This window comes from Oryctolagus cuniculus, chromosome 2, assembly GCF_964237555.1.
Source record: "Oryctolagus cuniculus chromosome 2, mOryCun1.1, whole genome shotgun sequence".
Taxonomy (NCBI): Eukaryota; Metazoa; Chordata; class Mammalia; order Lagomorpha; family Leporidae; genus Oryctolagus; species Oryctolagus cuniculus.
Window position 1 is genome coordinate 42335287 of NC_091433.1, and position 142968 is coordinate 42478254.

At 44.6% G+C, this 142968-nt stretch overlaps 4 protein-coding genes and 1 long non-coding RNA gene across 10 annotated transcripts; 3 read left to right on the top strand and 2 right to left on the bottom strand.

The window, feature by feature from the left end:
* Positions 1 to 7907: 7907 nt before the first annotated feature.
* LRRC66 (leucine rich repeat containing 66) lies at positions 7908 to 42377 on the bottom strand. 3 transcript variants are annotated; one of them, XM_070068208.1, is made up of 5 exons: positions 42110 to 42377; positions 39331 to 39825; positions 17915 to 18084; positions 12207 to 12396; positions 7908 to 10321 (listed from the first exon to the last, which is right to left on the bottom strand). In XM_070068208.1, exons 2-5 carry the CDS (start codon positions 39818 to 39820, stop codon positions 8574 to 8576), a joined length of 2598 nt encoding a protein of 865 aa, XP_069924309.1. In that variant the 5' UTR covers positions 39821 to 39825; positions 42110 to 42377; the 3' UTR covers positions 7908 to 8573. The 3 variants fall into 3 exon arrangements, with proteins under 3 accessions (XP_069924309.1, XP_069924308.1, XP_051684583.2); XM_070068207.1 differs by lacking the exon at positions 42110 to 42377 and adding an exon at positions 40071 to 41138; XM_051828623.2 differs by lacking the exon at positions 42110 to 42377 and having other exon boundaries at positions 39569 to 39712.
* A 2627-nt stretch (positions 42378 to 45004) lies between these two features.
* Positions 45005 to 59994, bottom strand: SGCB (sarcoglycan beta). Its single transcript, NM_001082356.1, is given in 6 exon segments — positions 45005 to 45790; positions 49447 to 49578; positions 49896 to 50087; positions 51004 to 51189; positions 55319 to 55528; positions 59932 to 59994. Coding segments are annotated over 6 exon segments (957 nt in total). The 5' UTR covers positions 59965 to 59994; the 3' UTR covers positions 45005 to 45586.
* Positions 59995 to 60090: 96 nt separating this feature from the next.
* Positions 60091 to 67634, top strand: LOC138848445 (uncharacterized). The gene is made up of 3 exons (XR_011386233.1): positions 60091 to 60346; positions 66995 to 67106; positions 67182 to 67634. It is a non-coding gene; the product is annotated as an uncharacterized lncRNA (long non-coding RNA).
* Positions 67635 to 87931: 20297 nt separating this feature from the next.
* Positions 87932 to 125458, top strand: SPATA18 (spermatogenesis associated 18). Of its 4 annotated transcripts, none has more exons than XR_515194.4 (14): positions 87932 to 88065; positions 106027 to 106132; positions 106252 to 106367; positions 108148 to 108257; positions 112612 to 112665; positions 113058 to 113153; positions 114665 to 114898; positions 116186 to 116492; positions 117462 to 117620; positions 118379 to 118554; positions 120106 to 120279; positions 121921 to 122004; positions 124955 to 125000; positions 125282 to 125458. XR_515194.4 is itself a non-coding variant. In XM_008248836.4 (14 exons), exons 1-14 carry the CDS (start codon positions 87979 to 87981, stop codon positions 125287 to 125289), a joined length of 1707 nt encoding a protein of 568 aa, XP_008247058.2. In that variant the 5' UTR covers positions 87932 to 87978; the 3' UTR covers positions 125290 to 125458. The 4 variants fall into 4 exon arrangements, 3 of the variants coding, with proteins under 3 accessions (XP_008247058.2, XP_008247065.2, XP_051687591.2); XM_008248836.4 differs by having other exon boundaries at positions 120106 to 120229; XM_008248843.4 differs by lacking the exons at positions 112612 to 112665; positions 113058 to 113153 and having other exon boundaries at positions 120106 to 120229.
* Positions 125459 to 132992: 7534 nt separating this feature from the next.
* On the top strand, positions 132993 to 141338 carry DEFB108B (defensin beta 108B). The gene is made up of 2 exons (XM_017340963.3): positions 132993 to 133810; positions 138531 to 141338. Exons 1-2 carry the CDS (start codon positions 133753 to 133755, stop codon positions 138692 to 138694), a joined length of 222 nt encoding a protein of 73 aa, XP_017196452.2. The 5' UTR covers positions 132993 to 133752; the 3' UTR covers positions 138695 to 141338.
* Positions 141339 to 142968: the final 1630 nt, after the last annotated feature.

Here is a 142968-nt window from a genome sequence, read left to right on the forward strand (position 1 = left end):
CCCTGCTAATTCTCCGTGGTTATCAGCTACAGTTAACCACTTCTGATTGAGATGGAAGAGTCAGCCCTATGCTTAGTTGGATGAAATAGTTCAGGACTGTTTGAAATTTGTCTTTTCGTTAAGTTCTGTTCAATGTGATCCTGGAAGGGGTGGGGCAGAGAGAAACGTGTGATGCCTGGTCCTCGCCGTAGACTCCTGTGGCTTCAGTAGAGGACAGAAAGAACGTTTCAGAGGCGGAGTTGGAAGCAGACCCTTTTTCTCTGTGAGGTCTGGGTAAAACCCCAGGCAGCGTCAGTGTATTCCCAGTTCTTCCAGGCAGACAGCACGTGTTCTCAGGGAAGGGAAGGAGGAAGGAGTCATTCTGATAGCTTGTGGTTTCCAAGGGGTAGCGGCAGGACCTGGTGCACATCCAGTTGCCTTGAGCTACCCATAAAGAAGTCAGAGGCGCTCCCCCCTCTTTTTATTTAAGATTTATTTATTTTACTTGAAAGGGAGGAGAGAGGAAAAGAGAGCAAGAGATCGCCATCTTCTATCTGTTGGTTCACTTCCCAGAGGGCCCCCATGGCCAATGCTGGGGCAGACCAAAGCCAGGAGCCAGAAGCTTCATCTGGATCTCCCATGTGGGTGGCCGGGACACAAACACTGCTGCTTTTCCCAGGGCACTAGCAGGGAGCTGGACTGGAACTGGAGCAGCCGGAACATGAACCAGTGCCGGTATGGGATGCCGGTGTCACGAGTACCGGCCTTGCCCACTAACCACAGTGCCGACGCTGGGGCTCCTCTTCTAATGGGGTCTGACCCACACCAAGTAGCACCAGGTGTCAGGGCTTGGGCTGCGCCATTCCACTCTCTTCATTTCAAACATAACATTGAGACCTAAATGGAAGTGGCTCCTAAATTGTATCGTTCAGCTTTCTTACTCAGCAAGTGTGGGGACAAGCTGATGACTAAAAAAAGCAAGTGACCATCTGGTGACCTGGCGTTCCGGGGAAGGGGCTAGCTCCCCAGGGAGGTAATCGGAGACTTCTGCCAAGACACGGCTGTGTCACAAAAATGAGGTCGTAAAAGAACGAAGCAAGGCAACCAGGAGTCTAAGGCTTGGGGCACAGGGAGAGAAGAGCGAGGAAGGCTGGTTTTGGAACAGTCAGGAGAGGCTTCACAAAGACAGGATCAGCAACTTTTGAGCTGGGTCTCAAAAGCGGGTGGGATACCCTCAGGAAACCAATCTAGAAACCTGAGCCCCGGGCGCAGGAACAGTAAGAATTCCAAAGAGTCGATGTCATGAAATGACACCAGGAGGAAGCATTCAGGCAGACCCAGAAACTAGGTCACCCTGCAGGACAATTTACTGTTTCTTCAGCAAGCCAGTGGCACGGAAAGAGGTGGAGGTGGAGCCGGGAGGAACGCAGGATTAACCCACATTTTAAAAGATCCACTGCACCTCTGTAATTCAGGATTTTCTCTCATCCCTTCTTTACTTCTCCCCTCCCTCCCTCCTTTCGTTCCTCCACCCCAGGTTTGACAAGGATGGGTTCAGTTCTCATTACGTGACAGGCAGCGGGGTTGAGCACAGCACCGTAGATCCTGCCCTCACAGCTGTCTCTCCAGCTGGGCCTTTCCCTCTCAGGCGCCCACCTTGCTGCCGTCTTGGCTTGCACCTTCCTGAACGAATGCCCAAGTGGAGCCATGGCTCTGATCCCATGCCTGACCCGCCGGCTGTAAAGCTAATGTAAAAGTTCCAAGACCACACGTGGAAAAGCTTCCATGGCATTGTTCTGGGCAGTGGTCTCTTGGAAAGGACTCCGAAAGCAAAAGCAGGCAAATGGGATTGCATTTGTCTCCTCAACACTGTTTATTGCAAAGGCTGTCCTTAAGTTATAAATAGTTCTGTGGCTTGGCAAATTATAAAAGAACAAAAGTTAACGTTTGGAATAGGAACCCTTTTAGTAGGCTTGCCATACAGCAAATCTAAAACGAAACTTGAAAGTATTAGTGTGAGCTCACCTGTGCAAGGATCTTTGCCAGCCCTACCTCTAAGGCAGCCCAGCCGCAGCCCCCGACTCTGCATGCCAAGACCAGTAATCTGTTGTGCCTCCTCATGGCGAACTGTTACACTCCAGTACACTATATCCCTCCCTCTCTGGTTAACTGTGAACATGCAAACTGCCTAACTCAGTGGCAACAACCATTTATTGCTTCTCACAGTTAACGCGGGTTGACGGGTTTAGCTGACTTGTTATTACCTTGGGTTTCCTGGTGATGGCTGTGGCTGAATTAACCTTTACTCAGTGTCTAGCAACCATGAAACGTCTGCAATACTTGAGGGTCAGTCGGATATCTCTGCACACGGGACTTCCCCACGTAGCTAGCTTGGGCTTCCTTACAGTATGGTGGTCTTTGGATAACTGGGTTTTGAACACAATGGCTACCTTCATTCAGAGTGCATGGTTTGAGACCCCGAGGCAGAAGCGGTCTGGCTTCTCGTGACAATCTCAGAAGTCCTGCGTATCAGTGCCGCTGTTCTCTTGGTTAACAGCTCAGATTCAGGAAGGCGGAAGAATAGCTTTCAACTCTCCACAGACCTTTCAGGTGCAAAGAGGGAAGGGGCGGCTAGTTTTACACAGCAGGTTTCCATTCTATGAATTCCCGTGCAGTTAAAAAATGATCTCTGTCCACCCTAGAAGTGATGTTGGAGCCTAACAGATTTTTCCTAGGCAAGGAGAGCCAGAAGAGCAGGAGTAGAATTACAACTTTCAGCAGCGAAGGAAAAATCCCGCATCTTAGCTGCTCTGCTGGGAGCAGGATTCCTTCAGCTGTACTTTAAAAAAATTATAAATTACATGGATGCAGTATGCTCCCTGGGGAACGTTCTTGGCTCCTGTGCCCTGAGAGATCCTGGCCCCGAGCTCCTCTGGTGTGCACCGGCCCAGCACCCCAGCTCGCTCTAACTGAACTGTGGCCACAGTTTTCACCGGGTGGTTTGTGTGAATTTTTTTTTTTTTTTTTGACAGGCAGAGTGGACAGTGAGAGAGAGAGAGACAGAGAGAAAGGTCTTCCTTTGCCGTTGGTTCACCCTCCAATGGCCACCGCGGCCAGCGCACTGTGGCCGGCGCACCGCGCTGATCCGATGGCAGGAGCCAGGTGCTTCTCCTGGTCTCCCATGGGGTGCAGGGCCCAAGGACTTGGGCCATCCTCCACTGCACTCCCTGGCCACAGCAGAGAGCTGGCCTGGAAGAAGGGCAACCGGGACAGAATCCAACGCCCTGACCGGGACTAGAACCCGGTGTGCCGGCACCGCAAGGCGGAGGATTAGCCTAGTGAGTCGCGGCGCCGGCCTTTGTGTGAATTTTTAATCTCTGCTGTTGTAGCCTCAAGCTATGCCTGGCTGCCTGCCTGGGCTAGCCAAGGTGATTTCCAAGGTACCAATGACTGTTTTTCTTAGTGCTCTGGTTACAAGGTTGCCTACCTTTTCTGTGGTCTCCCTGACTTTACGCCATAAGCCCAGTGATTTTGAGGGAGTGTTTTTACAGAAGAACATGATGCTTTTGAGTCATGTGAGTTTCACAGGATAGCAGAAAACCTGGACTATTTATTCTCCACCAAAAGAAAACAAGGCTGCTTGGATAGAAGCTGATTTCATTCTTGGGGTCATATTTTAGGCTGACTTGGAACATTTATTGCCTGAAAGCAATGATGCTTTAGAGATACTGGAGAATGACTCAGAGACCCGCTTAAAGGGGGGAACGCTTTTGGTTCAGCTGAGGTAACATTGAGCATTAAAGAATGAAACAAAAATTTGTGATTAAAATATGTTGTGAGAAAAGAGTCAATAGTGATGTGCAAATAATGAGAATGAGAATGAGAATATTCTTTTCAAATAACAACTGTTATATTTGGGTTGTGTTTTTTTAAAATGAGCAAGATGTCATTCACATTTAATCCTATGAAAAGTTTCAGGACTGTAGATACATGGAGACAGATAAACCACATGTCAGCTGAAGACTGAAAATATTTCATATCCAGGCAGCATGGAATGTCCTTTCCATTATGACAATTGGAGCTTCTTTGTTATTTACTAAACTATTCATAGAGCCCTCAAGCCCATTCCATAACACTGCCATTGCCTCCATCACCTAGAATTTTCAGGCAGTAGCGAGGCTTTAAAGTGGCAATTTGAAGAAGAAAAAATACTGCTTAAGGCCAGTGCAATATTTGGGTTAAAGTGGTCAGAGGCCTTGCCTTCAAGTTCTCATGAATACGAGATTTTCGGGCATCAGAAAGGTGGGACTCTTTGCCCTGATTAGTGTACGAGTTCATACAACCTCCTGGAATAGGACAGGCTAATCTGCTGTGAAGAACTAATGGCATTCATCAAAACTTCCCTCCCAAAGAAATAAGAATTGTTTTCCCCCTCCTACCTTGGGTATGAAGGTACTTCAAAAAGAATTTGTGGAGCTGGTGCCGTGGTGCAGTGGGTTAATGCCCTGGCCTGAAGCACTGGCATCCCATATGGGCGCTGGTTCTAGTCCCGGCTGCTCCTCTTCCGATCCAGCTCTCTGCTATGGCCTGGGATAGCAGTGGAAGATGGCCCATGTCCTTGGGGCCCTGCACCAGTGTGGGAGACCGAGAAGAAGCTCCTGGCTCCTGGCTTTGGATTGGCACAGCTTCGGCCGCTGCGGCCAATTGGGGAGTGAACCATTGGTTGGAGGACTTCTTTCTCTTTTTCTCTCTCTCTCTCTGCCTCTCCTCTCTCTGTGTAACTCTAACTTTCAAATAAATAAATAAATCTTAAAAAAAAAAAAAAAGAATTTGCAGCCTTGGGTGGAGTGGATTTTTATGTTTTAAATAGACTAGAAATGTGAAGACACCTTGCTTGCATTTATTTGCTGCTTAGTGGTTCCAGCAGCTATTCCTGGTGATTCTTGGATACTCCCTTGGTTTCCCCTTCACCCAGCATGGTCGCTGAAAAGAACTGGCCAAAAGCTTCCCAAAGAGACAGAGTCCCAGACCTCCCACCCTGGACCATCCTAGAGGGGCAGAGAGGAAGAATTTGTCAACCTGATCCCAAAATGCAGTTATTGAACCCTAAGGGATTTCAGGATACAGCATTCAAAAGGCAATGATTGATGGCACTTAACTCTCTTCAAGGAGAATACGATGTTTTACATTTTGGGTTTGCAGCCATTGGCTCCTGACTTATTTAATGGTTTTGGAAACACGTAAAGTTAAATTATATCAGAGATTTTCCAAAAACTTTCTTAGGCTAATATATGCAGATGTAGTATTGTTAGACTGATAAAAATGTGTTTGAGTTACTCTGCAAAAGAAATGCAAAAAGGATTATTTTAATGAAAAGTAAACCACATTTCTGAGGTCACTTATGTAATAGCAGAACTTGGGGCCAGCGCTGCAGCTCACTAGGCTAATCCTCCGCCTTGCGGCGCCAGCACACTGGGTTCTAGTCCCGGTTGGGGCACCAGATTCTGTCCCGGTTGCCACTCTTCCAGGCCAGCTCTCTGCTGTGGCCTGGGAGTGCAGTGGAGGATGGCCCAGGTGCTTGGGCCCTGCACCCCATGGGAGACCAGGAGAAGCACCTGGCTCCTGCCTTCGGATCAGCGCGGTGCACTGGCCGCAGTGCACCGGCCGCAGTGGCGGCCATTGGAGGGTGAACCAACGGCAAAAAGGAAGACCTTTCTCTCTGTCTCTCTCTCTCACTATCCACTCTGCTTGTCAAAAAAAAAAAAAAGAAAAAGAAAAAAAAAAAGAACTGGGGACATAACTGAAAGGGGTGGAACTAAGGCTGGAAGTGGGACAAGGGACTCCATAGAACTGGGGTAGTTTAAAGCTGAGGGCAACTTAGGGGCAGACCTCAGATGTGAGGTATTTTGAAAATTGGGAAGCATGAGGCCTTAAATCTCACTCTTTTTAAAAAAAATTTCTTTTTTTTCTTTAAAGATTTACTTATTTATTTGAGAGGCAGAGAGAAAGAGAGAATGAGAGAGAGAGAGGTCCTCCATCTGCTGGTTCACTCTCCAGATGGCCACAATGGCCAGAGATGTGCTGATCTGAAGCCAGGAGCCAGGAGCTTTCTCTGGGTCTCCCACACCAGTGCAGGGGCCCAAGGGCTTGGGCCATCCTCTGCTGCTTTCCCAGACCACAGCAGAGAGCTGGTTCGGAAGTGGAGTAGCTAGGACTTGAACTGGCGCCCATATGGGATGCACTGTAGGTGGCGGCTTTACCTGCTATGCCACAGCACCAGCCCCTTAAATTTCACCCTTATGAGCAATTATTAGCCAAGTGTACAGCAGGCATTTTGTGAAAGGTTTTAAAAATTCATTTTTATATGAAATGAGGGGCTTACTGAGAAATAGAGCTGCTTAGCCTAACACCTGTGATGTTTATACTGTGCTACCGGAAGCTTTCTTTAAAGTCTGAATGCAGAGAAAAATATTAAAGATCATAGATGTACTTTTTTCTATACTGGAGGAAGAGAAAGTAAGTTTTCACTTTGTGAAATAACTGTCAAATGTGAGGTGACTTTCATAGTCTTGGTTACACGTTGGGACTGAATTTTACTCAAATATTGGAAGTTGGCCAATAGAAGAACGTAGTAGATCTCCACAAGCCAGGGGAAGCCCTCTCTACCTCCACAAAATACGAAGAGCACAGTGGAAGCCCGCTGCGAGGAGGAATGCTTGTTTCTACTTGCGTGGGATGAGGTAAGACGGGCTCACAAAGGAGGGGACCCTCAAACTGAGTCTTGGAAGAAGAGTAGATAATTCCAGGCAGATGAGGCTGGGCTTACTTGAGAGGTCAAATGTGCCATCCAGAAAACAGGCAGAAAGCAGTCAGCCATATGGGCCTCGGCACAGTGGAGTGGCACATTGCAATGCATCTGTAACTGCCAGCACTTCGGTATGGCTGGCTCAAACTTCGGCAGTCGGGGATGGAGCAGGGCCCAGTGCATTGCAAATTGGATATGAGCGGGGCCAGACCAGGGATGCCATTGTTTGCTGCACTAAAGGGTTTGTTCATTCATTCATTCATTTATTCAGTAAATACATGTGTTGAAAACCTAAAAATTCCAGGCCTTGAAGAGACAGACATGTTTTTTTTTCATTATATAGTATAAAAGGGACAAATAGACATCAAATCTATAATCACCCAAATTGTTTTGTAATTTGACCTGTGATAAGCTCACCCATATGAAGAGCAATGCTAAGTCATGAGAGAGTTAGGAATAGGGAACTCTAACGTAGTCTGGGGTCCAAGGAGTTTTCCCTGGGGAAAATGACAATAAAGCTAAGAGCTAAGTATGAGCGAGCCAGCTAAAAGAGGACTTGTTTGAGTGGGGTTGGAAAGAGCATCTTGGGCAGAAGCAACAGAGACAAAGACGTGGGCACAGATGTATGTGGAGCCTCCCAACAAGGCTCTCAAAGCAGCGGTCAGTGGCTTCTCTCCGTTGTCTCTGGTGCTGTGGTCAGCTGGCTCCCTATTCTTTTAAGCTGAGACAGAAGAAGTCACCAGCATCCTCCAGTTGCCACCTGCCAGGGACTCCTGTGTCTCCGTCAAAGGAAACCTCTGCAGCGTGCGGCTCTGTCTCGCCTCTCCCTGTATGTAGGTGCCATGCTTGCATTGCTTCCATCCTCTCAGTAACACTAACATAAGACCTTGGGTTTAAATGTCTGCATGATGCGGGACACAGATCATGTTCAGGCTCTGTGCTGTCTTTTAGAGGCAAGCAGAAGAGAAGCGGCAGGAAGAAAAACGAGAAACTGTCAGAAGTGGAAAGAGAGAAGAACACAGCTCCTAAGAGCCCAGGCCGGAGCGTCACACCAAGGGCCAGGCAAGGATAATGGCAGAACACCTTTTTCTTTTACAGAAAACATCACTTCTTTTCTTTAAAGTTAATGTTTAATTTTTGTTCTAGGAAATGGTCCCTCTTTTAACATAACTTATTAAAGATAGTTACAATAATTAAAAATATTTACAATTTTTCTGAACCCTTCCAATTTTGCAGTTTCACTATCAACCTCCAAAAACATTCTGCCAGTCTTTGTGCAGAATTCATTAAAATCTGTTCAGCACTTCCATACAAGGGCCTTGTAGGTATCAAAGATGTCACTTGAGCTCCTCTGATGGCAAGGTGAGCTCCTTGTCTTTGTGGTAGTAGAGTTGATCCTCACACAGAGAGCCAACTCCCTGCCAATCGCCCTGGGTCTGCGTTTGAGTGTACAAGTTAGAATCACCTTCTAAGTGCAACAGGAGATGTCCTCTGAGTATTTACCCCAGTCTCCAGCACTGAGTTGTTCCTGTGTTCTGAGTGAAATGGTTTGAGGTGGAGGCGCTTGGTTTTTGGAACTGTCTTCCCCACCTTCTACCCCGTACACACTGAGAAATACTTTATCACTGTAGGATTTTAACAACTGTTCGGGATCATAACCTTCAATGGACATACAAACCCCACATTTGCCTCAGTTTCTGTCTGGTCAGAATTCATGTCGCCCCCTTTAGGATTTTGCTGTGAGGGTCTTAAGAGGTGACCTTGAAAGGAACGTCTTTTTGAGCTGTGTTTATTCCCTGAAGGAAAGTTTCCTAGTTGCCTTTCTGTCTGAGTCTCCTTCCTGGCAATCCCTCTCATCAGGCGCTGTGGGAACCCCAGCACTTGCAAACAGCAGGTCTCTAAGCGAGCAGTGCCACTCCACTGCCTCGGGTTGAGGAGCTGTGTCATAATCGTAACTGAACGTGCCTGGAACCTCACCGCTCACACGGCCACCGCCCAGCGAGCTGGGCGAGCTGAATGGATTTTCACATTCGTGGGTGTCAGACACACTTTCCAGATGACTATCACCCAAACCAGAGTCTGGCCCGGAAATGAGAAGTTTTTCAAAATGATCCTCCCGATTCTCATATTTTCCCAGAATCCTCTGGGAGGGGGTGTTGTCCTCAAGACTTTCTTCTGATGTCATGTCCCTGCTGTGCCCCGAGTGCATGTCCTGTAGGGGCTCCCCGACCCCAGAGCATTCCTCCCCACGTGATTCTGCTTCAGTCACCTCCCTTGCACCTTCTGAGCTTGTCGAACTTAGGGTAAACAAAGACCCTTCATCGGAGTCGTAGTCACTCTCCAGCTTGTTCTGAGGGTCGGAAAGAGCAGCCTGCCAACTGCCCCATCTTGGAGGAAAGATGGGAGGGTCTGCGCCTCCTGGGTCACCGTGTGTGACCCCACCGTTATAATAGGCTGAGGGATCCGCTTCAGCACCGGCCCCCTTGACCCTTGGCTGCGGTGCGCTCGGCAAATTCAGGTGCCAGCCCGGTTGCATTCCCTGAGAGAATTCCATCGGTAAGGCTGGGGTTTCTGAAGGTGACTGGGCAGTGCCCGCTCTCTCCTGATTCTCCCCGGGCCTCTGTGCATTGGTGGATGGTAGCGTTCCAGAGACCGAAGCTGGCATTTCTTTCCAGCGTGGCGGGTCTAATGGATTCACATTCTGGGTTGAGGCAGACAGAGTCTGTAACGTGCCGGCTCCGGAAGGGACGTCCACGGAGCGCTCCCTGGGAGCGTGCTCCTCGGCCACGCTTTCGTAGTGGAAGTCTCCGAGGACGTCGTTCCCGTAGGTCGGCGCTGGTGCGGCTGAAGCGACCTGCTGGTTGCGGGCACGGGCCGAACTGCCGTTCAGAAGCACCTTGTCGTACCTGCTGCCAGCTCGGCTGCCGCCGCCGCCTTGCTCGGAGCTGCGCCAGCGGCTCCTTTGCTGGCTTCCGTCTGGAAGGACAGTGAGGTATAGGTGTGGCTCTGTCGTTGAGAGAGCGTCCTGGTTCTCATAGAGGTCTGGATCGTGAACCCCTTGGTGCACATGTGTCCTGGGGTGCTGCGTGTTCCTGGCAGCCACTGCGTCGTCGTAGAAGCCCTCGTTTGCATAGGCATTGCCTGGACCAGGAGGGCCCTTGGGGCGGCATCTTTGGAGCCACAGTCTGTCAATGTAGGGCCTTGCCAGAGCTCCCAGGGAGAAAGCCACAGCGAACGTCAGGAACACGGACAGGCAGACGGCCAGGGTCAGGTCCGGGTGCTGTTCGGCATCCTCGTCCTGTCTGTACGCAGCGTGCACGTCCCTCACCCTTCTTGGCGGCCGGCCATGCTGCTCCCAGAGATCAGAGCCCGAATGCGCCGGCCTCCCCGCGGTGGACAAGTGCATGCGCCTTCCTTCCCGGGGCCTCTCCGCCTGGCTCCCTCCGTGGTCTTCCCCGTGACTGCGATCGGTGTGAGGAAGGTGGGTCTCGCTGGAAAGTCTGCTGCGGGGAGTCTCCCTCTGGGCCGCCTCGTATCCTGCAGGTGCGGGATAAACACACACATGAACAGACTCGAAATAAGGCTCGAGGGGTTTCAAAGGCCTCCTCTGGCTATATCTCAATGTGTATGTCACGTGGTGATAGCATCTCCTCCTTGTGCGCTGCCAACAGTGTGCCTGGGGCTCCGTGCACATTCACACAGGGCTGCCAGGCCTCGGTCTGCGGAGGTGTATGGTTCTTGGGCTTCCTGCCTGCCTGCTGCCCGTGGACGAAGTGGCCAGCCTGCAGGGACAGCCACACAGCTTCTCCTTCGTGGCCTCAGCTACTTCACAGTTGCCCAGATTGCACCAGCCTCCTGCAAAACCTGGCTCGCTCCCGCGGGTTTGCAGCCTCATTCCCAGCCATTCCCTGTGCTGCGGAACACAGAACCGTCCGGTTGCCCATACTGCTTCCGGACGGTTGGCCTCCTGTGCTCAGATGCCGTTTGTGGCTTTTGTAAAGGAGTGAAACACGTGTGGCTGGCAACATTCAGACTTCTCTCTGCTCTTCACGGATTTCTTCCAAACCTCTAAGCAAGCCCATGGTCCTACTTTAAAGGTGGTCCCGAATGGAGCAGAGGCTAAGACTGACTTAAAGAAAGAAATCTGACTTATTTTTTCCTAGTTAGGAGTTTGAGATCTACCCAACATAGTTAGTAGTGCAAACAATTAAAAAAAAATTTTTTTTAATTAAAAAAAGAAACCTTCCCACCTTCAACACCAGTAACAGATTCTAGAACTTTGGGGGGCTGGTGCTGTGGCTCACTTGGTTAATCCTCAGCCTGCAGCACCAGCATCCCAAATGGGCGCTGGGTTCTGTCCTGGTTGCTCCTTTTCCAGTCCAGCTCTGTGTTGTGGCCCGGGAGGGCAGTGGTGGATGGCCCAAGTGCTTGGGCCCCTGCACCTGCCTCCTGGCTTCAGACTAGCGTAGCTCTGGCCGTGGCAGCCATTTGGGGAGTGAACCAACAGAAGGAAGACCTTTCTCTCTGTCTCTCTTTCACTGTCTAACTCTGCCTGTCAAAAAAACAAAAACAAAAACAAAAACAAAAAACAAACAAACAAAAAAAACACACAAAACTTTGGGAGAGGGGCCAGGAACAAATTGAAGGAAGGTAAGGCTTTTGATGTAACAGTGTTTGTTTTGTGTATACAGAGGACCAGACTTCCAGGGGGTGAGCAAGCATTTAAAATAATGATGTTTCAGATTTTTATAATGATTTTTAAAAAAGATTTATTTACTTATTTGAAGGGCAAAGTTACAGAGGCAGAGGCAGAAAGAGAGAGAGAAAGAGAGAGGGAGGTCTTCCATCTGCTGGTTCACTCCCCAAATGGCCGCAACAGCCAAGATTAGGCCAGGTTGAAGCCAGCAGCCAGGAGTTCCTTCCAGGTCTCCACGCAGGTGGAGGGGCCCAACTGTCTTCCCCTGCTCCCAGGCCATAGGAGAGCTGGATGGGAAGTGGAGCAGCCGGGACACGAACCAGTGCCCGTATGGGATGCTGGCACTGCAGGAGGTGGCTTTACCCGCTATGCCACAGCCCCGGCCCCTTAAGTGATTTCTTTAATCAATTGTTGGTTAAGGATAGGGATAAAATTGTGACATTTAGGGGCAACAGGGTAAAACTCTATCTAGCAAAATGTCTGTTCTTGACCAAATCCAATTGACTCTGAGTGACCGGAACTAGATTTGATTACGTGAAAAAAATCATTCATGACCTGAGGAAAACAGTGAGGCACCACCGACAGGGGAATGCCGCAGTGCCACGTGGAGCACCGCCGGGGAGGAGCACTCCTGCTCCCAGGATTTCAAACAGGACCACGGTCTTGTGGGTGTGCACTCTACTCTCAAATGAAGCCATGCAGAAAGCAGAGGCCCCGCTGGCGTACCCGTGGATCTGTTGCATATCGCACTCCACTTTTCCCTCCAGGATCCAGCAATGGAGTTTTGGAATTCCGGCACGCTGTCATCACACTGCCAGGGGTTGTCGGCCAGGTCCACGTCCAGATGCGGGAGTTCCAGGGCGATGCCCATCATCGGCAGGACAGCGGTCAGAGCGTTGCTGCTGAGGTCCACGACCTGCTTGAGAAGGCACACATTTAGGCTTCTCTGGGAATAAAGACGGTTAGAGTCTAAGTAAGAGTTACTGGAAGCTACTGTTTACATCTCTATGGAAGCAATATAGTAAGGGTAATTCAAAAAGTTGAAGCAAAAATTAATTTAAAGATACCTTTATTTTGGTGCAAAATAATTTTGAAATCCTTGCACAGTCTTCATAAAACACATTTCCCAGGAACTTTTGGAATGCCTTTTGCAAGCTTAGCATAGGTCTGAGGATCAGAGAATGCTGGGTTGAAACCTCCCCTCTTCCCCAAAACACTCTGTGAGTCTTGACCAATTGTTTCTGAAACTCCCTCCCAGGGGTGTGAAAGCTGAGTGTGGTGCCTGTATTAGATGTCCAATCATGTTCCTTTCCTTCTTTCCTGTGAGTTGTAATTTACACTATTAAATAAAACCTAGACTCTCATGTGATCAAGGCCTAGAATTGGTAACAGGTCTAGAATTTCTGGATACACTGTGATCTTGAAGACTGTCAGATACACGATGACGAGACACAGAACAGAGAATTGTGATGCGCCAGAAGCAGCAAAGAGAGATCTTTCGTATCCAATATTATCTCAAAGGTGCTAGTGCATTTCTTTGCATCCATGGTTTTCAGTACACACAAAAGGATTACTTTTTCTGGTCTAATAAGGAAGATAGGGAGAGCCAGGGAACAGATGGGGTTCCTGGTTCTAGGGTCTCGGGGCAGAGACTGTTGAGCAGGACACGGCAGGTGCAGGTGCTGCCGGGAAGTGTGGCTGTGTGGTCGGTGTTTCTCGGGGCCCACTTGCAGGCCATGGCTGGGTATCAGGGATCTGCTGGGGGCTTTAGGTATATTTTTTCTAACCCTCCCAACAACTTCATTCTCCTCCTTTTCATGGAGGAGGGAACTTGGCTAAGCCACATTAGTATAGCCCACATTAGACCCTGGCATAGGGGCCTGGGACCTAGCAGGTTCTTAGTAAATGTTGGAAAGGACTGGCAGAGTTGAGATTGGATCTGGCTTCTCAGCTGTGTGCCCTCCACTACAGAATACACCCTCTCAGAGCCTGAGCCTCCGCAGCACCAGGGTGAAGGAAGTGTTGGGTGGGGGAGTCCTGGAGTGTGCGGCAGCCAGGGTGGAGTCGTGGGGTTTAGGGCAGCATGGGAGTGGAGTTACTAAGAGGAGAGAAAATCATGAAAGAGAAAGTGCAATTCTAGCTTTTAAAAAAGAGGAATATGGATGAAAACCAGAAAGGCTGAATGTTACCAAGGCCACTCAGCTCTAAAGATTTCTGGAAAATCAGCATTTACATCTTGGGTTACATAAACTTGCAAGAAGAGCTGATGCAAACAAGTGGACAGCGGCAGAGACGACAGCACTGCACACGAAGGGCAGCTTTCTGTGAGTTCAGGTAGACAGGCGACCTTTCCAGCGCCGAGCAGCCCGTCTTCACTCTGGAAGGAAGGCAGCCAAAAATAGAAGGCAGGCGACTGTGGGGTGGGGAAGCAGAAACACTGCTTTGGCCCGGCCTTGCCTAAGATTAGTAGCTTTCTTGGGTACCCCAGTGCCTCAACTGCAGACTGGAATATTCTGATGCTTTTCTGGTAGTTATTTGGCATTTTTCTCATCCTAGCATCTTTTTCTACTACAAATCATGGAACAGAAAGCAGGACTGGAGGAAGGACAGAAAATTAATGAAATGATTCAGGAGGAATAATATCCGAGAAAAGATGAAAACAAGACAGTCCAATTTGGCTAGAGAAAGGACCCATCCACTAGCATTTGAAAGGGTGTACATCGAAGAAAGATTGGGAGAAGCATACAATACTGCTTCACAAATCACTGGATCTAGGAAGAATGGGATAAAATTAAGAGAAGAAATGCTAATTTGAAATGTCGATGAAACTTATTTCATTCCATTTAAACTCAGTGACAAATTTATGCTTTGGAAAATCATTCTGGCTTCTGAAAAGACTCCCACGTGGGAAGAAACATAGAATAGTGTAAATATTAAATTCATGTCCCAGAAGAAAGACAACATCCATTTTGATATTCAGCTTTCTGATATCAAATAGGTTCATCATATTCCAAAACTAGTTTTTTGAGTTGCTGCCAGACGTGTGGAATGGATAATAAAGAAGGAGAAGTTGTATGGTTCTGGGCACCTCCAGTGAACTGGGAATTACAGCTGGTTTTAAAACACTCGCAGAGCTGATTTTTGTTTTGCCTCTTGCATCTATTCCCTGTGAGCTGCAGAAAGTCTTGTAAAGCGTGATAAAAGAGCAAATAAAATTTTAAAAAGAAACATAGGGCAAGTGGCTTACACAAATATCCTCGGAATACAGGATCCCAAAGAGGTTTCAGACAGTTGCCAACCTATTTATGGTGAACTGGGGAGCACTTCCACCTGCTGTGACCACCACTGTGGCAGACGGACTTAAAGACAATCTCCAGTGATCCTGCCCCTGGGGGTACTCATGCCACGGAACAATCTATTCCCCTTGAGTGTGGACAAGACCAGTGATTTGTTTCTAGCCAGAAGACTCCCGCTAAAGCAATGGGATGTCTCTTCCATGACATATTTCATAAAAATCACAAAGATCTTGCCAGCCTCTGTCCCTTGTTGGCCCTGGAGCAAGCTGCCATGGTGGAGAAGCCCACAGGGCACAAAACTGAGGAGAGGCTCAAGCCAGGAGCCAGGGAGGAAGTGAGCCCTTGGTCTGACAGCCCTCCAGGGCACTGAAGTCTGCACACAACTCAGTGAGCTCGGAAGCAAGTCCTTTGCCAGCGGGGCTGAGGCTCCAGCCTTGGAAACACTTTGGCTACAGCCTCTTGAGAGACCCTGAAGCAACAGCCCCAGAGAAACCAGCCCTGGATTCCTGACCAACAGAAATTGTGGGATGATCTATGTATGTGTGATTTTTTTATTTTTTAAGATTTATTTATTTGAAAAGCAGAGTTACTATGGAGAGGCAGAGGGGGAGAGAGAGAGAGAGAGAGAGAGAGAGAGAGAGAGAGAGAGGTCTTCCCTCCGCTGGTTCACTTCCCAAATGGACACAATGGCCGGAGCTGAGCGGATCTGAAGCCAGGAGCCAGGAGCCTCTTCCAGGTCTCCCACATGGGTGCAGGGGCCCAAGGACTTGGGCCATCTTCCACTGCTTTCCCAGGTACATTAGCAGGGAGCTGGATCAGATGTGGAACAGCCGAGACTCTAACCAGTGCCCATATGGGATGTCAGCGTGGCAAGTGGTGGCTTTACCCACTCCACCACAATGCTGGCCCCTAGAGGATGATGGTTAAACAAAAGCTGGAGGGATTTATAAGCACTAGCTCTTCTCAGGCCAAGGATGAGCATAGGGGAGGGTTTGTGGTGAAAATAGAGATAGGAGAGCAGGAAGCAAAGAAGAGTGGCTCCAAATGAGACCACAGAGGCAGACAGGAACCAGGAACTGGCTGTGAACTTCCAGAAGGGTTTTCACCAAGGAATGGCATCATCAGATTTGTATATTAAAAGAGTAGGATAGCCGGTGCCGCGGCTCACTAGGCTAATCCTCTGCCTTGCAGCGCCGGCACACCGGGTTCTAGTCCCGGTCGGGGCGCCAGGTTCTGTCCCGGTTGCCCCTCTTCCAGGCCAGCTCTCTGCTGTGGCCAGGGAGTGCAGTGGAGGATGGCCCAAGTCCTTGGGCCCTGCACCCCATGGGAGACCAGGACAAGTACCTGGCTCGTGCCATCGGATCAGCACGATGCGCCGGCCGCAGCGTGCTGGCCGTGGCAGCCATTGGAGGGTGAACCAACGGCAAAAAGGAAGACCTTTCTCTCTGTCTCTCTCTCTCACTGTCCACCCTGCCTGTCAAAAAAAAAAAAAAAAAAAAAAAAAAAAGAGTAGGGTAACTGTGGACACTCTAAATTTCTATATGTAATCTACTTTTATAAGGAGCTTACTAAATTCCATGTAATGTCCTGAGCACTTTGCATAGATGAAAACATTTCTCATAAAACTCAATGAGAAAGAGGGATTGGCCCTGTGGCGCAGTGGGTTAAAGCCCAGGTCTGCAGCACCAGCATCCCATATGGGTGCCGGTTCGAGTCCTGGCTATTCATTCCTCTTCTGATCCAGCTCTCTGCTAATGCACCTGAGAAAGCAGCGGAGGATGGTCCAAGTCCTTGGGTTCCTGCACATATGTGGGAGACCTGGAAGAGGCTCCTGGCTTCTGGCTTCTGGCTTCTAGCTCCTGGCTTTGGGTCAGCTCAGCTTTAGCCGTTGTGGTTATCTGGGGAGTAAACCAGCAGTTGGAAGACCTATCTCTTTCTCTCTCTCTCTCTCAACCTCTCACTGTAACTCTATTTTTCAAATAAATAAATCTTAAAAAAAAAAACCCTCTATGAGAAAGGAACCAAGTTTTCTCCATTTTCAGATAAGCAATTAAAATGTGGGTGGTCCACACTGGAGCATGCAGGGTAAGTGTAAAACATGCATCAGAAGACAGTCTGAAATGTAAAGTATTTCATTAATAATTTCTATGCTGATTACATGTGTAACAGGTATTTCAGTATCTTGGGCTAAATAATATGTATCACCAAAATGAAATTCACCTGCTTAGTTTTAAACTTAGTTTCAAACTTTTTTAAAACTTAGCTACTAGAATATTTAAAATTCCCTGTGTGGCTCATGTTGTATTTCCACTGAAGATGTGGCCTGTATGCAGAATGTGGGGTGGTAGAGTTACAGAGACGGGGACTAATGACTGACCCCAACCACTGTTTTTGGTGCCACATTGGAGGCCCGTGGTGGGGGTCTTACAGGACCCTCCTCAAGGGAAGGGATGCACAGGAAAGCGATTGGGAGAGAAGGGGCGGCAGCTGGCCAGCCTAGGGCAGGGCTTCGCGGCTCCTTCCCCTCCCAGCTGTCAGGACTTAGGGAGATTATGCTAAGTGACAGGCAGGCACTCTGGCTCCACAGTGGGACAGGGTGCCCCCAGTTGGCGTATGGAGTTGAGAACCGTATGTGGCATGTGGTAGGTGCTATAGAAGCATGAGCTATAGTCATTGCAGGCATTCATCGGCCTGCAAAGTCCCCTGCAGTCTTGCAGAGGGACTCCTCTGCATGGGCCAGCGTGGGGCAAAGGATCTCCCCAAGTGGTCCAGCTTGCACAACAGCCCTGGGACCTCTGACTGAGCTCACAGCGCAACGAGGTGGCCTCACAAATAACTAAAATTTAATGTCTTGCTAACTGGTAAATGGAAACTTCGAGTCAGATTTAATTTGATTTAGAAAAAAATAATGTTGCCAGTTCTTGCTGCTGAGTATTATTTTTAAGTCCAATTCAGCTCCATTACTGTGGGCTTTGAATTTTGAGGGAAGAAAAACTTTTTATAGGATCTTAAAATACATTTATAGTTTTTGATTAATAGCCACTCCAACTGGACATGAAGGAACTCTGCAATGGACATATTCTTCTAATGTTGCCCATATGTTTCATACTTGAAATATTACAAAAATACTTTTAGAACCTGTAAGTTTTTGAGGTCCTTGAAGGCATCTGGGTGAATTTTGAATATCTTGTTGCTCTTTAAGTAGAGGTTTTCCAGTTGCAGGCAGTTATGGAAATCAGACAGCCCGATTTCCAATATCCCATTGAATGAAAGATCCAAACTCTGTAATGACTTCAGTCTCCATAATCCTGTGAAAAATTAAAAAGTAAATTAAAATATAAACTGGTGTTGTCTACTGCAGCATTGTTTGTAATGGTAGAACTAAAGACAACACTCATGGTTCTCCATTGGGAAACTGTTAAAGTAGGGTTTACTACAACTGTGAAATACTAGGGCAGCCTGAAAGGAAAACAGTGTAGATCAACATGTGAGCTGACTGAGCAGGAAGGAAACAGTTAAGATGCAGAGCACTAACATATTGAGCATTGCCTAAAATAGTCCCTAACAATACAGTGCCTGGCGGATGTTTGGGGGGCGTGTTTGCAGCCGCTGCGGTTAAGTCACGGGAGATCAGACCACCTGCAGGGATAGGTCCGCTTTAGTTCTGGACACGTGGACAGTACATGACCCCTATATGCCCCTGTGCGTGGTCCACCCATGCCTGCATGACCTTTTTGTTGACTGGCTCCCCTACTGCACACGTCTTTTGTAAGCCTTATAAACCTGCACACTTCCTCAATAAAGTAGTTCCCGCTTAGACAGAGCTCACGGGTGCTTGCTGCGGTGTGCTTGACCTGTCGACCTTACCTCTCCCGTTCACCTTGTTGAGGAGTGCCTGTACTGCCCCTGCTGGTCAGGGGCCAGCCTCAGGCTTAAGACCCCAACACTAACAGAGTCCAATTCCAGACTTCTTAGGAAAAAAGCACTGTACACAAACATATGCATATGTTTTGAGTGAGCAGAACGAAGGGTCTGAAAGGAGATAACAAACTACTGGAAATAGCCATACTTAAGAGTGGGATCGGGGCTAACGCTGTGGCATGGTGGATGAAGCCACTGCCAGCGGTGCTGGCACCCCTATGGGCACTGGTACGAGTCCTGGCTGCTCCACTTCTGATCCAGGTCTTTGGTATGGCCTAGGAAAGCAGTGGAGGATGGGCCAAGTCCTTCTTAGGCCCCTGCACCCACATCAGAGACCTGGAGGGGGCTCCTGGCTCCTGATTGGTCAGCTCAGGCTGTTGCAGCCATTTGGGGAGTGAACCAGCGGATGGAAGACTTCCCTCTCTCTCTGTCTCTCTCTGCCTCTGCCTTTCAAATAAATAAACAAATTAAAAAAAAAAAAGAGTGCAGTGGTCGAGGGAGGCAGGCAAGGATGTGGAAGGAAACTTTGTATGTGTGCTCTGGTTTGGATGCGGGTAGAGCATTCACAGGTTGGGGACTTGGTTCCCAGGGTGGCAGTTCTGGGAGGTGGTGTGGATCTTTGGAAGGTATGGCCCTGTGGGAGGGCCACAGATCAATTGCAGACATGCCCTCAAAGGGATTAAGGCATTTCTTGTGGGACGCTTGTTAGTTCTTCCGAGAGGATTGTTAGGAAAGCCTGAGCCTGGATCCAGGCCATCTCTGGCTTCCTGCATCAAGACGTGATCAAGATCTGTTCCCCTGTGCTCCTGCCACTGCCACCTGCCAGGAAGTGATACAGCTGAGAGGGCCCTAACCTGAGCTGAGCTGATGCAGGCACCATGCCCTTGAACCTCCAGAACTGCCAGCTAAATGAACCTCTTTTCTTCCTGAGTAGCTTGTCTCAGGTATTTCATTATGTAATGAAAAGCTGACCAATACAACACTCATTTGAATCTTTTCTTTTAATGAACATGTGCTACTTTTAGATTATAAACAGCAATGAAAGCTCTATCCTTGATTAAACAATCTGATAAGTAAATAAGTAAATATTTGATTAAACTGTAGGTAAAAATGAACACTCTTGCTATGATAATAAAGGAAAAAGTTGTTTTGATGCTTTCTTACATGGATGATTCTTCCAGTTTTAAGACTTTTCCCCTTATTTTTGTGGCCATATCCTTTATTATAATTTCTTATGTTTGATATTATGACTATTTTCTAGGCCTTATTGTATTTCTCAATGGTAATTAACTTATATCTAGGTTTTGTTTTCCAGCAAAATAATTGAATTGAGTTTTGGTCCCTGCTTTTGCATTCTACTTGATTCCACAGAGTGACCAGGAGGTCCATTTGGCACTGAAAATAAATAAATGTCGAGAGTGAGGTGCCAGTCACAGCATCGTCCCAAATCTGATTCCCACATGGTCTCTCAAGGAAGTGCCTGCATATTTACATCATCTTCTGCTGTCTCTAACCAACTACTACAAAGAAGAACCCCAGTTGGTCCCATTCCAGAAGGGTTTATTCCTACTGTCTGCAACATACTTACTATAAGACTGATTCTGCAGAGAGGTGATGATTCAGTAGAAATTGCCACACTATTTATGTTGTCATATGGGCATTTAGTTGTATGGATTAAGCAAGAGACCATTAAAGTAATAAATCCATTGGAACACTAAGAGTAAGGCAGTTGGTGCTGGGGACAAGTAATGCACAGAATCCTCACCCTTACACGAGTTTAGCTTAGGCAGTGGTAAGACATACCCAGAAGAAAAAGTCACTCATTATACAATGCAGTTCATCATGTGCGCCATCTCATAAAATTATTTGTTATTTGCCTGCCTGCCTGTCAATAAGATGACCAAGTCTCTTCAGAGCATAATCCACATCTTGGAACTCTTGCAATGCCTGGTATAATAAAATACATTCAATATACCAGAGACCACAGTGCTTGGTTGCACAGGGATTTCAAAATCATTGACCCCCACCCCCCAATTAAAAATTCAGTACAGAAATCTGCATTTCTGGCTTCTCCTGGAAGTTCCAACTGACAGCCATGCTATTTGGTTGTAGCTGAATGCAGGCTGCCTGCTTTGGATAGGGGGCATTCGTTTGTAGAAGAGTATTGTTTTTTTGTACTCAAGTTTCTATCAAAAATAGGAAAACAAAGAATCGGCCAAGAATACTCCATGTTTTAAAAAAATGAGAGAGAACCCATGCTGATAATCAGCTGGCATGAGTAAGAGATGCTTCAATATTGGTTTTAAATAGCCATTGCCCAAGCCTCTGTGTGCCACCCCCTGCTCTGGGCAGTGCCAACTCCCAAACCCTAATCCAGTAGTATCCTGATGCAGCACCACAGCCAAGAGGTGTATAACTTGGGGTCACAGGCTGAAGGCTAATTGTTAAATACTGTGAATATAACCCTTGGATGAAATATGTTTCTTTGTAGAGAATATTCCTGTGACCACACAGGGCTATGAGAGAAAACACAACAGAACCCATCAATGAAAGAAGCTATAGTTTTCTGAACATTTTCATGGTATCTGCCTGTCCCATACAGAGATATATAACCATGGTCCTAAAATATCTTAGTGCCTAATTGAATTGAATATGTACCCCAGGAGATCAGTCCAGGGAAAGATCATGTCTAGCTTTTAAGAGAGGGAAGGAATTATTTTAAAACTCTATTATGTTCTCATTAGCTCTAAGCACTTCACAGATATCTACTTTTAATCTTCACAAAGCCCTTGGGGTTATCACCATTTTACAAATGAAAAAAACAAACAAACAAACAAAAAAAAAACAAAAAACAAAAAACAAAACCTAGGCCCAGCCAAGCTAAGAACTTATCCAATGTCGTGGTAGGCGGAATGGGGATCAAATCCCACATCTCTCTCTCTCTCTTTTTTTTTTTAAGATTTTATCTTATTTGAGAGTTAGAGTTATAGACAGTGAGAGGGAGAGACAGAGAGAAAGGCCTTCCTTCCATTGGTTCACCCCCAAAATGGCCGCAATGGTCAGAGCTGTGCCGATCCAAAGCCAGGAGCCAGGAGCTTCTTCCTGGTCTCCCACGTGGATGCAGGGGCCCAAGGACTTGGCCATCTTCTACTGCTTTCCCAGGCCACAGCAGAGAGCTGGACTGGAAGAGCAGGACTAGAACCAGCACCCACATGGGATGCTGGTGCCGCAGGTGGAGGATTAACCCACTGTGCCACAGCACCAGCCCCACAAACCCCACATCACTTAACCATGACCGTTTAACCATCCCCATCTTTTTAATTGAAAAAGAAGAAGAAGAAGACATGAGCTGGGCCTTGTGAGAGCGTGAATTTAGAAAGGAGAAAAGAAGGCTGAGAGGAGGTTTTTCTAGGCACAAAGGATGGTCTGGGCCATGGGACACACAGTGCATTTGCAAAGGTATTGGTGGTAGTTAGTTATCCTGCTTGTGTTAAGGAGGCAATTAGGGTTCTGGAGATAGATTTAAAGAGACCAAGTTTCACTGCATCTTTGTGATTTTTTTATGCGAATCAGGGAATGCCACTTAAGGTTTCTATGCCTCAGTTGTCTTCCTTTAAAGTGGTTTCCCATAATTGAGATCTGCCTTTGACTATTATGATCTTCAAGACTTCTGAGCCCAGTGGAAGCTACGTCCTAGCCTGAGTTATTGTTCAGCAAATATTCACTCTCCTGTGGACAGAATACACTTCCTGTCCCACTGAGCTGAGTCTGGCCATGTGGCTTGCTTTGGCCAATGGAATGTTAGCAGAGCTGGTGTGAGCAAAGATTCAAAGCATGCATATTTGATAGGACTTGGTCTCCTGGCTTCTGGCAGGGCCTTGGAAACAGCATGGTCTGGCTGGCCTTCCAGTCCATAGGAGGGACATGTGGAACAGACTTGTACCAAATGGGCAGCCTGAGGTTACAAAAGGTGCAGTCCGTTGAGGAGTCACAGCTAGCTGTGTAAGCACAGGGCTTCCACATGCTCTTGGCTCCCGAAACATTTTTCCTTCTTGCAGAATCAGTTGTTTGGTGAGAACAGCCTCAGGTGACTGTGTGTGAAATAGTAGGACTAAGTTTCGAAGGTGCTGGTGCATTATCCTGGGATGGGATGGAACGGCAAGGACAATGCTGGGATGAAGATGAAGAAAGAAACTGTTGATAGCCGGAGTCAGACATGGTTTACCAGTTCTGGTCTATGGAAAACCCAGGGCAGACTCCGCCCCGCCCTGGCGTGCTCTGGGGTCAAGGTTTCTGGGGAAGAGCTCCTGATAAAGTGATCTGACCTGGGTGAAATCCAGGGATGAACTGCACTCAGTATTCTGATCCCCACCCAGCCATTCCAGTTGGAAGAAAGGCATAATCTGCCTGAGAAATCTGAGTGTGAGACACACATAAATCAGCTTGGTGGAGCTGAACTTGGGAGAAGCTGTTTTTGAGAGTAATAGTAAAGTAAACAATGATCATCTATGACAATAATAAGGAAAATATTAATGTAGTTGACTAAAAATTCAAATTGAGTATATGTTAGGAGCACTATAAAAGGAACAAAGGTAAGGATGAGAGCAGATTTCTTGTTGGAACAGAGCAAATTGAAGATAGTGGGGTAGCATTGTAAAATGTTATTAAAAATTCTTTAGTAAGTAGAAATGTTTTTCAAATGAAACACAAATAAAGACTTTTTTCACATACCTAAGATTTAAAAGAATTTATTAGCAGTAGACCCACACTAGGAAAAATGTTGAAGGCAACCATCAATTGGAAGAAAAATGAAAACACATAGAAGTCCAGATCTACACAAAAGACATGGAGTTCTAGAAAAGGTAACTATGTAAGTTAATGCAAATAATTTTCTTATTATTCAAATCTCTTTAAAAAGGTAATCAAATGTTTAAAGACAAAATGTACTATGGAATTTATAACACATGTAAGGGTAAAATGTATGCTAATAGTTGCACAAAGTTCAGAAGAGGAAAAATGGAACAAAACTGTTTTACGTTTCTTTCATTATAGGCAAGCACTGTGATATCACATCACAATGGGCTGTGATATTAAGATATGTGTTAGATAGACCAAAGCAACCACTCAAACAATAACAAAGAAGTATGGCTGTATCAACCTACAAAGGAGATAAGGTGGATTAATAAAAAAAAATAATTACTGCAAGAAAGAAGAAGAATGAGGAAGAGAGGAACAAAGAGCAGAAATAACAAATGGAAGAAACTATTGAGATAGCAGATTTGACTAATGGCCTATAAGCTCCCAGGTAAAAGGCAAGGATTTTCAGTTTGTGGAAAAAAGCAAGAGGCAACGATATAATGCCTAAAAAAGAACCATCAGGCATAAAATCACACCTAGGATAACAGTAAAAGGACAGCAAAAGGTAGCCTTTTAAACAAATGCTGTAACCATTGGATATCCATATGCAGAAGAAAAGAAAAAGGAAAAAGAGAAAACTTGGGCCTATACCTTATATACAAAAGTTAACTTAAACCAGACTAAAAGGAATACTTACAAACTACAACACTTCTAGAATAAAACACAAAATTTGTGAGACCTTGGGATAAGCAAAAGCTTTTAGGTATGAAAACAGAACATAATCAATAAAAGAAGTGAACAAATTAGACTTCATCAAAATAGAAAACATCTGTTACTCCGGCCAGCACTGTGGCGTAGTGGGCTAAGCCTCCACCTGCGGCGCTGGAGTCCCATATGGGCACCAGTTCAAGTCCCAGCTCCAGCTCTCTGCTATGGTCTGGGAAAGCAGTAGAAGATGGCCCAAGTCCTTGGACCCCTGCACCTGTATGGGGACCTGGAAGAAGCTCCTGGCTCCTGGCTTCAGATAAGCTTAGCTCTGGCCGTTGTGGCCAGTTGGAGAATGAACCAGTGGATGGAAGACCTTTCTCTCTCTTTCCCTCTCTCTATAGTTCTACCTCTTAAATAAATGAATAAAACTTACAAAAAAATAAAAAATAAAACATCTGTTCCTCAAAAAATGCCAGAAAGAAAATAAAAATACCAACCATAGAGAGGAAGAAACACTTTTGGGAAGGATGCATCTTGAATCCAGTAAATAAATAAATCTTAAAAAAAAAGAAATACAATGGAATAATATATAAACTAAACACCATGTACCCTAATGGATTAATCTCAAAACAGAAGCCAGACAGCAGAGTATATGGGTTTACTTATTTATTTATTTATTTATTTTTTGACAGGCAGAGTGAATAGTGAGAGAGAGAGACAGAGAGAGAGGTCTTCCTTTGCTGTTGGTTCACCCTCCAATGGCTGCTGCGGCCAGCATGCTGTGGCCGGCGCACCGCGCTGATCCAATGGCAGGAGCCAGGTATTCATCCTGGTCTCCCATGGGGTGCAGGGCCCAAGCACTTGGGCCATCCTCCACTGCACTCCCTGGCCGCAGCAGAGAGCTGGCCTGGAAGAGGGGCAACCAGGACAGAATCCGGCGCCCCGACGGGGACTAGAACCCGGTGTGCCGGCGCCGCCAGGCAGAGGATTAGCCTAGTGAGCTGCGGTACCGGCCAATATATGGGTTTACTTATATAAACCCTAGGAAATGTGACAATCTATAGTGACATAGAGCAAATCAGTGATGGCTTGGGTCTGAGGGGATAGTAAGGGAAAAAGGGAGGGGATTGTAAAGGGGCACGAGGAAACTTGGGAGTGATGGATGCATTTACTATTCTGCACAGTGATGGTTTCACAGGTGTGTATATATATATATAAACATATCAAGCTTTATATTTTATACAGTTTATTATATGTCAATTATACCTTAATAATGTTGTTTTTTTTTAAAATAAATAGTGACTGCTAATGTTCATGGGGTTTATTTTTGGGGTGATAAAAATCTAAAATTAGATGATAGTTGTAACACTTTGTGAATATACTAAAGAACACTGAATTGTACACTATTGAATTTGTATTGAATGCCATTGTAAAAAGAAGTAGAAATATGGAAAAAGATATACTATGCTAACATTAATTTTTAAAAAACTAAAGTGGCTATATTAATATAAAAATACATTTCAGAGCAAAGCACATTACCAGAGATAAAGATGATTATTTCAAAATGATCAAGAAGATGATTCATTAAGAGTACATAGTAGGCCGGCACCATGGCTCACTAGGCTAATCCTCCGCCTTGAGGCACCGGCATACCGGGTTCTAGTCCCGGTCAGGGCGCCGGTTCTGTCCCGGTGCCCCTCTTCCAGGCCAGCTCTCTGCTGTGGCCAGGGAGTGCAGTGGAGGATGGCCCAAGTGCTTGAGCCCTGCACCCCATGGGAGACCAGGATGAATACCTGGCTCCTGACATTGGATCAGCGCGGTGCGCCGGCTGCAGCGCGCCAGCCGCAGCGCGCCAGCCGCGGCGGCCATTGGAGGGTGAACCAACGGCAAAGGAAGACCTTTCTCTCTGTCTCTCTCTCTCACTGTCCACTCTGCCTGTCAAAAAAAAAAAAAAGTACATAGTAATCTTAAACATTTATGCATATGATAGAACTTCCAAATACCCCCCCCTCCAAAAGGAAAAAAAAAAAAATCCTGGTAAAACTGCAGAGAAATAAACAATCCACAATAGTAGTTAAAAAAAAAAAAAAAGTTGATACTCCTCTCAATAACTGATAGATGAGGCCAGCACTGTAGCACAGTAGGTTAATCCTCCACCTGTGGTGCCGGCATCCCATTTGGGCGCCAGTTCTAGTCCCAGCTGCCCCTCTTCCAATCCAGCTCTCTGCTATGGCCTGGGAAAGCAGTGGAAGATAGTCCAAGTCCTTGGGCCCCTGCACCCACATGGGAGACCGGGAAGAAGTACCTGGCTCCTGACTTCAAATTGGCACAACTCTGGCCATTGCGGCCATCTGGGGAGTGAACCAATGGAAGGAAGACCTTTCTCTCTGTCTCTCCCTCTCACTGTCTATAACTCTACCTCTCAAATAAATAAATAAATAAATCTAAAAAAAAACCTGATAGAACAAGTAAACAGAAAATTAACAAGGCAAAAGGAAACATGAATAATACTATCAACTACTATCAATAAAACATTTCACCCAACAGCAGTAAAATACATTCTTTTCAAATGCACATAGGCACACAGACTACTTTGGGCCATGAAACAAGTAATAAACTTAAAACAATTCAAGACATACAAAATAGGTTATTGGACCAAGATGACATTAAATTAGAAACCAGTAACAGAAAGATCTCTGGGAAGCCTATAAGTAAAAGGAAACTCGTAACATACTTATGGAACAAAGAAGAAATCATAAGGGAATACAACATTTTGACTTGAATGGAGATTGAAACACCACATACCACTACTTGTGGACTGCAGCTAAAGCAGATTTCTAGAGGGAAATTTATGGCAGTAAGTGCCTGTATTAGAAAAGAAAAGTCTCAAAAAGTGACCTCAATTACTCCCTTAAGAAACTTTGAAGAGTGACTGAAAGTGAAAGTAAGCAGAATAAAGGAAATAACAAAGATCAGAGAAGACATAACTGAAATAGAAAATGGAAAAATAACAGAAAATCAATGAAATTGTGCCGGTGCTTTGAGATGAACAAAAAAGGCAATTTTAAAAAATATAGCCATGCTGATCAGATAGCAGTAATGAGATAAATGGTATTACTACAGAGTCCATAGATATTTAAATTACAATGGAATATCATGAATGAATTTACGTCAATAAATTTGATAGCTTAGATGAAATGGTCAAATTTCTTGAAAGATACAAACTACCAATACTTGGCTCAAAATGCAATCAATATTCTGAATACCCCAGCAACCAGTTAAAAAACTAAACTGTAGTTAACTTCTCATAAAGAAAACTCCAGGTTTAGATGGCTTCACTGGAGAATTCTACCAAACATATATGGAAGAAATAAAACCAGCTATGAACATATCCTTCCAGAAAACTGAAGAGGAAGGAATATCTTCCAATTCATTTTATGAGAGCTGCATTACTCTGATACCAAAGCCAAATACTGATATTACAAGAAAACAACCCAATATTCTTCATAACCATAAATGCAAAATACGAACAAAATTGAAGAAAATTGAATCTGACACTGTATGAAAAAGATAATACATAATGACTAAGGAATGGAATTTTTGTTATTAATATTAGAAATTTTATGTAATTCTTCATTTTAACAGATTGAAAAGAAAAACCATCTGACAAAATCCAACATCTGTACCCAATTCGGAGCTTCTATGAAAAACCTGTAACTAACATCACAGTGGAGGAAAGGCAGATCCCCAGGGCTACAATCAGGAACAAGTCTCCTTCACTGCTCCTAGTCAGCTCTGTACTGGAGGTCCCAGTCAGTGCGACAATGTGAGAAAAAGGCACCCAGAACAGAGGAAGAAGTAAACCGCCCCTATGTACAGAAGCCACAGTCATTTTCATAGATAATCTTGTAGAATTTTAAGACCTGATGGAAACTAAGAAGTCTGGCAAGGTTTCAGGATAAAAGTTGTCAGTTGTAGTTTTATATACCAGGAATGCAAAATCTGAAATTGGGATTTTAAATATAATTTCATTTGAAACAACATCAAAAACATAAAATGCACACAAAATATGTGTGATACATGTTTACTGAAAAATCCAAGATGTCATTGAGAGAAATTAGAGATCTAAATAAGTGAAGAGATAGCCTGTGTTCAAATATCAGAACTAGCAGTTGCAATGATGCTGATTCTAGTCAAACTGATTTACAGGTTCAACACAATCCAAATTAAAAAAAAAATCCCTGAAGGACTTTCTGTAGAAATTGACCAGCTGACTCTAAAATTCATAAGGAAATGAAAACAACCTAGAAGAGTTAAAATAACCTTGAAAAAGAACAAAGTTGGAAGATTTACATACCTGGCTTCAAAACTGACTACAAATGAACAGAAATCAGGATACTACAGGGGCTGGCACTGTGGCCTAGAGGGTAAAGCCACTGCCTGCAGTGCCAGCATCCCAAATGAGTGCTGGTTCAAGTCCCAGCTACTCTACTTCGGATCCAGCTCCCTGCTGATGCCATTTGGGGAGTGTACCAGCAAATGGAAGTTCGTTCTCTCTCTCTCTCTCTCTCTCTCTCTCTCTCTCTCTCCCTCCCTCTAACTCTACCTTTCAAATAAATAAATAAATCTAAAAAAAAAGAAAAGACACTCCAGTATTGGAATCAATGTAGATACAGAACTCATTAGGAAAGAATAGAGTTCAGAAATAGCCCCTCCCATACTGGTTTTTAACAAAAGTGAAAAAGCAATTCAGTGATGAAAAGATAACCTTTTTCACAAATGGACCTGGAAAAACTGCCTACCTGTCACCCTTCTATGTGTTACTTGCACTACACACAAAAATGAACTCGTGGGGCTGGCACTGTGGCATAGCAGGTAAGCCGCCTGCAATGCTGGCATCCCATATGGATGCCAGTTCAAGTCCTGGCTGCTCCACTTCCCATCCAGCTCTCTGCTAATGTGCCTGGGAAAGCAGTAGAAGATGGCCCAAGTGCTTGGGAGACCCGCATGGGAGACCCAGAAGAAGCTCCAGGTTCCTGGCTTTGGATTGGCCCAGCTCCCGCCATTGTGGCCATTTAGGGAGTGAACTAGCAAATAGAAGACCTCTCTCTGTCTCTGTCTCTGCCTCTGTAACTCTGCCTTTCAAATAAATTAATAAATCTCTTTAAAAAAATGAACTCATAACTGATCATAAACTTATATGTAAAACCTCAACTTATAAAATGTCGATAGAGAAAACACAGTAAAATCTTTCTTTGGATTAGGCAAAGATTTCTTATAAAAGACACCAAAATGCAATCTATAAAATAGCAAGTTGATGAATCAGACTTCATAAAATTTTAAAACTTCTGATCTTTGAAAGACAGTGTTAAGATAATAAATACTAAAACTGAAGACCAGGAGAAAATATTTAGAAGCGACACTTGTATCTAGAATATGTAGAGAACTTTCAAATGTCAATAATTTGTAAAGCTTTTATATGAGCCAAGGACTTGTAAACATCATCAAAGATAGACAAATGGCAAACAGGCACACAGAGAGATGCTCAGTACCAGTATTTAGCGACCCCTCAATCGCACAGTGATCTATACCACTGTGCACTGATTAGCATGACTATCATGAAAAATTTAACCACACTTGGAATGGGTGAGGATGTAGAACAACTGAAATTTTCAGAAAATACTAACAGGAATTTAAAATGGCGCAACCACTGTGCAAAACAATTTTGCAATTTCTCAAAAAGTTAATATATATGCTCAACATATGACACAGTCATTCTAATTCTAGGTTAATTGCCCAGTTAAAATGGAAGCATATGTCGCCACAAAGACTTTATTATTTTTAAAATGTCAACGGGAACAGTGGTGATGATTATTCCTTCATCTCTGCTATCAGTCAGATTTGTGTCTTCTTTCACCAAGGGGGCAGACTAAGTCTGCTTTAATTTTTATTATTTCTTCTTGCTTTTGGTTTCCAGTGCTCTTTTTTCTCTAATTTCCTAGGGTGGAAACTTAGGTTACTGATTTTAGATCTTTCTTCTTTTTTAATATGTGCAATTTAATGCTGTAAATTTCCTTCTGAGCACTGTTTTTATTGTATCCCACAACTTTTAATAAGCTGCATTTGGATTGGCCTAACATATTTTAAATTACTCTTGAGACTTTGACCCATGTATTATTCGGCAATATGTTTTTAGTTTCCAGAGATTTCAGAGTTTCCCAGTTCTCTTTCTGTTACTAATTTCTCATTTAATTCCACTGTAACCTGAGAACTTACATTTTCTGATTTCTATTTTTATAAATATGTTAAAATGTGCTTTACTGCTCAGAATATGGTCTATCTTGGTAAATGTTCCATATGAGCTTGGGAACAGTATGTATAAGGGTATATCAAAAAGTCTGGTGAAATGGAATTAAAAAGTAAGTTTATTTTGGTGCTAATTTTTCTTTGAAATCCATGCCTGGTTTTTTAAATTTGCAATTCCCATGAACATTTCGAAGATCTCTTAGATTCTACTGTTGTTGGGTGGAGTATTCTGTACATGTGAATTTGATTAAGTTTGCTGTGTTAGTGCTATTTAAATCAATTCCATCCTTAGTGATCACTTGCCTGACAGGAAGGCTTTAAAGTCTCTAGATGCAGAGTGGACTTGCCCATTTCTTCAGTAAGTCCTATCCGTTTTTTCTCCTAACATATTCTGATGCCCTATTAGGTGCATTTATGTTTAGGATTATTATGTCTTCTTCAGTAAGTGGCAATCCTATTGTTAGGTAGTGATTTATTTACACCTGATCATTTTCCTTGTTCTGATAACAGGTTTGTCTGAAATTAATGTAACTATTCCACCTTTCTTTTCACTAGTATATATTTAATGGTTTGTCTTTCTCCATCCCTTTCGCTAATAGCTTTATTTCTAGTAGACAGGAAAAAAAAAAAAAAGACTAAATGTCCTTCAACAGATTAGTAAATATCCACACAATGGAATTCTACTCAGCAATAAAAAGGAACAAACTTTTTGTATTTTTGACAATTTGGAAGAATGTCAAAATAATAACTATGCCAAAGGAACTCAACCAAAAATAAACGCATATATAGATTCTCCTTAACTTATGATGGAGTTGCATTCCAATTAACCCATCATAAGTTGAAAATATCATTAAGGCAAAAGTATATTTAGTACACCTAACCCACTGAGCATCACAGCTTAGCAGCGAGTGTACTGTAGAGTATCAGTTGTTTCCTGTTGTGATTAACAGTCATCACTGACCCACTCACTATAGCAAGAATCTGACCATGTATCACCAGCCCAGCAAAGCTCAAAATACAAAATTCAAAGTACAATTTCCACTAAATGTGGCTCACTTTCACACCACTGAAACATTGGAAAGGTGTTAATCATAGGCTGAGGGCTGCGCTGTCTGGATTGTTTGATTCCATTTATATGTTGTAGGATACAAATGAATCTGTAGTGACAGAAAAGAGATCAGCAGTTACCTGGGATCTGAGAGAGGGCATGGGTGGGAAAGACAGATTACCAAGAGTACCAAGATTACCAAGAGGCATGAAGAAACTGATGGTGATGGGCAATTCATGACCTCGAGGTTGTGATGGCTTCAAAGATCAGTGTGTGTCAGCCAGAGGACAGATCAGAGTGCTCAGAGAGGAAGAACAGGGACCCCCAACATCATACACAAACAGGAAGAGTGATACAGAACAGCCAATGTATGTTCTGGACTTCATATAAACTCAGAATGAACACTTATCCTGTACCTTAAATCAAAGAAATGACTGTTGGTGGCGCTGCGGCTCAATAGGCTAATCCTCCTCCTTGCAGTGCCAGCACACCAGGTTCTAGTCCCGGTCGGGGCTCCGGATTCTGTCCCAGTTGCCCCTCTTCCAGGCCAGCTCTCTGCTGTGGCCAGGGAGTGCAGTGGAGGATGGCCCAAGTGCTTGGGCCCTGCACCCCATGGGAGACCAGGATAAGTACCTGGCTCCTGCCATCAGATCAGCGCAGTGCGCCGGCTGCGGCGGCCATTGGAGGGTGAACCAATGGCAAAGGAAGACCTTTCTCTCTGTCTCTCTCTCTCTCTCACTGTCCACTCTGCCTGTCAAAAAAATAAATAAATAAATAAAAAATAAACAAAGAAGTGACTGTTAGAAACGGGGACAGGATACAGAATCAGAGACTCAGGACAATTAAATAACACTAAAGGGGAACTAATGTTTTCCGAGCACCAGTTACGGACCAGCAGCACTATGGGGGCTGGTTTCCATATATCATCTGATATCTGTTACAGTCTGTGTACATGCTATCCCTCGCCCTTACATTAACCCTGGGTATGTAATTATACCCAGCTAAAGATAATGACCAATAGGTTGTTTATGGGTTAGATGACTAGTGTAAGGTCAACAATGAGTAGAATAATACAAGAGTCCAAAAAGAAACATAAAAGTAAGTAAGGGGGCCAACGCTGTGGCCTCACATAAGGGCACCGGTTCAAGTCCCGGCTGCCCCACTTCTGATCCAGCTCTCTGCTATGGCCTGGGAAAGCAGTGGAAGATGGACCAAGTCTTTGGGCCCCTGCACCTGCGTGGGAGACCTGGAAGAAGCTCCTGACTCCTGGCTTCGGATCAGCACAGCTCTGGCCATTTCTGTCATTTGGGGGGTGAACCAGGAGATGGAAGATCTCTCTCTCTCTCTGGCTCTACCTCTCTCTGTAACTCTTTTAATTAATAAAATAAATCTTTTTTTTTAAAGTAAATAAGAAGGATGGGAGCAGAACACACCTAAGCATGGGGCGGGGGTGGGGGAGGGTCCTGAATGCAGAGTTGTGAGGGAGTCCTCTTCCTTGTCTCCCCTCATAATACCAAGCAGAGGTCCCCCAGAAGAAGGCAAACTTCCGCTGAAGATGGGAATTAAGACTATGAAGTTCAAAGTCTCATAAGTGACAATTTTTCTTCCACCTCCAATTTTAGAAAATTAAGATCCATTTTTCTGCAGGAACTAAGGGTGCAGTCCTTACAAATGAACTCATGTGTGTAGGGTTTCTTAAGATGGAATTGGGAAATTTGAGTAAACTCTTCCACGAAACTTGACTGCGTTTCTCAATGGGGGAAAAGTCTGTTTTGTTTTTCTTTTTTAAAAAAATGTGGCTGAGTGAGTCAGCATTCAGGGGCATTCACGAGTGTAAGCAACTGTGAGCTGCACTAATGGCTGAAACTTGGGCGTCAGAAGGTAGATTCTACGTTTCAAGAGGCGAGGTGAGGGTTGGGAGGAAACCACGGAGGAACTTGTGTGGAAACAGACTAACTTATTGAACAGCTCTCTGGTGGTTTCATAGGCCACAGCAGGTACCATGTGGTTAGCCTTTGCACTCAAGTGACCAGAGGCAGTTTAATTATTTCCAAGAAATGACCTCAGTGTCTGCTGGAAAGCAAGCCACAGCACCAAATGCCATTGCCTGTACTGCCGGCATCCCATATGGGCGCTGGTTTGAGTCCTGGCCACTCCACTTCCCATCCAGCTCCCTGCTAATGTGCCTGGGAAAGCAGCGGATGATGGCCCAAGTCCTTGAGCTACCGCACCCACATGGGAGACCCAGAGGAAGCTCCTGGCTCCTGGCTTCAGCCTGGCCCAACCCCAGTCATGCAGTCATTTGGGGAGTGAATGAGTAGAAGGAAGATCTCTCTCTGTCTCCTCTTCCTTCTCTCTATAAATTTGCTTTCAAATAAATAACTAAATCTTTAGAAAAAAAGAAAACAGGCCACAGAGGGGATGTCTGGGCTTTACACCACTAAATACTCTTTCTGGACTATGAACTTCTCCAATTCTCTCCCATAAAACAGTCATATCCAGGGGTTACGCTCCTAGTCCAAAGATGATTAAGAATTAGAAGAGTCTACAATTGGTCTGGATATGTTAGTCATAAGGTCAGCTCTTATTGTGGTCCAATATAGATGAGCCAGATTCCTTGGCTTAATGTCCTACATACATTTATTTTCTTTTTTAAAGATTTATTTCTGTGAGAGGCAGTTAGACAGGGAGAAGGAGAGGGGGAGGGGAAGGGAGAGAGGGAGAGGGAGCCGAAGGGGGAGGGAAAGGGGGAGGGGGAGGGGGAGAGAGGGAAAGAGAGATGGCTGCAATAGCTAGAGCTGGGTCAGTTTGAAGCCAGGGGCCAAGAGCTTCTTCTGGGTCTCCCATGTGGGTGCAGGGGCCCAAGCACTTGAGCCATCTTCTACTGTTTTCCCAGGCCATTAGCACAGAGCTGGATTGGAAGTGGGACAGCTAGGACTTGAACTGGCACCCATTTGGGATGCCGGCAATGAAGGTGGAGGCTTAACCCACTACGCCACAGCACCGGCTCCATATTTTGTTTCCTTAAAACCTGTACTGGTTGGGGACATTTTTATTATTAGTATGGTGTTCCCACAATCCACTGGCAAACAGGATGAAATAATGTATAAAAGAATACAACATACCTTTGCTTTTATAATGCACTGGTTATAGTTTTTTAAAAAAATCTATCAGTTTCAAATTTCAGATATTACATCATTGCACCTAAACACATTTGTGTCTTGGGTTCTGGAGCTTAGTGGGTTAATGTGAGCTGCTGGCATCTTGTCTGTCAAACTAACTGGATTCCCATTAAGGCTCTGGTCTTGATACATTTCTAGTCATTCTCCGGGCACTCTGATAATACTGCTTGATGAAGACGGGACAGTTTAACCAGAGACTGACTGATCTCATGTGGAAAAAATACTAAAATTTTTTTTCAAGGGCTGGCATTGTGCCATAGCAGGTAAAGCCACTGCCTGTGATCTCTCTCCATCTGTCCCCTTCTCTCTCTGTAACTCTGCCTTTGAAGTAAGTAAAAATAAATCTTTTGAAAAAGTTATTTTTCAGTTATTAACACTATACTCTAAAAGTATGGGAGGGGGGCCGGCGCTGTGGCATAGCAAGTAAAGCCGCTGCCTGCAGTGCCAGAATCCCATTTGGGCACCGGTTCTGGTCCCAGCTTCTCCACTTTTGATCCGGCTCTCTGCTGTGGCCTGGGAAAGTAGTAGAAGATGGCCCAAGTCCTTGGACCTGGGCACCCACGTGGGAGACCCAGAAGAAGTTCCTGGCTCCTGGCTTCAGATCTGTGCAGCTCCAGCCATTGTGGCCAATTGGGGAGTGAACCAGCAGATGGAAGACCTCCCTCTCTCTCTCTCTCCCTCTCTCTCTCTCAGCCTTTCCTTCTCTCTCTGCATAACTCTGACTTTCAAATAAATAAATAAACAATAAAAAATAAAAGTATGGGAGGAAAGCAGGACAATTATTAAGGTTGAGTTCACGGCTCGTTTGTTTTGTAAACTGTGTTGGCAGCACCTCCCCTGGGTGCTTTTCCAATGCAAAGCTTGTTGATGCCATCACAGCTGACTCTGAGGACAAAGACTAGCTGACGTGGGGTTGGTTTGTGTGATATTTCACCCATACAAAAGTGGACTTTCCCGAATGTACTATAGACAGTCACCCCTTACAAATACATGGGACACTCATCTAAAATCATACCAATGAGTGCTAGCCCAGAGATCTTGGCTGGTTCTCATTGATTATGATCTAGATGAGTGCCAGCACCTCTACCTAGATACACATAAGTTTCTGCTCATGAGTTACTGCATTGACTGCAATTGCTGTTTAACATTTTAAAAGCTAACTGTAGAGTTCGACAAAAACAAATTAATTAGCTGTTTTGAAGAATGATTTTTCTCAATTTATGCCAAGCAAGTTATCAAAACTAATATTTGTAAAGTACGAGTTTACAGAGTACTTTTCACACATTCTGATTGCCACACTCATTATACCAAACACTGTCATATTCTTGAGATAAATTTCCATTTAGTTCTCACAATTAAGTAGATCTTGTAGTACCCAGACATAAAGGAATCCAAGGGCAAAAAGGCCAGAAATAAAGTGGTACCCCAGGCAGCACCTCTCTCCCACCAATTATTTCCACCCAAAAAAGGATTTCAAAGACAGACATACTCATGCTCAGAAAATCATAAAATGGGAAGGGATGACCAAGGGGACTTGACCTGGCAAAAACTGACAGCCTCCAATGATTCCAGGGAAATAATTCATGTGACAAAATGCCATGGGTAAAAGACTCCAAATTATATCCAATTAGACTCATGGCTTACATTGGACATCCATCATGTATCTATCTCTTTCCTCTCACTATGGCTTCATTTGCTAGAATCCAGATAGAATTTCAGTTACAAGTTTTGCTCATTTCACTTTTTTCCTTTGCAAGTTTAATGTCATTTCCTGATATTTTGAGAGGCGTAAGTTTAACTTGAAACAGGAAGTTGGCCTGTATCTGCATTTACAGGGCTGTTTGGTCCGTAAGTGCACTGTATGAACCCTGACCCCAGTGAGCTCTGGGGAATTAATCAGCCAGTACTTCTCTTATTCTTCTGGAGGAATAATATTTTGACATCTGCATCTTTTACTTCCTCTTCTCCTTCCCTTTCTCCTCATAGGGCAGAAGTAGGCTGTGTGTTCACTGTCCCAGAGACAGCACAGGGCAACATGGAAGGCAGAGGAGCCTACAATCCCGCAAGTTCAACCTCTGGAAGAAAGGAATTACACACACACACCCATACACATGCACAGACACACACACACCCATACACATGCACAGTCTCACACACACACACACACACACACACACAGAGTCCCTGGTGCCTTGTCAGGGTGTAACGTATGAGAGCTTGGTACAAATGTGGGAAAAGGCAGAGGAAAGCTGATGAAAGACTGCTGTTAAGTACCCTACAAAGCAGCCCCTTAAGGGGGGACCAGAATCAGAAAGTAGTTAGTTTGTTACAGACTAAAGGCACTTATTTGCCTAGTACACTTGACTTTGTGGAGTGAGACTCATGTCTACCTTACTAGTTAGAACATGTTATGTTATATAGATATATACACTGATACTGATATTCATAAAAAGAAATGGCTTAAATGTTGTTTGATTTCACTATGATATATATATATGAAACCTCTTCAACCATTTAACATATTTATGAGATTACCTAATTATATAAATATTTACAAAATATTCTGTGATATGAAAATACAAACTATGAATTATGGACAATATGATCTAATTTGGAAGAAAACTGTACATATAGGCATAGAGAATAAATCTGAAGTATATATACTGCATGAATAGCTTTAATTTGTTCCTTTGAATTTTTCTTCAGTTCCTGAATGTTCTATAAGTAACATGCATTCCTTTTGTAATAAGAACAGTAGAAAATAACATTTGCACTCACAGAATAAAATGCAATCAACTTACACTTTACACTGCAAATACCACATAGAACTTTTAAGGAAAAGGTCAGGGAGAGAAGACTTGCCCCTTTCTCTCACAGTTCTGCCGACATGGGGACTGCAACAGTCATTTCTTTACCGGCTTAGCTATTCTCAACAACATGATGCTTCAGGACAGAAGCCCAAGAAAGAGTAAAACTCAAAGTAAAAATGTAAAGAACTGATAAATTAAAAAAAACTAAGTGTGTTACCTGGGATAAAGAAAGAAGACACTATCCAAATGCTTTTTTTTTTTTTTTTTTTTTTTTTTTTTGGTAAGCATAGTGTCATATAAAGTAGGTGGTTAGCAAATAGTGAACAAGAGTAAAAACAAACAAGGAAAAGAAATTGTCTAGTGCTCTGGAATATAAAAAGGGCAAAGCAAATTTGCCTTGTGAACTTGAAACATTTTCAAAATAACACTTGGTATATTAGTAAAGAAACTCTAATATGTACACCTGAATATCAGATAAGAATTTATTATAATAGGAGGACATGGTGGGTATCCTGTTAGAAACTAGGATAAGCAATTCTGATTTTGATTTGATAATAAGAAAAAGTTTACATACTTAATATATAAAATTAACCTACTTCTGATCTACAGTTGGAAGACAACTAGATAAGTAGAGGCAAAAAGCATTCTACAATGGTCAAAATTATAAATATGACAACATATTTAATTTGAATTGTTACATATTAAAAGTATCTGAGGGGCCGGCACTGTGGCACAATAGGTTAATCCTCCGCCTGTGGCGCGGGCATCCCATATAGGTGCCGCTTCTAGTCCCGGCTGCTCCTCTTCCAATCCAGCTTTCTGCTGTGGCCTGGGAAAGCAGTAGAAGATGGCCCAAGTCCTTGGGCCCCTGCACCTGCGTGGGAGACCCAGAAGAAGCTCCTGGCTCTTGGCTTCGGATTGGCACAGTTTCGGCTGTTGTGGCCATTTGGGGAGTGAACCAACGGAAGGAAGACCTTTCTCTGTCTCTCCCTCTCACTGTCAGGAAGACCTTTCTCTCTGTCTCTCCCTCTCACTGTCTGTAACTCTACCTCTCAAATAAATAAATGAAATAAAAGTATCTGAAAGTTACTTCTCAGTGCTTTTCTATATCAACAAATATATATAATTTTGTAGATAGTTATTTAGCACTTAAATATTTCCTAATGTCTCTTGAAAAATCTATAGAACATTGATGGAAGTTATGGGAGATTAAATTTCATTGACTGTGAGTTCTATGTGTAACAACTTCCAATTCTGCTAAGAAACTCATTATTTTTGCACTGATCAAATTGCTTCCCTTTCAGTTCTTTCCTTGAAACTGAAGAAATTATATGGAATTCTTATTGACATAAAACTCTCCACATGCTCATTGTTCCTCTGTCTACTGCATTTTTTTTTTTTAAAGAAGCAGAGAAAGAGAGCAAGCGAGCTAGCAAGTACATACTCTCCTCCGCTGATTCTCTCCGAAATGCTTACCAAATTGGGCTAGGCCAAAGCCAGAAGCCCAAGACTTATTCTGGATCTCCTACATGGGTGGAAAGGACCAAAGTACTTGAGCCATCACTGCTGCCTCCCAGGGTGCACATTAGCAGGAAACCGGAGTCAAGAGTGGGACCAGGACTTGAACCCAGGCACCCTGATATGGGATGTGGGTGTCCCAGCTGGTGTCCTAATTGCCAGGTCCAACATCTACTCAACTTCAGCTTTTAAAGCTGTACTTACCCGTGGGAGTGTTGCTGAGCTGATTTCTTTGGAGAATTAGCACCTTTAGAAATGGAAGTCCAGCTCCGAAGCCGCTTCCGTGGTGTCTCACCCCAGAGGACGTGGGGCTGGGCAGACCCCACGAGATGGAGCGGATGGCATTGCTGCTGAGGTTTAGTATTTCCAGGGCGGGTGCACACCTGAGGGGGCTTAAGGCTGTCTTCCAGAGGAGACTGTTACTGAGGTCCAGGTGTTTTACCTTCCATTCTTCTTTTCTCCTGTGACACTGTAAGAGAACTCTGAAGAAATTGAAGCTGATGTCCACTGTGGCCGCTGTCTGCGATCCCTCAGCAGGCAGGTGATGGTTTCCAGTAAAGGAGCAATTTGTCGGAAGATATTCATTCCACTGGCACTCAGAACTGAAAAAACTACTGCTCTTCCTGGATGGCTCTGTCTCTGTTCCAGCAACCCCAAGAACTATGACTATCACTCTGAAATAGAGGCTTTCCATAATGCCTGGAAATAGGAAAATGAATAGACTTACTCAGAATAACTTATGTAAAAACTAACAGCAAAGAATCAGAAAATTGAATTTTCAATGAGGATTTGGAAAAGTTCTCTTGTCTTGATTGCTGATTTAAGTGAATGATTTCTTAGACTCCAGCTACCCAGTTATACTATAACATTTTATTTACGTTGCATTTTAAGCAAAGTCCCTCCCCCCGCATTTTTTAGAAAACTCATTCTCACTTAGGTCTCACCTCTGCACCTGCTTTTCCTGCATCCATCCACTGTGCCGTCTGCCTCTGAGTGCCTGAAACCTCACAGGGATTACGGAGGTGTGTGTGTCTCTGCTGGTCATTAATGCTGAGCAAAGTCTGTTACGCTTATCTACAACACTGTAATCAGTCATGTGCTTTATTGTGCGATGGCATGTATTTGCACTACACTGTGAACCTCCTGTAACTGTCTGAGTGGAAAGTTCAACTCATAAGAGGGGCTTGTTTTTTTTTTTAATGACTAGAAGAACTACAAACTTCGACTCTGTGGCTTTTGTGACTTTTCCAATCATTTAAATATATACAGCATAAGTAAAATACTAAAAATGAGGCTCTGTCTCAGAACCAGGAAGATGTCATTACAATACAAACATCAAGTCTCTTTTTCACCAAAAATTCTTGGGAAGCAATTGTGAATTTTAAAACAACTATATGTAAATAACAATGGAAGAATGCATACACAGGGCAGATTTAAAAGCACATGGATAATGTCTCTGATCTAAATTTCATTCCAAACCAGAAAGTGTAGAAGTCATCACATTACTCTAATGTACGTTCATGACAATCGTCCCTTCCTTTCTGTTCTAACGGCACTGCTGTAGTTTTCATCACTGTAGTCTGACGCTAGGATGGCTTCACTGATCCTTCTGCCTCTGCCTCTTGCCCTTCCTTCTTCTTGACCCATCCGAGGTGATTCCAAAGGATTATTTCCCCTAATACTCCTTGCTTCAGAACCCTCCAGGGGTTCCTTATTGCCACCAGTCCCAGTCCCCAAGGGAGATAAGGGTGGCACTCAAAGCCATGTGTTATCTAGTTAGCTTCATGAACTAGTGAGATAAGATGTGCCTTTGAGCACAAAACAAAACCAAAAAACTCCGTATCTGTATTTCTAATGCTAAAATTTGATTGTAGTTCACACCCAATTCCAAGTTCAATGTGTTGTTTACTCTCAGTTCAACTTGTAGATATCCCTCCAGATTCACCTCAGATCCTGGCACCTGAGACCCCTTTTCCTGCTTTAGCCTCTATGTTTTGTCTTGGTTTTCAGAACTCTTCGAGTAAAGAATAAATGAATGAATGAACACTAGTAACATTCAGTTTGAATGTGAATACTGTATCACGCACGGTTAGCACCTTGCTTTTTGTCCATTTTTTAATTCCCCCAAAGAAGATAAGGACCAGGATACATAAACTCCATGTTCTGTATTTTAATAGTCTGCAGTCTGTCATGAATAACATTTACAGTGTAAGCTTTAAACTTGTTCCTGACAAGGTCAGTTCTCCCATATTTTGAAGGGCATCTAAATTCAGGCACACACAGCCATGAACTGCAAAAGGTGCCCTACGGCGTGGAAGTTACTGGTTTTTGTAGTGTGCTCCTTACACCGTGCCAGAAATTGAATTAATTTGCCCAGTGAGAAAGATGTTTGTTTCTACACAGCTGGAATCACCTGATATGCAGTTGTACACCAAGCCAATGTAACATCAGCAACAAAAACGACAGTGTTCAGGTAACTGGAAACTAGTTTCTCTTAAAGAGACAGAAGTGAGTGATTTTAAAACTTATGCCCTGTTTCTCTTTAAGTTGAAGCAATTTATGTAGTAACTAATAGATCTGAGTTCAAACAGCTAGCTAAGGATAATCTGACACCTTATAGTGAATGGTCTCCATTGTAAAGAAAAATGATTCACATTATACACAGATTTATATATCCTAATTAAGAAACCACGGGGAACTCCAGAAAAAGCCCCCAAGGAAACTGGAAATAATTAAGTAAATGTAAATCCCCAAATGGACATATTCAAACTCAAGTTCCAGTATGATGAAGCATGGAGTTGTTTGTCTGTCTTAGAGAGGGAGCGAGAAGGCAACAGAAGAAAAGCAGAAAGGAAACAGAGTTTATTCTTACATAAAACGAAAGGGAAATTGGCAACTCAGAAAGAAAACAGCCACAGAGGCAGTTTTTGGCGTTGACAGAATGTGTAAAGAACACAGGAATGATGCTGCATCCGAGGCGCACCTTGCGTCTGTGGGTCCCAGCAGGTGGGTCTGGATCCCAATCAATCCAGCCTGTACCTTGTGTCTGTGGGTCCCAGCAGGTGGGTCTGGATCCCAATCAATCCAGCCTGCTGGGGATTTCAGACCTGCGCCTTGGTGGCTCCACCCAGCCAGCCTTCGCCCCGCCCTGTGGCACACCTTCACCCTTTCACCTCCGGACGCTGGCCCCTGGTGCCCATTCCCCGGCGATGCGGGCAAGGGGCATTCCACAGTGCCCAGGGAGGAGTCCCAGCACACTGGGGATGCACAAGTTCTAGGATTCCAGAGAGCTTAGGCAAACACTTACAGGGTCCCATTCTTGAGCCATATTCAAATTCATCGTGTCCACACAATTGGGGAGCAACTTGTTAATATATAACCATCAAAAAATAACAGCAAACTGTTAATAGAATTTTTATTGCAAACGGAAGTCATTATTACAAATGGAATTACTGAAACTCCAGGTAGCAAGCTGGAACAGTTTCTGCATGGCATAAATCACAATCCTTGCCCCTGCTCAACACTTTTATAGAAAAGATGATCAGAGTTTCCGTGATCTCTTCTTGCCAAGTCCAGCACCGAAGAATTCTTACCCTCTTAAAGTACACTCATTCAGAACTTCCACCTTTCATCACTGGTACTATCACACAATTTATTTTTTTCACAATACATGAAAAATACAAATAAGTGTACCTTTAAATATCGCACTCTGGGCAAGCAGTCCCTGCTGTGTGTTCTGCATTTCTCCGATCTGCCCATTACACAGTCTAAAAAATGGTGCATAAACATCATTTGGCGCCATTATCACTGCAAAATCCGGCCAAAGACGGCAGCTACTTACACAAAGCACGTATGGGAGGCCCCGCTCAGGGCCCTGCCTTTGTCACCACCTCCCCCTGGCTGCTGCATGTCCTATCTGAGTTCAGGGCAAGGGAGTGCACACACCAGGAAGAGGAAACACGTTCAGCTCACAGAAAAGCACCTGTGGTGGCGGGTGGAGGAGCTGCAGCTTCCCTGCGAATCAGAGGTCCCGGGTGGGGTGGGTGGGGTGGATGGGGTGGCCGTGTGCAGCCCCAGGGCATTCTCCGGGTCCACCTTTCAGTGAGAAAAGCAAGGCCTCCCTGGCAAGGACCCTAAAATGCCATCCTGTTAACAATCAGCTCTAGAAAAACATCAAATGCCCTCTCAGGTCAGAAGCATTTAATGGAGATGCATCAAAACACAAATATTTCTCAAAAAGCAGTAAAAATAGATTATTTCATGAATGACATTCAATAAATAATACTTTATAGTGTTCTGTGGTTTTTGTAAAAATATTTATTTAAAGGAACTTTCAAAAGAAAAATCTAAAGCAAAGACAAGTAACAAATGTAGATTTAAAAATAGACTTGAGTATCTAGATGAAATTTCCAACTATTTTCCTGAAGATCATTCATATATTAAGTGACACTGAATATATCCAATGGGTACAAATATCACAACTACTAACAGTCAGAAGTCACCAGTCTCTTCTCATTTAAAAACTGCACTTTGCTAGGTAGTAAGTCCATCTTTATTTCAGTATGACTTGTTGACTTCATAATTTCTAAAGCATTTGGTTTTTCTATCAGAGAGAAATGTGATAATGCTGACTATGCACTGCTGGTTTTCTTATCTACACAGTTTGAGGTGACCACGACAGAACAGCGGACAGCTGCCCGTGAACGCAGGCTGGGGCCTGGCACACATGTCTACATACACGTCCCGGATCTCGTGTGTATCTTAATGACTGCAGACAGTTGTCTTCAGATGACATATAAAATATATGAAAGAATCAACTCACTCGAGGGCTGTAAATAATGACAACGTGACAGTGACATCAGGAGCACAGAGGAACCCTTATACGTACATAACAACATCTGGTGTCACCCTCCTGCGTTAGCACCCGTTAGTCCAGTGTTTCCTAACACCACAGCATGGCACACAAAAAGGGTATGATTTGTGTGGGCCCTGGTGGCCCCAGCAGGCCTTGGCTGGGCCCATGGGCTCCCCACTTTGCAGTGTGTGGCCCGGAGAGCTCAGGGTATAAATATCTCCCTGTGACCAGCCAGGTACCCCATGTGCCGAGGTGCATCGTTAGGAAACTGGAGTAAGCCACAGCATGCCACTCTGACCTCTCTGGGGGGGTAAGACTTTAAATAAAATGCGCTTAATGGCCGGCACCGTGGCTCACTAGGCTAATCTTCCGCCTGCAGCGCTGACACCCTGGGTTCTAGTCCCAGTTGGGGAGCCGGATTCTGTCCAGCTCTCTGCTGTGGCCCGGGAGTGCAGTGGAGGATGGCCCAAGTCCTTGGGCCCTGCACCCACATGGGAGACCAGGAGAGGCACCTGGCTTCTGGCTTCGGATCAGCGCAGCGCGCCGACCACAGCAGCCATTTGTGGGGTGAACCAATGGTAGGAAGACCTTTCTCTCTGTCTTTATCACTGTCTAACTCTGCCTGTCAAAAAAATAAAATAAAATGCGCTTAAAAGAGTTTAAAGTCTGAAAGCGATTGGTCATCTTTCAATCTGACATGAGATTTTTAAATTTTAACTAGAATACTAGAATCAGTGTGCCTGTTTGGTTTGATTCTCATCCGTAAATGTGAATTACTCTGTTCATCGTTCCAGAGTTTTAACAACTGAAAATCCAGTGCAGACAGCAAAAAGGACATGGCACATGGAGTCAGGTACATTCACGCCTGAACTGCAGTCACACCTGAACTCACCATGTGATCTCAGGCAAGTTTCTTAACTTCTCTCATTCGCAGGGTCTTGGTGGGTAATGCAGGGGTAACAGCATCCTCTTAGGGTTGTGGTGGGTGTTGGCGATGTGAAACGCGATGCGCAGTAAGCGACAACTCTAGTTTCTAATGCTGGGACTGTGTCTTAATTCCTACCATGTTATGAACACTTAATAGTTACCATTACGTCAAGTAAGCAGCCTATTACAGAGGATTTTCTTCCAAGTGCAAAACTAAGAAACTGGAGTTTCTTCCCCTCTCGCACGCAAGCATATGGCTCGAGGGCGAGGCACTAGAAGCCTGTGTCGCTCCTTTGGGAAGCCCAGACACAGTGCGAGACCCCGACTGTGCGCCTTTTCAGTGGCTTCCTTGGCTTTCTCCCTGCTGCTCCCGAGAGCTTGCTGATGGCGAGCCAGCAGCTGCCGAGGCCCAGAGTGGGTTTTAAAAGCACTTCTTCAAAGATGAATGTTGACTCTGTGCATTCCTTCCATGACTTTAGGGAACTGTCATTTGAAGATGGGTGCAAGGTGATGAACTGTGAAGAATGTAGGCTCTCTGAGACCTTTGGGAATCCGGACAGAGCAGCGCTCTGTGGTTCACATTCATCACAATGAGCTCTCTCACACTCCGTGAAAACCACAGTGCGCATGCAGTCAGGTCAGTCCAGACAGGAAGGCGCGATGACGCCTGCGGGTCTTCTAGTGGGTGTTCCCGCAGGGGTTGTCCGAGACCTGGCAGCCCACGTTCTGGCCGGTCACCTGCACCTTGAAGAGGGTGCCATCGGCACACATGCAGAGCTTGTAGCGCACCCAGTCGCCGCCACCCAGCTGGTCTGCGCTGGAGGAGCTGGGCAGGCGGGTGGTGCTCACCATCACCGTCCCATTGAGGATGATGCTGTTTTCCTACCAGGAGAATAATAATACACCTGATTTACCGCCATGCGTGGTGTAGTGGGTGTAGTCAGTAAACCAAGCTTACTGCATGCTAGCAAGGAAAGGAAGGGTAGTCCTGACCAAAACAGCAGCAGCAACAACAAAACCAAAACCAACCTCAAGGCTCAAATAGCTGACTTCTCAGTTTATGCTTAATGCATCTCTATAAAACTGTTACATAATGTATTCTTCAATTCTTAGTTAAAACTGCATAAGGCGGGCTGGTGCTGTGGCACAGCAGGTAAAGCTGCCGCCTGCAGCGCCAGCATCCTAAATGGGCGCCGGTTCGAGTCCCAGCTGCTCCACTTAGAATCCAGCTCTCTGCTACAGCCTGGGAAAGTGGTAGAGGATGGCTCAAGTCCTTGGGCCCCTGCATCCACGTGGGAGACCCAGAAGAAGCTCCTGGCTCCTGGCTCCAGATTGGTGCAGCTCCAGCTGTTGCAGCCAATTGGGGAGTGAACCAGCAGCTGGACAACCTTTCTCTCTCTCTTTTCTCTTTCTCTCTCTCTCCCTCTCCGCCTCTGCTCTCTGTATCTCTGCCTTTCAAATAAATAATTAAATACATCTTTTTAAAGAAAAACTGCATAAGGTTTCCTACGAGCATAATGAAACTGATAGTGATAAAATCTCAAGTCATTTTCCTTTGTTAATTCCTAAGTGAGTTATAACAGAGTTAAAGATTGATAAGCTGGTGATGATGAGAAGGGACCATTTTTCTCTTGGACAATACACAATACATTTTCAAAATTTTCAAAACCACATACATTTTCAAGAGCAGGCACTCAAAGGAGACTCCCTGGAGATTTGCAGAGTCAGCCCATTGGCCCAGGAACATTCTTGTACCATGGGCTCTTAACCCCCTTCTTTTTAGGGATACCTATGCCTCCCTCATTTGCTCATTCAACAAATAAGCATTAAGTGCCTACTGTATGCCAGTCGCTCTTTAGTGCTGGAGATACGGAAGTAAGTAGCACAGGCAGAGGCCGGGTTCCCATAGGGTTGGTATTTTCACGAGGTGGGGTAACCCGCAGGTGGGACATGTGCTGTAGGGAAATCAAGCAGGCCACATACACAGTGGCCAGGCAGGGACTAAGGTCGCATTCCAAGAGAGACTGGAAGACGTGAGGAATGAGCTGAGAAGTACCTGGGAAGGGCACTCTGGGTGTACATGGCGTGCAGAGAGGAAAAAGTGCCTGGTGTTTAGGGATAGCAAGGAGGCCACTGCGGACGAAGGGCAGAGCCGAAGGAAGCACTGGGCGGAGATGAAGCAAAGAAATAACCAGGGACCAGACACAGACACCCAGGGAGGGGACTTGGGATTGCATGCCAAATCAGACGGGAAGCCATGCAGAGGGCTCCAGACAGGGAAGCGACATGGGCATTTTAAAAAGTTCACTTTGGCTGCTGGGGAGAAAGCGGACACCGTTCCTGCAGTCCAGGCTGGAAATGGTGGATTACACCATGGTGCACTGGTGGTGGTGCGTGGAGGAGGTGAGAAACTGACTCGGTGCATCTTCTGAAGGTGCAGCCAGAGGGCTGATGGGCACCAGTGCACAGGACGGGGGACATGGGAGGGGTGCATGCTGGGAGGAAAGATTTGGTACGTTTGATGTGCCTATCATGCAAAGAAGTAGAGAAGGCAGGTGGACAGTTGGATGTGTGAATCCTGGTTCAGGGGAGGTTAAAGCAGCTTAGAGTGTTTAAAGCAGTAACAGAAACTTGGCTGTAAAGTTATGGCAGTGGCTGATTGATTATGTAGCAGTCCCACATGGGCTAAACACAATGCTCAAGGGACTAGTTTTCCAATTTTGTTCCCATGCTGCCACCTGGTGGTCACTTAACTTACTTTCATTAAATTGTTTCTCAAGCAGTGTTTCCCAAAGAGGAGTTTAATTGATAAGAAACACTCTTTCTGGTGTGTATGTGTGTACATTTCAAAGTATCTAAATATTTGTGATTAACAAGGTAGAATGGGGGGAAAATTTCAAAGGGGAAAAAAACGAAAGATTTAGGAAATGAGTAATGCTTTCTATAAAAAATCTCTCCTATATCTCACTGCTCATTCTAGTGCCAAGAACACAGACCCACTGTGCCCTTTCCTCAGGGGCTTCCTACCACAAAGGAGTCCAGGCAAAAATGCTCACTAAGGCTACCGAGCTTCTGGCAACTTCTACACAATATGCTCATCTCCACTGTTCAAAGATGGGTTATATGATTAGGGGACAAAGCTGTTACTGGGAATGAAACTGCCACTTAATTTTTTAGAGTTTACTTTTTCTGAAGTATGAAATCGGATTTTTTTTTTAAAGGAAAGAACTATTTACAAGCCCATAGGTTTAAGTTTGCTGTTGTCATATACAGCAGGGTTGCTAAGACCAGCTTAATTAGCGTTAGCTTAACAGCCTACAGCAGGCACCCAGAGGCATTCTGAACAAAAAAGCTTTAGCCAGAGGTGTAAGCTGGTAGAACATTCTGGACTCACAGATCCTTTATATGAAACCTGACACCTGTCAAAGCTCAGATACAATCTGTGAAGCACAAAGAAAATGTCACTTCCAACAGCCACAACATAGGCAGACACCTTTTTCCTTTCTTTTTAATCGATGTCTAAATAAAAATACATTTTATACATTAGCTAAGTCTTTTTCATATCGCCAGATATGAAACTCAGAAGGGTGATGTAAAATCTCTAACTAAAGACAACTCTAGGGCCTGGGTACTTCCTGGGCTCTTTCAGAACTCTTGGTTTTGCTTTTTAAAATCCAGTGGTTCCCCTATGCATAGTTTCACATTCCTTGGTTTCAGTTGCCCATGGTTAATTGCTGTTTGAAAAGTTAAATGGAAAATTCCAGCTAGAAACAATTCGTAAGCTTTAAACTGCCCTCTGTTCATCCCAGCTGGGACAAGTCACCCTTCATCCAGAGGATCTGCACTCTACATGCTACCTGTCCGTTAGCTACTCAGCGGCCATCTCGGTTATCAGATCCCCTCTCCTCGTATGACAGTGTGTGTGTTCAGGAAGCCTTTGTTTTACTTAATGATGGCCCAAAGCAGAAGAACAGCGACAATGGCAATTTCATCACAGTATATGGTTAGAATTATTCTATCTTATTAATAGTTATTATTGTTCATCTCTTCCTGTGCCTAACTTATAAATTAAAGTTTATCATACATATGTATGCACAGGTGTAGGAAAACACAGCATATGTTAGGTTGGGTACTCTCTGTGGTTTCCGGCACCCGCTGGGGGTCCTGGAACACACCCAGCTTGGATAAAGGAGACCTGAGCAATACATGTGCTCATTATGGCCTCCCTCAAATTTAGAAAACACAAGTTAGTGGAAACAAAAACAAAATGAAATCATCTGTGGTCTTGCTACTGCCAGCCGAATGCTGTTGACACTTTGGTCTACGCTTCCAGGTTTTCATACACATAATGTGTTCTGAAAAATAAGCATGAGGTCTCTCACAAACTGCCCTGTAGCCTTCTTTCACTTTATAATACATTTTTAGCCTCTTTCCCAGTCACCAAATACACAACTGCGTCATCATTTTTGATAACTGTATATTCCACATGTGGATTTATGTATGTGAAGAGCTAACAATTCTCTTAAGGTCATACTCACAGCCTTCAACTCCATGTTACCGCCCATGTGAAATTCAATGGTTTTGCCCATGATGAAAACACCTTCGTTTCCACGCACGATTGCACGCCCATCGACTTTGATGTTTAAGTCACTGGTGGCATTGCTGGTGATCTGAAAATTTAAAAAAAATAAATTACTGAAAATAGCTCTAAATTAAGGTGAATATCATTACCGTAGATATAGAAATAAGAGTTTCAATCATGACATATGAAAGGCAAGTCTTTTTATTTACGTTTTATAGATGTGGAGATCGAGATACGGAGAGATGACTTGTGATTTGATCACCAAGCTGAGGACAGTTCTAGAAGCAAAGCTTAGCAATGCTCTGGAAAACACGCCTCATACCACTTCAAACAGGAAAGCTGCCTCCCACTTAGTAACTTCACACAATTCTCTCCCATTAGTAAGGCAGAGAAAATAAATCATACCCTTTCAGTGGATGCCTTCTGAACATTCAAACTTTTCACACCACTTGGCAAATGAAACTCATGAGTTTCGTAGTCTGTGCTGAATAAGATATGCTGAGTCCTCGGGTCGAAGAACTGCATACCGATGTCACTTGTAATGGACGTTTTGTTCTTTTCGACACTGAGCTTTGTTGTCCCTTGCTGAAAAACAATCTTTAGAAAAACATCTTATTGTGACTCTGTTGTCAAAGAATACGGCAACTATCAATCACGAAGAATATTATAAAAAAATACGAGCCACTATTTTTAAAAACTACATTAATGGACTAAGTTCAAATACTGATTGTGTGCATCCCCCTCCACCTACTGTAGTGGGAAGAAAATCCTTTACAAATGAAGGCTCAGAGGCGGGGCTGCGGTCCCCGTGCCTGGGCTGCCTGGGCTGCAGTCCTCGCTCTGCTCCCAGTTCCAGCTTCCTGCTAATGCGCACCCTGAGACTGCAGGGGATGGCCCAAGCTTTGGGTCCCTGACCCTGTGTTCTCTCACTTGAGTGGCTCCTGGCTGTCAGCCTCTCAGTTTTCTGTTTTTTATTTATTTATTTATTTATTTATTTTGACAGGCAGAGTGGACAGTGAGAGAGAGAGACAGAGAAAGGTCTTCCTTTTCCATTGGTTCATCCCCCAACGGTCACTGCTGATCCAAAGGCAGGAGCCAGGTGCTTCTCCTGGTCTCCCATGTGGGTGCAGGGCCCAAGGACTTGGGCCATCCTCCACTGCACTCCCGGGCCACAGCAGATTCTAACAAGGGGAGGTTGTTCTTTAGTGCTTCCCCATAAGAGAGAGAAGAGAGTGGCCTCTATGACACTAATTACAGCTACCGCCAAAAATATTACTGTGGACCAAAGTCTACCACAGTAAGAAGGCATCTTTTATTGATTATAAAACAATATTACTAAATATTGATAATTTAATTATTACAAAATAATTAGTATTGCATGTTTATGAATATATTAATTTTATCTAAAGGAAAAGGTCTATTTCCAATTACTCAACTCTAGGTCTCTGCACATTCTTTTCCTCTAAAGTCTCTCTCCCACCCGCACTGCATTTCAGGTACCAGAGTAACTCACGGGCTGGTTGTTGCCGGTGATGACCAGATTTTCATTCCGCCTTCCTCCTACTGTGCTCTTATACAGAGGGTGGATGACTCCCATGTCAGACACCTGCTTGAACCGGAGCAGACCGCTTTCGTGAAATTCCATGCTGTCACAGCCATTCGGCCCAATGCGGATCACAGCCCAAATAACGAGTGTTATCTGAAAAACAGCACAAGCCCACTGTTGCTAGACAGCACACAGTTAACACAATTGAAAAACAAACAGAAAACATCACTGCCAAATTAAACACTTCCTGAAATGTTTAATCAGTGAGATGAACATAACAATTAGTTTTCTACTTAAATGTAAAACCAATTTTATTTGCATTGAAGTATCATACACAAATAGCTCTAAGTCAAAATGTGCCAGGTCTATAGTAAGATTTCTACCCTCTCCACATCTCCCCAGACACCCACTGTCAAGAATTCTAAGGGCTGGCGCTGCGGCATAGCAGGTAAAGCCGCAGTCTTCAGCACCGGCATCCCATATGGGTGCCGATTCCAGTCCAGGCTACTTACTCCTCTGTTGATCTAGCTCCCTGCTAATGTGTCTGGGAAAGCAGCAGAAGATGTCCCAAGTGCTCAGGCCCCTGCACCCACATGGGAGACCCGGATGAAGCTATTGACCTCTGGCTTCAGATCGGCCCAATTCCAGCGATTGCAGCCATTTGTAAAGTGAACAGTGGATGGAAGACCTCTCTCTCTCTCTCTCTCTGCCTTTCAAATAAATAACACTGCCTTTCAAAAAATACATAAATCTTTAAAAAAAAAAAGAATTCTAGCTATTCTAGAAATTTTTCTGTTTCTAAATGTTTGTACAGTGCTATTTCTTCACTTGTCAACTTTAGATTCCAACTAGTCCCTTCCAATTTTAGCAGAGGAGTTTTAGGACATTTATACCCCTTTTCTCTCCTAAGTCCAGTCTCAAGTTTGAGTTAAATCCACACGCAGTATTATGACCCAGTGAAGGCTGCCTGGCCCTAAAGCAAACCCTGCACTTCAACAGCAGCATGCTTTGTGTTTCTCAGGGCGCAACACTTCTTTAATTTGCTTAGTTTCTTGGAAAATCTAACAATATCAAACCCTCTGGTATTTATATAAGATCTTCAATGGGGGCTGGTGCTGAGGAGTAGTAGGCTAAGCCTCCACATAAGGCCCCGACATCCCATATCCAGCTCTCTGCTGTGCCCTGGGAAAGCAGTAGAAGATGGCCCAAGTGCTTGGGCCCCTGCACCCACACAGGAGACCCAGAAGAAGCTCCTGGCTCCTCGCTTCAGATCAGCCCAGCTCCAGCTGTTGTGACCATTGGGGAGTGAACCAGTGGATGGAAGATCAACCTCTCTGTCTCTCCCTTTGTCTGTCTGTAACTCTGCCTCTCAAATAAATAAATAAAATCGTTAAAAACAAGATCCCTCAATGAGATGTCCTGTAAGTCCACACTCCTCCGACATGGAGTTAGTTCTACTTTTGCTTGCAGCATATTTTCCTGGCGCCTCTGTGTTCCAGCCCCAGTGTGCACTGGTTACCTCCCGGGCTTCCTAAACAGCCCAAATCATTAACTTGTCCTTCACGCTCGTGTCCTCCTGCGGGGCTGACCCCCTGTTTCCTGTATCCTTTTCCTCACCTCTCTTGGTTTAGCGCTTTCTTTCTGGATAACGAATCCTCCAGTGGTTTGCTCAGAAGCAATGTATGAACAGGTGGATGTTGTAGATGGCAAAAATGCCTTTATAATCCCTCATCCAGGCTGAGTCTGGCTAGGAAGACATTTCTAGACTTGAAATGGTTTTTTCTGGAACTGGAAAGTTACAGCTTTACTGCCTCCCAGTTTTCAATGCTGCTTTAGCAAGATCCAGTGACACCTGATTTAGTAACTCGTCATACATAATCCATTTTTCCCCTGTTAAAGAATTTCAGGGTCTTTTATTGATTCCCAATTTTTCTTTAAATAAATTTTTAAATTTTATTTATTTGAGAGTTAGAGAATGAGAGAGAGGAAAATGGAGAGGGGAGAGAGAGAGAAAGAGAGGGGGGAGAGAGAGAGAGGGAGAGGGGAAGGGGGGGCGGGAGACAGGGAAACAGAGAGAGTTTTCATTTGCTGATTCACCCCCCAAATGCCTGTAAATGCCAGGGGGTCAGAGCCAGGATCTCAACCCACATTTCCCATGTGGGCGGCAGGTACTCAATTGAGCCATCACCACTGCCTCCCAAGATCAGTACCAGCTGGAAGCTGCAGTTGGGAGCGGAGCTGTGAATCCAACCAACTCAGGTACCGCCAGGCCAGATCCCACCCCCATTCCTGATTTTCTCAGCTTTCACAGTAACAGCCTTGGTGGGAGTCTTTTTTATGCATCACGCTGGAGTCAGAATGATGGTTTTCTGGGAACTTTTCTTACTCAATAACCTCCCCAATATTTTCTCTTTCTGAAGTGGCAGGTTAGAGCTCCTGAACAGATTCTTTAATTTTGCGTTACTTTCTGGAAAAGTTCCTTTTCTTTCTCTGTCTCTCCATCCATCCACCCATACAGCTGGATCCGTTCATTTCGTTCATTTGTGTGTCTGCCCATCCAACTCTACCTACCTATCACCGCTGAATGTATGCATATATTTCTATGAATTCTTCTTATTACTTAATTGTTCTTTATAAAGGGCATGTTACTCTTGTTTCACGGATGTAATATCCTTGTTTCTCTGAAGATGTTTAATTTCTGTGCTGGCTTCGGGCAAAAGGAACCCTGTGTGGTCCAGGGCAGTTTTTTTTTTTTTTTTTTTTTTTTTTTTGGCGGGGTTGGGGGGGTGGTTGATGCAAGGGGAACAGCCTCTCTGTTGCAGACCTCTGTTCCCGACAGGGTCTGCCGTCAGTGCCTGCCCTCGCCTCATGGCCGAGGCGCCACCCCCGAGATGATCAGGGGTTGTGCAGGTGCACGGCCAGCGGCTGTCCTTGCTGCGGTGTGATTCGCCATCCTGCCCCTTCCTCTTGGTCTTCACAAATTATGTGTAGACTTTCAGGTGTCTCCAACGCTCTTCTAAGATATTTCTGTCACTCTGAGATGAGCTTTGTAGAGAGGATAGAAAAATAGCTTTGTTCTGCCATCTTAACCAGGAGTCTCCAATAAAGTAAATCTGTAAGTTAAATTCAGAAGATGTGCCCCTAGGAAAGCCACTGCAGCACGCCCTAAATTTAGCACTGACATTAGTGAAGAACTGTGTTGGGTGCACATCAGTTACAACAGCCTGGTTAGGAGTGTTCGCAGTCAGACACGGCACAAGCAGAATTCCTTTAGCGCTGGCGCGGAACAGGCCTGTGGTGGGCCTCTGCAGCAGCCCAGTGGGAACTTTCTCTGAAATGTCTGACTGCCCGGCCGAGGGTTTCACACAGCCCTGGCATAGTCTCCGCCGCAGGGTAGGAACCCGCTTTCCGTAAAACAGCAAAGACCCTGGGAAAGGCAGGCTGCCAGGGCCTCGGTGCCATGGTGTGCGGCGTGCGGCAGACTCCCAGACTCGTCCACTCTTTTACACCAGGCCATCAGCACTACAGAACAGAGCCCTCCACAGCATCAGAGGGTTTGCCAGAATGAAGTCTAGCTGAGGAGGCGACAGTAAAAGCAGAAGTAGGATGAAAATAGAAAGGACTGTATTTTTTTTTTTAGGAAAGGCCAGGGCAATAAAATCACAGCAAGTTTTCTTCTAGTGAGTTAACTCTGCCCTCATTAAAATGTGAGCCTGGGGGCCAGTGCTGTGGCATAGCGGGTAAAGCTGCTACCTGCAGCATCCCATATGGGTGCCAGTTTGAGTCCTGGATGCTCCTCTTCTGATCCAGCTCTCTCTGCTATGGCCTGGGAAAGCAGTGGAAGATGGCCCAAGTCCTTGGGCTCCTGCACCCATGTGGGAGACCCGGAGGAAGCTCTAGGCTCCTGGCTTTGGATCAGCACAGCTCTGGCTGTTGCAGAAATGGGGAGTGAACCAGCAGATAGAAGACCTCTCTCTCTCCCTGTCTCTCCTTCTCTCTCTGTGTAACTCTGCCTTTCAGATAAATAAATAAATAAATCTTTTTTTTAAAAAAAGTGAGCTCTTTAAAAGGAAGGTTATTGACTTGTTATTCTAAATGATTGGACTACAGGGAAATATTTTACCACAGTTTTCAAGTGTGCAGCCAACCCAACAGGAAATAAAACACATATGGAAAAGCAGAAAATATGCGGGTCCCAACAGAAATGATGGAGCCAGAGTGCCCAATTTCACTGTCAAACAGATGGAAATCACAAAGGCGGTGTTGTGCATCATGGACTCACAATTAAGTTGATGACGGCCAGGAGAAAGAGCAGGACGATCACACAGATGGCCAAGTTGCCCTTCCTGCCCCGCAGCCCGGTCTTATGGAGGCGGTCCTCATCGATCGGGATGTACCCGGCCTTGAAGTTGCTGTTGTGCTCCTTGTTGACGTTCCTCCTCTCCACGGCCTTCTCGCGCATGGACTTCTTGACGGGGCCATTGGAACTTTGCTGAGAATGAAACACAGCACGATGGGACGGCCATCCTGCCCCTTTCTCATATACCTGTTTCCTAAGTGCAGAAACACACCTCCAGAGGAGCCTTAACCCAATCTGTAGTGAGGTTCAAAAAAACACCCCCCACTCTCATGTTTGCTGACCGAGGAATGAAGGAGAAGATCCCACACGTGTCACCTTTGAACCAGATGAGAAATATCACTGCTGGGCCATTCAGGACCAGCAAGACAGATTCGAGAGTCCTCTGCCTGGAGGAGTGAGAGCTGAGAGAACAATGCAGCTCACTGCGCACAATATCCAGGGCTGGAACACAGAAGCGGGGAGGCAGGGCAGGCCTGGGACACGGAAGTGTGCAGGCACGCCCGATGGGAAACCCAGTGGACGGCCAGAACACCGGGATGCACGCACTCCCTCAGCCCCACTTGTCAAGAAGTGCCTTCGTGATCTCCAGAGACACACCCTGAGTAGCAGATTGGTAAGGATTGGCCAGGCTGTTCCCCGAAGGTGTCACCTGTTCTCATATGTTTTCAAGCCCGGAAGGAGACAAACAGAGAACTGCAGAGGAACTATGAACTGTCAGAGGAAAGCTGTGTTTTGGGCTCTCTCCTCTTAAGCTGGGGGGAGACTTGGCTATTTGATGGTACAAGGCGGAGCCAAGCGTGATAAAGACCAGTGGTCTTGGGGCCAGCGCTGTGGTGTAGCAGGTAAAGCGCCACCTGCAGCGCTGTCATCCCATATAGGCACCGGGGTTCGAGTCCTGGCTGCTCCACTTCCGATCCAGCTCTCTGCTATGGCCTGGGAAAGCAGCAGAAGATGGCCCAAGTCCTTGGGTCCCTGCACCCACATGGGAGACCCGGAAGAAGCTCCTGGCTCCTGGCTTCAGATCAACACAGCTCCAGCAGTTGTGGCCAACTGGCGAGTGAACCAGCGGATGGAAGACCTCTCTCTCTCTCTTTTTCTCTCTCTCTCTCCCTTTCAAATAAATAAACAAATCTTAAAAAAAAAAAAAAAAAACAAAAAACCAGTGGTCTCAGCCAGCGCAGGACAAGATCTTTCAAGGGAACGAGATCTTTCAAGAAGCAGAAAATAACAGCTTGAAAGGGCAGGACTCGCTTCATTTGAACTCGATGCCACGGTTCACACCAAGAAGGGAACGGATTCTTCCCAGGGATGGACAGAGTGGAGAGGGCAACTAGAATTTTTGCCTTAATGTATTTACTTGAGAAGCAGAGACAGAGACAGAAAGAGAGATATAAAGATGGCACTCCCATCTGCTGATTCACTCCGCAAGTGCCCACAACAGCCAGGAACACAACGCAGGTCTCCCATGTGGGTGGCGGGAACCTGACTCCTTAATCCCTCTCTGCTGACTCCCAGAGTCAGCCTTAGCAGGGAGCAGGAGCCGGAACTGGGGGGACACTGGCATCTTCACTGCAAGGCTAAATGCCCGCTCTGCAACCACAATCCTACTGTGGCGGCAGGGGTGGCAGGCTGGCTGAAGGCCTACGGAAAAGGGAAAAACACAGGAAGAGTCATGTGAAGGATTAAACGTTTAAAATTCCAGGAGGTAGTGAGACAGACTCTGTAGAAGGCACTATAATCTAAAAGATTTAGTAACAAAGTAAGTTGCTGAACGCAGTTGTGCAGGTTGTGCACTGCACGAGGCTACAGCATTTAAGAGGAAGGACTGACACTGAAAATGTGCTGGGGCTGAATGTGCATTTCCGTGGAGTTTCAGCTGATGGCAGTGAGGGAGCAGTGCTCGCTGCTAACAGGCACTCAGCGTGGGCTGTGACGGCCTTCGTTAACACATGGACAACACAGACACCTCAGCTGCATTTTGAATACAGGAACACATAAAATAGAGAAAGGGCAAAACCAGGCCTCTGGGATGCATTTGTTACTTTTCTCTGCCTAGTCATGTACATTATGATCCTCAACCTGATGCATTTGACATTTACTGAATAATTACCACACGCAAGGTGCTCCAAACTACCAAGCTGAGCAAGACAGAGAGGCATCCTCCAGGGAGCTCAGCTACAGGCCAGCAGAGTGGACAGACAGGTCACCAGCAGGTGTGGTCAACGCAGAAAGTGCCGCAGGACGGCCGCACAGCCAGCACTGTAGGGGGCACGGAGGACGGCACCTCTACTAGGGGACGGGGGAGGCAGCGACGGTTGCTAACACAAGCTGAGCTTGGAGATGAATCTGGGAGGACAGGTAGGAGTTAGCCAGGTGCAGGAGCAGAAACAGGCATTCGAGGCTGACAGAACAGTTTAGGGACTTCGGGTACAAGTCACCTCTGGGGGAACTAATTTTCTAGGTATGGGAAGGAGACAGAAAACGAGGGGAGAGATGTGGATAAGGGCCAGTAAAAGCCGGAAGTACTGTGGTGAGGAGCGACGGATTTCACCCTGTAGACGATGGGGATTACTGCAGATTTAAAACAGTGAGTGAAACACTCAGCTTCACACAGGAGCAAAATCACAGCAAAAGAGAGATGGCCTGCGACACAGGAGACCAGGGCGTAATCGCAGCTCCCTCTAAATCCACACGGGCGCCTGACTCAGCTTTGGCACTGGAGGTGAAAAGAACATCGGTGAAAGGCAGTAAGAGACAGATTGACAGGACTTGGTGACTGGATGTGAGTGGGACACAGAAGGGGCCAGGACAGGGGTGGGGAATGTCCAGCCCCTGGGCCACATAAGGCCCGTGAAATCATTTGGTCTGGCTCTGCCAAGGCAACCGCGGGTGCGGCTCAAAATTCAATACATCTGTAGCAGACAAAGCTGAGCATTTTGTATGGCCCACATGTGATGTTATAAATACCCACATGGCCCTCGGCAGAGGGAAGGTTCCCTGCTCCTGGTCTAGGGCACCTCCCAGGCAAGACTGGCAACTCCATTTGTAGAGTCCAGAGCCAACAGGAACCACGAGGCTCCTTGTTCCAGTGTCACCCCGACACGCAGAGCAGCACCCCAAGCGTGAGTCCCCCTGAGCTCCCACGCTGCCCTGCCCTGGTTTCTGCCTGGGTTCACCACGGGTGCTCCTTGCCGTAGCCCTTCCAAACACACCGGATGTGACGCGGCCCAGCTCCGAACGTTCCCAAGGCTGAGATCTCCCATGGAAAACTCAGTTCAAGGCTGGAGACATCAGGACGTGAAGCCTGAACCAGGGAAGCGGGAAAGGCCAAGCCTGCACATCCAAGTGAGGAGCGAACAGAACCTCCAGAGAGCCCACAGGCAGGGCGCAGACGCAAACCGGTCATCTCGGGCCTGGAGCTGCTCAACTACAAAGGGAGCTGGCAAAGTCCAGGACCAAGGTTCACCTCCACAACTCAGAGAGGTTTTGACTCTTTCCAGGTCCTATTTCTTTACAGGTTACTGTTCCCAAGCTGCATCTTGCCTACTGCCTGCCTGATTATTTCTGCAATTTGGGGGCACTTGACTTTAAGCTCCTCGAAGGCAGGTTCATAACTTTCTATTTCTCATGCCCTTTTGGTACGCGGCCTCCCAGTGACATCCATCTAAAAGGACTCCAAAGAGTTCATTACCTGCCAAAGAAAATTTCTGCAAAGGCCCTACAGAAGGTTGCCAAGCTGGCTCGTTGATATTTTTGTCAACAATGGTGAAAAAGGAGACTTTCACGAGAAACTATCATATCATGGTTACTTTGAAGTGACTATCAAATTACACCTTGCATGTATACACTGTGTATCCATATTTACACACACACACAGTACAGGCATGTACTTGTATGCACAATATACTTTGATTTTGTGGAATCGGAAGCCTTTAAACTTGCAAACTCCAGTTACAAGTTCACCAAGTAGATCAGGAAATAAATACTTTATAAAGCATTTTTAAAACTGATTTTCAACCCACTGGACAGGAGATAATTTTATGCTGGTGACTAAACTCCCGAAACCCAGGACGGGGAGGGAACCCTGGGCTGCCTGCGTGCCAGGGACCGCAGCGAAGAGACGTGGCCACCCGCTGTCACCCGGCCAACAGCTGCCGGTTCTTGGCCGGGACTGGGGTTATTTTTATCCGCATCTTTGCTGGCAGCTGGGCCGGGCACGGCCCAGGGTAGGCTCCGGGCTGGCGTGGTGGCCCTCGGGCCCTTGTGGGGCGACTCCTCTCACCCTCGCCGAGGGACCCCAGGAGGCTGAGGGCTGTGGCCGCTCCCCGTTCCCGGCCCCGGAGCCCCTGGCCAGAGTCCCGCCCGGCTTTTGCCAGCATCCCCGGGGCGGACAGCTCCTCCTGCCCCGCCCCAAAGGGCCCGGCCCCCGCCGGCCCTCGCACCCGGGCCCCGGCGGATCGGCGCTACCGCGGGCCCGGCCGGCAGGACCTGGCCTCCCCGCCCCTGCAGCCCCCGGCGCCGCGGGGCTCACAGACCTGCTCTGCCGCCGCCGCCGCTGCAGCCGCCATCTTCCCGCGCCCGCCGCCGCCTCGCTCCGCGCCCGGTCGTGCCCCCCGCCGCCGTGCAGCGCGAGCCTGCGCCTGCGCCTGCGCCCTGGCAGAGGCGGGGGCTGCGGCTCACACCCTCGCCCCCGCCCTGGGAGGGAGGTGCGGAGCCGGGTCTGCCAGCTCCGCTCGGGCCGCGCCGCCGCACCGGGGACGAGGGCTCCGAGCGCGCTTTCCCGCGCGCGAGCCCGAAAGGGCCTGACTGGGGTGCCGCGGGACCTCGGATTCCTCCGGCGCCCTCCATGCTCCGTCACCCGCGGCCGGTGCCATCCCGAGCTGCGACGGCCTCCGTGCTTCGGGGGCCGGCGTCTCCCGAGGATCAGGGCGGCGGCAGTGTGGACAGAAGGTAGCAGTTGCCAAGGAGGCGGCAAAAATCTTGAAAACGGGGAGTCCCCAGTCCCCAGAGAAGACCTGGGGCCACTTCAGAAAGGCTTAGCGCTGGAGGGCCGATGCGGTCTGATGCATCTTTACTGCGGTGTTGGGGCTGAGTTTTACACTTCGTACTGGGGATAATGTTAACCATGTATGTCCTTGGGAAACCAATTTAACAGGCATGAACTGCACGCTGGAAGCCACCCAGATGTCACCTTGGTCACACGGTTGTTCCCTGTTGTCCCTACAATCCAGTAATTCTGCTAGATTAAAAAAAAAAATGCAGTGGAGTCAGAAGCAACCAAGATGCAGGAACTGTTCCTCGGGTGCCGAATTGCTTCTCTAAGCACCGCAGGGCCCCGCCTCCCTAACTGAGCAGCAAGAGGCACCCGGCCCAGCTGGCAAAGGCTTCGTCTTTTCTCTAGGAACCACGTTGGTTTTGCTTGTTGATGAGTGGTTATTTTGCTGCCTTTTTAACTTCTAAATCAGAGGATTACTGTGAAGCTCAAATTAGATGGTCTGTCATGTGGTAGTGCCTCCTAATCTCCCTGTGTTTTTCTGTCCTGATTTTGGCTGATGTCAGGAGTACCTGTCATTGATCTGTGTATCTTCTTCTTCTTCTTTTTATGATTTATTTATTTGTTTGAAAGGCAGAGTTACAGACACGGAGGGACCTTGCATCTGCTGTTTTCTTTTTTAAAGATTTACTTATTTTATTTGAAAGAGTTACAGAGAGGCTGAGGCAGAGAGAGAGAGAGAGAGAGACAGACAGACAAAGGCAGAGAGAGAGGGCTTCCATCCACTGGTTCACTCCCCAGATGACCACAGTGGCCGGAGCTGCGCCGGTCCAGAGCCAGGAGCCAGGAGCTTTTTCAAGTCTCCCCAGGGTGCAGGGACCCAAGGACTTGGGCCATCTTCTACTGCTTTCCCGGGCCATAGCAGAGAGCTGAATCGGAAGTGGAGCAGGACTCAAACCCACGCCCATATGGGATGCCAGCACTGCAGGTGGTGGCTTTACTGGCTACACCACAGCGCTACCCCCCCCCCCCCATTTGCTGTTTCACTCCCCAAAGGCTGAAATGGCCAGGGCTGGGCCAGAAGCCAGGAACTTCATCTAGATCTCCCATGTGGGTGCAGGGGCACAAGCACTTGGACCATCCTCTGCTGCTTTCCAGGCGCATTAGCAGGGAGCTGGATCAGAAGTGGAACAGCCAAGATTCCAACCAGAGCCCACGTGAGATGCCGGGGTCACAGGCAGTGGTTTAACCTGTTATTCCCAGTGCTAGCGCTTGTATCTTCTTTTCCCACCTGACTCATATCTCTAGGCTCACTCCTGCTGCCATTTTTAGGACAAATCTGCATTTAGGCAGGGAGACTATATAAATGGTACCCCAACACGGTGGGAGTCAGCAGTAAGCCTCTATGTGAGATGTGTGTGTAGGATGTGGTTTATCAATTCAGGTAACTGGGCTGCTGACTGATCCTGAGTTCCTGTCTCCAGATCTGGTAGCGTAACTCTTGATTCCTGTGCTGGGCCTTTTTCCTCTGCCTGGAAAACCCTTCTCTATCTCGTAAATATTCATCCTCCAGGAATCCATGCAAATGTCACATTCTCTTCAAAGCCTTCAGAGGCTGTCACGGGCAGTTTTGCATAGTTCTGTTCCTTAACTCTGCTCCTATCCTGTATCTTGTGGTTTTCCTTCAATGCTTAGCACAGTAATGAAACTCGGTGTGTTAGAAATGTGCTTCCTATCCCCATTTCTAATACCTCAAGCCCAGCCTTGATTCTGCCAACCTCTCTTGCGCCTGGGCAGGGAGATACCTGGTAACTGATTTTCCCCAAAGCCGATGCCCTTTGGCTGTTCTCCTTCCTACCAATTTCTGTCCTTTTAGACCCAGTTCACTCACAAGGCCACATCTTTAATGTGGGTCCTTCCCAAATGCGTTATCTTCAGAGTGTTTCTCTGTCGCTCCCCCTCTTCGTGGAGGAGCAACACTGAACCCTGCGCTGTTCTTTCGTCTGCTCGGCCCTCCCCGGGTTTGCTGCTGGTTCTTCCCGGGTTGGCTACTATCCCTTCCACCTCCGTGGAAGGGCAGTTCCCCCTGGCCACATTCCCCACTTCCGCAGGGGAGCGGCACACCGCCGGCCGGCTTTCTCGGGGGCTGCACGGGTTCCCTTAGATGTTCCCCATAGATGTTCCTGGTGCATGCCGTCTCTCTCCTCCTTTATAGTCCTCCTCCGCCAATCCCAACTCGGCTGAGTACGCTGCTCTCCAATCAGGAGCAAGTCCTACAGTTAATTGGTTGAACTGGAGGCAGCTGTGCGGAAGCTGTTTACTTCTCTCCCAGCGCCATATTGTGGGAGAGCAGATGCATAGAATAAGTCCTAATTCGAGTAACTTAGTCTAGTCCGGATTGCTCCCCACAGATCCCCCTTTCTTTTTATTTTTTAGCGTTGATACGCGCCTGTCTTCGGTGTCCCGCAGCACACACTCTGCTCTACTTGCTAGAGTTGCCACAGGCTCTTACAAGTCCTATCAATCAGGAAAACCGAATCCGGGTCCTCTCTTCGCCATTGTGAGGAGGTTTTTAGGCGCTGATGCGTGCCTGTGTTCGGTGCCCTGCAGCGCATGCTCTGCTCTGCCCGCAGGGGCTTACAAAACCTATCAGGCAAACCGAATCCAAGCCTTCTCATTGCCTTATTGTGGGGGAGACTTATTAGTGTTGGTTCGTGCCTATCTTCGGTGACCTGCAGCTCATACTCTGGTCGAGCTTTGCTGGCGCTTACCGCCTTAAATCAGGCAGACCGAATCCAAGCCTCCTAATTGTTGCATTGTGGGGAAGCTTTACTGATGTTAATTCGTGCCTGTCTTCGGTGACCTGCGGCGCATAAGCTGCTAGCCGCCGCAGGTGCTCATCGCCTCACTTGATTAGGCAGACCGAATCCAAGCCTTCTAATTGGCATGTTGAGGGGAGGCCTTATTTCTCTCCATTTCTCTATCTCCAGGCATTCCTACCTCTCCCATTTCACTTCTATCTTCCAGCATTCCCATTTCTCTCACTTTACTTCTAAAACTTCTGTTTCTCTTATCCCCGCAGCTTCCCGGCACCTCGCCCCGCCGGCGGGTTCCCGGCTCTGCGCCGCTTCAGCCCGCGCGCCTCTCTCATCTGCGCAGCTTCCCGGCTTTGCGCGGCTCCGCGGTCTTCCACGCTTAACCCTTTGGCGTCTGAACCACGGCCTACGCCAGCGTTCCCTATCTATTCACGCCCCGTGCTCTCTCTGCACGCGGCGGCTTCCGCGAGTAACACAGCGTAGCTTGCGTCTCCGCCACTAGGATTCAATCTAAGTTCCCCGGGCTAGCCTGGCGAATTCAACCCAGCGTACGTCTCCGCCCCACGGTTTGGCTTCCCGTCCTTTGCTCCCCGGGCTAATCAGACGGATCCCAACCAGGCTCACGTTTCAGCTTCTAGTTTCAACTTTTCGCCCCCTATTCCCGGGCTAACTTGAGAACCCCAAAGTGGCTTTCGTTTCCGCCTTGGCCTGCCCCCCGCGGCTTCAATTTCCCTAACATTTTTCTCTACCCGGTATGTTTCCCAAGCTTTCCTCCAACAATACTCCTCCCTCATTTCTCCTGGCCTCTCCCCACAGTCCGCGTCCGAGTCTGTTTGTTCTAACTTTCACTTTCGCTTTCGACCTTAGAGATTTCTCCCAGCTTCCCCCCGTAGTCCGTATCTGAGTCTATGCCTAGGCTTTCAACAGCTTCTTCCGGCACCCTTTTCGTCCGGCTTTTCCCTAGGCTGTTTGCTAGTCTCTCTCTCCGGTATTTTCCCTAGGCTGTTTGCTAGTTTCTCTCTCCGGTAATTTCCACTTCTTCCCGTTTCTTCCCTCCTAAGTTTTTTATCCGTCCTAGGTTTCCTATCCGAGCTAGGTTTCCTATCCGAGTCACGGCACCATTATGTCGCTCCCCCTCTTCGTGGAGGAGCAACACTGAACCCTGCGCTGTTCTTTCGTCTGCTCGGCCCTCCCCGGGTTTGCTGCTGGTTCTTCCCGGGTTGGCTACTATCCCTTCCACCTCCGTGGAAGGGCAGTTCCCCCTGGCCACATTCCCCACTTCCGCAGGGGAGCGGCACACCGCCGGCCGGCTTTCTCGGGGGCTGCACGGGTTCCCTTAGATGTTCCCCATAGATGTTCCTGGTGCATGCCGTCTCTCTCCTCCTTTATAGTCCTCCTCCGCCAATCCCAACTCGGCTGAGTACGCTGCTCTCCAATCAGGAGCAAGTCCTACAGTTAATTGGTTGAACTGGAGGCAGCTGTGCGGAAGCTGTTTACTTCTCTCCCAGCGCCATATTGTGGGAGAGCAGATGCATAGAATAAGTCCTAATTCGAGTAACTTAGTCTAGTCCGGATTGCTCCCCACATTTCTCTGTGAACCAGTGGGATTTAGAGGCCATTGGATGTCTAGCAGTGTTTCTTTCATGTTCCCAGTTTTAGAAACAAACAAATCAAGGCTCAAGGAGGTGAAATAACTAAGTTTTCAGCTACTAGTCAGGAGTGGGGGGCCAGTGCCACGGCTCACTAGGCTAATCCTCCACCTTGTGGCGCCGGCACACTGGGTTCTAGTCCCGGTCGGGGTGCCGGATTCTGTCCTGGTTGCCCTTCTTCCAGGCCAGCTCTCTGCTGTGGCCAGGGAGTGCAGTGGGGGATGGCCCAAGTGCTTGGGCCCTGCACCCCATGGGAGACCAGGATAAGTACCTGGCTCCTGCCATCGGATCAGCGCGGTGCGCCGGCCGCAGTGCGCTGGCCACGGCGGCCATTGGAGGGTGAACCAACGGCAAAGGAAGACCTTTCTCTCTGTCGCTCTCTCTCACTGTCCACTCTATCAAAAAAAAAAAAAAAAAAAAAAAAAAAAAAAAAAAAAAAGAGTAGAGTGGGGATAGGAATTCAGTGCAGGGGTTAAGATGCTGCTGGAGACGCCCACATCCCATGTAGGAATGTCTGGATTAGAGTCCATGCTCCACTTCTCATCCAGCTTCCTGCTAATGCACACCCTTGGGAGACAGCATTTGATGGCTCAAGTACCTGGGTCCCTGTCCCCAACATGAGAGACCTGGATAGAGGTATAGGATCCTAGCTTTGGACTGGCCAGGCCCTGTCTGTTGCAGCCATTTGGGAAGTGAACAAGGGGATGAAAGATCCCTCTCTCTCGCTCTCTCTTTCTCTCTCTTTCAAATAAACAAAACTTAAAAAAAAAAAAACTATTGAATCTAAGTCCACCTGTCTAAAGTCTTTGCTCTTTCTGCCCCCAACACAGCCTTTACGTCTGCATTTCCTTTTGCCCAGTGCATATTGCTAGCACTTGGAAGCCCAAAGCAGAGCTCCTGGAGCTATAGTACTAGTGAGATAATGAAGACATGTACCCCTTTATTCACTTGGTGGTAGGTAAAATAGTGTCCTTGCAAAAGATATATGCAAATACCATTGGGGCCAGCACTGTGGCATAGCAGGTAAAGCCGCTGCTGTCTGCAGTGCCGGCATCCTGTACGGGCACCAGTTCAAGTCCCAGCTGCTCCACTTCCAATCCAGCTCTCTGCTATGGCCTGGGAAAGCAGTGGAAGATGGCCCAAGTCCTTAGACTCCTGCACCCGCACAGGAGACCTGGAAGAACCTCCTGGCTCCTGGCTTCATTTCGGTGTGGCTCCAACCGTTGCAGTCATCTGGGGAGTGAACTAATAGATGGAAGACTTCTCTCTCTCTCTCTGTCTCTCTCTGCCTCTCTCTAACTATGCCTTTCAAAGAAATAAATAAATCCCTAAAAAAAAGATATATGCAAATGCCAATCTCTAGTTTCTGTGAAGGTGATAGTATTTGGCAGTAGAGTCTTTGCCAATTGCTATATTCGTGCCACCTCCTCCCTCATTTCATATGTTGAAATTGGGAGCTGAGGCCTTTGGGGTGATGATCTCTGCCCTCATGAATGGGATCAGGGCTTCTATGAAACAGGCCCAAGAGAGTTCACTCATCCTCTCCACCTTGTGAGGAGACAGCAAGAAGACGCCATCCATGAGGAAGGAAACATGTCCTCACCAGCAGGGAGCCTGCCTGCGCGTTCATTTGAACTTATCAGTGTCTGGGACTGTGAGAAGTAAATGCCTGCTGCTTGTAAGTCCCTGTCTTTGGAGTTCTGTGATGGACTGGATTGTAAATGTTTATTAAATGCATCAAAGAGGACCTATTTCAATGTCACTCCTCCCAGGCAGAGCCCTCATGCATCCCATGTTCTTCTGAGGTACTTACAGGTATTTTTGCAGGGTAGACCACAACCCCTGTTCCTCTGCAAATAGCTTAGTGTCCTGAACTCATTCCTTCAATGGCCATTTCCACAGAGCCACATACTGGCCATTGCATTTAGTTAGAAGAACAAAAAAGGTTGGGGGCTGGGATGCCTTTATTCTTGAATCACGACAGAAACCTGAATTGAGATAGGAGGGGTATTTTGTGACTTTCAAAAATCTACCTTTTCCCCTTCTGATCTGTATTTGCTGTAAATGTTCTATAGTTTACTTAGCTATTAAGATGTTAATACCTCGTTTTAAGGTGAAAAATCTCCTCCTGTTTTTACAGTCTAGTCAATTCTGAACTGCTGCTCTGAGCAGGGCTGGCTTATCAGCACTACACAGGAAACAGCATCCATGCTTCTGCTCACTAGGAAAATCTATCTTGACCTCAGATCCCAGTGAGTCAACTAGTTCTTCAATAGGTGGGCTTTTTTTTTTTTTTTATAAAGAAAGCTGTTTTCCCTTCAATACAGCAGACACCAAAATGGACAAAATGAGAATACAGAGCACTCCAGTTAGAGAACATGAGATCGACCAAGTGTTTTGCTACCTGCAAGACTAAAGTACCTTTGAGCATGAAGTGCCTCAGCAATGACACTGACAAACACTCCAGGTAAAGACAGCCTTATGCTGGTAGTCAGCCAAGGCCCTGATGCCCAGAAATAAGACCCTGACAGGCAGCAGAAGGGGAGAAAAGCGTGGCACACACAGAAGAGGATCAGGTGGGAGCACACACTATTTTCTAAAAGCCACATTGGCTGAGAGTTTGCAACCGTCCTCAGTAAAGAACTGGAACTCAAGATGAGGATCCCATTAGTCCTATTAGATATCCTTGTAGATTACTGAAATATTTTTTTCCTAAAGATTTCTTTTATTTGAAAGGCAAAGTCACAGAGAGGCAGAGGCAGAGAGAGAGAGAGAGAGAGAGAGAGGGGTCTTCCATCCACTGGCTCACTCCCCACATGGCCACAATGGCGGGACCTGCACAGATCTGAAGCCATAAGCCAAGAGCTTCTTTGGGTCTCCCAAATGGGTACAAGGGCCCAAAGACTTGGGCCATCCTCCATGGCTTTTCCCAGGCCATAGCAGAGAGCTGGAGTGGAAGTGCAACCGCCAGGACTCAAACCGGTGCCCATATGGGTTGCTGGCACTGCAGGCAGTGGCTTTACCTGCTATGCCACAGAGCTGGCCCCCATAAGTGGCATTTATAAGGATATCTACTTATTCCTGCAGGCCTAAACTTGTGTCATCTGGAAGCTCAGAAATGGGGCATCAATTGCTTGGCTTGTTCTTTAATGATGTGTGTTCTAGTGTTACCCTGTTGGCATCCAAAGTGGCTTCAAGAACAGTCATATCAACTTTGCTTTGGTTAGATATATTGGAAATGGAAGCAAGATGGTGGTGAATAAGATACTCTGGTGACCACTCCCCCTGAGTTCACAATGTTCACAATGTGAACAGCTATACACACACCAAGCCACCTTCATAAGAGGCACAGAAACCAGGCCAGCACCTGTGGTCAGTCTCTGGACTTGCCCAGTGTCAGGTGGAGAACTGTGCCCTGGTGAGACACTGATTTTGGCCTGCATCACCACCACTCTGTCATGATGGTGTGTACCCCCAAGATTGCACAGAGCCTGTAACTGTGAGACCCAGAATGAGCAATCTAGGGTCTGCCTAAATATCTGAGGGGCTGCTTCTATCACCCCTGCGACAACCATGGGCACAGCAATGAATCACAGGACTGTTTTGGAACTCAATGCCAGGATAACAAAAGCCAGCATGTAGTATTCTATTGGTCTCTGTCCACAGGCCAATGCCTGTAGACAGTTCCTCTGGAGCTGCTTCCATGTCCAGTAGGCTTTTTTGATCCTGGTTGAGCAGTCTAATACCCTAGCCAGCATTGCCAGTGGCAGACAGGAGCAGTATCAAGCAGTGAGTCACCTCAGCAGTAGATAGACCATAGCGCAGCTAGCTTCAGTCCTGCCCCCAGGCTGCACTGGTCTTGGTGGGCTGTGGGCTCCAGATGTGAAGTAGCATCATGGCAGGAGTCTCAGCCTACTACAGATCCAGAAAGAGCCTTATAGAGACAATCTATCCCTTGTAAGTTTCTCCCTGGTTCATATGGAACAACACATCCACTGCAGATATGGGACAAGTTTGAGTAGTAGTATAGGACTGAATCAGTAAAAACTTATCGACAACAGACCTGCTAGTGCTTACATAGCAGAAGTCTCCACAGGCTCAGAGAAAATAAACAGACTGCTTAGAATTTATAGGACAGACACAGGCGAAGTCCTGTTACCAAAATTCAATGTGCAGATGATGTCATACACCAACAAACGAACTTAAAGGGAACCAAGACCACACCTGAGGAGCAGAATAAGGTGCCAGAAACCAACCATCTAGGAACTAAATGCTTGGATAAAGATGTAAAAATAGCTGTTTGGGGCTGGAGCTGTGGTGTAGTGGGTTAAGCTGCTGCCTGCAATGCCGGCATCCCATATGGACGCTGGCTCAAGACCTGGAGGCTCCACTTCTGATCCAGCTCTCTGCTATGGCCTGGGAAAACAGTAGAAGATGGCCCAAGTCCTTGGGCCCCTGCACCCACATGGGAGACCCAGAAGAAGCTCCTGGCTCCTATATTCGGATCGGCTCAGCTCCGGCCTTTCTGGCCAACTGGGGAGTGAACCAGCAGATGGAAGACCCTTCTCTCTCTCTCTCTCTCTCTCTCTCTCTCTCTCTCTCTCTCTCTCTGCCTCTCCTTAACTCTCTGTGTAACACTGACTTTCAAATAAATAAATTATCTTTAAAAAAATAGGTCTTTTAAGGAAACTCAGTAAAATTCAAGAAAACACAGAGTAATGATTCAATGTTCTACAAGATGCAAGATGGAAGTAATTAAACAAAATCAAGCAGAAATCCTTCAACTAAAAAGTATGCTAAGTGAAACTAAAAATGTGATAGAAGGCATCAATAAAAGATCAAACAGAAGACAGAATCAGCGGGCTCAGACAGGCTACTTGAAAATGTATCATTGGAAGAGAAAAAAGAATCAAGAGGAATAAAAGACATAGGAAATACAGGATAGTGTGAAAAGAGCAAATATTTTGTTGGTTTTTTTTTGCCTGTTTTTTTTTTTAACTTTTATTTAGCAAATATAAATTTCCAAAGTACAGTTTATGTATTACAATGGCTTTCCCCCCAATAATTTCCCTCCCACTTGCACCCCTCCCATCTTCTGCTCCCTCTCCCATTCCATTCACATCAAGATTCATTTTCAATTATCTTTATATACAGAAGATCAATTTAGTATATATTAAGTAAAGATTTCATCAGTTTGCACCCACACAGAAACACAAAGGGTAAAATACTGTTTCAGTACTAGTTATAGCATTACTTCACATTGGACAACACATTAAGGACAGATCCCACCTGAGGAGTAAGTACACAGTGACTCCTGTTGTTGACTTAACAATTTGACACTCTTGTTTATGGCGTCAGTAATCTCTCTAGGCTCTAGTCATGAGTTGCCAAGGCTATGGAAGCCTTTTGAGTTCACTGACTTCAATCTTATTCTGACAGGGTCATAGTCAAAGTGGAAGTTCTCTCTTCCGTTCAGAGAAAGGTACCTCCTTCTTTGATGGTCCCGTTCTTTCCACTGGGATCTCACTCACAGAGATCTTTCATTTAGGTCATCGTCGTCGTCTTTTTTTTTTTTTTTCCAGAGTGTCTTGGCTTTCCATGCCTAAAATACTCTCATGGGCTCTTCAGCAAGATCCAAATGCCTTAAGGGCTGATTCTGAGGCCAGAGTGCTATTTAGGACATCTGCCATTCTATGACTCTGCTGTGTATCCTGCTTCCCATGTTGAACCGTTCTCTCCCTTTTTTATTCTATCAGTTAGTATTCGCAGACACTAGTCTTGTTTGTGTGATCCCTTTGACTCTTAGACCTATCAGTGTGATCAATTGTGAACTGAAATTGATCACTTGGACTAGTGAGATGGCATTGGTACATGCCATCTTTATGGGATTTTATTGGAATCCCCAAGCACGTTTCTAACTCCACCATTTGGGGCAAGTCCGATTGAGCATGTCAAATTGTACATCTTATCCCTCTCTTATTCCCACTCTTATATTTAACAGGGATCACTTTTCAGGTAAATTTAAACATCTAAGAATAATTGTGTATTAATTACAGAGTTCAACCAATAGTACTAGAACAAAAAAAAAATACTATAAGGGATAAAGTATTACATTGTACATCAACAGTCAGGACAAGGGCTGATCAAGTCACTGTTTCTCATAGTGTCCATTTCACTTCAACAGGTTTCCCATTTGGTGCTCAGTTAGTTGTCGCCGATCAGGGAAAACGTATGATATTTGTCCCTTTGGGACTGGCTTAATTCACTCAGCATATTTTTTTTTTTTTTGACAGAGTGGACAGTGAGAGAGAGAGACAGAGGGAAAGGTCTTCCTTTTGCCGTTGGTTCACCCTCCAATGGCCGCCACAGGCAGGCACACCAAGCTGATGCAATGGCAGGAGCCAGGTACTTATCCTGGTCTCCACTGCACTCCCTGGCCACAGCAGAGAGCTGGCCTGGAAGAGGGGCAACAGGGACAGAATCCAGCGCCCTGACAGGGACTAGAACCTGGTGTGCTGGCGCCGCCAGGCAGAGGATTAGCCTAGTGAGCTGCGGCTCCGGCCTCAGCATAATGTTTTACAGATTCTTCCATCTTGTTGCAAATGACTGGATTTCATTGTTTTTCACTGCTGTATAGTATTCTATGGAGTACATGTCCCATAATTTCTTTATGCAGTCTACTGTTGATGGGCATTTGGGTTGGTTCCAGCTCTTAGCTATTGTGAATTGAGCTGCAATAAGACAGCTTTTTTGTTTGCCAGTTTAATTTCCTTTGGGTAAATTCCAAGGAGTGGGATGGCTGGGTTGTATGGTAGGGTTATATTCAGGTTTCTGAGGAATCTCCAGACTGACTTCCATAGTGGCTTCACCAGTTTGCATTCCCACCAACAGTGGGTTAGTGTCCCTTTTTCCCCACATCCTCTCCAGCATCTATTGTTGGTAGATTTCTGAATGTGAGCCATTCTAACCGGGATGAGGTGAAACCTCATTGTGGTTTTGATTCGCATTTCCCTGATTGCTAGTGATCTTGAACATTTTTTTCAAGTGTCTGTTGGCCATTTGGATCTCCTCCTTTGAAAAATGTCTATTGAGGTCCTTGGCCCATCTCTTAAGTGGGTTGTTTGTTTTGATGTTGTGGAGTTTCTTGATTTCTTTGTAGATTCTGGATATCAACCCTTTATCTGTTGCATAGTTTGCAAATATTTTTTTCCCATTCTGTCGGTTGTCTCTTCACTTTCCTGACTGTTTCTTTTGAAGTACAGAAACTTCTCAATTTGATGCAATCCCAATTGTTAATTTTGGCTTTGACTGCCTGTGCTTCTGGGGTCTTTTCCAAGAAGTCTTTGCTGGTACCTATATCTTGCAGGGTTTCTCCAATGCTCTCTAATAATTTGATGGTGTCAGGTCATAGATTTAAATCTTTAATCCATGTTGAGTGAATTTTTGTGTAAGGTGAAAGGTAGGGGTCTTGCTTCATGATTCTGCACGTGGAAATCCAATTTTCCCAGCACCATTTATTGAATAGACTGTCCTTACTCCAGGGATTGGTTTTGGATCCTTGATCAAATATAAGTTGGCTGTAGATGTTTGGATTGATTTCTGGTGTTCCTATTCTGTTCCATTGGTCTATCCATCTGTTTCTGTACCAGTACCATGCTGTTTTGATTACAACTGCCCTGTAATATGTCCTGAAATCTAGTATTGTTTTTGTTGTACAAGATTGCTTTAGCTATTCGATGTCTCCTGTGCCTCCATATGAATTTCAGCATCATTTTTTCCAGATTTGAGAAGAATGTCTTCGGTATTTTGATTGGTATCGCATTGCACCTATAAATTGCTTTTGGGAGAATGGACATTTTGATGATATTGATTCTTCCAATCCATGAGCATGGAAGATTTTTCCATTTTTTGGTATCCTCTTCTATTTCTTTCTTTAAGGTTTTGTAATTTTCATCGTAGAGACCTTTAACGTCCTTGGTTAAGTTTATTCCAAGGTATTTCATTGTTTTTTGTAGCTATTATGAATGGGATTGATCTTAGAAGTTCTTCCTCAGCCGTTGCATTGCCTGTGTATACAAAGGCTATTGATTTTTGTGCATTTATTTTATATCCTGCTACTTTGCCAAACTCTTCTATGAGTTCCAGTAGTCTCTTAGTAGAGTTCTTTAGATCCCCTAAATAAAGAATCATATCATCTGCAAAGAGGGATAATTTGAGTTCTTCCTTCCCAATTTGTATCCCTTTAATTTCTTTTTCTTACCTAATGGCTCTGGCTAAAACTTCCAGAACTATATAGAACAGCAGTGGTGAAAGTGGGCATCCTGTCTGGTACCAGATCTCAGCGGAAATGCTTCCAACTTTTCCCCATTCAATAGGATGCTGGCCATGGGTTTTTCATAAATTGCTTTGATTGTATTGAGGAATGCTCCTTCCATACCCAGTTTGCTTAGAGTTTTCATCATGAAAGGGTGTTGTATTTTATCAAATGCTTTCTCTGTGTCTATTGAGGTAATCATATTGTTTTTCTCCTGCAGTCTGATAATGCGGTGTATCACATGGATTGTTTTGCGAACATTGAACCACCCCTGCATACCAGGGATAAATCCCACTTGGTCTGGGTGGATGATCTTTCTGATGTGTTGTTGCATCCTATTGGCCAGAATTTTATTGAGGATTTTTGCATCTATGTTCATCAGGGATATTGGTCTGTAATTCTCTTTCAATGCTGCATCTTTTTCTGGCTTAGGAATTAAGGTGATGCTGGCTTCATAAAAAGAATTTGGGAGGATTCCCTCTTTTTCGATTGTTCTGAATAGTTTGAGAAGAATTGGAGTTAGTTCTTTAAATGTCTGGTAGAATTCAACAGTGAATCCATCTGGTCCTGGGCTTTTCTTTGTTGGGAGGGCCTTTATTACTGTTTCAATTTCTGTCTCAGTTATGGGTCTGTTTAGGTTTTCTGTGTCTTCCTGGTTCAATTTAGGTAGATTGCATGTGTCCAGGAATCTATCCATTTCTGGTATATTTCCCTGTTTGCTGGCATACAAGTCCTTATAGTAATTTCTGATGATTCTTTTTATTTCTGTGGTGTCTGTTGTTATGTTTCCTTTTTCATCTCTGATTTTACTGATTTGGGTCTTTTCTTTTTTTAGTTAGTTGGGTCAATGGGGTGTCAATTTTGTTTATTTTTTCAAAAAACCAGCTCCTCATTTGGCTGATTTTTTAAATTTTTTTTGGATTCATTCCTGTTGATATCTTCTCTGATTTTAATTATTTGTCTTCTCCTACTAGATTTGGGTCTAGTTTGCTGCAAATTTTGTAGATCCTTGAGATGAACAGAAAGCTCATTTATTTGGTGCCTTTCCAATTTCTTGATGTAGGCAGCTATTGATATAAACTTTCCTCTTAACACTGCTTTTGCTGTATCCCATAAGTTTTGGTATGTTGTGCTGTTATCCTCATTTACTTCCAGAAAGTTTTTGATTTCTCTTTTGATTTCTTCTGTGACCCATGTTCATTCAGGAGCATGTTGTTCAATCTCCATGTGTTTGCATATGCTCTAGGGATTCCTGAGTTGCTGATTTCCGACTTCATTCCTTGATGGTCTGAGAAGCTGCATTGTATGATTCCAATTCTTTTGAATTTGCTGAGACTTGCTTTATGGCCTAGTATGTGGTCAATCTTAGAGAATGTTCCATGTACTGCTGAGAAGAATGTAAATTCTTTATGTGTAGGATGAAAAGTTCTGTAGATATCTGTTAGATCCATTTGGGCTATAGTGTCATTTAAATCTACTGTCTCCTTGTTGATCTTCTCTCCTGTTGATTTGTCTGAGAGTGGAGTATTGAAGTCCCCCAGTATTATTGTATTGGAGTCTAAGTCTCCCTTTAAGTCCCTTAACAAATCTTTTAAATAAACCAGTGCCCTGTAATTAGGTGCATATACATTGATAATCGTTATATCTTCCTGTTGAATTGATCCCTTAATCATTATATAGTGCCCCTCTTTGTCTCTCTTTGTGGGGAGCAACTGAGACTAGACTAAGTTACTGGAATTAAGACTTATTCTATGCATCTACTCTCCCACAATATTGCGCTGGGGAGGAGTAAACTTCTACACAGCTGCCTCTCGCCAATTTGACTGATAAGCTGCAGGAGCTGATCCTGCTCCTGATTGGAGGAGAGCAGCGTGCTCGGCGTGTGGGTAGTAGAGTTGGGATTGGTGGAAGAGGACTATAAAGGAGGAGAGAGTCAACATGCACCGGGAACATCTGAAGGAATACCTGAGCAGCCCCCAAGAGAGCCGGCCGGTGGTGTGCCGCTCCTCCGCGGAAGCGGGGATAGTGGCGGGGGGTGCCGCCCCCTCCACGGAGGTGGAGGGGCCAGCAGCCAACCTGGGAAGGACCAGCAGCTAACCCGGGAATGGCCGAGCAGACAAAAGAACAGCGCAGGGTCTAGTGTCGTTCCTCCGTGAATGGGGGAGCAACGTCTCTTAACAGTTTTTGTGTTGAAGTTTATGTTGTCCGATATTAAGATGGCTACGCCCGCTCTTTTTTCATTTCTGTTGGCATGGTGTATCTTTTTCCAGCCTTTCACTTTCAGTCTGTATGCATCTTTGTTGGAAAGATGTGTTTCTTGTAAGCAGCAAATAGATGGGTTTTGTTCCTTAACCCAATCAGCCAATCTGTGTCTTTAACTGGACAGTTCAGGCCATTAACATTCAATGTGACTATTGATAAGTAGTAACTTAGCCCTGCCATTTGCCAAAGATATTTTCTAATATATGCTCTGAACTTCCTGTGATCTTTTTTGCTGTGAGGTTTCCTTCCTTTACCTTCTTTCATATTGATGATCGTGTTTCTGTGTTTCTGTGTGTAACACATCTTTAAGCATCTTTTGCAGGGCTGGACGAGTGGCAAAAACTTCTTTCAATTTCTGTTTGCTATGAAAGGTCTTTATTTCACCTTCATTCACAAGTGAGAGCTTTGCAGGATATAATATTCTGGGCTGGCAGTTTTTCTCTCTTAGTACCTGGGCTATGTCTCACCATTCCCGTCTAGCTTGTAGGGTTTCTGATGAGAAGTCTGCTGTGAGCCTGATTGGAGATCCTCTGAGAGTCATCTGACGTTTCTCTCTTGCACATTTTAGAACCTTTTCTTTATGTTTCACTGTGGTGAGTTTGATTACAACGTATTGTGGTGAGGATCTCTTTTGGTCATGTTTATTAGGGGTTCTATGAGCTTCCTGTACTAGGATGTCTCTGTCCTTCTCCAAACCCGGGAAGTTCTCTGCCAAGTATCGCACTAAAAAGGCCTCTAATCTTCTCTCTCTCTCCACGCCTTCAGGAACTCCTGGAACCCGAATGTTGTTGTTTTTTTAATAGTGTCCTGTAGATTCCCAACAATATTTTTTAGATTTCTAAGTTCCTCTTCTTTTCTTTGGTTTGACTGTATACTTTCCTGTGCTCTGTCTTCTAAGTCTGATATTCTCTCTTCTGTTTCACTGACTCTGTTTTTAAGGGTCTCTAATGTGTTTGTCATTTGATCTATTGAGTTCTTCATTTCATTTTGATTTCTCTTCACTATCACACTTTCCTGTTCTACCAGTTTCTGTGTTTCATTTTGATTCCTCCTTAAGGTTTCATTTTCTCAAAGGAGATTTTCTATCCTGTCCAGTAAGGATTTCTGCAGCTCAACCATTTGTTTTTTTTTTTTTTTTTTTTTTTTTTTTTTTTTTTTGACAGGCAGAGTGGACAGTGAGAGAGAGAGACAGAGAGAAAGGTCTTCCTTTGCCGTTGGTTCACCCTCCAATGGCCGCCGCGGAGGCGCGCTGCGGCCGGCGCAGTGCGCTGATCCGATGGCAGGAGCCAGGAGCCAGGTGCTTTTCCTGGTCTCCCATGGGGTGCAGGGCCCAAGCACCTGGGCCATCCTCCACTGCACTCCCTGGCCACAGCAGAGGGCTGGCCTGGAAGAGGGGCAACCGGGACAGAATCCGGCACCCCAACCGGGACTAGAACCCGGTGTGCCGGCGCCGCTAGGCGGAGGATTAGCCTAGTGAGCCGCGGCGCCGGCCCAACCATTTGTTTTTGAAGACTTCTAAATGTTCTTATCATAAATTTTTTGAAATCCGTATCTTGCATTTCTTCCATCTTATCATCTTCATAATCTTGGCTTGGGGTGTCTTGTTCATTTGGGGGTGTCATAATGTCATCCTTGTTCTTGTTTCCTCGGTTTCTCCATTTGTTGCTTGGCATTGTGGAGATATTCTTTGGATTCTTCTTCCCTCGCTGTGGTGTTTTTTCTTGTTATACTATGACTGTATTAAGTGGACTATCTGCTTTTGATGGAGCCTTAGAGGCTTGAGATGGGTGTGGCCTGAGAACTCTGTTTGGTTCCTCAGGGTTAAGGGTGTGCCAAAGGTGACACTCCCAGTTTAGGTGTGGTAAATCTCTCTTTCTTTCTTTATTTGATTCAGAAGGGAAGTAATTCCGTACAGCTGGGCAGAATTGAAGATGGTTAGCAGGGGATTGATATACCCACAGGAGCCAGAGATCAGAAGGTCTTTCCCAAGGACCACACAGGGAATCTGTTCTGCCCTCAGTGTGGGCTCAAATTCTCCTGCAGTCTCCCACTGGGTTGCCAAGGTTACCAAATTGTAGCATCTCTGGAGAGTACTCACGAGAATTCCGTGAGTTCTCTCCCCTACAATCTCTTTTTTCACAGTCTCAGTTCATTAGCACCACACATTCACTAGGTCCTAATCTCCTGTTATTTCACTCCCCCCAGAGTCAGGTTTTTCTGCTTGGCTGAGGGCGGGTGCAGATCTGAAGTCACCCTGCTTATGACGTATGTCCAAAATGGCACCTGCTCTTTGTCTTGCTCGCCTTTGAGAGGTGAGCAGAGAGAGAGAAACTCGTGTCCGTATCGGTCACTTTATTTTTTTTCTCCTCTCTCTTCTAGTTAGCCTGGTGAACTTTTCCCCACGGGGTTTCAAGCCTCGTTCCCTCTAGTCTCCTCTTTCTGCTTGCCCACCGGTGTCTCGGGCTATTGAGGTTCGGCTCACCTTGTGTTCCAGCGCTGGTGTGTTGATTCTGCTGCTGGTGTCCCAAACTGTGGGCTCCCACACTCTCCACGCAGGTCCACTGTGAATCACTAGTTCCGGAAGGGTTTCCTCTGCTGTTTCTTCCCCTACTCTTCCTTGAACCTGCATTATCTCCACTTTTATTAAACTGTCTCTTCCCAGACTATCAGTGTGCTCCCTTCCTATTCTGCCATCCTGCCGCTCTCCCGAAAAGAGAAAATATTTTGGTTATTTGTATTCAAGAGGGACTTGAGAATGCTACAGGAGCAGAAAGTATATTCAAATGGATAATAATAGAAAACTTCCCAAACATAGAAAATGATACAGCAAAGTCCAAGGTCACCAGGCAGATTCAAGCCTACCTCAGGACATAGTATAGCCAAGCTCTCCAATTTCAAAGATAAAGAAGAATCTGAAAACTACAAGAGAAAAGAAGCAAATAACACATAAATGAGTCTCAATTCATCTGACTGCAGATTTCTCAACAGAAACCTTACAGGCCAGGAGGGAGTGGGATGAGACTTTTATAGTACTGAAAAAATTATCAGCCAAGAATACTGTATCTGGCAAAGCTATCCTTTAGATATTAAGGAGAGATAAAGACATTCACAGACAAACAAAAGCTGAGCAAATTTATTGCTACTAGACTGGTCTTTCCTTTTTTTTTTTTTTTTTTTTTTGACAAGCAGAGTGGACAGTGAGAGAGAGAGAGACAGAGAGAAAGGTCTTCCTTTTGCCGTTGGTTCACCCTCCAATGGCCGCCGTGGCCGGCGCACTGTGCTGATCCGAAGGCAGGAGCCAGGTGTTTCTCCTGGTCTCCCATGGGGTGCAGGGCCCAAGCACCTGGGCCATCCTCCACTGCGCTCCCGGGCCATAGCAAAGAGCTAGCCTGGAAGGAGGGCAACCGGGACAGAATCCAGCACCCCGACCGGGAGTAGAACCCGGTGTGCTGGTGCTGCTAGGTGGAGGATTAGCCTATTGAGCTGTGGTGCCGGCTAGACTGGTCTTTCAAGAAATGCTAAAGGGAATTCTTCAAATTAAAAGAGATGCTAACAAGTAAGAAGAAAATATCAGAGGGTAGAAAATTCACCTGTAAGAGTAACTACAATTTCAGAATGCTCTAATATTATAAATACATTGTGTATACAATTTATATCTTTACTGTGAAGACTAAAAAATTATAATTACTACTTGTAATGTCAAAAAACAGGCAATATACAAAGAGTATACATTAAAAATTCAAAATGGCGCTGGTGCTGTGGCTTGGCGGGCAAAGCTGCCGCCTGCAGTGCTGGCATCCCATATGGGCACCGGTTTGAGACCTGGCTGCTCCACTTCTGCTCCAGCTCTCTGCTATGGCCTGGGAAAGCAGTAGAAGATGGCCCAAGCCCTTGGGCCCCTGCACCCTTGTGGGAGACTGGAAGAAGCTTCTGGCTCCTGGCTTCAGATGGGTGCAGCTCTGGCTATTGTGGCTATCTGGGAATGAACCATCAGATGGAGGACCTCTCTCTCTGCCACTCCGCTCTCTATGTAACTTTAACTTTCAAATAAATAAATAAATCTTAAAAAAAAAAAGAATTAGTGTTGTCCCAAATCAGTTTCACCCATTCTGCCTGCCCTTTAAAAGTGTACGTAGCCATTAATAAAGATGGACATGTTCACCAAAGCCTATCCCCAATGCTTCTTGTGGAAGAACACCATCGACCCACTCTCCCTGATGGTGCGAGCTGTGGGGAACAGGGTCCATCTCCCGCAACATGGCGGGGTGTGGGGAGCAACTCGGACTAGACTGTTACTGGAATTAAGACTTATTCTATGCATCTGCTCTCCCACAATATGGCGCTGGGAGAGGAGGAAACAGCTTCTACTCAGCTGCCTCCAGTTCAACCAATAAACAGCAGGACCTGCTCCTGATTGGAGGAGAGCAGCGTACTCGGCGTGTGGGTAGCAGAGTTGGGATTGGTGGAAGAGGACTATAAAGGAGGAGAGAGACAACATGCACCAGGAACATCTATCTGAAGGAACACCTGAGCAGCCCCCGAGAGAGCCGGCTGGTGGTGTGCCACTCCCCCGTGGAAGTGGGGAATGTGGCAGGGGGAACCGCCCTTCCACGGAGGTGGAAGGGCCGGTAGCCAACCCGGGAAGAACCAGCAGCAAACCCAGGGAGGGCCAAGCAGACAAAAGAACAGCGCAGGGTCCTGTGTCGTTCCTCCGCGAAGAGGGGGAGCGACATAATGGTGCCGTGACTCGGATAGGAAACCTAGGCAGGGTTCAGTGTCGCTCCTCCACAAAGAGGGGGAGCAACAGCGGGGCACCCAGGAGACAAATAAGTACTGAGACTGTGGACTGAAACTAACTCTATGCATTGATCTCCCACCATATGGCGCTGAGAGAGAGTAAACAAATCTTACACAGCTGCTTCGTTAATTAGCTGATTCCTGACCCAACCCCTGTTTGGAAGAAAGCCGCGTGCTCAGCACGTGGGCAGCAGAGCATGGATTGGTGGGAGAGGACTATAAAAGGGGGAGAGAGACAACATGCAGGGCGGCCCCCTGAGAGAGTCGGTCGGAGAGCTCACTGGTGCCGCTCCTCCACGGAGGCGGGGGAGCGGCAGCAAATCCGGGAAGGACCTGGGAAAGCAAACAGCGTCCAGTGTCGTTCCTCCGCGAGTGGGGGAGCGACAGGGAGCCTCGCAGGACAACTTCTCAAATGCTTGTATCAAAAAAAAAAAAAATCTCAAATAAGCGAGTTACTGCTGTACTTCAAGGAACCAGAAAAACAAGAAAAAATGAAATTCAAAACTGGTGGAAGGAAAAAAATAGTAAAACTCAGAGCACAAATAAATGACACAGAAACTAAACAAATGAACAATCAATGAAATGAAGAGCTGGTTCTTTGAAAAGATAAACAGAATTGATAAGCCTTTAGCTAGACTTAAAAAAAAAAAAAAAAGGAAGCTTCAAGTACAAGGAATTAGAGATGAGAAAGGGGACCTTAACCCTGACATGGCAGGAAGGATCATTAGTGATTACTATGTACAGTTACATGGTAACAAATTAGATAACCTAGAAGAAACGGGCAAACTCCTGGGCACATAAACCTTACTTGGGTTAAATCATGAGGAAATAGAATACCTAAACTGACCAATAGTGAGTAGTGAAACTGAATCAATAATAAAAATTTCCCATCAAATAAAAGGCCAGGATAAGATAACTTTACTGCTGAATTTTACCAAACATTTAAAGAATTAACAGGGACCAGCATTGTGGCATAGCTAGCTAGTAAAGTGGCTGCCTGCAATGCTAGCATCCCATGTGGGCACCAGTTTGTGTCCTGGTTGCTCTACTTCCAGTCCAGTTCCCTGCTAATAGTCTGGGAAAAACAGTGGGAGATGGCTCAAGTGCTTGGGCCCCTGGCATTCATGTGGGAGACCCAGATGAAGCTCCAGGCTCCTGTCTTTGGCCTTGCCTGGCCCTGGAGGTTACAGCCATCTGGGGAGTGAACCATTATATGGAAGAGATCTCTCTCTCTCTCTCTCTCTCTAATTCTGACTTTCAAATAAATAAATAAATCTTAAGAAGAATTAATACTTGTGCTTTTTAAATTATTATAAAAAATAGAAGATGATGGAATTATTCCAAATTTATTCAATGAGGCCAGTATTACTCTGACACCAAAACCAGACAAGGACACAAAAACAACAACAAAAAAGAAAGCTACAGGCTAATAACTCTGTTGAACATACATGCAAAAATCTCAACAGAATACTAGCAAATTGAATCCAATAGCATCATGCTTAAGGATTAAGGATTCATCCCAGGGACGCAAGCATGTTTCAACATATACAAATTGATAAATGTGATATATGACATCAACAGAATGAAAAACAAAAATCATATGATCATTTCAACAGATGCAGAAAAACCATTTGTTAAAATTCAACATCATTTCATGGTAAAAACTCTGACCATCTTAGGTATAGAAGGAATGTCTCCCAATAGAATTCAGGCCATATACAACAAGCCAACAGCTAACATCATATTGAATGGGGAAGAGCTGAAGACTTTCTCTCTAAGATCTGGTAAAAGCCATGGATGCCTGCTTTCACCACTTTTATTCAGCATGGTACTGGTGGTCCTAGGTAGAGCAAATAGCAAAAGAAAGAAAGAAAGGGCATCCAAACTGGAAAGGAGGAAGCAAAACTGTCACTGTTTGCATATGACGTGATCTTATGTACAAAAAACTCCTGAGACTCCACCAAAAAGCCGTTAGAACTAGTAAACAAATTAAGCAGGCTTTCAGGATACAATGTGCAAAAATCCGCAGTGTTGTAAAACATCAATAATGAATCATCTGAAAAGGAAGTGAAGAAAGTGATCCGATTTCCAATAACCATAAATGAATAAATGAATAAATAAATAAAATAAATCTGGGAAAAAACTTAGCCAAAAATTTGAAAGATCTCTATAATGAAAACTATAAATTACCACGAAAGAAACTGAGAACTGAGATGACACAAAGAAATGGAAAGATATCTTGTGTTCTTGAATTGGATAAATCAATATAGTTAAAATGTGCATTCTACCCAAAGCATTACAGATTCAGTACAATCCTTATTCAAATTCCAATGACATTTTTCAAAGAACTAGAAAAAACACTACTAAAATTACATGGAATCACAAAAGACCCCAGATACTCAAAGCCATCTTGAGCAAAAAGAACAAAGCAGGAGGCACTATGCTACCTAACTTTAAAAATATCATAAAGCTATACTTTTTAAAAAAAAATTGGTATTCCATAAAAACCCATCCAGAGACCAATGGAACCGAATAAAGACCCAAAAAGCAAACCCATGCATCTAAAGCCAACTGGTCTATAACAAAGAGCAAGCATTGGAAAAAGGACAGTCTATTTTTATAAATGATGCTGAGAAAATTGGATATCTGCATGCAGAAGGTTGAAACTAGATACTCATAGCTCACCATGTACGAAAATCAAACAAAATGGATTAAAAACCTAAAGATGAGACCCCAAACTTTGAAACTATTGGAAGACACTTTGGGAGGCTGGAATGGGAAAGAATTTTTTGGATTACATCCCAAAAGCAAAGGAAATAAAAGAAAAAATAGATATAAAATCTCATCAAACTAAACAGCTCCTGTACAGCCAAAGGAAACAACCAACAAAATGAGGAGACAACCTACAGAATGGGGGAAAATATTCACAAGCTATCCATCTGACAAGGGGCTAATATCTAGTATCTATAAGGAACTCAAACAACTCAACAGCAAAGAACAAATAATTCAGCCAAAAAATGGGTAGCTGACATAAACAGACATTTTTCAAAGAAATGCATACAAATGGCCAAAAGGTACATGAAAAAAATGCTCAACATCACAAATCAGAGAAATGAAAAACAAATCCACAGTGAGATTCACCTCACTCCAGTAAGACTGGCTGTTATCAAAAAGACAAAAGGAGTCAAGTGTTGGTGAGAATTTGGAGGAAAAGGAATCCTTGCACACTACTGGTGGGAATGTAAATTAGTACAGCCATTGTGAAAAACAGTGTAGGCATTCCCCCAAAAAGTAAAAGTAGAACCACCATATGATCCAGCAATTCCATTCCTGGGTATTTATCCAAGGGAAATGAAATGCACCTGTGGAAGAGACAGCTGCACTTCCATGATTATCACAGTACCATTCATAAAAGCCAAAAAATGGAAACAACCCAAGAGTGCACCCACCGGTAAAGAAAGAAAACATGGTATATAAATGCAAAGGAATATCACTCAGCCATAAAAATGATGAAATTTCATTATTTTCAGCAACATATATGGAACTGGAGGTAATTATGTTAAGTTACATAAACCAAGCATGACAAGACAAATATCACATGATCTCACTTTTATGTAGAGTCTAAAAATATGTTCTTTCACAAAAGTTAAAAATATAATGGTAGCTACCAGAGGCTGGGAAGGGAAGGGGGGAAGGAAGGCTGGGAAAAGGCTGATTGACAGGTGGTAGGTTATAGTTAGATAGTAGTAAGAAGTTCTGGAGTTCTGTGCCACAATATGGTATAATATTAATGTACTGTCTATTTCTCTATTAAAAAAACTAAAAAATAGGATTTTGGATGTTTTCATTATAAATATTAAATGCTTGAAAAGACAGATGTATTTACCTTATTGAACACTGCACAATATATACATGTAATGAAATATCACATAGTACTTCATAGATATGTACAAATTGTATGTCAAAATTATTTTTTTTTATTTTTTGACAGGCAGAGTGGACAGCGAGAGAGAGAGAGAGAGACAGAGAGAAAGGTCTTCCTTTGCCGTTGGTTCACCCTCCAATGGCCGCCGCGGCCGGCGCGCTGCGGCCGGCGCACCGCGCAGATCCGAGGCCAGGAGCCAGGTACTTATCCTGGTCTCCCATGGGGTGCAGAATTTAAATTTAAAAGTTATAAATTTAAAAGTTATAAAAAGTTCTGTAAAAGCCAGTTTTTTAAAAAAGATTTATTTTATTTATTTGAAAGACAGAGTTAGAGAGAGAGATAGAGGCACAGAGAGAGGTCGTCCCTCCACTGGTTCACTCCCCAAATGTCTGCAACAGTGGGAGCTGAGCTGACCTGAAGCAAGGAGCCAGGAGCTTCTGCATCTCTCACATGCAGGGGTGCAGGGGTCCAAGGATTGGGCCACTTTCTACTGCCTTCCCAGACATATTAGCAGGGGAGCTGGATCAGAAGTGAAGCAGCTGGGACTTGAACCAGCATCCATATGGGATGCCAGAGCTGCAGGCCATGGCTTTAACCCGCTGTGCCACAATGCTTGCCTCTAAAAGCCAGCTATTAAAGACACTTTTCATCTGTGGTGTTCTAGACTCTTGGAAAGGATAAACGCTTTAGAATTGGTACTTGGAAAATGTATTCCCATTCAAAGAATTGACATGTATACTTTAAAAATCAAGTAATTATAATCACACAACTCATTTTCCTTTCTGCTTGGCTTCCAAAAATCCTGCAAAAGCAGTGTACAGTGAGGCTAAATCCTAGTACAGAGGCATATATTTGGGGCATACTTCCTTCTTCCTTAAAAAACAGTTCTAATAATGATACTATCCACAAGTCTTGTACTGTAAAGAATCTCAGATGCTTTTTTGGAGGTCGTGGGAGTAAATAATGAATGAAAGTACACACAGAACATTTCCTGTTTTGACTTTCATCGAAGGGAAGGATTATGCTTTTCTGGTACCAATAAGCGCGAAGTTCTCCCTATGCACAACACACGCTCCTGGGCTGGTGTGTTTAAGAATGACCACAGGCTGTAAGGGTCAGGAATCTAGCTGTAGAACTACAGCATGTGTAGAGACAACATCAGGAAACATGATTTCAAACATCCATGCTACCCTCGGGCTCCATAAGTCTCATTACTCAATTAGCAATATGAACATTTGATGAAAACATTTTTTTTGAGTCAGCAGTTCAAATACTGGCATTTTGGCTAACATTTTTCCAAAGGTAGGAAAATTTTTGGATAACTGTTTTTGGTAACTTTTTTTCTGTAAAAGAGTTTATTGAACCAACTCATGTTCATGGTAGAAATTTGTAAAATCAAGAAAGTAGAGGCTGGCACTGTGGCACAGTGGGTTAAGCAGCAGCCTGTACTACTGGCATCCCATTTGGTCGCCAGTTAGAATCCCAGCTGCTCCACTTCCAATCTAGCTCCTTGCTAATGCACCTGGGAAAGCAGAGGAAGATGGCTCAATTCTTTGGGCCCCTGCACCCATGTGGAAGACACAGAGGAAGCTCTGGGCTCCTGGCTTGGGCTTGTACAACCCTGGCCATTGTGGCCACTGGGGGAGTGAACCAGTGGATGGAAGATTTTTCCATCCATCTCTCCTTTTCTCTCTCTGTAACTCTGCCTTTCAAATAAATAAATAAATCTTTAAAAAAAAGTATAAAGGAGCAAATTAAAATCACCTATATTCATCCATTGGGTTCTCATTCTATAATTTGACAGTATATGTATATAATTTGACACTATATATATGCGTGTGTGTCCTGTTTTCATTTATCATTATATAGTAAGAATTCCTAGGTACTAAATGTTGTTCAAAAATAAGATTGAGAAACATTTCATTGACAGATTTGCTCAACCATTACCCGTTTTCTTTATTGAACACTGTGATCTACATTCCTAAAAACAGTGATGATAGCATGCATCACTTACTACACTACATGCCAAATACTATGCTAGGTACTTCATATAAATTATCTGTCTCATAATCAAACACAATAATAATAATAATAAATAATTGTCTTTCTTTTATAGATTGACAAAACCAAGTATTAGAAGCCAATGAAGTTGCCTGCAGCAAGCTAAAGGAATTCTCTCTAATTTGCCTGACCTAAGCAAATGTTCCAATTTGGATTTTATGAATAAGCAAACAGGACTGTTCAAGGATTCCAATTGCCTATGCAAGTATGTAATTATGGCTTCAAATGAAAAATCTGAGTTCTTCTCCATTCCCTTTCTTCTTTATGTGTATAATATCTGAATACACACTAATTAATATTATATATTATTATTAATATTATATATTAATAAGTATGTATTTAAAGAAAGATGGTGTAACAAGAATATTTAGCATTTTGCTTTGGTACTTATAAATCTGCCATGAAAAGATAACACATTATAGACTTAGAATCCTTATTCTGTGGTCTGTGAGCACTCGCTCTAGAAATGAGCCTTTCGTTTTCATTTTCTTAATGGATGGTAACATCACTGTCATGAAGAGGAATTAAGACAAGAGGTGGTGAAGATTCTGAATTTTACCTTACTTGGAAATATGCATTGTCCACATATTGGCAAATGCCCAAAGAAGCAGGCCAGAGCTACCCCAGCTAACTAGACAGAGAGCCCGGCTCCAGCGCCACGGCTTTAACGAGTGGGTAAGGATGCTTTCCAATCAGCACACGATTGGACGACGGAGAAATCAAGGCTTGTTCCTGCGGTTAGTGACGGCCGCAGCGGTCGCAGGCACCACATCGCTGTGCGCCCCCAGTCGCAGCTAGAGGATTCAGAACGCCCCTTCCCGGTACTCGGCGGCACCAACGTTATCCAAACCTGAGCGGTAACTGATGGGTGAGAACATGCCGCAGCTAAAATCGATCGTCCTGGGCACCCACCCGGCGGGCCCAGGAACACGGCAGAAGACAGAGGCAGGGGGCGTGGACAATTTAGTAAACCCTAGATGTGCAGAGAGGAAAGGGAGGGGCCGCAAAGGTGACTTCCCGACAGTCTAACCGAACGTGTCCGACAGAAGTAACTTGGCTTTTGCAGACACGCGGGGTGACCTAGAGCCCCCGCCGGGACGTCGGTTCTAAGCCTCCGGCGGCCCCCAGGCCCGCGCCGAGGCCCGTCTCGTCCCCTCAGGCGGTCGCGCCGCCGCCGTCCGGGGTCTCGGCGCCCGGCAGCCCCCAGCCCCATCCCGGGTCCCCGCGGCTCTGGCGCCCTCGCCTTCGGCCAGAAGCAGCAGCAACAGCAGCAGGAGCAGGAGGAGGAGGAGCAGCAGCAGCAGCGGCAGCGACATGGCCCGCCCAGGCCGGGCCGGACCCCCGGGGGCCAGCGGAGGGCGGCCCGGCGCGCCGGGGCTGGGGGCGCGGCGGGGGCGGGGCGCCCGGGCGTTGCTACGACGCGGACGGCGCGCGCCCCTGGCAGCCGGCCCGCCCACGTCAAGGTTTGTTTAATCATCGGCAGGGTATTTATGGCCGGGCCCCGGGGGGCGGCGGCGGGGGAGCCAGGAGACCGCGCCGGGCAGCGGATGAGGCGCGGCGGCTGCGGCCCAGGGCACCTCCCCCCGGCTTCCCGAACCCTGCCCGGTCCGACCCGAGGGGGAGGATGGAAACACCAGCGGCGCTCTGAGCCCCTCCGGAAGACACCCCGCTCCCCGCCATTACCACCCCGCGGACCTGAAGAAGCCACCGCCTCGTCCCCTCCGCGTCTCCATCTCCAGAGCGGGGCCGAGCGGAAAAGCGAGCGATGGCGGAAAACCTGAGGAGGCTGATCTCGAACGAATCTTTACGATTGTTGCAGGGAAAGCTGGAGACCTGGGCGAAAGAGTATAACGTAAGTCGGGACGGGAGACCGCCGCCGCTCGCCCTTCCTAGGTTCCCTGCAAAAGTTGTAGGGGTGGCGTGCGGCGGCTGCTTTGCAAACACCCGGTGCTTGTGATCGCTAACCAGGACCTCAGCCTCGCGCTAGGGTCGCGGCCCGCAAGGGCGCGTGCCCCCCACGACCGCTTGGCGGCGCTGTGGGGACACGGCCCGCGGAGCGCAGGCCTCCCCTGGAGAAGGAAGCCCGCCTTCCTGGAGCGGTAGCCAAGGACGCTCTCGGCCCTAGTAACGGGGAGGCTGGCTACCTGGGACGGGTCTGGTCATGCCTGCCTCCCTCCCTCTCATGCCCCACGCCAGAGCAGTCCACACCTCACAACAATTGTTTAACTACACTCCTGCCTCTGCAAGTCTCCCACTCTGGGGACATCCAGGGGTTATCTCAGAATGGATTTTTATAAGCACGCACCCTTGAGATGGTACTCAGGAGTGAGTTAAGTGGTTGTTAACTTTGCAGGTTTCGCTTGTTTGCTGGTCAGCATGGCGATTAAGGCACAATTTCAACACCAAGACAAATTGCAGAAGGGCTGTTGCCGGGGCGTTTGTAAGGAGGCAATGTTCCGTCACCAAACACATAAGCACTCTTCAAGTCTCATTAATCCATACCCCTGAAATCGGCCAAAGTACCAGTAGAAACTGACCTCAGGTCCACTGGCCCTGAGGATGAGGGTCCCACTCCTGCATAGCAAGCAGAGCAGTGAGGCAGACAGACGTGGACTGGACAGTAAGTAGCTCCCAGCCTAGGTTCTAGGTCTGGCTCTGCGTGCAGCTGTAGCTGAATGACCTGGGCAGTTATGTAAGCTGTGTGGTCTCAGAACCTCGTCCGCCTCAAGGGAGAGATTGCACTGGGTGAGGGTGATGTTCCTTCTGAGAGCTGCTGCTTTCTTCTTGGCCTCCCTGTCTGGCATTTGGTGTTTCTTCCTTTTGTTGCCCTTAAAGACCCAGCTCTGGACGTTACTTTTCCAAAAAGAAGAATTCAGGGAGATTAAAATGACTTCTTTATCACAAAGATTGTGCTCCCCTCACCGCTTTTTAAAGGACGTGTTTGCTACCTTGTCTCAGGAGGCTGAGAATAACAAATCCTCATATATCTGTTCCTCTTTTTTTAAATTGGCCTGTGGCCTACTTAAATTCTGAATTTTACAAAGAACATTGTTGGTCACTTTGCTTAACACAAAAGACACTAGCACTTGCCTGGAACAAATGCAGTGATTGTTTTAGTGAGAACAGTGCTGAGAAATGCCGTACCTGATCACAGTTTCCTGTCATGGTGGCAGCTCATTCCCCTGTTCTCCTTAAAACTATCTCAGTACAGCCACACCTTCCTCCACTGCACAGGAGCGAGGTAGAGTCCACACTCACAACAGCCAGTGAGTTTCCAAGCTGTTTCCCAGGCTCCAGGATTCTTCTGGAGCTTCCTGTGGTCTGTCACGTGGGGATGCTGACACGCCCTCTGCATTCTCCTCTGCTGCTTTGTCTTTTACAGGATGCGGATGAAGCTCCCATCTCTATGCTGGGCCTGTCCTCCTCTGAGCTTTCACTTCTCTGGTGGCCCATTGGCCATTTTCAATAGGGAGTACTATCGCCAAGCCAACGTCAAACCAGTCTGAGTGAATTTCGCTCCAACCACAACTCGCTTTCCCGACTTAATTGTCTTCCTCATGATATACCCTGCATCCCTTTCACCAGCATAATGTTTGTTCCAACCTCAGAATTCGTACAGAAGGTGAAAATCTTCATCGCCTCCACTACTGCCCATGTCTGCCTTTGATCATATTTTGCCTGGATTATTTTTTTTTAATTTACTTATTTATTTGAGAGTCAGAGTTACACAGAGAGAGGAGAGGCAGAGAGAGAGAGAGAGGTCATCTATCCGCTGCTTCACTCCCCAGTTGGCCACAAAGGCCGGAGCTGTACCAATCCAAAGCCAGGAGCCAGGTGCTTCTTCTGGGTCTCCCATGCGGGTGCAGGGGCCCCAACACTTAGGCCATCTTCTACTGCTTTCCCAAGCCACAGCAGAGAGCAGGATTGGAAGTGGAGCAGCCAGGTCTCGAACTGGTGCCCATATGGGATGCCGGCACTTCAGGCCAGAGCTTTAACCCATTGCGCCACACTGCCGGCTCCTGCCTGGATTATTATAAGAGTAATAATGTTACTCAAAGTGAGTCTTCTAAATGTCAAATTATACCACTTAGTCTTTTAATTAAACCCTTCAAACTTTGTATTTCTCTCAGAAGACCAGGATCCTACGAGAGCCTTCAAAACCACACATAGTTGTATCACTTTATCCTCCCTGACCTCATTTTTTGTCCAGTCCACTCCATCAGTGCTGGCCTTCTTGCTCTTCCTGCCAACAGGGCTTTCTATGATGTTAGATGTGTTCTGTATCTGCAGGGTTCAATATGGTGGCTGTTGGGCACTTGAAATGTGGCAAGTGCATACTGAGGACCTGAATTTTTTGTTTCACTTCCGTTTAAATTCAAAGAGCCACATGTAGCTAGTGGCTCCTGTTCAGGACAGCACAGCTCCGGAGCCTGTCAGACATGCTTCTGCTTCAGGGCAGTTTGCCCCTGCCATTCCTCTTTGTGGAAAGCTTTTCACTGGCTGAGCCAAAGTTCTACATGGCTTTCTGAATGCCTTCAAGCCGTTAAGTGAATGTCATCTTCCCAGAGATGTCCAGCTGCTCGTCCTGTTTATAACTGCAATCTCCTATCCTCCTTCCCGGGCACTCGCTATCTCCATTCCTTCTTCAATAATAACTATACCTTCTTTTTTTAAAAAGTTATGCATTTATCAGTCCGATCAGTGACAACTAACCGAGCACCAAAAAGGAAACCTGTTGAAGTGAAATGGACACTATGAGAAACAGTGACTTGATCAGCCCTTGTTCTGACTGTCAATGAACAACTTAATACTTTATCCCTTTTAGTATTTTTTTGATCTACTTAATACTATTGATTGAACTCTTTCATTAACATACAATTATTCTTAGGTGTTTAAATTTAACTGAAAAGTGATCCCTGTTAAATATATTTGGATCTGGCTGAAGAGCCCATGAGAGTATTTTAGGCATGGAAAGCCAAGACACTCTGAAAAAAAAAAAAACAAACCCTAAATGAAAGATCTCTGCAAGTGAGATCCCAGTGGAAAGACCGGGCCATCAAAGAAGGAGGTACCTTTCTCTGTACCTTTCTCTGAAGGGAAGAGAGAACTTCCACTTTGACTATGAACTTGTCTAAATAAGATCAAAGTCAGCAAACTCAAAAGGCTTCCATAGCTTTGGAAACTCATGACTAGAGCCTAGGGAGATTATAGATGCCATAGAGTGTCAGTGTCAATTTGTTAAGTCAACAACAGGAGTCACTGTGCACTTACTCCTCATGTAGGATCTCTGTCCTTAATGTGTTGTTCAATGTGAATTAATGCTAGAACTAGTACTCAAACAGTATTTTACACTTTATGTTTCCGTGTGGGTGCAAACTGTTGAAATCTTTACTTAATATATACTAAATTGATCTTCTGTATATAAAGATAATTGAAAATGAATCTTGATGTGAATGGAATGGGAGAGGGAGCAGGAGATGGGAGGGTTGTGGGTGGGAGGGAAGTTATGGGTGGGGGGAAGCCACTGTAATCCAAAAGCTGTACTTTGGAAATTTATATTTATTAAATAAAAGTTAAAAAAAATAAAAAGTTATGCATTTATTTGAAAGAGTTACAGAGAGAGAAGGAGAGACAGAAAGATCTTCCTTCTGTTGGTTCACTCCCCAGATAACCACAATGGTCTGGGCTGAAGCTAAGGTGCCAGAACCTTCATCCAGGTCTCCCATGTGGTTGACAGGGGCCCAGATTCCTGGATCATCTTTCTGCTGCTTTTCCCAGGCCATTAGCAGAGAGCTGGATTGGAACTGGAGCAGCTGGGAGTCAAACTGGCACCCATATGGATGATGGCATTGCAGGTGGTGGTTTTACTCAATATGCCACACTGCCAGCCCAGTACCTATACCTACCTAGTAATTTATGTTATCATCAGTCTCCCTATCCCCTCTGCTAGAATGGAAACTCGGAGGGCAGAGAGTTCTGCCTTGTGCTACTCACTACTGTAGAACAATACTTGGTACCTGCTAGATGTTCAACAAATACTTAATGATGAATGAATGCTGGACTCTCAGCTTCTTTGACTAATTTCCCTTCTCAAAAATCTCATAACCAGTGTATAATTTAAAATGATGACTAAGTACCCCTAATTGAGCCTTTATTAAAGTTTCATTGAGGAGTGGACACCTGGTGCAGGGGTTAGATACCCTCACCCCATGTTGGAGTGCCTGGTTTGGGTCCCAGCTCCTCTGTTTCTGATTAGGCTTCCTGCTGTGTGTACCCTGGGAGGCAGTGGATGAAGGCTTATGGAGTGATGGCTCAGATGCTTGAGTGCCTGCCACCCACGTGGGAGACCTGGGTTGAGTTCCTGGCTCCGTTCTTTGGTCTGATCGAGCCTTAGCTTGGCAGGCATTTGGGGAGTGAACCGGTAGATGGAGAATCTCTTTCTCTCTTTCTGCTTGTCTGTCCGTGTCTCTTTCCCTGCCTCTGTTCCTTTCAGATAAAATGAAAATGGATAAATTTGTAAAACTAATTTAAAAATTGCACTAGGACTTGAAGCCAGTTTCCAATTTGGGGCATAAGTGAAAGGATGGAAAGTGTTTTTAGCAATTAGTCTTTGTGTAGCTCAAGAGAGAGGATGAGGAAATATCTATATATATCTTACCATACAATTTAAGTCACATCCAAACTTCTTCTGAATCTTGTTATCCTTAGTTTTTGAGTTCTGGTCAGTTGCTAAGCACTTTGTTGTAATATTGCAGATTTGTTTTTTGTTGTTGTTTGTTTATTTTAGTTTCAGAGACTTGAAACTATAGATAAAGAATAAGAATATTCATTACAGCAAACATTTGTTAAAATGTTGGCTGTAGAAAACCATGTTTGTTTATTAAACCTATGTTTACTGTGGAGGGGTGATTTTGCTGTGATCAGCTTGGTTTAGTCCTAATTTACTGAGCAAAATAAAAAGCTATATAATGCCCTTTTAGAATTAAGAATGTGAGTACAGTCACCCCACTGGGAAAAAAGTTACTTGCAAGGAAAATAGTTACTTAGATTAATTCTAAAACATAATAAACATTTTTTTCTTCCTATTAGCTGTTATTTGGATTGACAATTAGACCTTACTGAGTTTTTCTTCCACATCTCCCTCATGTTATTTGCTTCTTATCTGTTCCCATCACCCCTGCCTTAATTCTGCCATCACGTCCATCTCATAACCTTTTAGCTCTGCTGTAGAATCTGCTTCATTATAGTCTAGGCAGTAGTCCTGTACCAGCCAGGATTTTGTATTCAACAGTTTTGTTTACCCATTCCGAAAACTACATGGAAAATTCCAGAAACAAAATTCATACATTTTAAGTTGTGCAGTGTTCTAATGTGCATGATTAAATCTTGTACTGTCCCACTTCTTGCCACCCCATATGTGACTCATCCCTTTGTCCAGTGTATCCACGCTGGATACACTGCCTGCTTGGTAGTCATGGAGGAGCCATCTTGTGTAGCACACTAACTGTCACATTGTTGCATGCTTTTGTTCCGATGATCCTTAATTTACTTAATCATGGCCCCAGAGAGTAGTGAGGCTAGCAATTCAGCTATGCCTAAGAGAAGCTGTAAAGTCCTTCCTTTAAGTGAAAAACTGGAAGTTCTCAGTTTAGTAAGGAAAGAGACAAGATGCACTGAGATTGCTAAGATCTATGGTGGGAATGAATCTTCCGTCTGAAATTGTGAAGAAGGAAACATGAATGAGTGGTCATTTTACAGTCAAACCTCAAACTGAAGAAGTTATGGCCACAGTGCAAGATAAGTGCTTTGCAAAGATGGAAAAGGCACTAAATTATAGTGTTTGTTACTATCTTCTTTTATTTATTATTTTTTTTGACAGGCAAAGTGGACAGTGAGAGAGAGAGACAGAAAGGTCTTCCTTTGCCATTGGTTCACCCTCCAATGGCCGCTACAGCTGGCGCACCATGCTGATCCGATGGCAGGAGCCAGGCACTTATCCTGGTCTCCCATGGGGTGCAGGGCCCAAGGACTTGGGCCATCCTCCACTGCACTCCCGGGCCACAGCAGAGAGTTGGCCTGGAAGAGGGGCAACCGGGGCAGAATCCGGCACCCTGACCGGGACTAGAACCCGGTGTGCTGGCGCCACAAGGCGGAGGATTAGCCTAGTGAGCCGCGGTGCCGGCCTGTTACTACCTTCAATTTCAGATATCAACTGTGGGGTTTTGGAATATATCCTCATACATACATATATGCATCAGAGACAGTAAATTCTTTAAAATAGAATTACCTCCCCCAAAGCCTTTTTCTGTTGTTGTTTATTTTTTGACCTATATATATTTGAGAGGTAGAGAGAGAACACATTCATCTGCTGGTTCACTTTCCAAATGCTGGCAATAGCCAGGGCTGGGCAGCAGCTGGAGCCTGGAGCCAGAGTACAATTCAGGGTTCTCACACGGGTGGCAGGGGCTCTGTCTCCCAGGGTACACATTAGGCTGCAGTGAGGAATCCAACCCAGGCACTGCAGTGTGGAGAGCAGGCATCTCAGAACCCGTAGGCTAAATGCCCACCTCCAGTGGTTGGCTTCTAATCTTAACAACAGCTAACAGCCTTCTAGGTCCAGGGACTACCTTTTGCCGGATTACTTTTAAAAATTCCAAATTCCAGCCGGCGCCGCGGCTCACTAGGCTAATCCTCCACCTAGCGGCGCCGGCACACCGGGTTCTAGTCCCGGTTGGGGCGCTGGATTCTGTCCCGGTTGCCCCTCCTCCAGGCCAGCTCTCTGCTGTGGCCAGGGAGTGCAGTGGAGGATGGCCCAGGTGCTTGGGCCCTGCACCCCATGGGAGACCAGGAAAAGCACCTGGCTCCTGGCTCCTGGCTCCTGCCATAGGATCAGCGCGGTGCGCCGGCCGCAGCGCGCTGGCCGCGGCGGCCATTGGAGGGTGAACCAACGGCAAAAGGAAGACCTTTCTCTCTGTCTCTCTCTCTCACTGTCCACTCTGCCTGTCAAAAAAAAAAAAAAAAATCCAAATTCCATTGAGGAATATTTTATGAGTCCCCTTCCCGCCCCCAAGAACTAATATTAGAAACAACAAACATTGCCAGCTCATTTAAGTGGTGCAGAATCCGTGCAAGCTCAGTTCCTGAGCTTCTGCTTGGGGGGCTAAACACTATTCATAATTTTCACAGTGTACATTATTCAGTAATTTTCAACAAATATATTTTCTCTGCCTCTGATGTGTCTGTGCTAAGTGCTGGGAATAGGAAAGTGAGCTGCATGTTAATGGTGAACTTTCAGCTGGTGAAGAGGAAGAAGGTTGGGGCAAGCAGCGTGTGCAGTTTAGGGGGCTGTGAATAGTCCAGGGCAGGCAGTGGCGTGAGATGACGCTGAATAGGTAAGGTGGTTGGGCCCAGGTTGGGAAGCGCCTTGAGTGGTGTGTTAAGGAGTTTGGACTTTATCCTGCGGGCAGTGGGGAGAAACTGCAGAAAGCAGACCAGTTTGACTTCAGTTCTAGAAAGATTCCCCATAATTGTCCTATGATTGATGGGGATATTGAAAACTCTAGGGACAATAGGCGAACTAAGTGACACTTAAGGAAAGAAATTGTATAAATCAACATCTCTTAAACTAGCTGGTACATTTAGTGAACAAGAGCAAAGACTCTGAGAATGGTCGCTAAGATTCATATCAGTGTAGGCTGTCCCAAATGCCCCAATTTATTGTACAGCATCCATATGATTTTCTTGATCAACTGTGCAAAAGGCTTAAGTAACCTATGCAGAAATGAATTCTGGTTCCCTAAGTGATCCATAGAGATGTTAATGTGAGAAGAGAAATTAACCTTACAGTGTTAACAGTACCTGGAGGGGGTCAGCATTGAGTTGAATCCCTCCTCCATCTGAGATGCATTTGTTTCTCCCAGTGTCCTGTAGAACGGCAAGTTAACTTGGGTGACGTGCTCTGAGATTTGTTTTAAAAATCCATGTATTGGCCTGCACCACGGCTCACTTGGCTAAATCCTCTGCCTGCGGCGCCAGCACCCAGGGTTCTAGTCCCAGTTGGGGCACTGGATTCTGTCCCTGTTGCTCCTCTTCCAGACCAGCTCTCTGCTGTGGCCCAAGAAGGCAGTGGAGGATGGCCCAAGTGCTTGGGCCTTGCACTCGCGTGGGAGACCAGGAGGAAGCACCTGGCTCCTGGCTTCGGATTGGTGCAGCGCGCTGGCTGTAGCGGTCATTTGGGGAGTGAACCAACAGAAAAGGAAGACCTTTCTCTCTGTCTCTCTCTCTCTCAGTGACTAACTCTGCCTGTGCAAAAAAAAAAAAAAAAAAAAAAAAATTCCACGTATTCTGTATGATTATAGTAGTAAGGGGTGGAAACTTACTATTCCCTTGGTTACCCCATCCCCTAGATAGAAGAAGATTACATTTCATGAAGTAAATAATAGACACCCAAAATCTTTTGATTATTTAATCTGTGAGTAAGGATGGGAAGTTAGTAATGCAAGACATCCTCATACAAAACTCTTCTTCTGTTCTGTTACTGAAACCTGTGCTAAGCAGTAAAACTGCATTAAATATCTTTGCATAGAAAGGAGATCTTAAAGAGGTATCTCTCTTCCTTGTTTTAGAATAGCCTTTGTGGTTGAAATAGAAGCCACCTCTTTGCCAAAACATGCCTGGTTCCTAATACAAAAGGTTGTTATGGCTGCTGTGTTGCTATGGAGTGTTCAAACAGACTCCATGCCTGTCTTGGCCCCTCCTCCTTAGTCAAAATACTTTTATATTTTTGAGGATTCAATCCAATTAGTAAAACTACAGAGAACATTTTTTCTTCCCCTTAGGACTTTTATCTCTGTACTAGCCAGACCAAGATGGAATAATGAATAAATCCCCAAACCTCAGTGTCTCAGTGGAACATTATTTTTCTCATTCATGCAAAGTCTGGTAGCAGTGCTCCTCCTTGGTGTCAGTTGCCCTTTGTCTTTGGAGCTGCCATGTTATCACAGGACTTGAAGTTTTGCAGGGAAGAGTGAGGCAAGAACTTGCACTGCCCTTAAGTTAGACACAGCGCTCACTCCCACCATCATCATTGGCCAGAATTAGTTATGTGGCTCCAATTGTAAGGGAGCCTGAAAGATGTGGGCAAGTGGATGGCACATTTAATTGGTGTTATTCTTTTTGCCACAGTTTTATTGATGAATTTGTGGCTACAAAGTATTCAAGGCAGAATATGTTTACTAGAAAGGTCGTTAACTTCTGAATTTGTCTTTTCTTATTTTCAAAGGAGATACATGATGAAAGAAGTACAGCAGGAATATTAATTATCGGTTAAGACATTATAAATGCTAATGGAGAGGCCAAAATAGAAACTTTGCCAAACTGCTGCGGATGTCCATAGCCTTTCTCTTATACCTAAAACTTGGCATTTTGATTTGAAATCTTCCTTGTTGAGGTAGTGTTGTTAGGGTAAAGTCAGCCATAGTGCAGAAGAGAGGGCCACTTTTAGGGATAGAGCTGCTCAAAAGGTTGTCTGTATATGGGACTGCTTCCCCCTTAGAGGAACAATCATAGCCTGTTAAAACCAGCATTTGAAGAACTCTTGAAAGCTTGCAAAGTACCCTTCATACATTATTGCCTTTAAGCTTTATAAAAACTTGTGAAATAAGGTTTTATTTTCTATATTTACAGATGAGAAAACCAACTCTCAGGAGGGCAGCTCACTTGCCCAAGGTCTCATTTGGCTACAGAGAGTAGCACTAAGATTGAAGCTAGGTCTTTTGCAGGACAAATCTGTGATCTCCTACAGAGGAAGGACAGGTGTGAGGAAATCCCATTTGCTTCCAGCTTCCATTTCCTGTCATGTTCCTCCACCTTCCCCACCCCGCATTATACATACAGATCCCCAACAGTGGGAGGAAAAAACAGGGTAGAAATTAGGACCTTTGTTTTCCATATATGAATTTGCACAGGGGAGGGGGCAGTTATAAAAGGCTACAGAGCACCTCTGTTTAGTGTCCTGATACTCACTGGCTGATTCATCTCTTTTCCTTTCTCATCCATGAATCCTCTAGTGGGCTGAATAACAATACTATTCCTTTTCTATGTAACATAATTGTTTTCTGAAGGTTAGGTGAGCCACTTATTATTGTAGTGGCATTTATATTTTCAAGGAATATTGTAACAAATCCTTTTTCCTGTTAATCCTTCATTGTACAGTAATATACAGGGGGGCTGCAAAAAGTTTGTAAAAATGGGGTTAAAAGATAAGAGTAAAAATATGAACCTTATTTCTCAACATAAGTTCCATCAAGCTCAGGATATTTTTGTAAACAATGTCACCAGTCATTCTGCCCATCCCCAAAGAACCAAAGGCCCTCCTAGGAATCTAGCCATGTCAGTGTGGTCTTTTTTATATTATTAGCTGAAGAAATCTGAAAGCCCTTCAGGTATTTTTTAAGATCAGGAAGCAAATGAAGTCAGAAGGAACCAAATCGGGACTGTGAAAGGCTATCTGATGGTTTCCCATCAAAACTCTCACACTTTGTTTGAGCGGAAGCTTTGTGGTGGAGGAGGAGGACTCTCCAGTGAAGCTTTTCTGGGTGTTTTCCTGCTGGGACTTTGGCTGACTTTCTCAGAACAGTCTCCTAATAAGCCAATGGTATCATTCCTTGTTCCTCCATAAAATCAATAAGCACAAATGTCTTGCGCTTCCCAAAAAACTGTGACCATGACTTTTGCTCTTGACCAGTCTGCCTTTGCTTTGACTGAACCACTTCTACCTCTTGGTTGCTTTTGCTTTGTTGTGCTTTGTCTTCAGGGTCATCCTGGTTGAGCCATTTCCATCTCCCGTTACAATTCTTTCAAGAAATGCTTCAGAATCTTAATCTCATTGTTTTAAAATGCCCACTGAAAGTTCTGTTCTTGTCTGCATCTGTTTTGGGTGCAACAGTTGCCACCCACCGAGCAGAAAGCTTGCTCCAGTTTAATTTTTCAATCAGAATTGTGTAAGTTCAATCAGCTGAGTTATTTAGCTAGTATTTCTGCTGTTAACCATCAGTCTTCGTCAATGAGGGCATGACGAAGATTAGTGTTTTTCTCATGGACTGATGTGGATGGTCTGTCAATGTGGACTTCATCTTCAACATCCATCTTCTCTCTCCCTAAAATAAGGTATCCGTTTGCAAACTGCTGATTTCTTTGCAGTGTCGTCCCCATAAGCTTTTCACAAAATATAAATGACTTCACCATCCTTCAAACCAAAGCTTCACAATCCATTTGGTGTTTATTTTTGTTTCAGTTTTCACAGCATTCATATTGCACTGATAGGAGTTCTTTTCAAACTAATATCTTATCCTTAGTGCCTCAAACTAGGTTCTGTTCAGACATGCTATAACAAGCTACTATGAATTTAGCTTGGCACAAAACACTTTGAAACTCAGGCGTAGTGTTTCCTAGTATCCATTTCCACGGACTTTTAAAAAAAGATTTATTTTATTTTATTTGAAAGGCAGAGTTACACAGAGAGAGGAGAGGCAGACAGAGAGAGAGAGAGAGAGAGAGAGAAGTCTTTCATCTGCTGGTTCACTCCCCAGTTGGCTGCAATAGCTGGAGCTGTGCCGTTCCAAAGCCAGGAACCAGGAGCTACTTCCCGTCTCCCATGTGGGTGCAGGGGCCCAAGCACTTGGGCCATCTTCTTCTGGCTTTCCCAGGCCATAGCAGAGAGCTGGATTGGAAGAGAAGCAGCCGGAACTCGAACTGGCACCCATATGGAATGCCTGCACAGCAGGTGGCAACTTCACCCGCTACACCACAGCGCTGGCCCCTCCATGAACTTTTTGAAGACCCTTTTTGTGTGAAGCATATTTTGTCTGTGAGATTGAAGTTTCTTCAAGTGAAAATAATTTTATATCTTACTGAAGTTGATGAGTTTAAATAAATTTTCAAGCTAAAGTTTGAAAGTTGATTAAAAGTGTATGTTGACAAATTTTATTAATGTAGTCATAAATGTATTAATCATGTTTTCCTTCTGATTTTTCATGGAGACGACTCAAGGTTAGGAATAAAAGAATATTGGCCAGCGCCGTGGCTCACTAGGCTAATCCTCTGCCTGCAGCACCGGCACCCCCGAGGTTCTAGTCCCGGTCGGGGCGCCGGATTCTGTCCCGGTTGCCCCTCTTCCAGGCCAGCTCTCTGCTGTGGCCCGGGAGTGCAGTGGAGGATGGCCCAAGACCTTGGGCCCTGCACCCGCATGGAAGACCAGGATAAGCACCTGGCTCCTGGCTTCGGATCAGTGCGGTGCGCCAGCTGTAGCAGCCATTGGAGGGTGAACCAATGGTAAGGGAAGACCTTTGTCTCTCTCTCTCACTGTCCACTCTGCCTGTCAAAAAATATATATATATAAGAAAAGAATAGGTATGAGAACCAGTGGTAGAGAGTCTGATGATGAGACTTTTGTGAGAGGAAATAGCTTACTGTGGATGAGGTTGAGGCTGCCCAGGAGTGAGGGCAATGAGGGTCCTTTAGGATGGGGGCTACACATATGCAAAGGAAGAGCTAGATCATGGCTGGAGTGGAGACAGCGAGAAGGGAAGTCAGGTTGGGTGAGTTAGAGAGAGGCATATTATAGAGGACTGGAAATTAGACGAGGTTTAGGCTTGATGGGACAGGCTTATTTGCTTAAGCAAGAGAATCACTACATTGAGAGCATGGGAATAAATGTCCTGTTGTTCTCCCTCCCCAAACTGTGAAAGAGTAATCTGTCCTCATTGCCTCTTCAACTCCTATTTGCTCCTCCATCCCAGTACAATTTGGAGAAACTTCAAATCTCCCCCCTCCATATTCTGCTATAACTGATCCTACAATGGGCACTAGAGGCCACCTTGTGGGTCACCCATATCCAATTCCTTTTTAGTCCTTATCTCCTTGATTTCTCTGCAGCAATGGACACATCACACTTTATGCCTTCAGTTATTTCTGATACTGGTGGCTCCCAGATCTGTCTGCAGCTTAGATCTTACTCCAGAGCTTCTGACCTGGATAGCATTGGACAGCTCCATGTGGATGCTTCTGAGGGCCTGCAAATGCAAAGCAAACCAAGCAGAGACTTTACTCTTGCTGGTCCTCCTCTTGTGGCCTCAGGTTGGGTATTGGCACCGCACTCCCCTCTGTGGGTATCTCAGAAAATCGAGACCTTCCCTCTTCATCATGCCTCACAAATGGGCTCATTAAGCCCCGAAGATTCTACGTATCCATTCTCTCTCAGTAGCACCTACTTTCCCCTTTCTGTTATTGCTGCTCTTATTCAAGCACCCCTTGTTTCTTACAAAATTGGGAAAGCCAGCTTCTAGGAAGTGTTTGGACAGATCTCAAGAAGACTTTGTTGCAAAAAGACCTGTTGTAGCAGGAGAAAAACTCATGGGCACAGTAGCTTCATGCGATCCAGAGAATTCTGTGTCTAACAAATCCTCAGTATTTCTTCCATCTGGACTACAAAGGGAGACTATATCTGCTGTACAGGGGTTAGCAACTTTAAAGGAACACATTTTCTTTATGTTAATATTGCTGGTGATTATATTCTTGAATATTTTACTCCTTTTTATTATTACCATTTTCCAATCTGCATGAAGCCACTGAATATGTTTGAAGTTTACTTGTATAAGTTCCACACCTGTAACTTGGCACATAACTTGATTTTCTCTCCTTCATTTATACCCATCTCCAAGCCAACACTGATACGTTGTTTGAAGGATCAGTTCTGTGGCTTGTTTCCCCCATACAGGTGATTCTCACATAGCACAAGGGTAGTATTTTTAAAACTTAGCCACAGCAGTCAACGCATTTCACTTCACAATGTAGCACAAATAGCCCTCATAGGTATAGATAAAAGTTACATTAGTATCTCTTATCTTCACTCTCTGTGATTCAGTTTTCTGTTTTATTTTATTTTTTTTTTATTTTTTTTGACAGGCAGAGTGGACAGTGAGAGAGAGAGACAGAGAGAAAGGTCTTCCTTTTGCCATTGGTTCACCCTCCAATGGCCGCCGCGGCCGGCGTGCTGCGGCCGGCGCACCACGCTGGTCCGATGGCAGGAGCCAGGTGCTTCTCCTGGTCTCCCATGGGGTGCAGGGCCCAAGCACTGCACTCCCTGGCCACAGCAGAGAGCTGTCCTGGAAGAGGGGCAACCGGGACAGAATCTGGTGCCCTGACTGGGACTAGAACCCGGTGTGCCGGCACCACAAGGCGGAGGATTAACCTAGTGAGCCGCAGCGCTGGCTTTCTGTTTTATTTTTATTATGATTTGCTGTTCCAGACTCCATGAATTGATGTGACTTCCCCCCAGTGCTGTGGTTATCGCTCTTGATCACCCAAAAGAATCACCTCGAATGGTTTTAGCATTTCCAGCACTCATGCCCACAGTATGGTAGTGAAACCAGAGATTCTAGGTCTGGGGCTCTCAAAGCAGCCCCGGGGAAGGCTTTCCTGAGCCTTCCTGGCCTTCTACCCTTTCCTCCTCTGAGCCTTACCCCTGAAATCTGGGTCTACTTTTATAATAGCAAGTAGCACCTTGTTTTGCTTTTGTTTACCTATTTACCTTAGAGTAGAAATTCCTGGAAGGCAAGAAACTATCTCTCAGCATCTAGCGTGCAGTAGGCCTCTCCATAAAGATTGGATAAATGCAGGAATGAAGCAGAGTATCAATCATGCCTCCTGCTTCTAGAAGCCGGCTCTTTCTTTGTTTTCCCTGTTCTTCATCTTTCTTCCTAGTTGTCATCCTACTTCTTATTGCTTTTGTTCTATTTTCATTCCCCAAGCTACTTCTCACACAGCAAGATTGCACTTTGCTTTACCCTCAGCCCTCTCCCACTCTCCACTCTCCCTAGTGATCTCCTTGCTGCGTGTGGCTTCCACTCCAGGGAAGGCTGCCTAGCCACTCCTTCAACTCCCACGTCTCTTTGGAATTCCAGACTCATTCTGTAAGGCATCCTGGTAGAGAGCTAGACTCCAGCACTGGAATCTGCAGGTATGCGTTTAGAGCCTGACTGTTTCTTGTAACTGCTTAACTTTATTTTTCCTCATTGTTGAATTCTGGAAGATGTTGGCTTCCAATTTGCTGGGTGGTTTTGAGGATTAAACAAAATAGTGTACATCAAGCTCATGGCATGCTGCCTGGCTGCACAGAGAAAGGTGCCCAATAACTTTTAGCTCTTAAATGGTCTACCATTTAAGGTCCTGTAGATTCCTTAATTGCCCAAACTGTGGGACACTGGCTTGACTCAGCTGTGGCTTGGGGTTGGGAAGGACCTTTAAGGGACCATTGGTATTTCTCAGCTGGATAATTACAGCTCCCAACCTCCTTTCCAGACTGTCTCTGTAACCCAAACTTTATCTGGTCTGCTCCCACCAGAGAGAAATTTTGTAAATGCCAAACAAATCTGACCATGTCACACTCTCCTGCCTTACTGGCCTGGTTAGGTCTTTTGATGGCAAGATAACACCCCCAGCCTTTTTTTTTTTTTTTTTTTTTTTTTTTTTTGATAGGCAGAGTGGACAGTGAGAGAGAGAGACAGAGAGAAAGGTCTTCCTTTGCCGTTGGTTCACCCTCCAATGGCTGCCGCGGCTGGCGCACCGCACTGATCCTATGGCAGGAGCCAGGTACTTATCCTGGTCTCCCATGGGGTGCAGGGCCCAAGGACTTGGGCCATCCTCCACTGTACTCCCGGGCCACAGCAGAGAGCTGGCCTGGAAGAGGAGCAACTGGGACAGAATCCGGCGCCCTGACCAGGACTAGAACCCGGTGTGCCGGCGCCGCAAGGCGGAGGATTAACCTAGTGAACTGCGGTGCCGGCATACCCCCAGCCTTAATATGGTAGGCCACATCTTTCACATTTGCTCTCTGCACCCTGTACCCCTTTACCCTACTAGGATTGCTCCTTGCCCTTGGTACCTGCTGTTCCTCCTCTTGCAGTGTCCTTCCCTCTTAATTGAACTTCTATTGCTTCTTCTTCAGCTCTCTATCCATATTGGACACTTAATAAGCCTCAGGATAGTTATCATGGCCCATGCACTTCTTGTTCTTCATCCCATGTCTCCAGAAGGTGGTCTCATTGACAGCTGCCAGCATTTGTCTCTTTAAATCTAGCTTTATTATAAAAGCTACCTGTCCAGGGCTTATATGTAATAGGAACTCAATGATTCATGGACGAATGCATCTGGAGATTCTATTGAGCAGATAGTAATAATACTACAATGGTTCCTCTTCCTCCTCTTCCTCCTCTTCCTCCTCTTCCTCTTCTTCCTCTTCTTCCTCCTCTTCCTCTTCCTCTCCTTCTCCTTCTCCTTCTCCTTCTCCTTCTCCTTCTCCTTCTTCTTCTTCTTCTTCTTCCAGGCAGAGTAGACAGTGAGAGAGAGAGAGACAGAGAGAAAGGTCTTCCTTTGCCATTGGTTCACCCTCCAATGGCCACTGCAGCCAGCACACCCCGCCGATCCGAAGCCAGGAGCCAGGTGCTTCTCCTGGTCTCCCATGGGGTGCAGGGCCCAAGGACTTGGGCCATCCTCCACTGTACTCCCGGGCCACAGCAGAGAGCTGGCCTGGAAGAGGGGCAACCGGGACAGAATCCGGCACCCCAACTGGGACTAGAACCCTGGGGGTGCTGGTGCCGCAGGCGGAGGATTAGCCTAGTGAGCCGCAGCGCCGACCCAATAGTACTTCTAATTACTGTGAGCCTTCTGTATGCTTTGCCTGCATTTAAGTTTGCTCATGAGATCAACCACCTCCTAAATATGAGGGGACAGAGTCTCATATTTAAATGCATTTTCCACAGTCATGCGTTAGTAAGTGGACATCCAAATTTGGACCAAGATCTTCATTATTCATATGTCCTTGGCTCCTTTCAGTACCACATATTGCCTCATTGCTACTCATTGTTGAATACTCTTCTGCCTCTGAGTTGTTGGATGCGCATTCTTTTATTTTATTCTCCTAACACTCTGCAAAGCAATATCATTCCCATAAAGGACTTAGAGAGGTTAAGTGGCTTTTGCAAGATGACGCATAACTGTGGGAAGTGGAGGGGCTGAGATACTTACACGTGCTTGACTCCCAGGCTTATTCTCTGTCCATTTAGACCATGACATGCTCTAGCCAAAAGAAAAAGGACTTATAGTAGGTGATCGAAGTTCATTATAATAAGTACAGGTGTATGATGGCCAGAGCAAGGAACTACTGGTTCAGTGAAGAAGGAATGGCTGTAGCTGTTCAGGCTTTAAGTTCCAAATGTTTGGATTGCATCAGCAGTATGTTTTTTACATCAACATAATAAATTCATTAATTATGTCAACTGTATGTTATTAAGTCAACAATAAATTCATAAATTTCATTTATCAAACATTATCTGACTTTCCCAGACAGTGGACTCTTGAGTAGACTTTGTGCTCACTCATGTGGGAGGAACTATTATTTCACTGCAAGGTCACTGTCTACTCTCGTGTCTATCTCATAAGGCTGCACATGCCATATTTTTGTCAATATTTTCCATTATATCCTCAACTTAGTAATCTTCCGTTAAGAAAGAGTGTCCCGGGGTTGGTGTTGTGGTGCAATGGACTAAGCCACTGCCTGGGACCCTCACTGCTGGGAGAGGGGCTCAGCTGTGTGTTCAGGAGCGAAGGGGGGTAGGTGTTGGGTGAGCACACAGTAGTGTCTTCACTTGGAGCTGGCCTGAAGCAGACATCCCCTGGGTCAAGTGAGGCCACTGTCTACCTTCAGCTGGTTCCAGAGTGAAGGGATGTACTGATAGTTTCTGCTTTGGCTTTACAGAACAACTCATGTGATCAGAATCTAAATTTCTGCCTTGAACTCATTGAACAAGTGGCCAAAGTACAGGGACAACTCTTTGGGATCCTCACAACAGCAGCCCAGGAAGGTGAGAGTGGCCCGGGGCTTTCCATGCAGCTCTCCCCTCCTTTTCCCTTTGTGCTTTTTTTGTGTTCTCTGAGTTGGTGAGCTATTTCTCTGGCTGACTTACTTTATCTCTTGCTTTAGGAGGACGCAATGATGGTGTGGAAACAATCAAGTCACGCCTTCTGCCTTGGCTGGAGGCTTCCTTTACTGCTGCTTCCCTGGGGAAGCCTGTTGACAGCAGGGTGCCCTCTCTACAGGTAGGGGCACCTACAGGGTAACTCCTAACTTCCTGAAACAGTGAAATAGAACTCATTGAAACTTCCTGGATGAGAAGAAAACTTAGTTTCTGTGGACTGACAAAGAGGGTCATGAGTTGTGCTGGACATTGATGGTTTCCATAGGAGATAGTTTTCAAACAGTTGGAGACCAATCTAGAAAGAAAACCCAAACCTTGCTGAAAGGCATCAGCCTCATTATGAACAAAAACATCAGTAACTTTACTTTGAAGTGTTTATACGCATATGTATAAATTCCTTTCGAAAGGGGAGGCAGTTAGGGCAGCCTGTTCTAGGCATGTCTCAATTTCCCTGTTTGCTGGATGGAAAGAATGATTTTGCTGACCTAATAGGATCATTGTGAGAATTAAATGTGATAAGTCTGAGAAACAATTTGCATAGGCCCAGCACATGGTAAGTACTCCACAGGAATCAGTTGTCATGAAGCAATGCTTTCCTCCAAGGATTTTTGGAGGCTTCTCAGATTTTTCACCCCTGTGGGTATTATTCTGGGATTTAAGATGATGTTTCCAAGTCTTTTTTTAATCCTAAAAATTGACTTATAATTTATTCCAGGATATTTGTAAGTTTGTGGAAAATGAAATTAAAAGATACCTTTATTTTGATGTAAAATATTTGAAATCCGTGCATAACTTTTTTCATAATATGCATTTTCATGAGCTTTGTGATGACTCCTCTTATGTACGGATTTCAGTATGTTTCTAAAAATTTACTTGAAAACTAAGGAGAGAGAAAAAGAGAGAGAGAGAGCACTCTTTTTTTTTTTTTTTTGACAGGAAGAGTGGACAGTGAGAGAGAGAGACAGAGAGAAAGGTCTTCCTTTTGCCGTTGGTTCACCCTCCAATGGCCGCTGCAGCTGGCGTGCTGTGGCCGGCGCACCGCGCTGATCCGATGGCAGGAGCCAGGAGCCAGGTGCTTCTCCTGGTCTCCCATGGGGTGCAGGGCCCAAGTACTTGGGCCATCCTCCACTGCACTCCCTGGCCACAGCAGAGAGCTGGCCTGGAAGAGGGGCAACCGGGACAGAATCCGGAGCCCCGACCGGGACTAGAACCCAGTGTGCCGGTGCCGCTAGGCGGAGGATTAGCCTAGTGAGCCGCGGCGCCGGCCTAAGAGAGAGCACTCTTGTTTGTTGATTCATTCCACAAATGCTCACAATGGCCAGGACTGGGCCAGGTTGAAGTTTGGAGTCTGGAACTCAATCCAGGTCTCCTTTACGAATGGCAGTAACCCAATTACTGAGCCATCACTATTGCCTCCCGGGGTGTACATTAGCCAGAAACTGGACTCAGGAGTGGAGCTGGTGTGAGACCCAGGCACACCAATGAGAGATGCGGATGTCTTAACTGGCATCTGAACTACTAGGCTAAATGCATGCCCATGTAAACTTAGCCTGTGCCCATTGCCCATGAACATTTTGAAGTACCCTCATAGAGAGTGAAACTCAGAGGTTGGTAGATTTTGACAACTGCATGTACTCATGTAATTAACACCTCCACTGAGATATAAAATATTCCTGTCACTTGGAGCGTTCTTCGTGTCCCCCCCCCCCCCCCCCCCCGCGCGCCGAGACACCGCTGTTCTGATTTGTGTCACTGTAGATGAACGTTGCCTGCCCTGGAACTTCTTGTAATTGGGACCATGTATTATGTGCTCCTTTGTGCCTGCCTTTTGCTCAGCATGATTTGGAAATCAGCCCGTGTCATTTCATGAACTCAGACTGTGTTCTAATTTGTGTTCCCAGGACACATTTGATAGGGAGAGACATAAGGAGTCTGATCCTCGGGATCGAGATGTACAACTGGACTATGAACTGAACACAACTCGTATTCAACTCAACCAGGTTCAAGACGAGTAAGAGGAATGCAAGTTATATTTTCCAAAAACAGTTGTTCTCAGTTTCAAATATGGGCATTAGGAAATTAGTAATATGATGTGTGTGTGTGTGTGTGTGTGTGTGTGTAGTGTGAGTCAGTGTCTTTGAGTTGGGCACAAGATTATCTATACAATGTTATGATCCCTGGTCTCTCAGCTCAGTTCGTAGAGCTCATTTTCCATAGTCGCATCATTGGTGCATATTTATAAACAAGTAAATACAGTTTAGATGCAAATCTATCTTTTGGGAGAAAGTTTTTTTTTTCTTTAAAGACAATTGAGGTTTCTTTTCTTAAGATTTATTTATTAATTTATTTGAAAAGCAGAGTGACAGACCAGAGAGAGAAGTTGGGGAGCAGAATTTCCAAGAGAGAGAGAGAGAGAGAGAGAGAGAGAGAGAGAGAAGAGAAGAGAAGAGAACCTTCTAGCTGTGGGCAGAGCCAGGATAGCAAAATTAGGGAATCACTGCAAACAAAATTGCAGACTTTGGGTCTATACTTGAGGAACTCAGACAAATATGTATGAAACTACATTTGACATATAAAAAAATCCATCAGTAAGGTGTTTTTCCTGCAATAGCATTGCTCCATTGTTAACATGAACAGGACAGCAAAGTAAAGGCTTGGCTCAAAGTAATGTGTGGCACTCTGCTTGTCCTGTGATGAAATTTCCTTCTTTCTCGCCAAAAGGAAAATATCTTTATTGATTTAGTTTTGCCTAATTATAAAAGTAATACAAATGTCCTTCTCAAAATGCACACAACAAATAACAATATAAAGATGAACATTACCCATCTCATCCCTATTAACATTTTGGTATGTTTTACTTTAGACATTTTTTCTTGTATGTGCTTGCACCTACACACACACACACACACACACACACACACATCCATTCATTTTTCTAATTGGCATCATAGTCAACTAGTAGTTGCATAGCTGCCACAATCAAAATTTACAATTGTAATATGCAATAAAAGCATATTTACATTTCAACTCATGTCAGTAGGTTTTGGAATTGGGGGAGGAGCATCCTTAAATGTGCCACTTCAAGGTAACCTGGCCTCTTCTGGTTTATTGCAGTTGCTTTGTGTAAATACTCAGTGAATACCAAGTGTGAACTTCCAGTAAGAGCTGTCTTTGCTCTCTCATGGACTCTGTATTCCCCTCATCTGTCCTTAGATTGGCAACTACTGGAGGGGTGCTTGTACACTCTCCTGGTGCTGGAGGAGAGGGGCTTTTGGTTTTGCACTGCTCTCTGGTTCCTGCTTGTCTTCGTTCACACCTCCCCTCCCCTCACCCACTCCCCCACTGCAGGCTGTAGTGTCTTGTGCTGTTGGGCCTTGAGTTGGGCCTCATCCGGCTAGGTTTGCTGGGGGTGAAAGCGGGCATCTGCTCAAGTGATGAGGACCCTCCCACTTGCCTCCAGTTGTGAGGCAGGGTTTCGAGACTTTGCTGGTTCCTGATATCTGTCAGCACCAACTGGAGATGGAAATGACCACTGCCCCATCTTGTACAGTGGCTATATTGTCATCTATAAAAGGGCACCAAGGAACTTTATGAAAGCTTGCATGCTCTTTAAAAAACCACATTTTTTGGGGGGAAATAATTTCAAACAGGAAATTTGCAAGAACAGTACTAGCGACATATACATGCCCTGTTGTATGTCTTTTGCCCTACTTGCTTTTCCAGTTATGTGTGTGCTCTCTACATGCACACTCGCCCCACTCCCATGACCATTCCAAAGTTGTGTGCATGATGGCACTTGCTGTGTTTTCCTGGATTCCCCAGATTTGTTTTTAACCGACCTTTGGTTCTTATTCTATTTTTTCATTTGTGGTTTCACACGTGATAGAGCCTGCTTCTCATATTCTATGGTAGCCAGCTCTTTGTCACTCTGCCTCCACATCTCTCAAGGCCAGGGTGCTACCTGCTATGGAAGCAATGGCCCACCAAAGGAGGTACCCATGCCCACCCTTGTGGAGGCTGGTTTGGTTCTGACTCAGTTCCACAGGTGCAGATTCCAGTGGTCCAGGGAAGACAGGGGCAGGACCACCCTAGGGGGATGAAATTCCAGACAAAGGAAGGCTGGGAGGTGCTGTGCCTCTGGTTTGAATCTCACTTTTCCTCATCTCTTAGCCAATCTGTGAGAACATCCTATTGATTCTGCCTCTGACAGATGTCTCACACTTGTCCCTTTCTTTTTATTCCATTGCCCCTGCCCGAGTTCAAGGCTCTGAAATTTCTTGACCTAGTTGCCTTCCATCTGGCTTCCATGCTTGGTCATCTGCAATCCATTTTCCACATAGAAAATATGTTTATTTTTATTGTACCAAGTCACCCCCTCAGTCTAAAAGCTATTTATATTCTTTTATAATTAGAGAAAAACGTCTGTGTTCCTTATCAGGGCTCTCACAGTGTCCTGCCTGGGCTGGCCCTGCCAATGCTGTGTGTGTCCCTCCCCTGACTCCACCACCATCTACTTCGTGACCTTGAGGCCTTTGTGCGTGTTCTTCCACTGGCCTGAAAGAACTTTCCAGTCTGCTACTGGCTCTTCCTTTGCATGGCTGGTTCTTTATTATTTTTTAGGTCTCAGCTTACATGTGACGTTCCCAGAGTCTACCTGTGGCCATCGTACACTGTAAGATCTTCCTCTTCTCTTCGCGCCCTCTAGTTTTCTTTCACAGTAATCAAATTTTCTCATAATAGCACTCAGCACAATTCAGAACTTTCAGAAAAATGGACATGCTTTTACATATTTATGATGAGTCTCCCCTATTAGAATGGGAACTCCAAAGAATTATTGTGTTTTGATGAGGGTACTTCAAATGCCTCATAGAAAGTGGAGTTAAAAGATAGTTTTAATATGCTGCCAACATTTTTGAAATTCATCCATAGGATGGGTCTTCAAAATATTCATAGAAAATGTGTATTATGAAAAAACATGTATAGATTTCAAAATTTTTGCACCAAAATAAGATATTTTACACTTGATCTTAGCCAAAGGCCAAGAAGTGATATAAGCATATCTTTTCACTCCATTTCCCATGACCTTTGGAATCGAGCTTCTATTGCTATTCTGATGCTGTCGTATCAGCAGCACTGAGCATCATGCCTCCCCCATACTGTTGTTGAACAAATGAATTCATAGGAAAACATTTAAATAAAGTGCTGACCTGATTAAAACAATTCTTGGCACATGAATGTACTTCACCTTCTTCTCTGTGTCATCCAGGCACATGAAATGAGCGTGTATGTTCACTTGTTATGTGTTTGTGCTCATACATTTATGCTATGTGTTGGTAGAAAAAACAAACTTCTTTATTTCTGTTTGCCTTTTCCTTCCTTTCTCACTCTGTTTTCTTTTTCATTTTCTGTGGGTTTCTCTTGATAAAAATGTTAATATTCCCATATTTACTTTTTGAAAATTGTAACATATTCTCCTTTTAATTAAATCCAGCTGATTACCTTTCAACCTCCAATAGCCATATTGTGACATTGGGCTACTTGAGCTTTCCTTTAGCTTTTAGACATTTCATTCATTCATTCAAACATTTATTTTTCATTAAAAAAATCAACTATGTGACAGGCACTGTTTGAGGTGCTGGGGGCAGAGATGAATCAAATAAAATCCCTGCCCTCAAGTAGTCTGCAGTGTGAATGTGATGAGATACATGTGAATGAAGCTCAGGAGGGGGCACACCTTGCATGAGCGATCAGGCATATGAGATCAGGGCACTCAATGGGTGGGCCTTTACTAGAGGAAGAGGAAGGCTGGGATGGAATCTGGAGTATCTGATTGGTTGAGAATCTGTGACTTGACAGAGGGATCCTGTTAGTCCATGACTTCTCAATTTGCCTCAATCTGTAGGTGAGGATCCCCGTGTTTAACCTTCTACTGTTCTTTTACCTAAAGAGAAGGAGAAAGGGTGGTGGGTTGGCTCCCAGCCTGAGGAGTCCTGTGATGAAGGAAACAAGATGTCCCAGAGAGGCAAGCTCAGAGGTCAGGAAACCCACAGTGACCCTTGATGTCTCACTGTACCAGGGCAGCTTCACTGAGAGCCATTGGTCTTCATCCATGTTATCCTTCCCTCTCCCATTTGTGTTGAAGTTTAGATAGACCCAAAGAAAGAGTATGATTGATTATGATTTGTGTACAGTTAAGAGAGTCCTTGAAACTAGTAATGACCAAGCTACGTTGAAAACTCAGGGAAATTTTGTTCTGAAAGTCGTGGAATCAGATGTAGGTGGCATGAAGTTCCTGGTGGTTAGGTGTGATTGTGGAGGACTGTCTTTACAGGTGGGTTGAATAATTCTTTTTTGTTTATGTTTAGGAAATCTGAGAAAAGAAGTCAAAAGCAGCTCTACAGTGCAGTGAATGAGAATAGGTATTGGTATATTGTAGAAAATGGATTTTATAGAGAAAGGCAACCTGGGGCTCTATTTTAATTACAGCAGATGAATTAGGAGGGTGAGAAAGAAGAATTGAATGTATTTCTTTGTTCTACATTCTAATATTAATAATTATTTCATATTCTTTAGGGGTGGAAGCTGTGTAACTTGTATTTAACATTGAGCAAAAGATGAAAACATGTTTTTGCACAAAACTCCACCATAATATTTGCAATATTGTTTAAGTAAATGCAGGAGTCTTATTATTTAATCTTATTTATGCTGAATTTATAACACATGCCAAAAGTTCTCAAGAGACCCTATGCCTTGATTTAGAAAGTCTGCCAATTTTGAAACATCTGTCTTTAGTTACTGATTTCCCTTACAGTCGTGCTGGAACTGGAAAGACTCTTGAAGAAACCAAGAACAGATCGGTCATCTCCCTTTTGGCTGCAGAGGAGGAAATAAATCAGCTAAAAAAGCAGTAAGAAAAAAAATGACAGGATTTTTGCAGCCTGCTGAGTAATTGTTGAACTTAGCTTTTTTGGTGCTTCATTACAGTGTGAAATAGTCTGCTCGCAATCAAAGAGAAAAGGAAACTGTTTTCCATTATTGTTTCATATATTTTTCTTACTATAGAAATATGGTCTATGTACTATAGAAAGTACAACATAGTATAAAGGAATCTAAAAGCTCTCTTAATTCTAGGACCAGTTGTTGTTACCATTCAGTATTCCTCCTAATTAAAATGTATTCTCAAAATGAGAGCACTTCAAAAAGTTCATGGAAAATGGAATTAAAACATAAGTATATTTGGCACAAAAACATTTTTGAAACTCATGCATGGTTTTTTTTTTCTTAATACAAATTTTCCATGAACTTTTTAAAGTTCCCTCAGAGAATTAAGTGTACAAGAACAAAATATATAAGTGTATGATTTGGGACTTTAGTTTTTTTACTTAACATAGTTTTCCTCTTCTCAGTAAGAAAAGCAGACTGTGGAACTCAGTTTTAAATAGGTCTGTCACATTCAATTACTTGGATATTTCTCAAACACTGGATGTTTACTTGGATACTAATTTTCAACACTAGGGTAATTTTGTGGTTTGGAACGCTATGCTGCTTTCTACTTCCATTTTCCTTCTGTTTGAATCTCTTATTTTCTGTGTGGTAAATCTTCTCCAACTCATTGATCATATTATCCCTCGATTTCTTGTAGTACTGATTCTGTTCTGCACTGTTCCTGGTGCAGTTTTTCATTCTGCTATGAATTTTCAGCCTTCTCTACATCCTTACCTCCCACCTTTCTAGCTTACTCACACCACTGTCATTTTCCACACAGCGTGTTCTCTTCTTGGGGCTTTTGCTTCTGTTTTACGGTGCCCAGACCTCTTGTAACTTCATGAGGCGGCCAATTTTCTCTGCAAAGCTTTTGTTTGCTTGTTTTCATAATGTGTTGTTTTCGTAGGTCCACACTTCCAGCTAGCCTTGTGGATGTGATTCAGTTTCCATTATTGCTTTCCATTTGATCAGAGGATTGACGCACTAGTGAGGCCAGGAGACGCTCTCTTAGACCAGCTCTGGACTAGGTCCTGCAGGTCACATGTTTTCAGGATTTGTGCAGTGAAGATCAGTTCCGTGTGGAACAACGGTGACTCGAGGTCCATTCTCTTTCGCTAGAGGATCTGCATAAGTATCCTTCCCTTGTTGGGAGCCTTTCCCCATGCAAGCTGCAGATGTGGAGTGGCGCCCTGGTCCTGGCAGTTTTCCGCCATGCTAATGTGTTCATGTTTCCATCCGAGTTTTCCAGTACAGCAATGGCATACCAAGTAGAGCAGCCTTCTAATCATTAAGCCTTCCAATAGTTGCTTATAACCGTCCTTCCTTCTTACCTCCCTTCCTTTCCTTTCTCCTCCCCCTCCTCCACCTCCTTCTCCTCTCCCTACCCCACTTGCTCCTCCCCACTCCTCCCATCTCTGTCTTTCTGCTGTTCAGGCTTAAATCTCTTCAAGCCCAGGAGGAGGCCCGCCACAGGAGCTCAGAGCCTAGGCACTCAGATCAGCGAGGCTCTGACCCGCGGAAATCGGACCAGGGGTGTGCGGTCAAGCGGAGCCCAGACCAGCGGGACCAGCGGGGCTCGGATGTGATTTCTGACTACGAGAAACAGCTCCGAAACCTGAAGGACGAGATAGCCGTGCTGTCCGCTGAAAAAGCGAGTCTCCAAGGAAGGTCTGACCAACTCCAACACATGTTTCATTTACGCTCTTCCCTTTGAGTTCACGGTGCAAGCCTGGCCTGGGAGGGAAAACAGGGCAAGAGCATCCCCAACCCCAGCAGCAGGGCAAGCTGGGACTATAAGGGGCTTATTTTCTTTAACTGGACCCTTCTGGAGAGAGCGCGAGCACCTCCGGGGTTGCCAGTACTTGAGCACTGATTAATTTTGGACTGAGAGATGTGCAGAAGGAAAGTTCTTTGGTTTGAAACGGACTTGTGTGAATGTGCATGAGAGGTGGCACTGGCCATGTTGAAAGAACACTCCATGCCATGAGGCGCCTTTCCTTGGAGGCCTAGAAGCCCCCTCTCCAACTCCGTTTTACTGCAGGATAGTTCTTTTTTATAGCTCATTTTGGCTTTTCTGCCAAGGGGCCAGCATGTACACTGTGGGAATTGGCAAACGCTGTGAATGAAAGTGTCCCCAACCCAGCCCACTCCATAGGGCATCTTTATTAGCACACCCCTGCACTGTTTTAACCCCCCCCCCCAGTTTCTTCTCTAAAATCTCCCTTTTGGCTGGGGGTGCAAGGGAGGGGGTGGTTAGCATTTCCTTTGGACTAGCTAGTCTGATAATTTACTTGGTACTTGATATAGTGCAAACAGACTTTGCATGTTTGGTAGCAATATGGTTTTCAGCAATAGAGTACTTTATACTTTACCAAGTACTTCTGTGTGCATTAGCTGCCCCCATCTCCCATCCCCCCCCACTCCCCCAAATAGGGCAGTAGTGACAAATGTGAAAACCAAGGCAGGAGCAGACATGGTGGCAGACGTGGTCTGGAACTGGATGAGAACATGGACCTTCTTTTCTTTGTTCAATCAGTGTCTGTTCCACTTTATGCCACAGAGCCCTTGGGATGTGCTTGTGTGCTATGTTAATACCCAAGGGCAGGGTAAGAAATACCAAAACTGGACTCCGATCTGCTCAACTCTGGCTCTCGCTACCTGAGTTACTCCAGAAGAGTCCCATTCACTTTTCTGAGCTTCTAATTCCTCATCTGTAAAATGACCAACACTCAAACCTGGCCTCAGGGTTGTTTAAGGATAAAGCGATGTGGGGAAATGAGTGAAAGTGCTTTGCAAATGCTAACTCAAGGTGCAGACAGGAAATGTTTTTCTTGCTCGAGGTCGAACTTGAGGGTCCAGGGCTCCCGTGTGTCATTGCCATTTCTGTGGGGAGGAGAACAAGAGTCCGGAGCCAACAGAGAAGGGTTTCGCTGGCGCATTCTTGTTCACCAACAGGTCAGCCAGGAGCCGGTCTCCTAGCCCAGGCCCTCACAGCCGCAGCCACAGCCGCAGCCACAGCCGGAGCCGCAGCCGGAGCCGCAGCCGGAGCCGCAGTCGATCTGCCAGCCCCTCCGCTGCAGTGGCCAAGATCAGGAGCCCATCCCCCAACCGCTCCAAACTGTCCAGCGTGGCGCGCAAGGCTGCCCTCCTGTCGCGGTTCAGCGACGCCTATTCCCAGGCCCGCCTGGACGCGCAGTGCCTGCTGCGGCGCTGCATCGACAAGGCCGAGACGGTGCAACGAATCATCTACATCGCCGCAGTGGTACGTGTGCGCCTGTGGCCGGGAGTCCAGAGCACCCTGCGGTCGCTGAGGGGAGGGGTGGCACAGCTTCTCCAACTCTCCCTTGCCTCCCTTCCTTCCTTCCCTGCATTGCACATATTTCAACGACTCATTCTTCACCATCAACAATATGAGAGTACTACATGTGTTACTTAACATTGACCAGACATATGTTGAAGAAATACCTGTAGACAGCCGACATCTCAAATGGCTGTACACTATGTTGAATTGCACTGTACATTTTGTCCAATATGGGCATAGGTGCACACACAGAACAGATACAAGTATTTTTGCTAGGTCATTTGGTTTCTTCAGTTCTTTTTATTATTATTATTGCTTTTCTAATAAATTTCTTCTTTTTTTTTAAACCTAGAAACCTTTTATTTAGGGTATACAAACTTCATGCATTTCATATATACAAATTTAGGAACATAATGATTCTTCCCACCCTACCCTCCCTCCCACCTTATTCCTCCTCCCTCTCTTATCCTCATTCTTATTTTTTAGCAGACTGGTGCTCATTCTCTCTCTCAAATAAATTAGAAACAATTGTTTTGGAAGTGCATAAATATAATCTTAATTTCCAAAGCAAATACATTTGTCTTTAAGTCCCATATTGAGATACTAGGAATCCTATATTGTAATAAAAGTTATAGGAATGTGATCTCTCTTTCACTCTTTTCAAATATCATCATCTCGCATTGCACTAGTAATATTTTTGGACCTTTGACCACAGATAACTGTGTGTAAGAGGGAACATACTGGATGTATTTAAGTACTTTTCAAAATTAAGAGATGTATTTTCTCCCAGATTGAAAATACTTTTGGCCAACTTCAGTTAGTTATCAGAAGACCAATATGATGCTGCATTTTTGAGTCTTTCTAATTCTTTGCTTTGGACTTCTTTACCTACCTCCTGCCACCAAATAAACTTGCTGTTTTCACGTGCAGGAGGCATTCCATGTAGCGAAAATGGCCTTCAGACATTTCAAGATCCGTGTGAGGAAGTCACTGACAGCATCCTACGTGGGGTCCAATGACTTTGAAAATGCTGTCTCGGACTACATCGTTTGTCATCTGGATCTCTATGACTCCCAAAGCAGTGTTAATGTAGGTGTTGGCCCTCTTGTGAGGGCTTCTTTACATGGAGTGCAAGAGCTCAGGAACCCAGCCAGTGTTTAGTACTACCTATGTGATGGGAAGAAGGGAGCAGCCGCTGATTTACTGGTGCTAGGCACTGTTGGCTACTTCTTAGTTAATGGGGAGCAGTTTTCTGAGCCTCCGAGTTCTAGTCCACATTTGAGCCCTTCAGTAAATTGGGAGACAGATGCTGTAGTTCTTAAGAGCAAGGACTTTAAGAAAGAGCAGTGGGAATTTACATCCTGACTCTGCCACTTGCCTGCTATGTGACCTTACACATTTGCTTAACCTATCTGTGCCTTGGTCTGCAAACCTTTAAATGGGAACAGCAGTGGCCATTACCCCATAGAGTTGTTGAGAGGATTAAATGGAAGGAAGCAGGTCATTTGCTTAGCACAGTACTTGGCGCATTACTGGTAAATGTTTATGGGCTACGAACAATTCAGAGTTCTGTGTTGGTATGTCATACACTTACCAGAACAGAAAAATGAGGAAATAATAAAAGCCACAGGAGGTTTTGTTCCTAGTCTTCAGTGTGTCATCTGTACTCTGGGCTGCTTTTCCTCCTGGCCCATTAATGAGGGGCAGCAGCTTTCTCCTTCTAGTACTCTGAACTTTGGTTCGCTCATGTGCCCTCCTCCTACCTCCCATCAGTCATAACATCCATAGGGTGCTGGAGTCTCTTGTCGCAGGTTGGTAACAAAGTGATGCCATCTTTTGTTTTTTAGGATGTGATCCGAGCCATGAATGTCAACCCCAAGATATCATTCCCTCCTGAGGTTGACTTTTGCCTCCTCAGCGACTTCATCCAGGAGATATGTTGCATCGCTTTTGCCATGCAGTCATTAGAGCCACCTCTAGATATTGCATTTGGGGCAGATGGAGAGATTTTTAATGACTGCAAGTAAGAGACACAGAGCAAACACTCAGGGATTCCTAATTAATACATGGCCTTGTCTCTGTTCTCTGGGAATTGCCTATGGAAAGGAATTTGGGGTGGGGGTGGGGGAATCAATAGATACTACCAGATTGCTAGGCTCTGCCTTGTGCTTCCCTGCACTACAAGGCAGAGCCCTCTCCCGTTTGCCATTGGTCTTTAGGAGGAACTAATGAGTACTTGGTGGCTGCTCAAAGCCCTTTTTTTTCCTTTTCATAAAAATATGCTATGCAAATAAATATGCATATTACATTTTATTGTTTTTAATTACATTATTTAGGTCAGGTTCCTCAAGGTATGGTATGTGGATCATCTGCATCAGAATCAGTCAAGGTGCTGGTTAAACATGTACATTTCTGGACCACATTCCATGATAGTCTATGCAGCCGGTCTAGGGTGGAGCTCGAGAACTGGAAACTTAACAGGCACCCGGGTGTTCCTTATGCACACCACACTAATGCTTCACAAGGAATGCTCTTAACTCTTCTGTCCAGGACCATTTGGTTTCAACCAGGCATTACTTGGTAAATCTTTTACATACAAGATGGAAGATATTGAGTTTAAAGCACTTTGTTGCTATTTCTTGAGATTTTAGCATACAGCTAGACCTTATTTGGGAAGAGCCCAAGCTATTGGTAGGAGCACTGACTGGCCTCAAGCCCTAGTAGTGAGGGCACGTTGCTTCATTTTTCTGTTCCCTAGTATCTCCCTCCCTTTCTTCCTTCCTTCCTCTCTCTCTCTCCTCTTTCTTCCTATCTTGCTGCCTTATAACACTGTTGACTCCTTTTGAGTACCACTAAAACCCATTACAGTTTCACTTGTGCTTTGACTAAGCCATGTGTATCCTCTTTTTGTGCAATTAAATACTTCTTTGACTCAACTACAGGACCTCACATGTGTCCACATTGCAATCTATCTTATTAGCTCCAGCTTATTATTCCAGCCTGCTGATTTTTTTTGACACTTCATCTGTTGTAATTTTTTTACTCTTCACCCACACCTTTGAGTATATTTTCTACATTTCTCACAAATCATTGATAGACATGTTGGCATCATTGCATTAAAGAGGGAGCCCCCAGCATCATCAGTCAGGTTCCCATTGACCCATTAAGTTTCCCTCTTTAGATATGATCCTTGAGCCAGTCTCCAATCACCTGCTCAAGTTTATCATCCACCTATGTTTATTTTATTTTGTCCGAAGGGATAGCATGCAAGATTTGATAGAAACCTTATGGGCTTCAGATAATCTATATCTCTAGAAGTTTCCTGAATTGCAATTCTTGTGACCTTGTGAAGAAACAGAATAAAATCAGAGTGACATGTCTTGGAACCTGAGTCCATACTGGGTCTTACTTACCACTGGTTCCTATTCTGAGTACCCACAGTCATCACTTTAATAACAGAACCCATATTTATCTAGATCCAGTATAATGAAATTATACCACCAGCACCCCCGCTCCCCAGTTATGCCTTGTAGTTGCTTACCTCTCTTTCTTGTCACTTGTCTCTTCGCAACAGGTACCGCCGCAGCTATGACTCGGATTTCACAGCTCCCTTGGTCTTGTATCACGTGTGGCCTGCTCTCATGGAGAATGACTGTGTCATTATGAAGGGAGAAGCTGTCACCAGGAGAGGGGCTTTTGTACGGTGGCCTTGCATAATGACAGTTCATCCCAAGTGTTTGATTCACAAGTTCGAGAACATTTATAAACCCAGAGATTCTATAAAAGAAATTCATAAAGAGTGGTTTGATAATATTTCATACAAAGGAGAAAAAGGAGATGGTCTTAGGAAGAACAGATTCCTGTTTTCTTTGATTCTTCCATGGGTCTTCGTAATTCCCTGATGAAGATGAGTAATATCTTCATGTGTTGCTGTATTTATAAGATGGAACTGGTCATAAGTGCCTCCACTGTCACAGAAGGAGGATGCCATTTTATGAACTGAGTTCTTTGAACTTGAAGGGAGGCTTTCAATAATTCTAAACACTTGGAAGTGATTAATTAACTATCAGGAAACCATTTGCCAAATTTTTGCTGACAATTATCCATTTTGGGAAGCAGGATGTGCCATCTTTCTCTCCTTGGTATGATGTGTAGGGAGGGGATGGATGGAGGGAAGCGGGTAGAGGAGATGGAGTCAGCGGAGCCACTCAGTTTTGGAAGTTGCTTCTTCCATACATTGGTCATGGGATGTTTTGAACATGTTAAATAGTTAAGCAGTGTTCATGACGGAGCCTTGGGAGTGTGAGTGTGTGTGTGTTGTAATGCAACTGAACAACTGGGGGCTGGAACTAGTGACATGAGAGCTTGGTTATTCTGTAGAGTTTCTATTGTGTCATTTTTATGCCTGCATTTCCTAGAAAGAGCTGAATAAATTCTGAGCTGAATCCCCTTAGTCAGCAGCAAAGCCACTCTGGCTGGTTTCTGTCCCTGTTCCCTTTGAACCTGAGAATGGAGGAGCTGGGCATGGCAGCTTTACCTACTTACAGGGAAGGGGAGTGGTTTATTTTCAAAAATGTCTACTAAGGGATTTTGTAGCTTTAAAGTCCCCCAGTGAATCCTGCCACAATAAAGTATTTGGTGGTAGGGAGCCCATAGCAACTGGATTTTGTGGCTCTGACAATCACATGTGTGCTACAGTGAACGATCTTTCAAAACTAGCGTTTTGCCTTGCATCACTCTCTGCTCAGAAACTCTCATCTGCAGTGCACTTTGCAAGGGAGGGGGCGGAAACAACCACTACCAGGCATACACCATGAGACAAAATGGTGACCCCCTAAAAGGAAGAACTTGGGAAAGAAAAGAGTTGAAGGAAGGGGCATTTCTAAGAAGGATTTTACTGGTAAAAATCTCAAATTAGTTACTAGAGTTTTCAAGGGTACATGGGCAGCAGTAATGTTTCGCTTATTTCATTCGATGATATTTATATTTTCAGTCATTACTTATGACCTAAGCCTGTGTTTAGGAACTAGGAATTTTGCAATGAATAAAACAGACACAGATCCTACCTACATGAAGCATGTATTCTCTAATACTTGAAAACCCAAATGCAATTTCTTAACTGCTTACTCATAATGCAATTCTGCTTGCCCCAGGAATCTGAATATCCCCTCGTACATTGTAATGAGGTTTTAAGTTGTGGCCCACTACTGGGCAGCTCTAGGAACTGAAAGGAGTGTAGCTCATGCTGATTGTCAGGAACAGGCAAGGATAACCCTATCAGAACTAGTCACTCCGTGCTATCTGCTTGGTGCTTTAAGTTGTCTGAGTCTTCATAGGCTCTTGACCATTTTTATTTCTCTCTCTCTCTCTCTCTCTTTTTTTTTTGTAGTGGAATTCAGTTCGATCTGTAAGTCGATGTCGAAGCAGGAGTTTGAGTCCGGTCTGCCCACGTAGCCGTATTGGTTTAAGCACGGTACATATCTGTCTCATCATTTTTACACAAAACATTGTATGGTAGACACTTTACTTCGACAATCACCTATAAAAGAGATGATTTTAAATCTATAGGAAGAAAGAGGACCTGTTGCAGTAATACTAACTCCAAAATGATGGTCAAACTGCTGTGGGCTAAGGAGTTTAATCAGTTTAGAAAGAAGAAAACAGGTTTTTTTTTTCCTAATTACTTCAAAGAATAATAGAATTTCTGTTTTTCATATTTTTACTTTTATCTTTGAATGAAAGGGACTATTGGAGCTCAGGTAGTCTTCTGGACAGAGAATGGTGCCTTAGTCAACCTATCTGGGGACAGATCCCTGGATTCTCTAGGAATTATTGTGAGAACTTGGAGAAATTGCTCAAATGGTCAGGATTTCAGTACTTTATAAAGTGCATTATGGAAATTAATTTGTTTCAACTTCAAGTTAGGAAAAAATAAGCTTAGTTTCTTTTTTTTTTTTAAATTTGTTTGACAGGTAGAGTTATAGACAGGAGAGAGAGAGACAGAGAAAGGTCTTCCCTCTGTTGGTTCACTCCCCAAATGGCCACTATGGCCGGCACTGTGCCAATCCAAAGCCAGGAGCCAGGCACCTCCCCCTGGTCTCCCATGCTGGTGCAAGGGCCCAAGCACTTGGGCCATCCTCCACTGCCCTCCCAGGCCACAGCAGAGAGCTGGACCAGAAAAGGATCAACTGGGACCAGAACCCGGCACCCATATGGGACGCTGGTGCCGCAGGCAGAGGATTAACCAAGTGAGCCATGGTGCCGGCCCCGCTTAGTTTCTTTGTGTATTTGTTCTCGGAAGGAAAACTAATACTTTCATCAAAGAAAGATAAATAAAACATCTATGAAAACTATGGAGATAACACCCCTCAAAATATTGTGATTTGCTATTGTTTATTTATTCCAAAAACAATAATTAGTCAATGGCTTTTGACTGGACCAAGACATGTGGACATTGTACAGGTTAACAATCCACTGTTCCTTCATATAAAAATTCTTTAAATATTTGTTCAACTTGGTTGAAGACAGAGAGAGTGGAGGAGAACCATGCCCGGCAAATGTCTACTTCTATGAAATTGTCTCTAGAAATCCAGCTGTAGTCCTAAAGTAGCAAGACCTCTTTGGCAAAACCCCAAACAAAAAGCCAGCAGGCAGTAAGACCAGCCTTTCTGCTTGAGTTTAGTGAGCATCTATCATTACGCTTCTTCTCAAGCATGCCTTCTGTATCTCCTGGAGGCTAGATTTGGGAGGGACAAGAAAGTGACTCAAAGATGTTCTCTTTCCTGAAAATGAGTCTCGATATAGGAAGATACAAATGAACTGAATGCAATCCAGTCTGGAAATAAAAATTGAGTCCACAATGTGATACACTATAGACAGGACAAGGGCTAGAACTATCAGAGGAGACAGAGATTGCTTCTGGATTTGGTGGTCAGGAAGGGATTCATGGGGGAGTTGGTCTTTGACTTAATCTTTTAGAATGGGTGGAATTTCAGTTGGCCAGGCAATTGGTGAGGACGTTCAGGCCTAGGAAACACTGGCGAAGTGGGAAAGGCAAGCCTGCCACAGTCTTTTTGCTCTTAGAGACTTCACTGTAGCTTAATAGTCCAGATTTTCAAATAGGATAGTGCATTTGGTGGACTGATCGATACAAAGGAGATGTTGGGAGCGCTATCCCAGGAGAGTCACAGTTCTCCCCATTCTGAGGGGAAACTGTGTATGGGAAGAAAGAGTGGTGATGGACTCCAGTGTGCTCCCGCCAGGACACGGTGTGAGGACTCTGATGGGAAGGCCTGTCTGTGGCAGTGTCCTCTTGGCAAGCCCCACACATGTTTGGACCACCTTCTGTCTCCCTCTTACTTTGTGCCAAGGGAGAATAAACATGTTTACATTTTAGAGGTAAAATCAGTATATTCTCAGAGGTAAGACAGATGCCATATTTCTCTCTTTTTTTTTTTAAAGATTTATTTATTTGAAAGTCAGAGTTACACAGAGAGAGGAGAGGCAGGAAGAGAAAGAGAGGTCTTCCATCTGATGGTTCACTCCCCAATTTGCCACAACGTCCAGAGCTGCACTGATCTGAAGCCAGGAGCCAGGAGCTTCTTCTGGGTCTCCCACGTGGGTGCAGGGGCCCAAGGACTTGGGCCATCTTCTACTGCTTGCCCAGGCCATAGCAGACAGCTGGATTGGAAGTGGAGCAGCCAGGTCTCGAACTGGCACCCATATGGGATGCCGGCGCTTCAGGCCAGGATGTTAACCCACTGCGCCACAGCGCCAGCCCCCATATTTCTCTTTTCATCATCCTCTCCCCCAGTGAAACTGAGTACACTGTAAAATATACTACACCTATTTTTGGTTAGTCTGGTCTGGGGGCTTCTTAAGGTCAGGATTCATCCAGAACAGATTGCATCTTCATTAGCATCTGTGTATCTAAAGTGTTTGAAAGCTCAGAGCAAGACTCTTACTTGTGGCCAGTTATTTTTGAGCTGTAACAGGCATAGTGACTGTGGTGCTTCTCATGTAGTGAAAGTAAAGGTGAGACTTGAAAAATGGTTCTTTTCTGGCTGCCTGGGGACCTTACTAAGGCAGAATTTTGGACACATAGGATAATTTATGAAAAATGTCCACCACAGATTTAGCTCTAAGCAGTTAATTATTTTCTGCAAAGCATTTCATTCAATGTGGGTGCTCTTAGGCCATTGCACCAATTTTAATTAATAATATAATTTAAACCAAACTGAGTGCCCATTTACTTTAGCAAGTATTGAAGGAATCACAGTGGTTGACTTTAGGGGAAAAAAATGCTAGTTCTGAAGTACCTCAGAGCAACTATTTAGATGGCTTTAGGAAAACACATTTCCAAAGGATTTCCCCTTGGAGTTCCATCTGCTGTGTCATTCACATTCCATTTTTATATTTTCCAGCTATCTCGAAGTCGGAGCCCTTCTCCAATAAGATGTTCATTGCCAAGTAAGTGAGGTAGATGAGATGGCTCAGGTTTTCTTCTGGTTCTCAGCATTGGGCACCCAAAAGAATGTTTGCCGTCTAGGAAGCATCCCTTCCCTGCACCCACACCTTGCATCCCTGGGCCCTTTTGCTCATTGCCCCTTAGTAGGTCTGTAGGAGGAGGTCCCAATTGGGAGGTTTTATTGCTGTAAACCTAGCACAACTATTCATTTTTCATTTAAGTGTTTCCAAAAGAAAATCTAAGAAAGGAACCATAGTAATGAGCTATGTATCTTTCTCCCCAGGGTTTTGAAGCCAACAGAGGTGCTCCTTTGCCACAGCCCACCATCACATCTTCTCCAGTGTCTCCATCCGCCTGCCTTGTCTGCCTCCAACCTCACTTACCTTAATGTGAAAAGGCAATTCTGTGTATCACTCCACACAGAGAGTTAAATGCTTTGGCTTAGCGTGTTGTAACTTTAGATACATTGCATTTTATTTGATTTTATAGATACAAATTTCATTAATTTCATAAAAACGATTGCATAGGTGTTTAGGATCATATTCATTTGAAGCAAAGTCCATTATGAAGGTTCAAGATGTCCATCCTGAAACACCAGGTTCTTTCAGAGCAACTCTGAACAAGTGTAGAAGGTCTCTGAGCCCGAAAGAAAGGACAGGTTGTTTGAGTTTACAGGTTGATCATAAGCACTATGATTGTTGGGGTCAGCTTTTAACAGGAGACCAATACTGGCTATTTTGACTTCCTTTTAAGCTTTGGATGACAGCCCTGCTCTCAGGTTGGGGAACCCCATGGGCAGCAGTGATTTACGGCTAAGTGCAGAAGAGAATGTAATGAGTTAGCTTGCCTCTCTGTTCCTAATAGAGAGGGCCCAAGTTGAGTCCTTAATGTTGAAGCTCCTTGAGGGAATTTTCTTGCTTCTTAATTGTGCAGCAGCAATTTGATTAGAAGCAAGATTTTAGCTAAATGTTAATTGCTTCCTGTTTATTTTCTGAAACTCTTTCATACTGTTGTAATGCAATTACTTGGGACATGCCCTTTACCTATTCTACCTCCTAGGAACTGAAATCCCTAACTCAAGACTGCAAAGGAGGGGCTCCATTATTGACTTAAATTGAGACCACATTCCTTGGCTTGTTCCCTGTCAAATGCACTTGAAAGTTCACATCCAAGATAAGCATATGAAGTGTTGCTTTCCTACAAACTTTTTTTAAAGGGATTTTTTTTTGAGGGTTTATTTTTATTTATTTGAAAGGCAAAGTCACAGAGAGAGACAGTTATCTTCCATCTGCTGGTTCACTCCCCAAATGGCTGCAGTGGCCAGAGCTGTGCCAGGCCAAAGCCAGGAACCCAGAGCTGCTGCTTCCAGTCCTCCACGTGGGTACAGAGGCCCAAGCACTTGGGCCATCTTCCACTGCTTTCCCAGGTTATTAGTAGTGGAGCAGCCAGGTCTGGGACTTGAGCCCATCTGTGCCCAAATGGGATGCCAGTATTGCAGATGGTGGTTTAACCTCCTGTACCACATGCTAATCCCTGTTTGTCACTTTCAAGCCAACCTTAAACAAGCCTCACAAGTGACTGCTTTCTCCATAGGCCTTTTAGAAACTCTGAATTGGCCACAGCTCAGTTTGTATAAGTACATTGACAAAACCAGCACCTGATGCTTTTCAGGTGAAAAACAAATTTTTGTAAAGATTTTGCCACTGAGCTGAGGGATGGCGGGGACCTCCTCAGTTCTTGCCCCTTGAATCTAGTGGTCACCAGCTCATTCTAAGAGGTGTAAGTTTAATCTTTCTCCTTCTGGGTGCGTTTATGTTGTCATCTATTGAGACTGGATAAAGTGTTGGAAGGAGGGCTTGGTGCCTAGGTAGCTCCTAGTCCCAATTTGGCCTTCAGTTTGCTTTGTAGCTTTGATTAAATTACTTCACCTCTCTTGAGCCCCAGTTTCATTGTAGAGTGAGGAGGTTGGATGAAATGAGTGGTTCTCTTAACCCTACCAGGCTCAGTGCCTCCAATATTAAAATATTCTGAATTTCCTGAAATGGAAATCAAAATTAATATAATCTGTGAGCACATCTACATATAATTTTCAACGGTGAGTATAGTACCATAATTATAACACTGAAGCAGAAAAGGAAAGCAATTTTTAGGAAAATGTATTTCAAAACCTTGAAAATAACCATGCTAGAAGATAAGATAAAGTTGTTAGATTCCTAAACCTCTGTGTCAAATCACCAGCTACAAAGGCAGATCAATGAGTGTTATGTTGGCAACAGAAGACCACAGTATTTTTTTTTTTTTGACAGGCAGAGTGGACAGTGAGAGAGAGAGAGACAGAGAGAAAGGTCTTCCTTTTGCCATTGGTTCACCCTCCAATGGCCGCCGCGGCCGGCGTGCTCTGGCCAGCACACCGCGCTGATCCGATGGCAGGAGCCAGGTGCTTCTCCTGGTCTCCCATGGGGTGCAGGGCCCAAGTACTTGGGCCATCCTCCACTGCCCTCCCGGGCCACAGCAGAGAGCTGGCCTGGAAGAGGGGCAACCAGGACAGAATCTGGCACCCCGACCAGGACTAGAACCCGGTGTGCTGGTGCCGCTAGGTGGAGGATTAGCCTAGTGAGCCATGGCGCCGGCCGAAGACCACAGTATTAACACTGGATGTGCCTTTCTGAAATGGTAGCCAATTCTTGGTAGTATTTCAGACAAAAAAAAAATCTTACAGGCTTGCCTTGATTTACACAGCAGTTGCATCCTGGAAAATTCAGCATGTATTAAAACCTTGTAACCATTTTTTCTGTGTTATATGTTAAAAGAGCTTATCTAAAATCTGACTCAGCAATGCAAGTGCCTATATATCAGATTTTTTTCCCCCAGAGCCAAATGTATACCCTAATTTGGGAAGAGATCACACATAGCTCAGTTTATTTGCTCTGTATCCTGCCTGGCCACTTGCCATTTCTCAAGTTTCTAAGTTGAACTTGAACTATCCAGGGAAAGCTGAATTGTGTGGAGTAAGTTTTGGAAACAGCCCGTAAGACCAAAAGAGGCTGACTTGTGCCTTAAACTTAGAGACTTTGAAAAATGAAAAGCTTTTGTAAACTAGGTAATTGTTGGTCTGTATATTATTGGCCTACCATCTAACAATAAAGTCAAGAAAGACTGCTTTTGGAACTGTTGTTTCTTTGCAAGGAAGTGCTTTCCTCCCCAATTCCCAAGTTCGGTGGTGCCCTCCCCCCAGGGCCAAAAGTTAATGCAGTAAACATTGTACCCTGCTCTGAGGTTGACTCTTGGGCTGCAAATCTACTGCAGCTTAATTGCCAACTTGTGTTATCCTAGTCACAGCTCAGTGTCGTGTTCAAGATGCTCTCTGAACACCACTTTCCCATCTTTGTGGAGGTTTCACTTACATTCTTTCAGTTGCTCCTCACTACAAATCTAGGTGTGTCTTCCACTTCATAGCTAAGGATTCCCTTCATTCAATACACTACATGAGCTTCTTCCAGGCCCTTTTATTTCAGGGTAAAACCCTTTCCTGTTTCCTTTTGTTCCTCTATACTGTATAGCATCAGTTCTTTTGTTTACTGCGTTCTTGTTTATCCATTCACACCACTCTAATTTGCTGTTAGGTACCCCAAAATTCTTCCTCACAAGTAAATGCCAATGTCATTCTATGGTTTGGATTGGATGGAAAATTTCTTAGCAGTGTGGCTTAGAATAATTTCTTGTCTATAATTAAGGGTAAGGTGTCAGGGAGCGTTTAAGGAGCTAGAGTTATCAGCTGCCTTAGGTCATAGAAATATGAGCTCAGATATGTCGTTGAAATGCCAAAGAAGTAAAGTGTATTATTGACCTTAATACCATGAGTCAGCATGATCCTTGGAAATAAAGCAGCAAATAATTTTCCTATTCCAAAATGAAATGTGATGGGACAATTTCACAATTAAAAACTGCCCACTGGGTGTCAGCAGGATCACCTGCCATCACTGACAACTGCTTACCAAAACTAGACAGCTATTTCAGTTTTCTATTGGTTGGGCAACAAATGAACATGAAAAGGGGTATGTTACTGGTTTATTTCAGTATAGCTGAAGCCTTAATTTTAGTGATATTATTGAAATAATGTAATGAGATGTGACCTAAAATATATTTCAAAAGGGCTGTTCAGTAATTGGACAAGTGTGAGAAGATCTTAGTGCCACTGGATGAATCAGAGCCTGTGGGAATTGGTTTCTGGTGTTGGGATGCTGAGGCTCAGGCGTTTTATTTGTCTCCTGTTTACTCCTGTCTTTTAGAGTTAGTGACACGTTTCAGAGCCATGTCTTTAGAATAGTAGGTTGGCCCAGCTCTCTGGGTCACTAGCTTGCAGTTATAATGGAAAACTGTTATTTGTTCACTCCTCATTCATGCATTTGAGAAGCATTGATGCTTTGTTAAATGATGTTCCAGGCACCATGTGAGGCCCAGGAGGTGCAACGGTGAGCAAGACTTCCAGCTGTGGAGAAAATGCTCCCAGCTCTCCGCAGCCGTGTGCACCCCTGAAAAGGGGACTCTGACTGGTAATCCCCTGTAGTTTAGGAGCTAATAGGAAGTGTCTCCAAAAAGTTCATGGAAAACTGCATATTAGGAAAAACCACATAAATTTCAAAATTTTCACATAGAAATAAACAGTGCTAAATTCTATTTCCCCATGACCGTTTTGAAGTCCCCTCCTAGTCAGTCCATAAGGTTGATAGTGTGTTGAGTCTGGGTTTTCCCTGGCACTGTCACCTGGAAACCCAAACTTAGCAGCATGTGATAACTCAGGGCTCTTAACAGGAGGTTTTCCAGTTCATTGGAGCATACAGTGGAATAGCAGGTGCCTCTTGAAAGCTGCGAAGAGCCTGACAAGCAGGGTCCCAAGGCCTCTGCACTCACGCTGAGGAAGGAGGCATGGATTGGCACCAGAGAAGACGCACAATTGAGTGTGGAGAATCTGTTTTCTATACAAAGTCATTTTGAGGGCCCTCCCCCACAAAGTCCTCCACACCCACTCAGGCTTTATTGGCAAATTCTTGATGTTTCACTGTTAGAGCTTTACTCAGACTGGAGACTCATTTGAAGGAAGTTAGAATGCAAATGCACACATCTTGGAGCCATGACTGCATAGTATCAGGGCGGGTTGGGGTCCTTTTAAAGTCATTTGGAGAGTGGGAGCAATGTCAGACTCTCGGGGCCCTCACTATGGGATAACAGTAGGCAGGTTGTGTAATGGAAAGCTCTAGGAAACCCAGGTCTCACCTATTCCACTGCTGTGTTGGGCTGAACAGTCTTACTGGCCAGCAAGAGAGTTTTTTTTTTTTTTTTTTTTTTTTCCCAGACAGGCATAGTGAGAGAGAGAGAAAGGTCTTGCTTTCCGCTGATTCACCCCCCAAATAGCCGCTACGGCCACGCTGTGCCGATCCAAAGCCAGGAGCCAGGTGCTTCCTCCTGGTCTCCCATGCGGGTGCAGGGCCCAAGGACCTGGGCCATCCTCCACTGCCTTCCCGGGGCACAGCAGAGAGCTAGACTGGAAGAGAAGCAACCGGGACAGAATGGGGCGCCCCAACCAGGACTAGAACCCGGGGTGCCGGCCGAGAGAGAGAGAGAGAGAGAGTGCGCTCTGTCTTTCTAAGGCAACTTCATCTTAGAAGGGTTACCTTTGGCCAGTGCCGCAGCTCACTAGGCTAATCCTCCACCTAGCGGCGTCAGCACACCGGGTTCTAGTCCTGGTCGGGGTGCCAGATTCTGTCCTGGTTGCCCCTCTTCCAGGCCAGCTCTCTGCTGTGGCCCGGGAGGGCAGTGGAGGATGGCCCAAGTACTTGGGCCCTGCACCCCATGGGAGACCAGGAGAAGCACCTGGCTCCTGCCATCGGATCAGCGCGGTGTGCTGGCCAGAGCACGCCGGCCGCGGCGGCCATTGGAGGGTGAACCAATGGCAAAAGGAAGACCTTTCTCTCTGTCTCTCTCTCTCTCACTGTCCACTCTGCCTGTCCAAAAAAAAAAAAAAAGGGTTACCTTTGATCCAAGATCTCTTTGTGTTCATCCTGTATCCTGATGTGTCTGACACTCCTTTGCTGCACATTGCCAGCCTTCATGGGATGTGACAACTTCTGACCTTTCTTGGGTTGATGTGAAATTGCCTAACTCTAACTGAAAAATTTAAAACCTCCTGTTTTTCTTTGCTCGGAGAAATTGCTTTTCATATCCTAATTTCAAAAGCCAGTTCTAAAAAGCTCCAGGAAAGAGTCAAATACAACCCAACTTGAGCATGACAGCATTTGGAATTTGTGGGCTAATAGAGAAGCTTTGGTAGAAATTATTTTTCTTAATGTTTTCCTTAATAAATTCAGCTTTTCTTCACTGAATGCCAAAGGTAGTAATCTAATAAAAAATGACATTGGTTATTGGAAACCAAAGGTGTAAAATTTCCTTGGATGACGTCTTCCCCCCAACCAGCTTGATCCAAAATTGGAGGAAATTCTAGGGATATAAATCAATTCCAATCTGATGGTATTAGCATCTCTCTAGTTCATTTAACCTTGCAAGTTGCCCTGAGAAATAGATGGAGTTAGCCACAAGATGGCAGTGTTGCTTAAGAAGCGGGAGGATACTCAGTAATGGTCAAATTGGGGAATCCTCAAATACAATCTGTAACACTATCCCTGGTTTGACTGTTTTCCATAAATTCAAATAATTTGATGGAGGATGTCTATACACAAAATACTAACAGCATGGCAGTAAATATGATAATAAAAGGATCTAAGCATTTGATCCTGACTAAGGCTCAGGGGGCAATTAATCTCCTAGCCAAAAAAAAAAAAATTAAAAATATTCCTAAGCAATTTAACACAATCATCGTGTCGACTCAGAGTTCTTACTGAGATATAATGCAGTTTGTTAATGTAAAGCCGCCACAAAACACGCCAAACACCGGAGTTAAAGCAGAGGAAACCTTTAAGAGGATGCCAGTCAAGGGGGCGCTCAGTCCCATCGCTAATCTTTAGTGGCCTAAACTAGAAGTCTATAATCACAGGCATGATCTGATAGTGGTTTTTTGTGAGGCGGACAATGTCCTTGAGGAAAGCTACGTCCTCACTTTAAAACTTTCTCTCCCTTTGTTTGGTCTGAAAGGGAGGTTTTACTTGTTTACTGTGCCCATGGCAAAGTAAATCTAACTGTGAAATTATAATTTAAGCTCTCTTTTTGGGTATGCTATTATTACAGAAAATGTTAGCCATTCCTTTTATAAGGTCTAAAGGTCAAACTACATACTGGAGAGTCCTTGAGAGTAGAATCAATTTCCTATCTTGAAGAGAATAGAGAAAGAGGGAACAAGCCAGGCTTCCCAGATTGCCTACTGACAATAACTTAATATCAAATGAAAACTTAGCAAACAGTTTTAACTGTTAAATAACAACTTATGAAAACACATACCAGAAGGTCCAACACATGCACTTAACACATACATGATAGAACAATAAAACAGTTTCAGTAATAGTTTCTTAAAATCTTTAACTGTTTTGTTAGATTACCAATTGATTCAAATTAATTTTTGCTCTTAGTAACCTCGATTAACCAACTAATGGTTCTTTAAAATATTGGTAGGTTAAGAAGTAGAAAGGTGGGGTTCTATGTTTCCCTGCCATTCTCTCCCAACCTTTTCCTTTTCTGCTGCAGGAAATTCAGACATTATGAGCAGGTATCATCTAGGACCAAAGTTGGCCCTCTCCTAGTGCATTGCAAAGTGGAGAGTGGAAGGAGCCAGTGTTAGTTCTCGATGATGTAGAAACAAATTTAAATGAAAGGAAAACAAACTGCTACTGCTGCTGTCATTCAAATTGTACGCTGGTGTAACTAAGAAGGTTTATATTGTTTGACACAAATTCTTGTGCAGTTTAAAAAATAATAAAATGTCATGGAATGGGCTAAGTGTGTTGTAAAATTGGCTTAATGCATGGTAACAATTGAGTTTCCTGGGCTGGATCTAATATTATATATATATATATTGCATATAATATATATATTCCTTATGTATATATTTAAGGAAGAAAAACTTCCTGCCTATATCCAGACCTAGTTGCTAGCAAATCTAGAGATTTAGAACTCAAAGGCAGACTTCCTACCTGTTCTGCGTTGTTCCACTTGATCACTTGATGAGGAGGATTTGAGAATAAATGACCAGTGCTTCATTTCCTTCCTTACCTCTGAAGAGTACCATTTGGTTCTAGCAAGCAAGAGGCTCACACATTCACACAGCGAGATAAGCACCATACCATAAGCAAAGCACTGTGGCAGTTCAGACTAGGAGTGAGCAGGGTGACTAATTATCAGCAGGGTGAATTATCAATAGTCACTTACTGAATATCTAGCCACTAACCAACTTATTTTCCCAACATAGCCTAATTCATTTTTAACTTCATATAGATGCCTATTTGTTCATAAGCTTTAATCTGTTGCCAAAAGGTTGGCAGTTTATGTTCCTATTTAGCCAGGTTTCCTGGTCAAAACTGTGCAGCCACATCCTTCTAATGGACTGAGTGTTCAACAAAACAAGAACGCTCAGTCTTCCCACAGAGGTCCTCCTGCAAATAGAGAAGACTGCTGTCCATGGATACCCCTAATGAGATACAGAAGGAAACTTACTATCCAAAGACATTCCACTGATGCTGGACAGCCAGGACGGTCGGAAGTTTTCTCCGCCTCCTGGAAGTGAAGCCAGGCGTTCTTCTTTCTTCAGCCATGAGAACAGCTGCCCTCCTCTTCACCATCCTCTTCTTTATGAGCCAAGTTCTGCCAGGTAACAAAATAAACTTTGTAGAAGCTTTGGTAGGAGTAGAGTGCCCGAGACCTTTAGGGGACCTGGTATACAAAGCAAAATCACTGTCACCTGTGCCCCGAAAAGGGGGTCTAATGAGAAACCTGGGAGACCTACCTGTAGGCTGTGAGACTGCAGCCACCTGGCTCATTAGGTCTCCATAGCAGCTGTTGTTTAGATGAAATGAAGCCAAGGATGTTTCAAGTGCTTGAAACCCTCTTTACTACATCAGTACGTGTGAATTTAATTAGGCATCTTTATTAACAGCTTCTAAACTCGGTAACATAAATACAGGCATTATGCTACTAAATCTTGGTTTCCAAAATTCCTCTAGCCACTGTCCTCTGGCCACTGTTATCCTAAGACATTGGTGTAAGAGCTGTGCCAAATCTACAGTGAGGCAGGCGAAAGGACTGGTTGGGGAAATCTCCTTGAAAGGACTGCTGGAGTCCTTCACACATTACCTTCCAACACATTACCCTCAAAACTGCTGGCCCGTCGGGCTTGACTCTGTCCTTTAAGGCTTCATCCCAACCCCTAAATATACCTCTTCCCATACATATCTTGTCTGATCAAGTAGAACTAAAGCACAGAAACCAGAGATGATCCCGCAATAGAGTTTCCTCCTGCATTCAGCATAAACACACGAATCGTAGGGATAAGTCACCTTCACAGAGGTACTTCCTTTACCAAAGGAAGTGACCAATCAACATAGATCAGGACATTTCCTAGAACTCCTGAATGTGTAGATCTATGGAAGAATAAGAAATTATTGTTCTACATCAGGTAGCATATTTTATCTTTTCCTGAGAATCCAGGACTTTAAGAGTTGGGAAGAGTAGGACAGTGGTCATAGGCATATGGCAATGTAGAAAATTCTTTGATATTTTCAGGAACAATTGATTTTTATAATATTTGTAGAAAGGCACTTTCCTTTCTACATCTGTGTTTTGAGGGACTGCATAGTATTACAGGTTTAGGGGATGAGGGTAGACTGTGAGGAAATTGCAGTGTTTTTTCAGGAAAACAATCTGGAAGAAGCACAATGGAGAGGCTGAAGTGGGAGAGGGAAGTGAAGTTGAATACCAGTTCAGTTTATTAGATATTTATTGACCATCCACTGTTTGTTGGGCCCTTTCTAGGAAGCAGGTGTACAAAGAACAAACCCTACAATGCCCCTTGACTCCTCAAAACGCATGGGCCACTTTGACTGCTGAACAGTCTATGGAAAAGTCAGTAATTCCCTAAAATCGAACATTGCCATGAGATGAAGGAGATACTTCACTGGTGAGAGCTATGAAATAAATAACACCTGATTAAAAGACAGCTGAAAGCCAAAAGTAACAGAGTTAGAAAGTCTAGGCACTAAGCCTCAAGGGAGATGGTTGTGGGTGCAAGCTCTGAAAGGAAAATCATGAGATACGTTTAGCACGAAGAGTGAGCTGTTGGTCCAAGGTTTTCATCTGCACCTTTCCTTTGGTAAGTGTGTGTGTGTGTGTGTGTGTGTGTGTGTTTCCATGTGTATGAAGTATGTATTGTATCCCATACTCCACATGGGTTTAAGAATGCATGACAGGCTGGTTTGTAACTGTATCCCCATGGTTGCGGTCAAGCTACTGCATCATGTAACATCACCATTGTGAAGAACGGATGTATTAGAGAATCACTGAACATTTCATAAATCACGTTGAAAATGTTTTCTTGTTTTGGAAAGGAAGAATAAATATTTTTAAACAAATAAAAATATTTTTAACAAAAGAGTTAGCCTTGTTGTAACAAGCAGAGAAGCTAAGACAGCTGCAGATAGCGTACTACAAAATTATTCAATGAAAAGACTTGAAAGGGTCTTAAAGATGACTTAGTCCATTTTTGTATTTTATAGAGAAAAAAAATTTAGACCCTGAAAAGTGAATGCCTCTCCCAAGGAGAAAGAGTGAGTTAAATATAACAGTAATGGCTTTGTCTTTTCTTTTTGGATTTATATTCTACTGTAGTGTCTATTGTGCTGCCTCCTTCCTATTACTCTCCGAGGACTGGGTAAAAGTGAAACCATATCTAATCATACGAACTTGGGAGTACACAAAAAGATAACTGTCAGTCTGGCATTGCTAAAGGCCCATCTGATTAGTAAAGGCCCATTTGATTACTGAACAGTCACCCTTAGTAAACATACAAGTGTGATGAGCAAAACCTATTAAACTATTTTAAAATACATATCGAGCATCCACATCCCTGGAAAATGAATGCCTTTCACCAAGTTTTAAAACTTTCCAATCTGGAAAATCTAGCTCATTTTTATGTTTTCACTACCACTCAAAGAAAGAGATAAAGTAACTTAGTGGGAGAGCAGAGGCAAAAACCAAATGGAATCAAATGAAACTACAGAAGAAAACAGGACACTAACATAGAAACAAGTCTGCCTGAAGGATGAGGTCCTTCTGATTGCCTTTTGGTGGACATTGCAGGTTTTTTTTGGAGGGAAGCTAGAAGGGACAGTGCAGAGTAGAAGACACAGGGAGGGGGAGGGAGGAGAAAGCAGAATGGAGTTAGGACACAAGCTTTAGCTTGTCCCTATCACCTCCTTCACTAGATCACTAGGTGTCTTGGGCAAGTTGCTTCATTTCCCTCCACCTCATTTTCTCATCTATTAGGCAAATGATTAGATAAGATAAACCATGATGTTCAATGCAGCTCTCACTTTTGTTTCTAAAGCAAACAGAAATAACAGTGTGCCCACAATGTGTGATGTACAAGGTTCACTAGCAAAGAACTTTAAAAAATACCCTTAATGTGACTTGAATTCTTACAAATGAGCAATGACATGTTTGAGTTTTACAAAGCTCTCTTATGATTTGAAAACTTAGTGCTCAACATAGCCAACTGCAGCAAAATATCACACATAATTAATTCCAAGACATGTGAACTGAGAGTAACAACCTATTTCCGTACAAGCGTGTTAAAGGATGAAAATCTTAACTAATAATTGCACAATCATTTACTGAATACCTATTATATACTAATACATGAATTGAATTCTGGTAATTGTGTGTATGTGCATGTACAGAGAAGAGTAAGATGTAATTCTTGCCCTCAAGGAATTTATCACCAAGAAGTGAAGTGGGGTGAGGAAGTGACAACCATAGTAGAATGAGAAAAGTTCTATGATAGAGGGATGTTCAAGAGTGACTTGTCACACATCATGGCCACGTGTCAGTTCACCTTCTGTAATACACTGATCTCAGAACCCTTCTAGCTGCAATAAGCCAAATTTAGCCCAAGGTAAATGGGGCCTATGCACAAATAGTAGTCAACTAGTTACAGATAAGAGATATAAAGCCCAAGGATCCACTCGACACTTAGAATGATCATTGATTTAAACAAAATTATTCCCTTAAAATTATTTATCAATTAGCATTTTAGGTAGAACTATGATGTCTCATATTTGGTCATTACATCCATTACATTACTAATTATTTTATGTATATTGAAAGGTTCAATTCAATTTAATACATTCGGATTTCAGTTCAATGTAATTTTGACATTTTTTGAATAATAAATAATAAACTCCTATATTGATTTGAAGCTATTCAGTAATTGACCTTTGTATTCCAGAACAAAGAGACTGTAGTGCTGGTTTTGATACCTCTCTTTGAGACTATAAGTTCTGGTTTTGATACCTCTCTTGCTGTCCCTGAAGAGCTTAAGAAGGTGTCATGGAAAAGGGGTGTTCTGTTTCATTATGAGACTGCTCAGTATTAAACCACTTTTGAGACAGGGCTCCTCAATGTGTGTGGCCCACATGCAGAACAGTAATATTTTATGACATAAATAAAATGCTATTCAATATTTTAAACAAGTATGTTTGTTCAATATTTAAGAGGAACTTGAATGTTTCACACCTAATGTATGCAGTGGTATCTGGAGCAAGATTGCAACTCAGAGACTAGTGCCAGAGAGATGAGGAGTAAGAGAAGGGAGTGAGAGGATGTAACAAATACTGACATATTGGCTTATAAAGTATATATGAATACTGTTTCCTTCTTCAGAAAAACATTTTGCCTCCCAATTCCCTTGAAAACTATTATCTTTTAGATATATAGTTGAGTTCCACTTTTCAAAGATACATATGTAAAATAATCTATCATAAATGAAGGATTCTCAAAATATTCATGGAAAATGTGTTATGAAAAAACTATGGTTTTCAATTTTTTGTACCAGAATCAAGTTATCTTTTAGGTTCATTTTTCCATGAAGTTTTTGAAGCCCCCTCATATATCCGTGCACATATGCACTCATCTATGTATCTGTCTATCAGGGACATATTTTTTCTCTCTAAAAACATTCTTCTACTCCAGGAAAATCAGCAGTAAAAGCTATGATGTCAAAAAGTTCTGTGTCATCAGTTTAGCAGACAAGAAGGAGTAAGATGAACAAATGGACTGTGCCTGCTCTAGAACTTCCAAAGTGGGGAGAACTATTCAGCTCCAGCCTTTTGTTATTTAAGGGCACCCAATTTCAAGAACACCCCAAATCCAAGTTTTGTCTGACATCAGATTTTAAAGAGTTATCTTTAAAAAATCAAATAACAACAACAAAAACGCTGACAACATTGTCTCCTGACAATGTCCTCCCTCCCCATATGATTCAATTAAACCTTCAGGGACACTAATGAATGATTACAATCACCCACTTCCATGTGCAGTCAGAGGCAACCTCAAGGAGATCTGTGAGCGCCCAAATGGCTCCTGCCGAAGATACTGCATCCAAACAGAAATCCACGTTGGGAGATGCTTAAATAACAGACCTTGCTGCTTGCCCCTGGGGAAACAGCCAAGAATCAAGAGTACAACAACCAAGAAGAAATGAAGTCATTGGATATTCATTCTCTCGCTCGCTCGCTTTCGCTCTCTGTCTCTCTCTCTCCCTCCCTCCCTCCCTTCCCCTCTCCCTCTTCTCCTTCTTCCTCTTTCCCCCACTTCTCTCTGTATTTCTGTCTCTAACTTTATTGCTTCTTTTTTTCCCCCAGAGAGAGCCTTAATTCCATTTCAAGAAATAAAGCAAAACCAGCAAACACAAAACCCATTTTAAACACTTCTTTATTATCACTCGATTCCGGTTTGGTTCTCCATACATTTCATCCTTCTATGTGACCTGGAGGAATGCTTGGCTGAAATGGACTTTGGGTGGAGCAAGGGAATTTTACGGTGTTTGTCTGGCACTGCAGTCCTCCATCTTTCCTCTGGGGAGACGACCCCTATTCCCTAACCACAGTGTAGTGAAGAGGCACTCCTTCCTTTCTGGCACAATTGTGGGGTCTCCCGCCCTGTAAAAGGGCAGTGCACAATCCAATTTCACATCAATCAGACTTCACCAGAAATCTGTCTCCCTTTTGCATTTTCTAAGGACTCCGGTAATCACACTGGGTCCAACCAGGATAGTCCAAGATCATTTCCCTATTTAAAGTTCAGCTCATTAGCAGCCTTAATTCCACCTGCAACCCAATTCCTCTTTGCCATAAAAGGTGACCTATTAATGGATTCCCTCAGTGAGAGTATGGACAGATTTGGCTGGAGAGGGAGGGGGCGTTAGTCTACCTCCCACGTGCACTGAGTGTTTTTCACACACATCACTGTTTTGTTTGACTTTGACACAGTTTTAGCTGTTTTGTGTAAAGAGACTTGCATCAATAGAGTTCTTTTGTGTGTAAAGTTGTGGACAACAGTGTAGAAATCAAGGTATTTAAGGATATAATAACTGGCATTTACTGTCCACTATGCCTGATATAGCCAAATTTGTAGCACAAGATTTTGTAGCACAAAATACTAATTTGTGCTACATGGATGACTTGAAATCTCAGACAGTTCAAAACACTGCATTCAAAATCTCAGAGACTCAGCCACAATCCAACCCACTCAACTCTTGCTGAAGTGCCAAATTTTTCTTGGTGTTATTCTTCAAGTTAGAGCTCCAACTAAGCTTTAAATATATTTTTGCAATGCATATTATTTATTCCTTGAGTTAAGCATCTGTCTGGAAGAGAAAAAGTTGGACAATGTATTAGGTAGTTTTTTATTATCATAACAAAATACTTGAGGTGAGTTACTTTATAAAGAGAGGAATTTTATTTTTGGCTCACAGTTCTGGAGATCCAAGGTCCAAACACAATGGTACAGGCTCTTGTGTGTCACAGCTGGGCAGGAGTGTGTGGAGAACTCTGTCTCTATGCTTTCTGTCCCTCTCCTTATAAAGCCACTGGATTTCAGTTGTGGGGGCCCCACCCTAACGACCTAATCTAACCTAATCACTTCCCACTGGCTCCACCTCCAAACAGCAATACTGGATTTCATTTCCAACCTCTGAGCATCATTAACGTAAGACTCTGGAGATGAGCTCCTGTATGAGTTCAAGGGGACAAATCATATTAAAACCACAGCAAACAAGTATATGAAAATTCTCACAGTGAATTTTATCCTTGCCTTATTATCATAGCCCTTCTTTCTGAGTTCTTGAAGTAATTTGCACACAGTTCCATTAAGTTTTCCTTTGACTGTCTCTTTATTTCTTCAGAATTTTTATTTTGTTTGAACTAGACCCCTTTATTTTGCACAAGAATTGCATCTCAAATTACCTATACCTCATCATCACAAGTATTAACCCATTAATCAATAACTGATTCATAATATTTGGTGTTAACCTATATTTGCTATTTTCTTCCCACTTTTATTTATATTTTGTCCTTTTCTACTTAAGCACTTGAGAAAACCTTAAATCATTGCCTAAATTGGTAGGGCAGAGGCTAAAGCCAACATGTAAGCCATCCTTGGCTTATATTCCACAAAACCTAAGCACTCTGGATAACTTAGTATAGCACAGAAGAGATGAAAGAAGAAATGTCATTTAAGTATTTAGAAAAAAATTTCATGGAAGAGGTAATTATAATGATTGTCCTGTCCCGCAAACCAGAAATAAAATCTTTCTTTCCTGGCATGGATGAGGAGAGAGAGAAGCTTACAGATCCTGCATTAGTGAGACACAGACTCTGCATCCTGGAGTTACCACCAGCAGATGTTAATGCATGGAATATGTAGTCCTAGAGAACTACAAGAAGCCTCATAAATGTTGCTATGTCTCAAGAACCATCACAGCTATTTCTTACAAAGTAATTGCTATCCACCAGATAATGCATAATATATACCAAATAGTATAATATACACCAGATAATGCATAACAATAATGTATTCAGGTAAGTTACTAGGAATAACAGACCTGGGAAAGGAATGCTGTAGCTATCCACATTCTTATAGATAAGGGCACTGAAATATATACAGATTAAGTAAATTGCTGAAGGCCACTCAGCAAACAAATGATAAAGTTTGGATTTAAACCCAGAGAGACTTTGTCTTGACCATTCAATATCACTGCCTTTCAAATTAGCATAAACCTAATAAGGAGAGAGAAATCATGCTAATTTCAATAGGTAAAGCTTCCTCCAAAAAATTACTAATCATGGGGCCAGCACTGTGGCACAGTAGGTAAAGCTGCCACCTGCAACACCAGGATCCTGTATGGGTGTGGGTTTGTGTCCTGGCTGCTCTGCTTCCAATCCAGCTCCCTGCTAAGCATGGCCTAGGAAAAGCAGCAGAAAATGGCTCGAACGTTTGGGCTCCTGCCACTCACGTAGGAGACCTGGATGAAGCTCCTGGCTCCCCGGCTTCAGCTTGGCCCAGCACTGGCCATTGCAGCATCTGGGGAGTGAACCAGTGGATGGAGGATCAATCTTTCTCTCTCTCTCTCTCTCTCCCCCAACCCCTGTAACACAGACTTTCAATTAAACAAATAACTTTTTTTAAAAAAAGTTATTTATTTACTTTAAAAAATTACTAATTATAATTGCCATTGAAATAAAGGCTTAGTTAGTAAGAAATAAGAATTCTGAAGAATACAGGATTTGCAGATATAAGGAGTTAATGCCTATGGCTGAGACAGAACATCCAAGGAACAGTACTGACTTCTCACCAACCCCGAAGGCCAAATTTAAGGCCTGGTTGGAGAGGGCACAGATGTGCCTTACTAGATGGCAAAAGAGTTGTGGCATTGTACCAGTGTAACCCAGGTGTGGCCAGACAGCTACTATCCAGCAGATCAGGAAAAATTGGTTTTATGGAAGTGTCACATTAGAATCCTGTCTTTTGCAACAAAATGGATGCAACTGGAAACCAATATGCTTAGTGAAATAAGCCAGTCCCAAGACAAATATCATGTTTTCTCTGATATGCAGTAGTTAATATAGACTACAAAAATGTATAGAAACAAAATGGACATCTTGATATTTGATTGTTGTTTTTAGCCCTTGTTTACACTCCTGTGGAACTGTGGTCTTCCTATTTTTTTTAACTTGTTGAATATTATGGTTAGTAGCACATTAAACCTATGATTATAGAGTGGACTAAAATTATGTTTTTGCAAAAATTAAAAAAAAGAAAGGAAAGAAGGAAGGAGGGGATTCAGAGAGGGAAAGAAGGAGGGAGGAGAGTATGGTTATCTTCTTAGAATTGTACCCATAAAATGCATGTTCTCTTTATATTAATAAAAATTATACAATAATCAGTCCACTGTAAGCCTATCACATACAACAGGCCTTTGGGCGCTGACTTCCAGGCACTTCAGGAAGTGAGAAGTAGAGAATCTGGGTTCACTGCCAGAGTTGGGTGCTGGGGAAGCTGCATTTCCTGCAGCAGCCAGACTGACTGTGAAGAAACCGTGCATACTACAGGGCACTGGGGAGCAAGTGCACTGCTTCAAGAAGCAAGTGCTTTCCCTCCTGCTTCCTGTTGTTCCATTGCCTCTCATTTGGCAAAATTTACCATTGTGAATGCTGGAAAAGAAAAAATATTTATTAGGACCCAGATCCACTCCCATAGAGTAGGCAAAAGGGTAAATTCGGAGTTAAGTAGTCAAACCTACTGCTTTTACTATGCAGCTTGTATATGTACTTTAGTAAATATACTAATTCCTATGCAGAAGGAAGTAATATTTCTACCTAACAAGATGCTATTTTTTTCTTACAACTGTATTTCTCACCCTTTCTCCCAAATTAGGAGACTCAAAGTTGTTATAGTTACTATTGAGATTACCATTAA

Coding starts and splice junctions, on each gene's coding strand:
- SPATA18 (XM_008248836.4), top strand. CDS start 87,979: ATGGCGGAAAACCTGAGGAGGCTGATCTCGAACGAATCTTTACGATTG. Junction 106,368..108,147: donor GCAGGGTGCCCTCTCTACAG/GTAGGGGCACCT, acceptor TTGTGTTCCCAG/GACACATTTGATAGGGAGAG. Junction 113,154..114,664: donor ATAAATCAGCTAAAAAAGCA/GTAAGAAAAAAA, acceptor TCTGCTGTTCAG/GCTTAAATCTCTTCAAGCCC.
- DEFB108B (XM_017340963.3), top strand. CDS start 133,753: ATGAGAACAGCTGCCCTCCTCTTCACCATCCTCTTCTTTATGAGCCAA. Junction 133,811..138,530: donor TATGAGCCAAGTTCTGCCAG/GTAACAAAATAA, acceptor TTCCATGTGCAG/TCAGAGGCAACCTCAAGGAG.
- LRRC66 (XM_070068208.1), bottom strand. CDS start 39,820: ATGGAAAGCCTCTATTTCAGAGTGATAGTCATAGTTCTTGGGGTTGCT. Junction 18,085..39,330: donor GCTCAGCAACACTCCCACGG/GTAAGTACAGCT, acceptor AATTTTTCACAG/GATTATGGAGACTGAAGTCA. Junction 12,397..17,914: donor AGGACCTCAAAAACTTACAG/GTTCTAAAAGTA, acceptor CTTCTCAAGCAG/GTCGTGGACCTCAGCAGCAA.